At 42.4% G+C, this 131,305-nt stretch overlaps 2 protein-coding genes across 3 annotated transcripts; both read left to right on the top strand.

Moving 5' to 3' along the window:
• Positions 1 to 37,174: 37,174 nt before the first annotated feature.
• LOC147419830 (uncharacterized) lies at positions 37,175 to 92,312 on the top strand. Its single transcript, XM_086505871.1, has 10 exons — positions 37,175 to 37,927; positions 85,540 to 86,277; positions 86,497 to 86,794; positions 90,718 to 90,779; positions 91,487 to 91,589; positions 91,667 to 91,722; positions 91,828 to 91,848; positions 91,922 to 91,932; positions 92,022 to 92,103; positions 92,195 to 92,312. Exons 2-10 carry the CDS (start codon positions 86,164 to 86,166, stop codon positions 92,264 to 92,266), a joined length of 819 nt encoding a protein of 272 aa, XP_086361997.1. The 5' UTR covers positions 37,175 to 37,927; positions 85,540 to 86,163; the 3' UTR covers positions 92,267 to 92,312.
• An 11,176-nt stretch (positions 92,313 to 103,488) lies between these two features.
• On the top strand, positions 103,489 to 105,627 carry LOC147419829 (poly [ADP-ribose] polymerase 2-A-like). Of its 2 annotated transcripts, XM_086505870.1 has the most exons (4): positions 103,489 to 103,694; positions 104,435 to 104,543; positions 104,872 to 104,916; positions 105,132 to 105,627. In XM_086505870.1, the coding sequence occupies exons 1-4, from the start codon at positions 103,594 to 103,596 to the stop codon at positions 105,141 to 105,143; spliced, it is 267 nt and encodes an 88-aa protein (XP_086361996.1). In that variant the 5' UTR covers positions 103,489 to 103,593; the 3' UTR covers positions 105,144 to 105,627. The 2 variants fall into 2 exon arrangements, with proteins under 2 accessions (XP_086361996.1, XP_086361995.1); XM_086505869.1 differs by having other exon boundaries at positions 104,872 to 105,627.
• Positions 105,628 to 131,305: the final 25,678 nt, after the last annotated feature.

Genomic DNA, 131,305 nt, shown 5'->3' with positions numbered 1-131,305 from the left:
CGATTCTCTCCCTATTCTAGCATTTTCTTAGGTTAGGTTTTCAACTTTGAACACTTGTTATGGTGGGGTTGGATACTGTTTCAATAGTTTCATAAGTCAAGGACTTAGTAGGTGTGCTGACAAAGTATGTTGGCATGTAACCTACATTAGGGGTGAACATGTAGTTCTGTGTATTTTAAAATGTTCAGAAGTCTGACATGAGGACACTCCCTATTCTATCGCTTAGTATCTATGAGCTTTTTAAGAAGCTCTCGCGAGTTGGAAATCTGGCTCACAACTTCATGGAAAGTTGTGCCAAGGTTTTCTTGCATTATTCCAGTACCTTCAGAAGATCTGAAAACTGGTTATGCCTTTGGACAACTCTTAGTTGTGGTTACTCCTTTATAGTACTCAAGTGAGTTATAAATGGAGTTACCATTTAATTCCAAGTGCTTGCAAAAGGACAACAATGTTGAAAATCAAGATGCTGCTCTTGGTTTCATTGAACCTCCTCACTGCATCAAGTATCAGTTGGCCCGTGTATGGGATGCCAACAAGGAAACATCAGTGTTCTTACAAAGATACTACCTCTCGTGGTTAAGGACAAAAATGCTTCTCCAAGCGGGAAGTAATGTCAGGCTAGGGGAGTCAAGGACTTAGGCCAAGGGCCAGACTAAAGGTGTGGACAAGGGATCCGTTTAGGGAAAAGGGCCATGGGCTCTCCTATAATAGGTTGGCTGGGAGGAGGATCTAGGGTTCAGTCTCCCCTCAGCCTTTCAAAGGGCCACCCTAGAGGTCAAGGACCTGGCACAAAAGGAAAGCGTATTTCTCTTATCCATAGTCCGTCGTCAAAGGCAGTGGTGGGGGACCATACCAATCAATAGATCGGTTTGGAACCGCTAGTTTCTAACGTCCGTGTCACATTGGGGCATGCAGACAACATTTATTCTCTTTCCAACCAATCAGTGGCTTTTCCAACCGAGTCACTTGTCACACTTTGGTGTTGTCCATGTTTCCCTAGCTTAGTTGGCCATCCAGCTCAACGACACACTTTTTCCAAAAGTGTAGCGGCCTCCCATGCCCGCCCAACTTTAACCCCAACACCAATCATGTAGTTTGATTGGATGCGTAGCAACTTTTCCAATTTCTTGCATGCGCTTAGTGTGACAACATTTGTGCTAGCTGCTGTAATCCGAACTCTTCTCACGCAAGGGCATGCTGGTCATGGTCATCCAACTCATGATGGGCACATGGCCCAATGTGACAGGGGCCTAATTATGTGTGCGTATATGGACAATACAATTCTATATTAAAACAATACAATTGCACAACTGATTAAGACCTACTTCCAATAAAACTTCCCCCTATTCCCTTACCTTTAGCAAGCCATTATGACTCATCACCTTGTTCTTAATAGCATTATGTAGGCCATAGTGAATTTTTACCTTGTCTTTATATGGACACCAAAACTCTTTTGACTTTCCACTTTCATGGGTCTTTTCATTTTATAAACTGAGCCTTCACTTATGCACTTAAGATGTTTTGAAAGGCTTTTTATTTGGGGAGACCTAATTGTGAGTGGATGTATTACATTCTCTAGAAACAAATGTACAAAGTAACTTCAAGCTCATGACGAGCATTGAGGTATCACTTGATATATTATCCTGAATCTACATAGTGCCAGACAAAAGGCAAGCCATTACCCATGATCTACACACTGTTAGCGGCCAAGATGATGAAAATTTCTCGATTCCACTCATCCGAGTTCTTCCTTTTTCCAAGATGGAGCACTATTTATTTACAGACATAGCTCCAAGAACATAGTTTTTATCAAATAACTTGAGGTAACCAAATGAACAAGCCAAATTGAGAAATGAATTTGTTGGTAGTCACTTTGAAAACGTCTTTCCATTAAGAGGCCAATGGGATTGTAATCTAGTTGTTAGCTTGGCTGCATAGAGAAAAATATTTGATACTTGGTGGCATCTTTCAAAATTTCATTCTGTTTTAAAAACGTTGGCAATTACCTTGGAGGATAGATTCATTGAGGGAAATTTGTCAACATTGGGGGTTGCTCTTCATTCTAACCCTAGGTATGGTGAAGTGAAGTGAGGAGACTACTCACCTCCATGCCGCAACACCCTTGACAAGGGTGCACCCTCCTCGCCATTATGCTCTCCTCTACTCCCCAAGCCCACACGACACTGCCTCATCCTCATTGGTTCCACATGTCCCATCTTTGGTACACCTGCATAACCCCTCCCTCCTCTCTCCCCTTAATATGAACATCCCTAGCTCTCCCCATCCCTCCCCTAGACACTCAGGCAGTATAGCTCCTCCCCCCCTCAATTGCTAAGAATATTTTACAGAACAAGGCTTTCAAGGGTGCAATAATCCATATTGATGTAGACTACCAGCTATAAAAGAAAGTTGTAGAAGGCAAGGGCCATCGTATTAGTAGCCCCATGGATGGAGGTACCTATTCCCTTCCCGAAACTTTGCATGCTAGCTAGGGCACTGGAGGCCATGGAGCATATGAAACAACTCGTCATGTGAGTAAGCTCTGTGTCATTTTACCATCTATTCAAACTGAGATGCAAAAGAAATTCCTTGAGACTAATGCTCTCATTGGCCTCCTCATTGGTCCTCGTCCCCCTATAAACACCATTAGATCATAGATAAGGGCAAACGGGGGCCCTCTAGGAATAGAAATCACAAGGATACAATGTCTATTTTTTATTTGTCTTCAAATGGTCAAAGATCACATCCTACGCACTAAGCATTGGTTCATGGCTAGTAGGTAACTCCACTCTATGTCTGTTTGAATGGCATAAAAATTTTCCCTCGAGAAATTCGCACTATTAAGTTACCCTGTGAGGTCAGGCTGAGTTCCCAAACCTCCTATCGGAATATAGAGAACACCTCAAGGTCATTAATTCCAATCTTGGTAAGGTTCTAGGTGGTAGGCCACCAACGGAATACAATCCCTCTTGGCACCCCCAAGCCCTCATTGAGATGGATATATCTCACTGCCTGCCCACAACCATCAAACTTTGTAGAGATAATGGAGAACACTTTAAACAAGAGTTGCTCTATAAATAACTCCCTTAGGGCTATTTTCACTGCAGATAGAAAGGTCAATTTATCACATTCTATCCTATTAAGTACCCCCAAGAAAACTCTCAAGCCTCCAAACGGACCCCTTAGACTAATGAGTTTGTCAATCCCTAAACATCTCATTTGTTTGGTCCCAAATTGCCCCCGCCCCCCCCCCCCCCCCCCCCCCCCCCCCCCAAAAAAAAAAAAAAACACACTCCAAACTTGCTTGGATCCCCAAATTCCTTTAAGGGAATCAAAGCAAATTGAAGTAGCCAATTTACATGTGAAGTATTCACATGTTATGTTGTGATTGCAGGAAGGAGGAGGCACAAAACATTGTGTGTGCATGAAAATAAAACCTTGGAGTATTCACATGTTTTTTTTTGTGGTCAAACTCACAATTTTGAGTGGATGTATTGTATTCCCATAATAAATGTACCACATAACTTTAAGCTCATGTTGAGCCTTCAGGGATTTTGTATTACATCGATAAGCTACCAAGCCTCACCAAGAGGTGAAATCCTATGCATATTCAGGCTAGTCAATCAAAGAGGTGTTAATGGACCTATACCACTTCGAGTCCTTTCTTTTACCAATGGATACAATCAATTCCTTGCTTTCTTACACGATCTCCATGAAACTCGCAGAAGAAAGACTATTCTCAAAAACTCGACACTTTTTGGCTTTCCATATTTACTAAAAGTACAAGAATCTAACAATTTGCATGCACACTAGTAACACTTGGTTTTTTCATCACCATCCCTCCAAGGAATAGAAAGCTCTTGAAGAATCCTGTTTTCCAGGTATTTAGTATCCATTTGCACATCTTCCCTGTCATGCCCCTTATAGTCGGGCACTCCTTAAACATGTGAGGGAGGTCCTCACAAGCTATTTTGCAACCCGAGCACTTATCAGATCCAATTCCTTTGGCAAGAACCTTTACTCCTATTGGCATAACCCCCATAACACCTTCCAAAGAAATATCTTCATTGTCAATTCCAAATGTTATTTGCTATCGTTGTCCACCTTGCCTTTGGCCATTGCTTTTCCCAAAGCTTATTGGGGGGGGGGGGGGGACCAATCAGTTGAGATTATTAGCGTATGGTAGATGTCCTTGGTTTTCACTTTACAAAAGTGTCTGCCACCACCAGACTTTCCACTCAAACATGGACTCCCACACCGCATACAATCACTATCAAGCCCCTCCAAAACTCTATGGACTAGCGGTCTTTCAATCCCATTGAGGTGAAACTGGGTAGCCATTTGGGTTGCCCCTTTCCGGCTCCTGTTGTTGTTGTCTCAAAAAAGGCCTAGTTGTCTGACTCATTTATTGTTGACCTTTTTAGCTATTTCTCTCTAGAAGAGTTTAACTGGATGCCTCTCACTTTAGAGAGCCAAGGGTACTAGTGAGTAACGGAGTTTTGAAAATACCTTACTACCTCTCCCCATTGCAATGCCTCCGAAGCTCTGGTGCACTTTTGTACTCTCGCATGTTGTGCCTCCCAGTCTTAGGTTGGAGCGAGAAACTTGTCATGTACCTCTAAGCCTTTCCACTTGCAACCTTTAGAAAAGAGTTTTGCCTTATCAATCATGTCCTTTGTCATGATATCACATGCCTTGCCTTGCATAGTGATTGACGTCAGAAATTTGGTGCACTAGGCCTCAACACGGATAACAGGGTTGAGAATCCAGATGCCTCCTTGCGCCATTAGCATCACAACACTCTCCCATGTGGCCCACTTCCATGGCGAGGATTCTTTGGTGTTTTTTTTCATGAACATTTTTATATTGATTCCAAGAAATCCTTCCAGTTGTAGTTGGCTAGTTTGAGAAGCGGACTAGTGAAGGCTATGTACGAGAGCATAAAGAAATCAATCACTTTTACCTTGCTCAAGAACTTGCTCAAGAAAGGAAGTAACACATACTCCCACCTTCTCATCTTGCTTTTGCTCATGTCCATGACCCATTGGAATTTTTGCTTGTATGTTACGTCAACCCCCAATGGAGCACCAAGGTGTCGGAAAATCTTTCCTTTCAAGACAATCTTTCTGGTCAAACTCCACATAGATGGATCGAATGAAACATTTTTTGACAATAGATTTTTCAATATTGAACTTTTCCACAAGCTATGGCAAATGTTTGCACAATCTCTATAGCCTTTTGAACTGCCTTCCAGCATGCTAACTGGGTGTGAGCCGATGATAAGTGAAAAGGGGCAAGCAAGACTCCCTACTTGATTGATTTTTTGACTTCAAATGCACCCACAATTCTATCATTTAAACAGCAGCTCAGAATGGCTTCCATCATTGAGGGTGAAAACTAGCCGACACAGTCATGGCCCAAAGCCCAAATATTTCATGACATCATCAATTAACGACCATGTGATTCTAGCATTGGCTTTGTCAAGATCAAGCTGCAACAAGATACACTCTTTCTTGGTGAATGTTGCATTTCAATGTTGAACATTGTTGCCAAGATGTTATCATATATTGACCTTCCTTTGATGAAACTGTGTTGATGAGGAGTAACTCTATCAAGCATGACCCAAAGCCTAAGGGCTACAACTTTGACAATAATCAAGTATGTTAGTGACATCATGGTTATAGGTCGTTAGTGTTTCAAATGAGAGCAACACATTTGCTTTGGAATAATTTTTATGTGGCCCCTTTTAATGCTTGAGTCAAGGACTCCATTGCCCAATGCTTGGTTATCCATACACGTAATTGGGGACTTGATATCCTCCCAAAACTCTTTGAAGAACTCCGTAATAAACCCATCCCACCTAGGGGATTTCTCTTTGCCTAAAGCCTGTAGTGTGTAGGAGAATTCCTCCTTAGTACAGTCCTTCTCCAGGAGGTTGGCTTCTGACTGCGATACCGTCTTCTTGACGCTCCTCAATAAATTTCCCTGGCTTCATCCACTTCAAATGAGTGGGCCTCAGGTTGTCCTATGATTTGGCATAGGTGATCTAGCATCAGCTTAGCCATTTCATCATGGTCCTTCCACTTCATTCCCCTCCCCATCTGCTAGCGATGTGGATCAGGTCTCGACCTCTCTTGACTTTTAAGGCTTTGAAAAATGTGTTTGATTAGCTGCATCGGGCTATAGGTAGGTTTCCTTAGATAGTAATATGACCTTTTCGACTTCGTCCAATTGTTGATCGACGACCATGTCAATTTTTTCTTCTCACCACCTTTTGTTCTCAGCTTCTAAGGAAGTCCCTTTGCATTATTCTGATTGTGAGCCACTCTACTTCATCTTCTAGTTGCTTTAAGTAAATGCTTGAGATAACTCTCCCAAGGAAGCTACCACCCTTGACCTTCTTCTGAAGGAGTTGAACCCATGGACTTACAAAAAGAGAACAAGTGTAGCCACCCTCCCTTTCCAAGGAGACAAGTGTCTGAAAAAGGCAACAACCACTCAAAAATATTGAAATGAGATCACATTCTAGAATATCAAACTATTAACTAGCCCTTCCAAACCCGCTCTCATCAACATTTGGCTTAAGGACCACCGTGCGGATATAATTGCGCTTCAAGAAGTCAAAGTTAATGGAGATGACCTCTTTAAGGCCTTGAACAATATTTCTAATAGGCACACTTGGATCTCCTCTAGACACAATAGAGGAGCCAGTGGCTTGGCCTGTGGAATCTGTTTCAGCTATGAACCCCACGTAAAGTCCCCCCCCCCCCCCCCCGGTTGGAGGGACATTGGTGTGCCTCCTTTCACCACTCAAAAATATTGAAATGAGATCACATTCTAGAATATCAAACTATTAACTAGCCCTTCCAAACCCGCTCTCATCAACATTTGGCTTAAGGACCACCGTGTGGATATAATTGCGCTTCAAGAAGTCAAAGTTAATGGAGATGACCTCTTTAAGGCCTTGAACAATATTTCTAATAGGCACACTTGGATCTCCTCTAGACACAATAGAGGAGCCAGTGGCTTGGCCTGTGGTATCTGTTTCAGCTATGAACCCCACGTAAAGTCCCCCCCCCCCCGTTGGAGGGACATTGGTGTGCCTCCTTTCTCCCTCCTCCCTCCTCCCTTCAGCTACTATCTTGTTTATGTTTAAGATGCGGGCTTTGTTAATAGTAGGGCCCAAAGCTGGCAAGAACTCCTCTAAATTAACCTCCCTCTTATGTTGGTTTGTGACTTTAAATGGTGGAACATCTATATCTAGGCAAAGGGCTCACTATTTCTAGCCAAGAAAAGAAGCAGTGGGATTTTCTTAAGAAGCCAACCACCTTTGGGATGCTAGAACTATTGGGGAGTTCACTTGGTAGAATTACTCCCATGGGGATCCAGCAAGAAAATCTAGGATGGATAGGCTACAAGGGCCCCAATTTGTTCTTGATGCTTTCAATAGGTTTAAGGACTCTCCCTTGATTTCCTCCTACATCTCAAACCACTATCCTTTGGTATGCACCATCGATGATAACTGTGCTAAAAATGAGGAATCACTGGTTTTACACAGATGCTTCTCTGTTTACCCTCCCTATTAGGCATGATAGAATCAAGGCTATTTGGCAATTGAATTTTAGGGGCAATACACCCCAGTCAATGCTTGGTCTCTAGCAATAAAAAATGTCTCACCTCCTTTAGAAAGAAGGTTTCAGATATCAAGAGAAAAGGCGAACGAACAAGTACTCAAAGTTAGCTACTCTTTAGGCCACCCCCCCCCCCCCCCCCCCCCAAACCAACTTGGACACACAAAACCTGATCTCCCACCTCGGAGCTAGTCCCAATGAAGAAAAAATTGTTGGTTAAATCACATCAGAGCCTTCTTCATAGAGTGGTGGCCTAGTAAAATCAATAAGCCATCTAAAGAAATATTTAATCTTCACAAGAAAAAATCCATGAGAGACCATATCCCCCTGATGCAAATTGGTAATTGATAAGCCAACTCGGTTGAGAAAAACCTAGGTATGGCCAAAACGCACTTTGTAGCTCTTAAAAAGATGACTTCCCTCACCACACCAAAGAATCTTGCCTTGCCAAGATTTGTGAGGCCTAGTCTATAGTCATTCTTGAGGTAGAAGACTGGCTAAATCACCCCTCTCTGCCCCCACGATCTTTGAGCCTTTATAGATTCAGTGAAAAGAAATAAATCTTCAAAATTTGATGTCCTCCCTAACATATTTATCCAAACCGTCAAGGCACAATAGTCCCTTTCCTTCTTGTTGTATGGGAGGAGTCCATCAAGCATGGGGCACTCCCTTCATCCATCAACACTTGGATTCGTCAACTCCTCCACAAAAATGGACCCAAAGAAATCATCACCAACTAGTGCCCACTTATGATGCTTACCTCAGTCTATAAAGTATTTTCCAAAGCAATCGCCCTATGAATCACCCACATTCTTGCTAAATGGCGTAGAACTAAGCAAAGAGACTTCATCAACGAGAGGATAATCCTAGAGGTAGTGATTTACCTTTAGGAAACCATTGACTATGCCTACAAGTCTAACCAACACTTCATATTTTTTAAAGTTGAGTTTGACAAGGCATATGGTAGGTTAGAGTGGGAGTTTATCCTCCTCTCTCTTCCAAAGTTAGGTTTTGCACCTAGCATCATACAGTTTTTCAAAGCGATTTTTTGAAATGTGAAGGCTAGAATATTCATCAATATAGAGCTCTCTTATCCTGTTGAGCTTAAAAAATTTGTCAGGCAAGGGTGCCCACTAGCCCCCCTCTTACTTTCTATAGTTGCTGATGTTTTGAAATGCTTAGTTAAATATAAATGGAACAAGGGCTTATCAAAGGGATCAAACTCCCTTCAAGTCAATATCAATGCTTATCCTAGTTTGTAGAGATGACACTAATGCCCTAGCCGCTAATGATCCTATCTCCATTGTTGAGTTCTAGTCAGCCATGGACACCCTTTTTTGTGCTTCAAGTTCAAAAATCAACCACACCAAAATAGGCATCAAACAGCTTTACATCCTGCCTCCTATGGGTGCATGAATGCGGTGTGTATGCAGAGAGCAAGGAGAGAGAGAGAGAGAGAGAGAGAGAGAGAGAGAGAGAGAGAGAGAGAGAGAGAGAGAGAGAGAGAGAAAACACAAGATTGTGGTGAACTGCTCCATCCACATCCTGTGTTCTCTCTCTCTCTCTCTCTCTCTCTCTCTCTCTCTCTCTCTCTCTCTCTCTCTCTCTCTCTCCCTCTTTGCACATCCACAACATTTGTGCATTCACAATTGGTATGAAAGCGCATGGTTATCACAGAGAGCACGGGGTGTTGAGAGCTTCGAGGTGATAGGTTGCTCGCTCTTGATAGTGGAGAGATCAAGAAAGCTTGGAAGCTTTGTGAAAACGTAATGGGAGCTTGTGAGCTTAGTTGAGAGTAATGTATGCTTTTGTGGAAGCTCTAAAAACAATGTGGAAGATAGTGTATGGGTGACGGTGCTGCCCTAAAAACTATGTGCACAACAACACTGTTTTCAAATTTATTTTTTCTTGTAGAGAGCGGATCTTAAAATTTTGCCGTGGGGCCCCTCCGTTTCGTCGTGGTCTACAACTTTGCAGAAGAAACTTTTTGCAAATTCCTCACCATTTAGCTAATATTCAGCTCCGATTGACTATGTACAAAAAATTTTGGTTTTTTGTTTTTGTGCGAGTTTGATGTGCTTTTGGAAGCACAATAGGTGCTCAAAGTTGGGTGCATAAATTTTGAGTTGTAGATGCAATTTTAGCTTGTGTAGAGCTTGAGGTTTGAGGTTTGTTGGTATTTTTAGGTACAGAGTCATGGAGGCGTACACCATCAAAGCGATCTCTTAAGAGAGGAAATTTTTGGAGCATATGGGTGGAGCTTCTTTTCAGACCCTTTGACAATGATTATGTGCTTCGACTTATGATCTTGCGAATGTATTTGCATATGGTTATGGTGCATGGTTGATGCACATTGGACATGCATTTTGGTGAGCATTTTTGAGTGCCGATAAACTCTCTTGAGAGCATTGTTTTTTTGTTGATCAATTTTTTGGATTGCACCTCTTTGGTCCCTTGTTTATGCACGGTCACTCTGTTGAGTGTGAATTGCCATTGTATACACATTGTGGAGCCATTTTGACATTTTTACTCATTCGCATTGAGTAGTGGTTTTGGTTTATCGCTTTGTCCTCTTTCGGAGACGGTAGTGGTCGAGGTTTACTCCAACTTTCCCATACTTTTGGTTGACAGATTTTGGCCAGTTTATAGTGGTCGAGCGCTTCTCGCACTTTGGCATCTTGGATGTGGTTTATGGCTGAGATTTCATTGAGATTTTGCTCCAGTCACCACAGAGGTGACTTTGCAAAAATTTTGCCTGGTTTTATGCGCTTTGTGACAGGTGCTAAAGAGATGTGTTAGCCAAGTTTAGCTTGTACCTTTGTGGATGGTCATGCTGGTGTGTCTTCTTTCTAGGTCTTCTAATGAGATCATTTGTGTCTCCTTTCTATGTCTTCTAATGAGCTAATGATCTCTTAAAAGGTTATGGAGGGTATAGTAATGTGGCATATATATAATATATATATATATATATATATATATAGAGAGAGAGAGAGAGAGAGAGAGAGAGAGAGAGAGAGAGAGAGAGACAAAGAGAGAGAGAGAGAGAGAGAGAGAGAGAGAGAGAGAGAGAGAGAGAGAGAGAGAGAGAGAGAGAGAGAGATAAATTAAGGGTTAAGCCAATGAACAAGAGATTATAATGTAGACGCACACACACACACACTTAATTATTCAACTTGAGAAAATATTACATAGCTTATTATATAGCACCTAGTGCTTACACCTATCCAAGGGTCACTTGATTCTAAAGGGCAATATGCCTCTTGACCCTTCTATTTGTCTCTACAGATGACTCTGGGGACATCACATGCCAACACATGGTCTATCATATGGTGCTACACACATGGCAGTCTACATGGATAGGGTGAGTTCTTGCGATGCAACAAACCCCACACCTCAACAAGACTCCCCTCGTGGCTTTTGTTGCACTAATCACACACACTCTCCTCTCCTCAAAACACACTAAGGGGTAGGTACATAATTTTTCCTTTCCCTTGATACATACGGTGTAGGCACACAAACCTCCTCTAGAACAATGTAGGGTGTGGAACACAAAATCCCCCAAACACAAGGTGGGATACACAAATCCTCTCCCACAACACAAATGAGGGGACTACAAATGATAGTGCTTCACAATACATCCTCGTAGACTATGCCAACATAAATGTCGGTACCTTCATCACTAAAATCTTCAATAGCAATGTTGATTTTGGCTTTGCCTTTGTCTTTGTACCGCTCCTTGTAGTTGCTTCTGGTGTTGTTGTTGAAAATCTTCACTTGTCTGTCATTGAGTCTATAATATTTGGTAGCATGATTCTTTTGCCCACAAGTTTTACAAGGGTTTATTTCATAACAATCTTTGGAAAGGTGGTTAGTGAAGAATTGAAAGCTCAAGAAAGTGTTGCTTTTCAAAGTACCAAGAAAAATTCCTTCAAAATGGGCGTGGGAATGCTTCTTTTGTTGGTCGATCTGCAAGACCGTGGTAAAGGCCCTTTGTTAGGTTGAGGGATTTTGGACTCAAAGGGCAAGGCTCGTGGAAAGCAGGTGGATTTAGGGCTAGCACCAGAACTAAGGGGGTAATAAGGGTCGTGGGAACTCGGGTGAGCGGACCCAAAAAATAGCTAGAGAATTTGGGACTTAGCTTTTAAAATCCGCTCATGAATTCAGCTTGTGTGAGAATGCCTCCTATCAGACCCGCCATGGAGCTCTGAAATTTTGGTTAAATGTCACTTGAAGTGTGCCCATGGAGCCTAAATATAGTGCATGAGCTTTGACCTCGGAACACACCCAAGATTGGGTATGTTCCACCTAACCGGCCTACCACATGAGCTTGCTTGTTGAGGTAGCACATCTTGCAAAGATTAAGCTCGTAGCAGAGAACTTAGAGGTTATATGCTCAATTGAGCTCTAATTTGAGCATGCTATGGCTCAATTGTAAGGTTTTCAGTTGTTAAATATATGAGGGAATGTACAAAGCATAATTAAACAGATTTGATTTCTAAAAATCAGAGAAAACTTGTCCAATTCAAGCAAAAGATGGTATTTTTCGAATCTTAAGCATGACAAACCTATAGCTAGGAACTCTCAGAATAAAAATTGGGTAAAATTTGACACCGAAATCCCCTCGAGAAGTTTTGACTACCATTTTAATTTCCAAAAAATAATTAAATGGTCTTAGTAGTCATTTAAGCTTAAGACTTTTATTGTAACCTCCTAGATATTTACCAAATAAGCAAAAAATAGGCTTAAAAATTAGCAAGCTTGAAAATCAAAGTGAGCAGGTGTTGTGTAGGGCCATCACTGACTTGCCTAAGGCTGATTTAGCAGCAGGTAATGCCTTCTTGAGCTTTGGGGGACTACTTGAGCTGGAAGCAATTGCCAGTTTCATCTTGTGAGTGCGAGAAAAAGCTATAAATAGGACCCTATGCTTCGCAACTCTCGCAGACTCGGAGACCTCGCCAAATCTCTCTAGCATAGAGAGACTCTACTCAAAAAATCACTAGAGAGCAAATCTCTCTAGCATAGAGAGACTCTACTCAAAAATCACTAGAGAGCAAAAATCTAGTTGATTAGCAATGGATAGAAGTCATGGCTCCAAAGAGGACCCGGGTAAACCCTCAGTCTTATGAGGGGGATAATGTTCCAAAGAGGGCTAGAGCATCTCACGACCACGAGGCCGGGCCTAGTAGTAGGCCTACAGATAAAAGCATTCAGGCCTCAGTACTGCAGCAGATACCCGACCAGTCCCAGGTGGGTCTTCATTATAATTTAAATTTGAATAATTCAAGGTCTTCTTTAAGTAATAACGTTGCATATGTAAAAGAGCAGGTAAGCAATTAGGAAAGAAAAAATTGGCTGAAAACGGAAGGCATCTTCCAAGAAACGAACGTACACTTGTTTGTAAATTAGGAAAGAGATTTTTGGGTTAAGGCTGATTGACTTAGGAAAGAATGACTGGTCATCCTTAAGACAGCTTGTCTGAAGACACCTCTGATTCCTTGGAATATTTTCACTTCAAGTGATGAGCAATGATGGCTTGTCAACCACGGATGAATCGATCACCCCCATAAGCGAGGATTCTTTACCCCCTACATGTGTATGTTTGTGGATACTACTTAGATACCATTTTTATCCTAGGGGAACCGCCTGGTTGTATGGGCAATTGGTTTGGCGTATGGGTGTCCCAAATTTCAAGACTTGTTTTAATCAACTATTGTACAAAAAAACTAAAAAGGAAACCATTATTTTACATGTCAAAAGAATGTGGTAGTAATTAGGAAACAAAGAATCATGTGTGAGTGCCGGGTGGTAAGTGGGGATTGAGTAAGGTTGTCAATCAAGGATGGGTGAACCGGATTAGTCAGGTAACTATCCATCCCTACGTACTAAAAATGATTAGAAGACTTCTTCAATTGGAAGAGGAGTCCACCAGCAACTGTGCACTCACATCTGTTAGGGGGAAAAAAGTGTTGGTTGAGGATACCTTAGCCCAATTTGCGGAAGTAGTAGGGCTGAAAAAGTTTTGGATTTTTTAAGGATTATGTCCCATTTTTGTTGTGGGGATAGGACTACGTCTTCTTCTAGGGCTATCGTCCCAAGCCATTGCAGCCAATGGAAAATGTCTATTCCCTGGACCCTTCTTGTTAGAAACTCCAATTTTCAATAGTCCTAGAGACTTGTCAAGGACCCCATCTTGACTTTGGTGTCGGCGGGTTGGGGACCTCTCACTTGGTATCATAGCGTGCGTAAATTAAGGTCTTGGACTTAGGGAAAAGATTAAGGTATTATGATTTTAAACAAATTGGGTTTTGATTAAAGAGATTAAAAACGTGTGTAATTGAAATGAGAGAGAGAAAGAAAAAGAGAAAAGTGTCCCCATATTTGCAAGAAGAATTCCATCACGCCTTTCGCAAGTTTATGATCTTCAATGTCATGTTTATGAGAGCATGCACATCTCGGAAATACACAGTTCAGAAGAGTGTGATGAAGCTTTTGGACTACATGTTTTTCCCACCCACTTGGGGGATTATTTGGGGAGGGTCTGGTGGGGTCTTCCTCATAGATGCAAGAGAATTGAAAGGTTTTGCATTAAATCTCAAGAGACTCAAGTGGGCCGAGGAGCTTCGAGTAATTGAAGTATACTTTTCCATAGGAAGAGAGGATCCAAATGAAACCTTGGTAGTAGATGGTATTCTAGTGTTGCAAAATCAATGGGTATTTGATCAAGTAACTACTATAGACCACCCAGTAAAGATTAGGCCCATGGGTGTAGGCCCTAGTTTTACAGATCCAAGAGAAGTTGTACTTTGTGATCTTGTATCCGACCCACCCATGGTGCATAGCCTTTTGATATAGGATTACTGATATCCTTGTACATATTAGTTTTTTTTGTATCAATCCTTGTATATACCATGGATTTTTTGGAATACTGTATGTCATGCTTATTTGAATAAAGACTAGTGGGATTAGTGTTTGATCATTGCAATGTGAATGAAGTGCAAAATGTTTTTGAAAGTAGAAATAAAGTAGAAAAATCTTAGCCAAACTAAACTCCATGAGTTAATCCCAGGGTAACCCGCGCAAATAGCCTCTACATTTTTACACAAGAGAATAAATTACTATTAAAGTAAGTCTAACTCCCTACCTTTAAGGGATAAGGACCCAATATATTGCGGGATGTAGAAGCATGGTTAGATGCTATGGATGATTATTTCATAGCCGCAGGATCTGCTCAGGAAAACCAAACAATGTTGGGTATGTTCCACCTCAATGGAGATGCCAAACTGTGGTGGAAACAACACTGCAGAGATAATCCCACTAGTAACCCAACTTGGGAGAAGATGAAGCACGCCATCTCCCCTTGACCATCAAGATATTAAGATGAATGAATTCTTTAGTCTACGCTAGTTAGGACTTTCATTGGAGGAGTACTACACCAAGTTTGTGTCTTTACGATGCTATGCTCCTCAAATGACCATGGAGCAACAAATTGCCCGATTCTGTCAAGGCCTCAACAAGCCTTTGGGTACACGTCTCAAAGCCATGAGACCTATATCAATTTAGGATGCCCTTCTTAGGGCCAATCCTCTTGCAGCTGAAGGAACCAACCCTACCAGGAACTATAATAATTAGAATAGTTATAGAGGAAGAGCTAGAGGAAATTTAAACCAAGGAAGTCAATGACATATAGTAACCGTTGCAGCAACCCTGAACCAACCATTCCCTTATGTAAGATGTTATGGATGTGGTCATATGGGACACTATAAGCGTTACTAACCATAAGAGTTAAATATCCTAGAGCTATGGCTAGGCATAATGGCCAACCTCAAGTCAACCAAGGTAACTTACAAAGAGGAGGTAGAAATGGAGGACATGGCAGGGGAAGAGGAAGAGGAGTCCAAGCATATGCAGCAGTAGGAGAGCCTACCCTAATGAATGAGGAAGATGAAAGAGCAACCATGTTTGTCGCAATTGACAATCTTGGAGCGCGTCAATATTATGCAATTATTCAAGCTGCAGCAAACTGACAAGGTGAAAAGTTTGAGCTACTCATAGATTGTGGTAGCTGCCATTCTTTTCTTTCTCCAAAATGTTTAAGGATATTCAAGTTGAATCAGTATCCAGTCAAAAAATGGTAGTCAAATTAGCAAATGGAAAAGAAGTCCTTTCTCAATATTCAACCCGGAAAGTAGAATTTGAACTAGAAGGAATTTCTACCTCATCATATTTTTGCACCCTACCTGTAGGAATCTACGATGGTATCTTGGGAATGGATTGGCTAATCAAAAATCCCATTGTGCAGAGGGTAGTTTATCTTTTAAGAATGAGTTATGAGAGGAAATTTTTAGGGACGTAATGGGAAACCGAGAGCTCATTTAATTAAAGCTAGTAGACCTATCAAAGGTTTACATAAGGGACAAAAAATCTACATGGTCAAACTAAACAAGTCCAAAGATTCAAAGACCAACCAACTTCCAGGATGGCTTAAAAAAAAAAAGGATATATTTCTAGAGGATCTCTCAAATTTACCTCCCCCAAGGGACATAGATCATGAGATAAAAATCTTTCCAGGTAGTGTTTCCAAAAGACCTTAGAAGATGTTCCTACTCAAAGTCATAGAACTCAAAGAACAACTTCAAAAATTGATCAAGCAGGGGTTCATCCGACCAAGTATTTCTCCATGGGGACCACCTGTTTTGTTTCAAAAAACGAAGGATGGATCCTTACACCTCTACATAGATTACCGAGGCCTTAATAAAGAACAAGTATCCTATCCCTGGCGTAGACAACCTTCTAGATAGATTGCACGGGCGAAAATATTCACAAAAATCGATCTCAGATCAGGATATCATCAAATCCGGATCAAAGAAGCGGACATATACAAGACCGCATTCAACACTCAATATGGGCACTATGAGCTCATAGTCATGCCCTTTGGCCTTATGAATGCCTCATCAACTTTTAATCAACTCATACAAGATATATTTCGAGAATACTTGGATGATTTTGTTCTGGTATTCTTTGATGATATATTGGTCTATTCTAAAGATCCAAAGGAGCATGGGAAACATGTATGCAAAGTCTTAAGTATCCTTCGACAACACCAATTATATGCCAAGATGAGCAAATGTGTTTTTGGTACTCCTAAAGTTAGCTATCTTGGGTTTATCATATCTTCTAAAGGGATCTCAAAGGTTAAGGACAAAATAGAATGGCCACAACCCAAAACTATTAGTGAAATTTGAGGTTTTTTGGGTATTACCTGATGGTATAGATTATTCGTCAAAGATTATGCACTCATTGCTGCACCCTTGACTCAGCTACTCAAGAAGTCCTCCAACCCTACATGGGAGAGAGAACAAGAAGATTGTTTCCAAAAACTGAAACAATATCTCACCTCTGCTCCCGTACTTAAGCTACCCAATTTCACTCAAGATTTTGAGGTGGTAACAGATGCAAGTGGACTTCAACTTCCATGGCTAAAATAGAGAATATTGCACCTAGAACTTAGCACGATAGGAGAAGTCTTAACTCAGGAAGGCCGACCAGTCGCCTACACTTCTAGAAAATTAAGGTTTCATGAGTTGAATTATCCTACTCATGATCTGGAGTTGTTGGTTGTTTTTCACACTCTAAAGCTATGTAGACATTATCTTTTGGGATGCCACTTTCAGCTAATCACTGATCACCAAAGTTTGAAATGGATCTTCAGACAACTCTCAATAAGAGGCAAAGATGTTGGATAGAGCTTCTACAAACATACGACCGTCAAATAAAGTACAAACCAGGAAATGTGGTTGTTGATGCCCTCAGCAAATAATCCTTCCTTGGGTCCATCCCCATGCACAACAATCCAATACTGGATAAGGTGAGGGAATGTGCACAGGAAGATAAAGCCTATCTTCAAATTTCACAAATCCTTAGTCAAGAGGATGCAATGGCAAAAGAGAAAGCCCTAGTTAAGGACCATTCTATAGAGGATTGCCTTCTTTACTACAGGCATCAACTTTACATTCCTAAGGATACCTCCCTAAAGCAGTTAATTCTACATGAAGGTCATGACACCCCAATAGCAGGACACCTTGGATATGCAAAAACTCTTAATGTCTTCAAGAAAAGTTACTTCTGGATCGGAATGAAGGGTCATGTACTTTGATACATCAGATAATGCATGTGCAAGTCTGTCACATGTGTCGGAGCTAGAAATTACCAAGCATTGGGTTGTGTGAGCCACGAATGGCTGCAAGCACACAACCAAGCTAACCTAGCAAGCTCAAAGAGAGCAAGGGTGTGTCAATCACCGCTTTACACTCGCCGTCGTGAAGGATTCCTTGCTGCGAAGAAGAGGGAGCCACCACCACCACGCTCAACTGCCTCAGTGCCGTTGATCCCGCCACAATGCTCAATCGCTCTCTCTCTCTCTCTCTCTCAAGCGCGTGCACGTGCACACACACACACACACACACACACACACACACACACACACACACACACACACACACACACACACACACACACACACACACACACACATGAGCACACAATGAAGAAGGAGATGGAGATAGGGCAAGACCACTCTTCTTTCATGCACCCTTCAGAATGAGGGATTTAGGTCACAATGGCTCTTTTATATGGGTTTGGCCCATTCACACATGGGTGCCCACATTGGCCGGTTAAAGTAAAAATACTGTCAAATGAGATATGTGGTGCACCTCCCATCGACGATCACCCAAGCACCTATAGGGCCGACAAGCGGGGCCCATGACTCAAAACAATGTGATAAGGTGTTCGTCATCGGTTAACATGTCCCCCTTCCTAATGTAGATTTCGTCCTCGGAAGCTAGTGAGGTGAAGCCCATTCATCGAGGTGGTAGAGCATCTGGGATAGAATGTTTGTGAAGCAAAGTCATCGTGAGAGAAAGCTGAACATATGGCATTTTGTTCAAAAATTAAGAGTGCAAGCACAAGCAAACAATGGCAAGATAGAGATAACATGAAATTATGAAAGTTACATTTGCCAAGTAGGTAGCATAAAATAAGCATCATTTAGTGAACTTGCATAAATTAATGGGCTAGAGTGTTGTCATTATTAGCTTGTCTCGCAGTCAATAGCTTCACAAAAGGTTAAAGTTTGATCTCGACCTACCTATCAAGTTTACAGAATCACGTATTAAGAGTGGTACCTGATTGGTTTTTATTGGTATTTGAGGATTAGTAATTTGTGCATTTTACGGATGTGAGTGGTGAGCATAATGCAATTCTCAAGCATTCAGATGATTTTGGCAATTAAGTACAAGATTTTTGTTTACATTTAAAGTTTAGGCCATGGGGTTTTGCTTTCTTGATTTTGGCATTGTTAAATTGATTTCATTAATTAGAGAGGGCCAATTCCAGAATTTGGCACACGATAGTTATCTACCTACCTGGAATGTGTTATTCGTGCACATGAGATAAAGTGATGAGCCCTTGAATTTGGTATTTACTTGAATTCTTTAGCATTAAGCTAGGCCCATTTTGCCTTTTAGAAGACTAGCCAACCTCTATCGCTAAACACCCCTAAGATTTCTACCATTAATAACATATTTCATGCACAAGACTAGTCGGTCAAAGATCAAAAGTTAACCTAAAGTCATGCCCTTTTCTTAAAGGCAAAACTAATAATGTTAGACTGTAATCAAATTATTTTGTGCAGTTACTAAAAGATTCCCATTTTATATAATCTATGCTGCAAAGTAGCAACATAATTTCACAGTCTATGATCATGCCTTACTAGCAGCAAATACACATAAAACAAATGGCAGTGTAAATAAGAAAGAAATCATGGAAGAATTACACATGTTCCTATATGGAGAAGCTCATGTCATTGAAGAAGATGTCCTCAGCCATGTGGATGGAGATCCATATAAGTTCTCTAAATGCTCCTACACAACAATATCAAGCAACAATGCAATATACCTCAAGGAGGCATGTCAGTGTGAAAAGACCAAAAATTCAAGGAAAACAAGCTGGTGAAAAAATATAGACCCCTAACCTACCTATCGGTCACCACTTATGGAATCAAGGAAAGAGGATATTATATAGATCGGGTAGCATCCGTAAGGCTAGGCTTCTATCCTCATCATCTAGATAAACAAAATCGTTTTCAGTGAGGCCATAGTCTTCCTCAATATTTTTTATTGATTCTTTGTCATCTTCTTGTGCACATATGTTAATCAAGAACCTCACTATGCGTGGATACTCATCTTGTGCAAAAGAATAGGCATGTGTGACTAGAAAAACATTCGCTATTGGACAGAGATCACTAGTAATCCATAGACGTATCAGCCATTCTAACTCCTCAAAATTTTTGTTACACGCAAGTCTTGCTACCAAATCCCATTCACAAGAAAATACAAGGTAGCATATGTGAAACACTTGAGAAAAATAAAAAGGGTACCTTTCATAAAAAATAGAAGTGCACATCTCTCTTGAACTAGCCATCTCTAGGAACACATATAGATTTGGTTAGGTCTCTAAAACGTAAGGGTTTTTTTCTTGTGCTGTTTGATGTGACATGGTGAATTTGGGCTATGTGTTGGATCCGATAGGGTGCACTCTCCTTGCTAGTCGCTTGTGCTCTTTTACTATTTATGTTTTTTCTTTTTTTCTTTTTTTTTGTTAGTATAAGTATAAGGCTATGTATACACAGTCCCTCATGTCAGGGAAGGAAAATGAAGAGGATAGGAATCCAAAATACTGATGTGAGTGAGAACTCCCCCCTTCCTCGAGTAGAATGTTTTCTTTGAAAAGTTGTCGTCACCTTTTGAAACCAATTGTTCCAATTTGTGATGGGAGGTGACTTAGGTCAATAGGTTCTCGCTACCCCAAGTGCCACATCGAGGCTCTCCCATGAACGTGCCTGAAATGTTTCAGTCGTCGGTGGTTCTATAGGTGTTGTCATGGAGTTTTCCATGTTTTTCCTACGATTCACAATGGTATGGGGAGGATGTGTAGGAGCTTCTTCAGAAAGGTATGAATTAGATGAGGAACTAGAAGCTTCTTGGGACTCTTCCCTTCCTAAGCTAAATTGAATAGATTGAAATTGCTTTGGTTCCTAAACTAACTCTAGAACAAGGGTAGGGTATTCTAGAATCTTTCCTTTGCCACAATCCTCTATTGAGATTGGGGTTGCAGAATCGAACTTGCATGGTGGTGTGGTGGGTGAGATAGAGGAAGATAAGTTACATTTAGGGACCCAAATTTTATCACTCCCATCATAGTATTCTTGGGCGTCTAATAGGGTTTTAGGAATCCAATGTGATGTGGTCTTGACTTTCTTAGAGCGCGCTGTTGATTTCTACAATAATGTTTTCTTGAATTAGGTGGAAGAGTTGAAGGAGTTAAAAGTGAGGCCGTTAGGACCAATTAATATGTACTCTTAGGCAACTCAGGTTGAGTACTGCTTTCTGCAACTATGGGAATTCATATGTTAGGTTCGTGGACGACTGAGGATGACTTAACGACTTTGGTTTGTGAATGTTGGTTATCTTGCAATTTCATGGGAATCGATAACGTAGGTGACCTTGCTTGAATGGTAGGGAGAAGAGATGGTTTTTGTGTTGTGACAGGTTCAGTCCCCCAATCAATAGTGCATTTAGTTGCCAACATCCACTTGCATCCTAGGTTTATGCCGCCTTCCATAGTTCCAGCAGGCATGACCAAAAAGCCTTGGCCTACATTCCCTTTTTCATAGGCAACAAGTTCTTGAAGGACTCCAAAAATAGTGGTTTTCTTCTTATTAATGCCCTTGACTTGCATGGTACTCGGAGATAGGGGTGGTTTTCTTAATTGGCACCATACTCCATATGACAACAAATTATGTAGAGCTCTCGTATCTAACAAGGCATTATACAACACTTTCCCATAGAGACTTTTTAGCTCAATCGGGTATCGTAAAGGTGGCTCAGATTCTAATGAATCATTGTCATGTACTAACCAATTTTTTCCTATCATATCCATATCTTATATTTGTGAATAATCCTAATCCATGCATATTTTCAAACCCTCAAGAATCTATCAGGTCATGCTCTCATGCAAGTAGGGGCTCACTCTTGGAGGATTATGCAAAAATTCAACAAAAGGGGGACCACTGAAGACTTTTGTAGGAGGAAAAACAGGCATTTTGGTGAGATTTTTGGCCCCACTCCGAATTTGAGGAGGTTCTCAAAATAAAATATTTAGCTCACAAGTTGAATAATAACCTCAAAATGTTTCTTAATTTTTGGAGATTCCACAAGTGAGATATGATTTTTTGGGTGGACCCTAGTCTATCCACTTTTTCTCACAGCTCACCCTAGGCTTTTATCACCTCCGTTCACTTCCACACACACACACACACACACACACACACACACACACACACACACACACACACACACTCATTCCTCTCCATCCCTCACTCAAACCTGCACTTTTCATGGTTTCTCTCACCCTCTTCACCATTAACCTCCCCTCTCACTTACACATCTCTCATATGAGCTCTACATGTCCATACACTATCTCTATGCCTCTCTCTAACACCTCTAAATCACAATTCCTTTTACCTCTTCTCTATATACATAAAATTAAGCACATAAGAACTTAATTAATCTCTACAAACTAAGGATTCTTATCAACTAACGTCGTCACTTTCATCATGGTGTTCAACCTGGGCGGCGACGACATAAGAAGAGAAGAAGAAGAAGAGGATCGGCAATCATTTTTGAGAACCTACACAAGTAGGTTTAAAACTTCTTCAAAGCTTCACCATCACAAGGTTTCCCTCAATTCATTCACCCATCTTCCTTCAACCATCCACCTCATTCTACCCATTGTAAATATATCATTAACATTTTAGTAATTACTAACACTAACCACTAACATACTAACACAAAATATCCATTGAAGTAACCATAAAAGACACCTCACCTCAAGACATGTAACTGAAAAAATATCTCTCTCTCTCTCTCTCTCTCTCTCCCCCCTTCCTTAACTCTCTAGTTTTACCCTATCTACCATCAACAATGCCTTTCTCTTGAGTCATCATTCATGAATCAAGTAGACAAAGAAGGCCCGCAATGTTTTGATATTCAAAATAAATTATAATCTTGATTTGATTAGCATGTAAATAAGGTTAACATTAACCTTAATGTGGGGTCTCCAACTTGTAAATAGACCCCTCTCCTTCTTGTAGATCATTTCCAAGATCTCACAAAGAACCTCAACACTCTATACGTGAGAAGAGATTTAGGTGTAGTCATCACCTTGTGAGAATATACGCCTCTCCTTCTTGTAAATCATCTCCAACATCTCACAAATACCCCCAACACTCTATACGCGAGAGGAGATTTAGGTGTAGTCATCACCTTGTGAGCTTACCACTTGATGCGAGAGAAGCTTTGATGCTACACATCGTAAAGTGAGAGAGTGTGAGTGTCCTATCTCAAATCACTATTGTACATGCTCTTCCACTATCAACAATTGAGGAATTGGTGCCTTAAAGGCGTGCTTAGCATCAAAGTTTTCGTCCTTCCACTTGTGTAAAGTTCTTTGGCAAATGCAAGGCAACTTGTGTCTTCTTTTAAGTTCTGTCATTTGAGCTTGTTTGAGAAAGTGATTAGTGTGTTTTCATTGACAAGTTCATGCTCATTGTAAGAGGGTATGGTGGTGATAAGTGTCACACAATCCTAAGACAGTGTGTGTGATGGAGGCGATATTTAGCATTAACTAAGCATTGGGTTAGTTTTGTGCAAGCTAAACCGATGGCATCACAAAGAACCATCTCCATTTTCAAGTCACAAACGAGGTATTACGCAAGTTTCTTTCCTCTACCTCTTCCCTTTTCTCTAGCTCTCTCTTGCTCCATTTGGTGTGTGCCTTGGTGTGAAATTTTTTGTGTGTGTTTTGTTGCGCCTCCACTTGGTCATCATGACAAAATCTCTCTTGCATCCTAGTTCACATTCCATAACTATGTGGTGTCCCTTCACTTGTTGACTGTGGTTTTTTTGTTGATTTCTCTTGCTTGTGGTTACCTCAGACCCAATGAGCAGTACAAGAGCCTTGAGGGGTGTTTAGAGGTTGCCTCTCTTGTTGCCCGCCCCGGACCACCTTACTAGTAATAAAAGAAATCATTAAATCTAGTAACTAGGGGTGATCCCACAGCCATGTAGCCAACAATATTGGGCTGGGCTCTTCTTGAGTAACTAAGTTGACTTCTTTGACCTGGTCTTGATAGTTCTCTGTGTTCCACTCTTCAGCTATATTCTAGCCAGTTTTGGTCAATGTGTCTACATATCAAGCAAGACTCTTATAAATGGGAAAGTCGTGTCCCTACTCTTGTAAGCATCCTGGAGGAAGTTCCTCCAACATACAGAGGAAAGTCATCTCCGCTTTTCTTTGAGCTAGTCTTTTGACTCTTGGGTGGGGTGAGGTCAGTTAAAGCCTTGCCTATGGGCAGGGAATAATCATTAGTGTTGGTGAGTGATGGACTCTCCAAGACCAAGAGACTCCACTTATTCAACACTTGTGTTTTCCTCCATTCAAGTGAGTAGTGAGCTTGGGGTGTTGCTTCTAACCATTCTAGGAGATCATTGTCTTCACTAGGGACATTGGGTAAGACCTCTTCCTCTCGTGGGTTCTTCTCGGACGCTTTAGCTTCTGCCTTTTGGTCATCATGTTGTGAAATGCTGAAGGAATACTTTCTATTGGATGGGTTAGCTCCACTTTCTAGTTGGATCTATCTATGCCCCGTACTTGTTGTAGTGATCCACATTGTATCATTGCCATAGTCATTGAAGTGCAAAAGTATGTCGTAGCCAAGTCCTACCAATCAACAGAGGGAAACCCCCATCCACTTTTGATCCCACTACTTGGAAACTGTACAAATATACACAGATGATTATTTATATTGGTGATAATCTATCATTTTTATGACATGGCATCTGTCATGAGTGATGTGATGAAGATAGGTTTCTCTTTACCTCATCTTTAAGCAAAGTAATTTCCAATAGCGTATGCATCTTAACTTGCCAACATGTGAGCTATGTGTAGAAAAACAAATAAGCTTTATCTCTAAGAAGCTAAGAAAGGGTGATCGGTCTCTAAATGATGAGATGCCAATTCATTCCCAAGTGATCTTTACAACAAACTAGATCTTTAATACAAGCAAAGGTAGGCACAATAACACCCTTATCTAGAATGAAGAGATTTTGAAAATCTTCACATCACACATAATGTTGAACCATCGATATATTTTTGCACAGAAAGATGCATACCTTAGGGAAACCAACTAGCAAATATGCAATTCTTTCTTCATCAAGATTGTGATTGGTGTATATATTTGCCATTGACTCGTCTAATAACTAGTTTGGAGCCAATTTGTAATGTTGCTCAAATAATTATAGACTACACTCTCTAAGTTGGGAGTGCCTCTCTCTCCAATAAGCTAACAATGCCTCTCTCTCTCTCTCTCTCTCTCTCTCTCTCTCTCTCTCTCTCTCTCTCTCTCTCTCTCTCTCTCTCTCTCTCTCTCTCATATTCACATACACGCACACTCGCTTTCCCCCTCTCCCTCGTTTTCTCTCTTTCTCTCTCCCCTCATTACGAGAGATTTGGACTCACTTTTGGGCCTTTTTTTCCTGGACAGAGAAAAGGCTTGGACCAATAGAAAGAGGGCTATCATAAATGAAACTTTTGATTTTTTTAAAAATATTATTTTCATAACTGTAAAATAGAAATGATCTAAAAATACATATTCTTCAGCATATTTTACTATAAAATTTAGAAGAGCATTTTAGATCAAATGGCGTTGACTAAAAGAGACAATCACTATGGTACATTTACTTTCGATGAATGGTCATTATGGTATGTTTACTTTCAATGAACGAATGTCTTTCCCTCCACAACCCTATTCGCCATCACTCTTACACTTTGCTCTTGCATCTTCCTCCACTCTTGCTCCTGCATCTTCTAATTTCTTCCATGGCAGCTACACATCCAGGTGTAAAGGACTTCAAGCATGCTAAAACGTGCCTATATGCAGTCATAACTACGTTTGAATTACCAACCCATCATCTTCCCTGCACATAGACCTAATTGTAAGTCAAAATTTCCAAAACCCTTGCTTATGTTACTTATTATGTTTAAACACTAAAAGTGATTCTATTTTTATCTCTATAGATATATATCCTTGCAACTTGATGGATTGGCAGCTTATTTCAAGTGTGGTTGGAACCTTTGATGCCTTTCATGGTTTCATCGGTGAGAAAATATACAAAGGTAGAACATGCAAGTCATTGCTTGAGAAAGGAGTTTTCTTCTATGACTCCTTTTATAAGGTGTTGGAGCATTGCAACCATATAATATGCCATCCTTGAGAACTCTAAAGTGGACAATACAGAAAAGGGAATGATTTGCACAAAAGACCTATAAGGACGTGCAAAGATGTCTAAGAGTCAACGTAGCAAATCGTATTGTTAAAATTACTTTGTTTTATGCCACTGGATGTATTTTTTTAGACCTATTTTATGGAGAGGAGATTAGACAAACATTCTCAATGTTTATTTGTAAATATAAAGCATGCCGAGAACTAAAGAAAATTTGGGATGTCAAGTAATTGTGAAACATAAATTGCAAGTTTTACTAGAGGTATGGTGTCAACAAGAGGTCATGATTGTACTTAATATTAAATCAAACATCTCCCTCTGTTAGGTAAGAATGGACTTGGCAAATAAGGACAACAAAGAAGCTAATAACTATGTGTTCAAGTGCAAAAATCATAAGGTAAGTTAAGCAATGTTGTTTTTCTTTAACGCTATAAGACAATTCATTTTTTGGCATCTACTTACATTTCTTTTACTTTGCAATATGAACGTCGGTGTTAATATGTTTTGGTAGTGATGTGTGTGAACACACTTAGGACTGTCATGGCACTTTTTCCCTCACTATGAGGTTTTTTCCCCATGCATTGTATATATGCCCATCCTCATTCTAGGGCTATCTTATCTTGTACTTGCTCATTAAGTATTGCTACTTCTTATGGTGCGCTCTTGAGCTTCTCTTTCTCTAAACTATGTTTGCATTCTTGCAACCCTAACTCCAACAATTTGTGTCAGAGCAGGCTTCTTCATCTTGAGCAAGGCTTCCTACACGACCCTGGAGATGATCTATCTTCGTCAGCTTGAGGAGTCCTCTTAGGTGAAGCTAGATTCTAGGTATTATGTAGTCTTTATGTAGTAAAAGCATTTTTATGACTTTTGGGCCATTTTGGGTGCATTTTGGGGCATGTTCACATGTTGCGAGGTTTTTGTGGAGCTTTCTAGAGCTCTTAGTTTTGTCACTTCTTGGACGTTTTGGGTGCATTTATGTAGTAATAGCATTCTCATGACTTCTGGGCTGTTTCGGGCCTAGAAGCATTTATGTGTGCGATTTATGTAGTAATAGTATTTTTATGACTTCCAGGTTGTTTTGGGAAAATTTCAGGGGTCGTTCACATGTTGCAAGATTTTTGAAGAGCCCACCAAAGCTCTTAGTTTTGTTTGATCTGCTATATTGACACTGTGTATGCCCCTACAAGTTACATAAATGCTTTTCATCTCTTTGGCAAGTCATAGCTTTGGTGATTACATGATTTCATTGACAATGTTTAATAAAATGATACATTTCGCATGCTATTTGCTCATGACAAGCTTGATGGCAGTAATTATCCATTGCTTTCTTTTATTGATTTTCAAAGATTTTGGGAACATTGTGCAGGGTATTAATGTATTCGTGACAAGCTTGATGGCACTAATTATCCATTGTGGGCATACATGATGCATCCTCTATTGATTTTCAAAGATTTTTGGAACATTGTGCAAGGTATTGATGTACATCCAAGATCTGTGGTAGATTTTGGTATAGTTGAGGATATCATAGGTCCTAACACATCTAGTGTTGCAGTAGTCTTGCCCACTGCTCAACAGATTTTTTGGGATGGTAGAGATGCACAGGAACATGCCTTGATTGCATTATTTGTTAAATATACCATTGTCCCACACATTCGTTCAGCAAAGATAGAAAACATTCTTGCACATTTCTATGCAAGACACAATGAATCGCATGTTGCCTATCTTCGAAAATAGTTAGAGTCTAAACATATGGAGGAAGGAGACTCTATGGACATTTTTCTTACAGAGATTAAAGAGCTCAAGGAGTAGTTATTTGCTACAGATGCGATCATTCCTGATAGTAGTTCACTTGTGCAGATAGTTCTTGATGGCTTGTCTTATTTTTATCAGAGTTTTGCTTCTACTTTCAATCGAAATCTGGATGCTATCAAGTTTGATGAGCTAGTTGCTATACTCTTATAAGAAGACCAATTTAGGCAAAATAGGTCTAAACAGTGCTTTGCACATTAGGCTTCTGTGGCTGCTCAAAGAAGCAATGCAAATACCTCTTTGAGCAATAAGCCAAAAGCTGCACCTTCTAAGAGTAATGCTAAGGCTGAGAAGGCTACTGAAAAGTCCAAGAAGACGCTATGATGTATATATTGTAAGGAAAATGATCATCTCATTAAGGACTATCCTAAGTTGAAGCAGAAGGAGGCAAAGAAAAAAGAGGCTAGTATGGCTATTGCAGATGGCTCTCCTTCTAATTCTAAATCCTCAAATATAGTACAAGTTATAGAATGGGCTTTCAGAGTACACTACATTTATAACCCATCTTTGCATGATTGATGTATGTTTGTTGCACATTCTCATGTACATTACTTTGATAGTGGTGCCTTAAAGCAAATTACTTTGTAGTGTGATATGTTCATTTCTCTTGAAATTTCAACTACAGGGGATACCATCATATGTCCCAACAACTCCTCTTACCTAGTAGAAGAAATTGGTAAAATTGAGTTGGTTGTTGCAAATGGCAGTAGTTTCATACTAAGAGATGCCTTGTATGTTCTCGGGATAAAAAAAGAACTTGTTGTCAGTTTTTGCGCTTACTAGGTTTGGTCTGGTTGTAAAATGTGTGGATAACAAATGTACAATTCATGATCACAATTGTGACATCTAGTACATTATGTCGTGGGCTATGTAAGCTCGATTTTTATGACAAATATATGGAGGATATGACATGTGTAGTTTCAAATGCAAAACTTTGGCATGCACATTCTGGTCATATGAAATTTTACTAGTGTGCTATGATTACAAAAACTTGATATGGTTTCTTCATTGCCTCAACTTCAGGCACCCCAAACATGTATGTGAAGGTTGTATTATTGGTCCAATGTAGCGTGTTTCTTTTCCCAAAAAGATGGTTCAGTGAGCTATGTAAGCTCGATTCTTATGACAAATGTATGGAAGATATGGCATGCGCAGTTTCAAATGCAAAACTTTGGCATGAACATTCCGGTCATCGAAATTTTTGCTAGTTTGCTCTAATTATAGAAATCTAATATGGTTTCTTCATCGCCTCAACTTCAGGCACCCCAAATATATATGTGAAGGTTGTATTCTTGGTCAAATGCAGTGTGCTTCTTTCCCAAAGATGGTTCGATGAGAGTTGCTCACAAATTGAAACTTGTGCTCAATGATGTATGTGGTCCTATGCAAACACCATCTTTTGGAAATTACCTTTACTTCATGACTTTTATTGATAATTACTCTAGTAATGCATGGGTATATCTATTAAAGGCTAATTCTGAAGTGTTTTTTGTGCTTTAATGCAATTTGTTGTGTTGGTTGAGAATGTATTTGGATGTAAAGGGGGCACCTCTGATTTGATTGACGAGGGAGTATATGTCTAAATACTTTAATGCATTTTTGGTTGAAGCATGGGATAGAACACCAATATACAATGCCTTACACCTTGAGCAAAATGGTGTTGCTGAGCGTGGGATAAATGTACAATGCCTTACAACCTTTGGCAAAATGGTGTTGCTGAGAGAAAATATGATTCTCTTATGGAGGTGGCATGATGTATGGTTAAAAGTCAAGCCTCACCACATACATTTTAGTTCCAGGCTGTCATGTGTGTTATTTATGTGTTGAATAGATGCTGCACCAAAGCATTCCAATCTATAACTCTATATGAGGCTTGGCATAGTAGAAAGCCATATGTTTCTCATTTGCGTGTTTTTGGTTGCATGGCTTATGTTCTTGTGCCGGAGCAACTTTGCAGGAAATGGATGACAAGGCTGTAAAATGTATTTTTGTCGGCAATAGTTCTAAAAGGAAGGGTTACATATTATATCATCCACAAACTAAATGTATCCTAGTCATTGAGATGTAGTATTTATAGACAATGTTGTGCAACCTTTACTCTCATGTACCAAGGAGACAGATGTATGCTCATAGGACATGCACGATACTTTGTTGTCTTTGTTTCTTGGTGGACCTTCATATGTAGAACCCAATGAGGCACGCGTGCAGTATATGCAGGTTTCTAATGATTCCACAAAGCAGCCCATTACTAATGCTAATATACATGTTGTACTTCATGATGAGAGAACAAAAATTGAGGAGTCTAGGACAATGCCTACATGGCTACTGCAAACTTTGCATAGTAAATTGGATGCACTTTTGTCTAGTCAAAGATGGCAGTAGAAATGAAATGATCATACACAGTAGCAACAACGAGAGAGAGAGAGAGAGAGAGAGAGAGAGAGAGAGAGAGAGAGAGAGAGAGAGAGAGAGAGAGAGAGAGAGAGAGAGAGAGAGAGAGAGAGAGAGAGAGAGAGAGAGAGAGAGGGGAGAACGCCAAGATTGCTTGATCAAGATTGACACTACAAGAGAGATGCCTTGCGTGTGAAACCTGTGAGTAAGTCTCAAGTCCACAACTCACTCAGTGAATAATGAGGACTGAGGCAAACTATTTATAGGCTACTAACTACCTGGTCGGGAAAAATGTAGGATAGCCAATAAAAAATAACCACCTTAAAAAATAGGTGACAACCTCTAAAAATAGCTATAAGTCTCAAAAAAAATACCAGAAGGGTGGCTACCCCACAAACAAGGACCAATACTCATAATGGACCTACTCTGACATCCTCTTAGGCTATCTGACCTCTAACACTCTTCAATACGATCTTGGTGCTCCACATATACAACTCTCACATAGTAAGAGGAACAAGGTTATACAACAGGATCTATTGCAATGCTATATGAGACTAGTACTACACAAGCCCCTGCCCACGAACTAGTTATATTACAAAGATTGTTTTATAAGCATCTCTGTGACCTAGATATATGGATATTTACATGCCTCACAATGCCCGAGTGGTGATTGGCCAACTTAGAGTGTCATTACACTAGCAACACGGACTCCCAAAGTTGAGAGGATCTGTAGACTATGCCAGAGACGAGGTTGATAGTGAGGAGCAACATGTATGTAGATACAGAGCGTACAGTGACATGAGAGAGATATATACCACCATCTTCAACAAACATCCCTCACTCTGCCGTATTGTAGAATCCATATACCCGCGCAAATTTAGTCAATTCCTGCTAGAGATACAACACCAAAGAGAGGCATTGATAGGAGTTGATACCACAAAGTGTCACATACACACATTAATGTGGTGCCACATAGACACCTCTTCACTTTTGGAGGAAGAATATGATTAGTTTTGAGCCATTTCAGCAACCTTACAAGTGCCAGAAGGTGCCTAAGATATGGATCAATGGTTGGAACAAGTTTTGCACACATTTTGAACACATTTTATGGCAATTAATTTTATGGCCGACCTAAAAAACGACCATAAGTTCTATAAAAAGGCATCCTTTGAATCATTTCACTCATAAAAAATGATAAGAAGCAAGATCCACAAGCAAGGATTGCTTAGCCACAACCCGTAGTTAGGGTGAAGCTCTCCAACAATTTGGCTCGATAGCATCGTATCCAAGTGCGGTTAGCTCAACTATACTCACATCCAAAGATCATGTTCCAGAGGATTTTTGCCTCACCATCGCCTATGTATTACATATTATGCCCTCATTATGGGACTGGATGGAGCTAGCTAGGTCTGTATGGCATCTTACACCCCCATTATGGGAGAGGATGGAGCTAGCTAGATTTGTATCTCATTCTTGTATACCCTATGCACATGGATTGCATATTGAGCCCTTGATAGTAGTGCTCCATCCATCGCACCTCCCCTCACTAGCTTAGTGCTTCCATGGTTCATTTTCATTATTTTCATGTTATATTTTTGTTTTTTTTTTGGATATCCAGAGGACATTAACATTTGTACATTGATTTGTCTCATAGGCCAAGTTTGGCCTCCGATACTCTCTCTCTCTCTCTCTCTCTCTCTCTCTCTCTCTCTCTCTCTCTCTCTCTCTCTCTCTCTCTCTCTCTCTCTCTCTCTCTCTCTCTCTCAATTACAAAGTATCACAAGATTGCATAACGGGGGAGAAAACCCCTCAAGATTCAACAAAAGGCTTAGTAGGACGGGGAAAGTGCCCCACCCCATCAAAAAATAAGAGTGATGACCAAAACCCTAGAGGACCCTATGTGTGAAGCAGCACAGGTGGCGCAAATCTGCTAAACACCATTCCCACAGGGTACCCAATGATGTCACAATGAGCACTTGAAATTATTCCCACAGCCCACCCTTTTGGGCTTTGCTAGAGAACACATTGGCCTAGCCAATCACACCACCAATCACATCGCACTTGGAAGAGCAAGTTGATGAAGAAGCAACAACAGAGACCACCAATCTTCTAAGGGAGCGGTTCCAACTTGCAAAAGCAACAACAACCACTAGAAGAAGAAAAGAGCAGGGAGAGAGGAACAAAAAGCACCATTAGGCCACCCCAAGGAACACATCCGGGTTGTTGAGGAAGGAACCGCCAAATCTAACATGGAAGCCCACCAACCCAAAGGAAACCGGGACCTTAATGCTATGCCCAAACCCTAAGACAATGGAAAAATGTCAAAAACATGCAACAAACACATAAGCATTTTCACACACACACACACACACACACACACACACACACACACACACACACACACACACCTTTGCCCATGCAACAAAAACAGGCGCCAAAACGACAAAAACAAAGAAAAACAATGAAAACTATGAGAGCAGGCAACAAAAACAAAAAACAGACAAAAAACAACCAAAACAAAATCAAACAAAAAAGAGGGCTAGACAAGCGCAATAGTGGCTGTAGGTTTCACGTGCACCCATGCATACCTACCTCTCTCTCTCTCTCTCTCTCTCTCTATATATATATATATATATATATATATATATATATATATATATATATATATATATTATAGAACGTACTAAAATCCCATAGAGTGCAAAATGCCTAACAATATGGGAAATACCAATCATAAGAAAGCTATATACAGGATGTTGAAATCAAGGTGGATGATGGGATGCCTGTAGAATAAACCATTGTGGGATAGCATAATGCCATATTAGAGTCCCACTAGAGAAGTGAAAGAACACAAATGACCCTCCCCATGTACGAAGTGACTATAATCGCCGCTGCTTTGCAACTCTGGACTCGCCTTACGATGCATCCCAATGACTCCATAGAGAGTGTAGAAGCTCTCACCAAGAAACACGTAGAGTATTTGTAGCTGTGGAACTTAATGCACTGAGAAAGTCTCTCTCTCTCTCTCTCTCTCTCTCTCTCTCTCTCTCTCTCTCTCTCTCTCTCTCTCTCTCTCTAATCCCAAATGCAACTAGGCTTGGAACCTTCATATTACCAAAGCCAAAAGGCTATTACAAGATAATGCATCAAATGTCCGAAAAAGGCTGCATAATAGGGGAAAAACCCCCTCATGATACAACATGAATCATAGGAGGGGAAAAGTGCCCCGTCCCATCATAGATGCCAAAAAATGGTTGTAGCGAGACGACCAAAACCCCAAAGGGCCCTTCAGTGTGATGCCAACTGCAAACTACACAAGCTATAGACCACCATAATAGGGGCACCCAACGGTGCAATCCAATACTTCTCCACGGCCCACCGTACGGGCTTTGCTAGAACACGTCGATTTGCTGATCACACTTGGAGTAACCGATCCACAGGAGCAATTTGGGGGAAGGGGCGGGGAGAGAGGAACATCTGCAAGAAGAGGCACCGCCACCAACTACAAAGGTCACAGCAACTTCAATCCACCCTAGGGAAAGGCACTGGGTTGTAGAAGAAGAAGCCACCACATCAAACATGAAGCCCTAAAGCAGCTCCCTAACCAAGCCCAAAGGCCCAAATCTAACAACCAGCACACCTGCAACACACACCACCAGGCAAAACATGCAAAAACAAACAAACACAAGCAACACACGAAAAAACCTAACCTGCACTCACACGTAGACACACACACACACACACACACACACACACACACACACACACACACACACACACACACACACACACCTACACCCCACACACATACACGAACAAGCAAACAGACCCACACACACCTGCACACACATCGACACGCACACAAATAAGTGCACACATACAACACGCGCGTGCATCACATAGAAGAGCATGGTAGAGGGGGCACGATGAAATAGACTGGAGGGGGTAGACATGCGGTGCCAGGGAGGGGGGGCGCAAAGAGACCGCACACGAACGCGCAAGGGTAGAGCCCCAAACGTGTCGCGCGTACACACACACACACACACTCTCTCTCTCTCTCTCTCTCTCTCTCTCTCTCTCTTTCTCTCTCTCCACTTCACAATTAACAACATAGGTAAGGTATGAAAGCAATAATACTCAAAACACATTATACATTCAACCTTGCCTATTATGAGTAATAAATACTCAATTTTTTTCATTGAACTTAATATATCGTTGAACTAACATCTTTCTTGGCTTCCATACTCTGCAATGAACTTGAAAAACTTACATCGAAGCTGAAGCAATAAATACTAATTTCTTGTTTCTTAAGCTCCCAAGTGCATGTACCTATGTCATGGCTATAAAGCTTCGTTGCAAACAGAAGGCTGCTAAAAAGTTGTACCCTCTCTCATAAGGTGGGAGGTGATACCATAGATCAATAACAAGGTCATAGATTAGGGGAGGGTAGTATTTGCCCCTATATTCACTATCAGTGAATTGCATATGTATTTTTGTTGGCAATAGTTCTTAAAGGAAGGGTTACATATTATATCATTCACAAACTAAATGTATCCTGGTCAGTTGAGATGTAGTATTTATAGAAGATGTTGTGCAGCCTTTACTCTCATGTACCAAGGAGACGGGTGTATGCTCATAGGACATGTACGATACTTTGTTGTCTTTGTTTCTTGGTGGACCTTCATATGTAGAACCCAATAAGGCACGAGTGCAACATATGCAGGTTTCTAACGATTCCACAAAGCAGCCCATTACTAATGCTAATATCCATGTTGTACTTCATGATGAGAGAACAAAAACTAAGGAGTCTAGTACAATGCCTACATGGCTACTGCAAACTTTGCATAGTAAATTGGATGCACTTTTGTCTAGTCATACTCGTTATGGTTCTGATCATGCATCATATGTATCAGATTGTTATGCATTGGTTGTTTTTGAGTATGTGTGATGAAGAGGCTTGTTTTATTTGATGGGGCACAAAATTGAGAAAACTAGATGGCTGTTATGCAAGTTGAATATGATGCTATTATCAATAATGGCACATGGTACCTATATGATTTAGCTCTTGGAAAAAAGGTGATTGGTACAAAATGGGTTTATAAACTAAAACATAATCCCAATGGTAGCATCGATCGCCACAAGACTCAATTAGTTGTAAAAGATTATGTTATTCTTCCACTTTCCATATGATGACAATTCACCGCATTTGTGCATTGGCAACACATCATGGTTGGAATGTATATCATTTGGACATTAGCACAACATTTCCGAATGGTGACATGTGCTTCTAATAATTGTCTTATATGTGGACGACATGCTTCTCACTAGACCAAATGAGATGCATATTGCGGATTTTAAGGTTGAATTAAATTCAACTTTTGAGATGTCAACTTTGGGCCTCTTGCATCATTATTTGGGCATTTAGTTTAAGTAATGTGATGGAGGTATTACTTTATGTCAGACAAAGTACCTTGTGATATTGCTACATAGATTTGGTCTTAAGGATTGTAAACCTATTTCTACACCCATGGAGACAGGTTTACATCTTCGTGTTCATGATGTTGAAGACTACTTTGATGTTCCCCTCTATTAGTGGGTTGTGGGATGTCTCATTTATGTATGTATTACGAGATTGGGTATTCAGTTTGCAGTCTCATAGATGATGAATAGATTTATGCATAGCCCAAGCACTAAGCATTGGCAAGCAGTTAAGAACTACTTGTATGGCACTAAGCACAATGGTTTATTTTATCCCAAGGGGGGGATCATTGTTTCTAGATTTGCATGCTTTTTCATATTTTGACTAGGCTAGTTGTTATGACACACGCATATCCACAAAGTGGTTTTTGCTTTATTCTTGGCAAGTCTATCATGGTTAAGCAAGAAATAGCCTATTTTGGCCACTTCTAGTTATGAGGCTAAGTAGAGGTTAGATATCACAACTACAATTGAGTGTGTTTGGCTGAGATGCCTTGCGGCTGATTTGGGTGCTGGCCAACATCCACCACTATAGAACATTGGCAATTGTGAGAAATCCAATATTTCATGCTTGCACAAAGTACATTTGAGGTGCATTATCATTATGTCAGGGAGAGACTCTCTACATGAGAGTTTAGCTTGGCTTATGTGCCAAACAAGACAACCTTCCTAACCTATTCACGCAGGCTTTGCCTTGTGAGAAGTTCAAAGCTTTTTCACAAAGATTTGGGCTTGCTTCCCTTTATGAATTGATCATATCTCATAGGTCCTAGCACTTACCTATACAACTGAGTGCTAGCTCTTGTTCACCGCATCACTCCAACAATAGGTGCCCCACATACAAGAAAAGACAATACTCTGCAAAGACATCTATACAATTTGAAGATCATCAATATTTAAAGATTGGAAAATCAACAGTAGCCAACAAATACTAACACCAAACTTGTATTTGCAACATCTTTGTAGGCACTACGAGCAATTTCAAATCTCAGTTTTGTACTATAAAAGTTTTTGCAATATATATGTGATTTTTGGCTTTATACGTCACTCTACTATGATTCACAAATATACAGTACAATGCCTCCTCAAAGAAAAACATGCCCTCCTTGCATTACATTGCATAATAACAAAAAATGCTCTAATTGGATAATTTTGTCAAGCTAACGTGTTACGAGAACTTGGTTGGTTTGTTCAATTTGTAGAAGATTAGTGAATATTCAATACAATGCGATTAGGGAACCTTTTACTGTAAAACATGCTAATTGCATTGTAGTGAATATTTCATGTTTCCTCATTCGTTTGATCCTATGGCTGTCCTTTGCGGTGCCTCTTATATGGGCCTTCACAGAGTGAAGATCGTTGGGGCTGATCAAGCAATACTCAATGGGGTTCGAACCCAAGCTTGTGGATGAGAGGATTCCTTAAACTTCCAACTAAATTTTTGAAACCCGGCCGTTCGAAAAAAGCACATTGCTCTTCCTTCTACGGCTCATCTGCGCTTCCTTCTATTTTAGAGTTTTGTTCATCTGCGTCGAATTGTCGAACTCTCTGTTGTGCATCGCTCTGATGCCCATGGATTCCAAGAAGCTCAAGAAGAAGGGACACGGAGAGGAGGAGGATGTTGCACCTCTGATCCAAGCGTATGAGGCATCTCAAGAACCTAACCCTAGAGGTTTAACAGAGCATGAAGACCTGTATCAAATGAAGATGAATTTCCACGCCTCACAAATAATCAGAAAACATTTATAAACCATGCATCTCTCATTGAGTTTCAAAAATTTGTGGCATCTTACCCTTCATCCTCACCACCCAAACACATCACAAGCACTGAGCATGACATCTATATTGGGGTAGTCTATTTAGTGATCCCTGAGCATGTTCGGGACGCTTCAATTGTGAAGCATATGGAGCTTGGAGTGTCTCGTGAAGTTGCCAAGCGCTTCATGGACAAATGACTGTACTTTTCCAACCGTCATGCAACATTTAGGTCGTGTGAACACGATGGCAAAAGTAGAAATGCTAACATCTTCCATTAGAAGCTCAACGGGGTCTTCTCTCTTCTACGACAGAATGGGCACTTGCTTTGGGGAGAGGTGGGAGGATCTCATCTTAGGCTTCTTCGATACTATCATGCGGGAGAGATGCCTTTATACGAGAGGAGCTTGCACATCGGTCGCTATCTGTATTTCCGAAGTATACATGATGGGAGTAGTTGAGGTAAAAAAAATGTATATTGTAGTTGTATTTTCGTATTGCATGTCTACTTATGTGTGTGTGAAGAGGGAAGCATTCTTGTTGAGATTATATTATTATTTTTGGAAGTTGAATGTGGACTAAAGGACTATAATGAAACAAATTTCATGATGATACTTACCCTTGATATCCCCACTCTAGCCGCATATTGAGTGGTGATTAAGTTTAAGAAAGATGATTAGGGTTTATAAGAGATGCTTTGTCACGTGTCCACCTCTCTATGCGTGGTTAATAGGGCCAATTGATCTCGAACACATTCACACATTGTAGTTTATATTAGATGCATGCCATACTTCAATCATTTTTTAAAGTCTCTGTACTCTCTCATTAAGAGTCTTGAGTGATTTGTCACATGCACTTTCTCTTAGTGCGCTTGTGTGCTCCTTTTGCAAAAACAGCAAATCGAGACAAGAAGGTTTCTATTGCTGACAATCACGAACTTCAGAAATATAGCTTGCTCATTCAAACTTGGAATTGAGAGCCCGAGCTTGTTGCTATATACACATGGAATATAGCTAATGACTAAAATATTGCATGTACCTAATGTAAACTCCAATGTGCATATGTATGACTCAAATATGACATGCACCTAATGTAAACTTCAATGTGCACCTGGCTAGCATGTCACTGGGCTTACCTGCACACACTCAACTAGAGGACCCACATCAGGCCAAAGCAGCTACATGTGCTCATACATCACTCTGTGCCGCTTGTGTTTCAGGCCATGATTGGGAAGAGTTGAATGGGTTAGCGTTTTTGTATTACACATGTTAGGTGTAAACTTGACATGATGATTGTCCCCATTCTTTTTAGGCAATAATTTTTTTCCTTTACTTGTTCGACTAATTAATTAGCTCATTCAATTGTGCTATTGCGTAGAGAACGTGCCTTGGAGGTCCTATACTGTACTCTCGTAAAGCTAATGCAAGAATCTTTCTAAGAAGAAAAATAGAAGGAGGAAAGTGAAGGAAGAGAGAGAGAGAGAGAGAGAGAGAGAGAGAGAGAGAGAGAGTTTGTTTTCGGCTATTGCACGTGTGCTTTTAAAGTTTCGTGGCCCTTTCTGGGTTTTGACTTGTAGAGCTATTTTTTAGGGTTGCTTGAGTTCCTTTTGTTCCGTTTCAAGATTTTTTGGTCTATTTTAGGGTTATGAATTCAGGTGTAGAGTTGTTTCAGGGTCTTGAATTCATGTACAGAGCTGTTTTTTTGGGTCTTGTAAGCTGCTGTAGTGCTGTTTTGTGACCTATTTAGGGTTTTTTTGCTCTGTTTTTGGGTTTTGTAAGGTGTTGCAGAGTTGTTTTAGAGCTCCCTAAGCATTTGCTGTAGGGATTTTCTTCTTGTTACAATCTGCAAATTAGTTGAGAGAAAGAAAGAAAGAAAGAAAGAAAGAAAGAAAGATATATTAACGTCTCGAAAGAGCCAAAATGGCCCATGAGACAAGAACTGTACATCTGGTAATACATCTCTCATCGAGTGAAAAAGGAAATAAGATCTACTCAACACCATAGTAGTGTTTGAGTCTACAAAGCTAAAACTAAGTAAAGCTGAAAATATGTACAATACATGACTGATCCCATCAAATCTCTATCTCCCTATCCCAAGATATCCCAGATGGGTAGATCCAGTATAGAGAGGCCGTTGAAAGGTGGCACTCGTCTCCGATGTCGAGCGATGAAGAACGAAAGAAAGAAAGATTTTTCACGTCTATGTTAGGTCGATATCGGCCTATGAGACAAATCAAATGTACATGGTGTGTATGTCATCCGTGTATCGGAAAGACAACTGATACAAAACTGAAATTGAACTGAAAATAAGTAGTGATGTATTGGAGATGGTTGTGATGGTATAACCATGGGATATCTGAGGAGGGATGGAGCTCTATCTCTGGGGGTATATGTATGTCAATATGCTCAGGGTGGACAATCATGAGAATGCATCAAGCTATCTAGCTCCATCCTGTACCAATGGGGGGGTGTAATATGTGGTACATGGGTGGGTCTGGTGCTAGGGCTGCCCGGATGAAAGCTGCAGGGTTGGCCTCATCTGAGCCATTCGCTCCTCAGTGGCACGACGCTCTTGGGTCCAAATCTCCTCGATCTGTCGGTGGTGGAGGCTCACATCCTTGTAGCCTGTGACTCGTGATCGTTGTCTAGCTCGGCTCGTCTCCGCCTACGGGAGTGTCACTCCTCTCTGAGTGTCAGATGAGGGGGGGGGGCTGCAGTTCTCTGAAAGAAGCCAGTGAGTTGCGACTGTCTCTTCTTTGTCTGTGTAGCTGCGTGTGGCTGTAGTAGTGTGTCCTAGTGGCTCTGTATCTCTAATAAGAAACTCCCTAGCTGTCTCTGATCTCGAGAGTCCATGATCTCTCGGAGAGTGGGCTGTCCTCTGGGCCTCATACCTACCTTTGATCTCAGTATATGCTCTGCATTGACATACAAAATGCTCCTCACTCTCCACCTCCTCTATGCATGATCTACAGACTCGCTCCTCTCTAGGAACGCCAGTATGTCTCCCAGTCTCAATCTCTAACTGTGTGACGCCACCCTCAGCTGACCAATCGCCACCCGTGAGCTATGTGGCATGTATGTGTCCATGTAGTGTGGTCTCTGTATGAACCCGTCCGGCAGTATAGTGAGGAATTGATCTCTGCAATCTAACATCCTTGTCCCCAAGCCATGTGACTCCGAGACTCTCTTGATGTATAGCTGCCAAAGGTCCTATCTCAACACCAAGTTCCTCTCGCTGCGAGAGAGGTGAACATAGAGTGAATTGGGGTCATACTAGAAGGATGGTAGGCTCTCCATATCAAGACCGTGTGCCTCAAACCATGCTCTGACCTATGAGTACCATGCTCTCTCATGTCCACTCTCTGATAACTGTATAGCTGCCTCAAATGACCTGCGAGTAAGTCTGTTGGGAGGTAGCTCTCTCATCCTCTGGATGAAACAGACTGTCTGGAATAGTGCCTCTACAACCATAGGTGGTGTGGCGATCTCTACTCTGATAATGTCATGTGGCACTATCTTCTTGTTGTAGATCAAGTGTGAGATCATACATATCTGTGGCCTCTCAATCTGTGCCCACTGGTCAACCGTCAATCTAGGTGCCCATAATGTCGCTGAATACATCAAGGTTGGGATGACCAAGGTGTCGAAAAGCCACCCCTTCGTGCTGGGGCTCCTGAAAGTGTGCCTGGCGGCATCTCCGCTCTAGCATGGCCAGGGCTGCATATCCTTGGGTGAGCCTGAGAGAGAGAGAGAGAGAGAGAGAGAGAGAGAGAGAGAGAGAGAGATTTATTTACGTCTACTAGAGGCCAAACGGCCTATGAGACAAATCAAAGTACAACACTCTATGTCCTTTGGATATCAAGAAAAAATAACAAAATGAAATAGCAATGATAGTAACAACTAGAATCCTAAAAGTAAGGGGGAAAACTAGTCCTAAGGGCTTTGTATGCAATCTATATGCGTAGGGTATACAAAAGATGCGATGCAGATCTAGCTAGCTCCGTCCATTGCCATAATGAAAGACAAAGAAGATGGCGGGTGCTATGGATCTTACTTTCAATAATCAGCAAGTGCAAGCGATAGGACCTTATTCTGATCTAGATGGAGTGGAATCAAATGCACATCATAGTGAAATTGTCAAAAGAGCTAAATGTGATGAGAGTCGGTGCACCCATGCTAAAGTAATAGATCCCATCGCCACTCCAGAATCACAGACGCCTCAAAAGTCTTATGCTCAGGCAATATAGCAGGAAATGAGTAATGACAGTGATAACTTTGAGCATTTGCTAAATTTTACAAACAGTCTGCTGAGTGATTATGTACACAATAAGGGATTGGAGGAGGTAGATATTGACGATGACGATGTACTAGATGCTCCTCCTGTGGATACTAAAAGATTGTTGCATGTGGTTTCTGTGTTTCATGAACAGGGTGTTATTCTCTTCTCTACGGGAAGAATACCGCTGATGTATTTGATACGTGAATAGATAAATGTGTTGCTACATGAAGATGCTATCGAGGACATTTTTGGTGGCTCACAACGTTTCTTTGAGGTTGTTCTGAAGCACTCCAACATGCAGGATGTGTTGTTACAGAAGGTCCCCGTGTTCTATGATAGTCAGTTGGTACATGCAATTCGGGGAAATACTGAAACAAGAATTCCCTATTTGGATTATTCTAACAACTGAAATTGCTTGTGACACAACGAGAAAAATACCTCGGTGGTTACATATTTTGCCTCTTGGCATGAGGCTATCAATTTCCAACTTTAATGGGGTGCATTCGCAGGCCAATATGGTTAGTTGGGACATTTCTCCTAATCTATTTAATTTAAGATCTAGAGTGGCACGTAGTAAAGATCCACCTGCAGGCTCGTCATTTGACAGGAATGACAGAGTTATTGCCCTTGGGATCGTTGATACCAAGGGATTCTCAGCCTTCTTTGGATATGCCCTCAACTTCCACTGCAATAGGAGCTTGGAAGAACTTGTTTGCCGTGTTAGGAGACTTTTGGGGGATGTCTGTGCCGCATTGGAAAACAAGGAAAGGCAACGTAGGTAGCTACCTATCTTTGCATTTGGTTTTATGAAGATAGGTCAATGGAATGTGTGTGGGATTTCTTCTTGCCAAAAAGAGAATGCTTTGTGGCAGGTTGTGTTCATGCAAGCATGGGATGTGCTTTGTGTGGTTGAGCATAAACAACAAGCATTAGTAGATACATCTTTTGCACATGGCGGATATCTTGCGTTTTATAGCGGAATGCAAGCTACGCAATTTGGTGTGTTCATGCTTGTGCATTACAAATTATGTTCCTCACTTATTCGTTAATGATGTGCATGGAAGATTTTGGTTGTGGAAATGTAATGCACTGCTTGTGCTACTTCTTCTTCACCGGCGATGTTCCTGCTAGGACGTGATGTAGGGAGAGGACCAACAAATCCAACGGTGTCTTGAAAGGGACCATCTGGAATGAGTAATGGCTGAAGAAGTCCTGCTGCCTTTTGATGAGAACTTTTAACCTTTTGACAAATCTGGCATCGCTGCACATTGTCATACACATCCCTCCTCATGCGAAAGATCTATCTTCGTGAAATACTTCGCTCCATCTAGATATACTTGTAGCAGGCTACAGCGTCACTTTCACAGGACAATTAGTACAGTTTGGACTTTACAGTTGGTCTTTGGTCTTTGGTCTGGTCGGTTCACACTGGACGGACTCGCTGGGCAGTGACACGTGGCAAGGATATGGTGGTTTAGTGGACATCGTGGCCAAGTCACCACCACCACCCAGTGGAGATAGACTTAGATGCTGTCATTTATGAGCCGTTGGTGGCTCTTTATGGTTTTATATATGAGTAGTAGCGGTTTGGTCAGGATCATCTTTTACGTAGTCGTCTAGAGTGAGTCTATACACAGAGCACGTCTTCACCATCCCTGCACATCTGAGCCTCGACACCCCCATTGTACCTGTGAGTCCTGGGCTAGAGCTGAGTGTGCTGCCACGCTAGAGTATGTATCAGTTCTTTGAGATAGTCGAGTCATATGTTCCGGTCTGCTGTTGTGTCTTTGTGAGCTCCGTTGATGTCTATTGTTTCCTTTCTTTTCAGTCTGTTTGAGTGAGATTGTCACGCACATTGCACTGAGGACCACCCACTGTAGAGAGCACGACACATTATCCGCGCTATAGGTGCTCTCATTTTGGCGATCACGGTGGGACGTCAAATGAAGTCTCACTCACTCTCTGTGGAGATACAAATCCTGAAGCTAGTCGGTTGTTACCTAGCTTCGCGCACTTTGCTTGCATTGTGCAGCTAGTCTGCTGGTCTGGTCCTCTCTCGCCCTGGTCCAACCAGTCCTCGTCCTTGTCCTCGCCCTCGCCCTCGCCCTCGCCCTCGCCCTGGTCCTGGTCTAGTCCCTCCTAGTCCTGGTCCAGTCCTCCTCGCCCTGGTCCAGATAGGTAGTCTAGTCACTTGCCCTAGGTGGTCTAATCACTTGCCCTGGTCCTTGACCAGGTGGTGTAGTCATAGTCACCGTCCTCACTTGTCCTGGTCTAGACCTGTGTTCGTTTAGCCCACAGTTAAGGGTCTTCTTGCCCAAAGCTTGGTTGGATTGGTGGTCACTGCATGACACATACAAGGCGGTCAGTCGAGCGTCAAAGCGCACTACTGAGCCCTCTTAAGTACTATAACAGAAGACGACCTTTGGTACCTAGTAGAAGTCCATCAACCTCATCACCCATACCTCCACATACGACATCACCCATTCCTTCATCCGGTTCCACATCTTCGAGATCACCTTCTCCAGTAAAACTCTCCTATTCTGCTACAGTAGGCTATTGAGCAACAGGCTCAACAAGGGGCCATGGACACGTTGGCTAGTGTTTTGGCCAAGGTAAACATAAAGTTCTCTACCTTCAAAGGACTCTCTTCAGAAGATGCTGACGACCATGCAAGGAGGTTTGTATCTCTCTGTAGGGGTCGTGGTCTTAACAGAGAAGATGCTTATTTGGTACTCTTTCCATCCACCTTGGATGGCTTAGCAGACAAATGGTACAGCCAATTTGCAGAGAACCATTTTGCAACTTGGGCAGCCTTAAGACAACAGTTCTGTGCAACTTTCAAGCCAGGTGACTACCAGGAGAAGGTGTTGGATGAGTTGGCGAACATGGTGCTCCAGCCAGAGGAGACTTTTGCAGAGCTTATGACTAAAACCAAGTCTCTGGTTGCCAAGCTTCCCCAACAACCCGGTGAATTCATGGTTAAGAAGTGGGTAGAGAAGGCGCTCCCCAAAACTTCTCAGCAACAACTCTGAGAGAGTCTCCGACCCGACGCCACTTTGGAGGAGTTCATTGCAGTTGCTACTAGGATAGAGGGGGCTAGGAAGCTGTTCAACAACTCCCCTTACATAGAGACTCCCTCTGTGTTTTTGGAAAGTAGTCCTGCTGATCCATTGAATTCCTTGCGCAGAGAACTTGAAGCCCTAAAACTACAACGAGCTCTCCAAGAAGAGAAATCAATCTCTCTTAGACAAGAGAAACCACCACATCTTGAGGCTTTGGATCAAATCAAGAGAGAGCTAGAAGAGCTTCGGTCTCAGCAGGAGACTAAAGCTATGGTATGGTGCAGCTCTTATCGCTCTCCAGGACATCCTCCACAGGACTGTCCCCTTCGGACTTATTGCCACTTCTGCGAAAAATCTGGGCACGAAGACAAGGATTGCTACTACATCAAGGGATTGCGGCAAATACAACAAAGTCTAGGTCCTTCTCTCCAACAAGGGCTAGCACCTGCATCTAACATGGTCTCACTCTATGGCCATCAAAACCCGTTGCCACCTCTGCTGACAACACCTCCTATGCAACAAGGTATGCACAACAACTTTGCATCCCCCGGCTTTTATCATGCTAGTACTCCTTCAGTTCCCCAAAGCTTCTTCACCTCAGCCTCCGACACCATGCAACAACAAGAGCAGCGACCACCTCGTCCCCCATTTCGTCCGTCTAATCGGCCCATCTTATGCTACAAATGTGGTAAATATGGGCATTACCAAAGTAAGTGTCCTTTACCTGAAGGGTCTCCTCCTTGCAGACATTGTCTAGAGTCTAAGGACCACTACAGTAAGGATTGTCCTAAGCAAAGGGCATCTTCATCTTCAGGCACTACTCAAAACCAACAAGAGTTCACATTCCCAAAGATCAAACTAATCACAGTGAACACCACCCCTCAGCCAGCACCTGCTACTCATACAGTTCGGCCACAACAAGCGGCAGAGCCCGCTGGCGTGCTCACTCAGGCACAAAGAGCAGCCCTGGGATTAAGCTTGCCAACAGGACTATCTCGTCCATCACTTCCGCAACCTGATCAAACTGTCGAACCCTTAAGTGGTGACAAGAATAGGCCAATCTCTATGCTTTCGGACATTGATGGAGCCTTCCTGGCAGCAGTGGCTGACTTACAACAGGTCAAAGTTTCCGAGGAGGTCCAGATTGTAGGAGCTAAGCCCACAGTGGAAGCAATCTTGAAGAACACCTTTCAACAAGTGTCCCTTTATGAGATGCTCCGGCTAGATGCAACCCTCAGAAGTGACATCCTCTCAGTAATTCAATCTCTGTACCCTGGTGCAGGGCCTAGTGGCGGGCACCTACCTCTGCAACCCTTGGAGTCCTACATGATTTCATATCCAGCTGCTCCCCTCACCGACTACAAAAGTCCTCGTCTCACTATGTCTATTCTCGGGCATCAATTCTTAGGCGTCATTGTGGATGGTGGATCTGGGATCAATCTGATGCCAGAATTTACTATGTTGGTCTTAGGTCTGCAACCTACCCGTTCTGCTCCATTCACTGTTACATTGGCAGACCAGAGGACAGTCTACCTGGTGGGCATAGTAGAGAAGGTGCCTCTGAGAGTACAAGACTTCACATTTAGCTTGAATTTTGTGGTGGTCAGTCTTCCTCAGGTGACAACCCTCAACACGTCCTCTTAGCAGCTTGGTTATCGGAGCAACCCGCATTACTTGATCAGGTAGTTTCTTTTATACACTCTTTTAAGGATGTTTTTGCTTGGTCCTACAAGGATTTGGAAGGGATCCCACCAGAATTGGGTCTCCACACTATCCCGTGGTTGAAGGGGCTAAGCCGGTCAGAGGCCGAGCTTACAAGCTCAACCCAAAATATACAGAGGCCGTCAAGTCAGAGCTCGAAAAAATGCAAGAGGCAGGGATTATTGTACCTGTGGAGCACTCTGAGTGGTTATCACCCATGGTGATAGCGCCTAAGAAGCAGTCCAATAAAATCCGTGTGTGCGTAGATTACCGTGCTCTGAATAAGATAACTATCCCAGATGGTTTCCCCACACCTTTCATTGAGCGTGTGCTAGAAGATGTAGCAGGACATGTATTGTACAGTTTCATGGATGGGTTTAGTGGATACAATCAGTTGGGTATCCATCTAGGTGATCAGCTGAAAACGGCCTTTGTGACTCCCTGGGGTATTTTTATCTACACTAGAATGTCTTTTGGATTGAAAAACGCTCCACCTTCTTTCAATCGGGCGGTATATCTCATCTTTTGTCCTCTGCTTACGGATCATCTTCACATCTTCATGGACGATTTTTTGACTTTCTTAGGTGCTCAATGTTCAACCCCAGTGGAAAATCTAGAGGAACACCTCGCTCAACTCTCTGCTGTCTTCCTCAGGTGCAGAGAGGCACGCCTAAAGCTAAATCCTTACAAATGTCATTTTTTGGTCACTGAGGGCACACTTCTAAGCCATGTGGTGTCTGCTAAAGGTTTAGCACCTTACCCAGAGAAGATCGTGGCAATCTTAAAGTTACCACCTCCCATCAACCCAAAAGGGGTGCAGAGCTTTGTAGGCCACACAGGCTATCATCGCAGGTTTATACGTATGTATGCACAGGTGGCTCAATCCATAACCCGCCTAACCAATGCTACTGTTCCCTTTCAATGGCCAAATGCAGAGGCTGAAGCTTTTGCATACCTCAAAAAACGCCTCACTGAAGCGCCTATCCTAGTAGCTCCCGATTGGTCTCTTCCTTTTCATGTGCATACTGATGCCAGTCAACTGGCTGTGGATGCTGTGCTGACTCAGCCTAGTAAGGAGTACAACCTGGATCGCCCTGTTCACTATGCAAGTCGTCTACTCACCAAGGCAGAGCGCAACTATAGCACCACAGAAAAGGAAGGTTTAGCAATTGTGTATGCTCTCCAAAAATTTCGACATTATTTATTAGGGGTCCACTTCATAGTTATTACTGATCACCATGCCCTGCACTATCTGCTCAACAAGCCGCAAGTTGCAGGTCGAGTATGGCGATGGCTACTCTTATTTCAAGAATTTGACTTTGAAGTGGTACTCAGACCCACATCATGTCCTTGCCAACCACCTCTCTCGCATTCACACGGGTGAAGAAGCAACGGGGGTTGCAGACAACTTTCCAGATAGCAGTCTCTCTAAGGTGGATACCACTCCGGAATGGTACGGCAATGTTTTGCATCTGCTTTCTACTGGCGTGTACCCAGAGAACACTTCTCCACTGCAGAAGAGACGATTGTTGTTGAAGTCTAGGCCTTTCACTCTGATTGGAGGCCAGCTATACAAGTCAGGACAGGATGGTGTTCTGAGGAGGTGTGTCTCCCCTCATGAAGTGGAGTATATTGTGGAGGATGCCCACAGTGGTCCCACTGGTGGCCATTACCCTGGTCATATTACTACCCAAAAGATTCTCCAGTGTGGCTTATGGTGGCCCTATGTTTTTCCGAATGCAATTGCCTATGTAAAAGTATGTGATGTGTGTCAGCGCTGTCGTCCTAAACCAAGCAAGCAGTCAAACCGTCCTTTGCAGGTCTCGATGGGGGCATTGATTTTGTGGGTCCAATTACTCCCTCCGTCCAACCAGGCAATCGAAAGTATCTCCTAGTGGCTACAAATTATGCAACAAAGTAGGCAGAGGTACTGGCAACAACGGATTGCACTGGCACTACGGTAGCCAAGTTTCTCTACGAAAATATTTTGTGCACTTTTGGATGTCCCTTGGAAATCACAAGTGATAGGGGTAGTCACTTTGTGAATGAAACGATTTCAACCTTGCTTATCAACTACAAGATTTTTCACCGAAAATCTTGTTCTTATTACCCTAGAGCAAACGGACAGGCCGAGAGCACTAATAAGGTTCTGATAGCACTTCTGCGGAAAGCATGTCATCTCCATCCTGCGACTTGGGCTCAAGCTATCCACGGCACCCTGTGGGCATACCGAACTTCTTTCAAAGCCACAACCAATCACACCCCATTTCAATTAGCTTTCGGTTTGGAAGCGATAGCACCCTTCGAATTCAACTTAGGATCTCCGCGAGTCGGCAGTCTGCGTGCCAATGGAGATTTGGGGTCGGCATCTGTCTCTCGTCTTTTTCTTCTGGATGAAAGCCGAAGTTTGGCTTCTCTGGCTCTGCAAGCAGAGCAGCTTCGTCGCAAATCCTGGCATGATCGCCATCTCAGAAAATCGAAAATAACGCAAGGAGCACTGGTGCTACTTTATCAAGCTAAGTATTTGAAAAAAGCAAAGAAGTTGGTCCCAGCATGGTAAGGACCATAGAAGGTGATGGAGATTCTACCCCAAGGGGTTGTACAATTAGCCACCCTTGAAGGACTTCCGCTGCCTTTAGTCAATGGATCTAGAATCAAATGCTATCATGCTTAAGCTGACGATCAACGGTCTAAAATCAAGTGTTGATCCTCATCGACTCCTGAACCCTTAAATATCTTTTGGTATCACTATCTTCGACATCCCCTCTTTCTGCTGTTTCTTTTTCATCACTATCTCGTACACCCTCTCCTATACAGCTCTCCTTCTGCTGACTCTGTTGCGTTCAATGGGCTTGATTCTAGAATTGGGAAAACTCTCTCCTTCACTCTCAGTCTGTATCCTATTTAACCTCTCTCCTGCTCTGGTGAGTATGATTCTAGTCTTGGGCTTAACCTACCCACTACCTCAACCCGACTCATGCCTTTTTACAAAGTGTCACAAAAATACGGAAGCGTAAACTGACGTTTAATTGCACTTCAAATACTCAAGAGAATTAGAGGGAGAGAGAAAACTTGACACTCCATTGGGGACCAGAAGATGGGCTGGTCCCCCCCCCCATAAAGAGAATATCTTTATTACTAAGGGAGAATCTTTACAAGCACAGAAACGGGGCATACGCCCGTCCTCTATTCTTTCTTCTGTTCTGTTCTGACTACTGACTGAGAAAGTGTTTCCACTTTCTTTCTGCTTAGGGGATTTCCCCTCTTCTGCGAGACTGGTTGGAAGCTCTCGAAAAGAGAGTCTATCTTCCAAAACAGCTCATCGGAAGCTCTCACAGAGGAGAGTCCATCTTCCGTTATGTGTTGCCTTCATGCTCATTCATTCATGCATCGAGCACAAAAGAGAAACAAGCAAAATGCACACGCACATGCTTGCTGTAATTTTCTGCACATAACCTGAAATTCTTACATGTGCACACCCCTACGTCGAAACAGAGGTCTTCTTCGCGATGGAATCGCGCCAAACTTGATGTAGACTTAGGATAAGGAGAGAGAAGAGAATTTCTATGGCTGATCTGTTGAAAACAGCCCTAATCGAGGTGATTAGGGACTGAAAACAGAGAATTACAGCAGCCGCACTCTGCTAAGAGAGCGTCTACGGTAGCTTCTCGCAATGAAACTTCACCAGAAGGTGTCTATGACTGTGAGATCCCTTGTTCTTGACAATGGGAGCACAAGGCTACCACATATGTCGCAAGGGGCTGCTCTCAAGCTTCAATGGAGGGCTCCACCGCGTAGAGCACGCTCACATTAGGGGGGGTAGGTGCACTGCCAACCCTGAAAATGGGGGAGGGGGGCTCCTAAATAGCCATCAGGGAGAGGGGGCGCTAGGAAGAGAGAGGGGTGAGAGTGAGAGTGAGAGAGAGTTAGTTTGCATTGGTAAGTGTGCCACTTGGCACACTTACTTTAAAAACTTAAAAACCATTCAACTTTTGACTTTAAAAACTTCTAGCTCATTAATTAAAAAAATTGTGCAACTAACTAACAATTGCTACCAATGATTCTTTTATGAGAACACCAAAGGTCTGCCGGCGCAATGCCGCACGGGCACTGCACCGCCTTTACCTGTTCACACTTGTCCGGCTGCCTGCCCGGGCACGGACCGTTAAATTTAATTTAACAAAACTTACCATAAGGCTTTATTAGCTTTATTAGCCTTAGGGTCACTGTTCTAAGGACCCCATCTCATTCATGTGCTTGTACTGACGCGCGTATTTTTCTAAGCCTAAAATCTGAGGCTACTGCTTACCCCTTTCTGAAGACCCGATTTCCCAATCACTAGGGCTTTAGGGTAATTTCTGCTAAGGTCCCTCTGAGGTGTTGTGGCCCGCATTTAGGCTCACCTGAGGCCTTAGAACTGCTAGGTCTATTCTGGTGTGCACACAACTAATTAGATAATTCTTTTCTCGTAAATAAATTAATTATTTACAAAGTCTGACTTAGTTACATCCCTCTTGGTTCTAAACAGTTGACCTCAACTGTAGAGCATCAACATAACTGTGCAAGATGTCAGGGTAGTCCTTGAGATCGGACTCAGTCATCCACTTTGCATCTAAAGGAGTGTAATTCTTGAACTTGACTAAATACTTTCGATGTAGACTCCCCGACTTGAGTTGTCTCTCCGAGTGGTGTATTATCTGTTCAGGTTGAAGGATTTCCTCAGTCTCTTCGACTTCTGAAGGATCTTCTTGTACTGGCGCCACTGGAGGAGGTCCAACATATGGTCGGAGGAGACTGACATGAAAAGCATTATGGATGCGCCAGTGAGAAGGAAAATCCAATCTGAAAGTCACATCATTGACTTTATCTGTAATTTTGAAAGGGCCGTAGAATCTATGGGAAAGTTTGACAACTTTCCCTTTGCCGACCCGCTTTTTCAATCTAGCTTTCTCAAACCGAAGCAGGACATATTGTCCTTTTTCAAGATTGAGATTCCTTCTGTGCTTGTCTGCTTTTCTCTTCTGTTGCTCTTGAGTACGAAGAATCGCTTGCTTTACTTGTTGATGGGCAATATCAATATTGCGCACAAATTCATCTGCGGCGAAGATGTTTTCTTTGGTCACCATAATAGGAAGTAAGAGTGGCTTCCCGTAAATAATTTCGAAGGGGGCTTTACCAGTTGAGGAATGTATGGTATTATTATACGCAAACTCAACTATTGGTAAGTACTGTTCCCATTCGGATTGTCGTTCCGAAACATAGCACTTGAGGAGATCTAAAACAGTGGCATTAGCGATTTCGCTTTGACCATCTGTTTGAGGATGATAAGCTGATGAAAAATCAAGCTTAGTTCCCAAGTTTTCAAACAATGCGTGCCAAAATAGACTAGTCATGCGGGGATCTCTATCGCTGACAATAGTCTTTGGCAATCCATGGTGTTTAAAATCTGAGCTAGAAATATTCTAGCCATGTGATCAGCTTTGATCGTCTTCTTTACTGGAAGAAAATGGGCTTGCTTACTGAATCTGTCTACTATAGTCCAGATTGCATCATTTCCATTCTTGGATCGAGGAAGATCCGTAATAAAATCCATGGCAATACTTTCCCATGGCGTGTTAGGCACAGGGAGCGGCTGAAGCTTGCCATAAACTTTATGTCTGTCATATTTTACCTTTTGGCAGACTAAACACTCGCGTACATATTTTTCAATGTCCGCACGGAGTGGTGGCCAAAAGAAATACCTTTCAAGGGCACTAGTGGTGGAAGCAATTCCCCGATGCCCGGCATAAGGAGAATTATGTGCTTCATCCATCACCTTTTGTCGTAAGGGCTGAGCTATGCATATTGCTTGTTGACGATAGAGTGTATTATCCCTGATAGAATAAGGTGGCTTTGAGTGACCAGCTTGAAGATCTGCCCAAATTGTGGCGAAGTCTGGATCTTGAGGATACATCTCGCTGAGAGAGTCTAGTTCCTCATGATAAATTGTTGTTAGTGCATTGATCTTTGGACGCCCGGAGAGAGCATCTGCAACTGCATTCTTTGTTCCAGAAGTGTGTAAAATCTGAAAATGAAACATTGAAAGAAAGTTGGCCCATCTCATCTGCTTTTCTGATAACTTTCTCTGTGTGAGAAAGTAGCGAAGACTTTGATGATCTGTCTTGATAATAAAATCAGCTCCTAATAGATAGTGTTTCCAAATGGAAAGAGCATGAATTACTGCCATTAGCTCTTTTTCGTATATGGAGGCATGCAACTCTGCATCTTTAAGGCGCCGACTTTCATAGGCTATCGCGTGACCCTCTTGGTTCAAAACTGCTCCTACACAATCTCCAGATTTATCGCAGTATACCTCGAAAGGTTTGCGAAGATCAGGGACGGTGAGAACAGGTCCGTGACTGAGTAGATACTTAAGCTTTTCGAAAGCTTGTTTTTGTCCAGACCCCCAATGGAATGGAATCCGCTTCTTTGTCAGGTCATGGAGGGGACTTGCTATCGCGGCAAAAGCTCGAATGAAACGCCGATAATAAGAACAGAGGCCAAGGAAACTTCGTACATCATGTACTGTAGTTGGCGTAGGCCATTCTACAACTGCTTGAATTTTATCAGGGTCCATTCTCACCTGGTTGTGAGATACTATATGGCCCAAATAGTGGATTTCTTTTAGAAAGAACTCACTCTTCTTAGCATTCACAAATAATTTGTGTTTGCGTAATTCTTCAAACACTAAGGCGAGATGCTTATAGTGTTCGTCTTCCGTCTCTGAGAAGATTAAGACGTCATCAAAGAAAACGCCTGTAAAGCTTCTGTATGAGTGGAAGATTCTATCCATCATTCTGTTGAATGTAGCTGGTGCATTAGTGAGCCCAAAAGGCATCACTAGAAATTCATACAACCCGAAGGTTGTTCTAAATGAAGTCTTATGCACATCCTGAGGAGCTATGCGGATTTGATGATAACCGCTCTTCAAGTCTATACGACTAAAGACACTGGCTCCTTGTAACTTATCAAGAATGTCGTCAATCCGAGGAATTGGAAATCGATTCTTGATTGTGATCTTGTTTAGAGATCTATAGTCTATGCACATGCGGAATGTGCCATCCTTTTTCTGTACTAGCAAGACAGGTGAACAATATGGAGAAGTACTAGGCCTTATTAAGCCCTTCTCCAAAAGTTCGTTAACCTGCTTGAGAATTTCCTCTTGCTGCATTAGACTAACTCGATAAGGGGGCTGATTTGGAGAACTTTCTGGGATCAAATCAATTGTATGATCCTTAGGTCGCGAAGGTGGGAGTTCATTTGGAAGTTCATCTGCAAAACAATCTTTATATCTTTCTATTAACTTAAGTCTTTTTTGCTCTAAAGAGAAAGAAAGTTGTGAAACAGACACATCTCTCTCTTGCAAAAATCAAGTACGTTGAAACACACTTTTTCATTTCTTTCTTGATGGCAATGTGATTGGCGATAGGAATACGCCAATCACCTGCATCTGCAAGTACAAGATACTCCTTTCCTTTATGAGCAAAAGATACGGTTTTCTGAACATAGTCATGAATGGGATGCATCTTGTAGTGCCAAGGCATTCCCAAGATAACATCGCATCCTTCAAGTGAAGCTAGTAAGAAAGACTCTTGATCCTTGTAGTCGTCGACCTTTAGAGTCAACTTTCCTATGATTGGAGTAGAGTTTGAGTTCTGCCCTTTGAAAGCAGATTGCGCTTGAATAGAGACTCCAAAACGATTGGGCTGTAAGTTCAGGTCGTCAGCTAGCTTGGTAGAGATGAAGTTGTCTGTACTACGAGGGTCAAACAAAATAAGAGCCCGCTGGTTGTTGATACTACCCCATGCTTTGAGAAGAGCTCTTTTTTTTCCATCCTTGCTTGTATTTCCCTGTACATCTGGGACTGCATTGGAAGAGGGTGGTTGTGGAGGTTTGGTAGGACAGTCACCCTTCATATGACCAACTTGTCCGCACTTGAAGCATCTTCCTTCACTAATGTATGTTCGCAACTCAGCAGGAGAGAGATATCTCCCTTTCTTGGGCTGATTTGGCTTTGCTTCTGCTTCGGAGGCGGTTCTTTTCTTCTTTTGAGAAGAAGTAGAAGAGGTAGGCTGCTCATGGAGAGCCTTCTGCTTAGCATGGTAACTGCTTGCTCTATCTTCCTGGGAGTACCCTTGTCATGTATTCCATCAGCTATGCGGGCTGATTCCATAAGTATCTGCAAGTTACCTCGAGGGTAAAGCTTCATAGCCTTTTGCAAGGCTTCATGCAAACCTGCTTCAAACTTGCGCATCTTCTCCGAATCGTCAATCTTCTTGAATGGAGTGACTTTCAAGAGAACGTCCCAAAACCTATCCACATAGCGTGGAACAGTTTCGTTCTCTGACTGTGAAAGTCGATCCCATTCTTTCTTTACCTCTTTCTCATAGTCTGGAGGAAGGAACTATGCGTAGAACTCCTTCTTGAAAGCGGTCCAATCTTGGGGTTTGCGATCTTCCAGGATAAGGGTTAACCACCAATTGCTGGCGGTGCCTTTCAGGTACAAACTGACATGGCGAAGCTTGGATCTTTCCTTGAAATTCCCTTCTGCAAATGCAACTTCAAATTGGCGGATGAAAGCCAAAGCTTTGTCATTATCACGCCGTCCATTGTAGGTGTCGAATTTCACATCTTTATCTCCCGACTTGAATGTTTTCTGCCTGTGGTGCTTCTTCTTATGGTGCTCCTTCTTTCTATGCTTAGACTCCTTGGGGACAGGAGTCCTTTCCCTTGAATGTACTTCTTGCTGCGACGGATCGTCGAGAAACATGTCTTCCGGAGCAACTATGTCATCCAGATCCTTCATGAAAGAGAACTGAGGGGAATCAGGGGGATCCTGCTCTTGAACTTTTGGATTAAACCGCACATGACGTTCTGGAGGTTTCTTCTGCCTCTCGTGCATGCGGGAAGTTCCAATCAAAGGATCTTTTCTTGGTTGTGGCGCCTTTGGGTTCTGCGGGATTTCTCCCGACCCCATCGGCATTTTTCTCCTTCCCTTTTTCAAGAGTATGGAGAATCTTTTGGACTTCTGGATGGGAGAGAGCTTTCTCCAACTCTTCCAACTGCTGTTGAAGGAGAGAGAACTCTATCTCGCGTCCTCCCATTTCTGTAGTCTGCCAAGAGTCGTCAATCCCTTCAGGAAGAGAGAGAGGAACTTGCTCTGATACCACTGTCACAAAAATACGGAAGCGTAAACTGACGTTTAATTGCACTTCAAATACTCAAGAGAATTAGAGGGAGAGAGAAAACTTGACACTCCATTGGGGACCAGAAGATGGGCTGGTCCCCCCCCCCATAAAGAGAATATCTTTATTACTAAGGGAGAATCTTTACAAGCACAGGAACGGGGCATACGCCGGTCCTCTATTCTTTCTTCTGTTCTGTTCTGACTACTGACTGAGAAAGTGTTTCCACTTTCTTTCTGCTTAGGGGATTTCCCCTCTTCTGCGAGACTGGTTGGAAGCTCTCGAAAAGGGAGTCTATCTTCCAAAACAGCTCATCGGAAGCTCTCACAGAGGAGAGTCCATCTTCCGTTATGTGTTGCCTTCATGCTCATTCATTCATGCATCGAGCACAAAAGAGAAACAAGCAAAATGCACACGCACATGCTTGCTGTAATTTTCTGCACATAACCTGAAATTCTTACATGTGCACACCCCTACGCCGAAACAGAGGTCTTCTTCGCGATGGAATCGCGCCAAACTTGATGTAGACTTAGGATAAGGAGAGAGAAGAGAATTTCTATGGCTGATCTGTTGAAAACAGCCCTAATCGAGGTGATTAGGGACTGAAAACAGAGAATTACAGCAGCCGCACTCTGCTAAGAGAGCGTCTACGGCAGCTTCTCGCGATGAAACTTCACCAGAAGGTGTCTATGACTGTGAGATCCCTTGTTCTTGACAATGGGAGCACAAGGCTACCACATATGTCGCAAGGGGCTGCTCTCAAGCTTCAATGGAGGGCTCCACCGCGTAGAGCACGCTCACATTAGGGGAGGTAGGTGCACTGCCAGCCCTGAAAATGGGGGAGGGGGGCTCCTAAATAGCTATCAGGGAGAGAGGGCGCTAGGAAGAGAGAGAGGGTGAGAGTGAGAGTGAGAGAGAGTTAGTTTGCATTGGTAAGTGTGCCACTTGGCACACTTACTTTAAAAACTTAAAAACCATTCAACTTTTGACTTTAAAAACTTTTAGCTCATTAATTAAAAAAATTGTGCAACTAACTAACAATTGCTACCAATGATTCTTTTATGAGAACACCAAAGGTCTGCCGGCGCAATGCCGCACGGGCACTGCACCGCCTTTACCTGTTCACACTTGTCCGGCTGCCTGCCCGGGCACGGACCGTTAAATTTAATTTAACAAAACTTACCCTAAGGCTTTATTAGCTTTATTAGCCTTAGGGTCACTGTTCTAAGGACCCCATCTCATTCATGTGCTTGTACTGACGCGCGTATTTTTCTAAGCCTAAAATCTGAGGCTACTGCTTACCCCTTTCTGAAGACCCGATTTCCCAATCACTAGGGCTTCAGGGTAATTTCTGCTAAGGTCCCTCTGAGGTGTTGTGGCCCGCATTTAGGCTCACTTGAGGCCTTAGAACTGCTAGGTCTATTCTGGTGTGCACACAACTAATTAGATAATTCTTTTCTCGTAAATAAATTAATTATTTACAAAGTCTGACTTAGTTACACAAAGAACAAAATTTTGTTGATTTATAGCGTCTCAAGTGACACTAAGTTCTTTTTGCTATGCATATAAGTCTTAGTGTTCTTGAATTGGGTATTTATGAAGGTACCATTAGCAATTTTACTTCGTGTTTTATCTACCACGGATTCTTTCAGAGAGGTTAGATGATTTCCGCATTCTGTGAATCTTCCCTGCTCTTGCTTTGCTAGTCCCTTTGCCTGTTTGGTGCTTCTGATGTCCTCTCACTCACTCACTTTGCTTCTGGTTCACCCAAAAAGCTACCAGATTGCCTCGACTTCGCCATGTGACCTCGCCCTGAAACATCCCTTCGCCTTGCTGCCCTGACCCTCGCCACCAAGCCCTCGCCCTCGCCTTCGCCCTCTCCCTCTTGCCGTCGCCCCTCGCCCCTCTTGCCCTCTCCCCTCGCCCCTCGCCCTTGACCTCTCCTCTCGCCCTCGCCCCTCGCCCCTCTTGCCCTCTCCCCTCGCCCCTCACCCTTGACCTCTCCTCTCGCCCTCTCCCCTCGCCCTTGCCTCTTCCCCTCGCCCTCTCCCCTCGCCCTCTCCCCTCGCCCTCGCCCTCGGCTCTCGTCCTCCCCCTCTCCCCTCTCTCCTCGCCCTCTCCCCTCGCCCTCGCCCTCGCCCTCGCCCTTTGGGCCAGGCCACTCGCCCTCGCCTTTCCCCGCTGCCCTCGCCCTTGGCTTCCACCATCTCCACGTAATCAAATAAAATATTAAAGCATACTTACCATGCTTTAGATTCCAACGCAGCGAAAAGCAGCGCCCAGTGAAAATCACATTATGGTGATAAAAAACAAAAACAGCGCAGCAGATTTCCAGCCAAGATTGCGTTAGCCAGGATTGCGTTTTCAAACGAAGAACTTCCCTTCAGTCAAGTCATCTTCCATCGCCTTTGTCCATCGCCAGGCGTTCCTCTCTCCATCTCCAGCGTTCCTATCTCCGTGCTCCTTGGCCAACCATAAGCGGGATACCATTTGATGATGGCAGCTTGATCTTGACCTTGCTACATGTATTTGGTTGGGGTCGCAAATTGCAATTGTATCTCAGTGTGGTTTACAGTGGTATATGTATCAGGTGTGGACTTAAAAACAGAGGTTTTACAGGTTTTTAAGATTCATTAGTTGCAGATTCTCGGGTATATTTTATCAAGATGGTTCGTACTCGGAATCGAGAGCAGCACCTCCAGTCCGAGGAAGAGTCCTCTGCCTCCTCTGAGGATAGCTCTGACAATAAATTAGACTATGCTCCTAGTTCAGAGCAACTTTCAGGAGAATCTTCTGAGGAAGATTCACCCCAATCAGTCACTGCTGGCAAGGTCACCACTCTCTAGGTGCCTCGACCTTCTGATGCCATCTCAAAGGTACCCTTACTAATGATCTATCCTTTACAGGCGCCAAACCGGCACTCAAAGATGTGTTCTCTCAGCAGCAAATGATACACTCGGGTCTCCAAAATTTGGCTGAGGCCGATTTGTCCTGCACAATCTCCAGTGCCAAGCTAAGTGCCCTCTTGCTTACTTTTCCAAAGCTAAATGGAATTACACTTACAGTGAAGGATATTGGACAGGCTATGGGGATATTGAATGTGCTGGCACCTTTGTCCGCCACCAAAACCTTCTCGAATCTCTCCCCAGAAGACACTGCAAACGCGTGCCAAGAACTGTTGCTGCACTCACATGCAGACTATCACAGAAATCAATAGCTATATTCAATTTTATCGTATTATTTTTGACTGCGCGCACCAGAAAGAGCAGTAGTTCCATCTTCTCCTGGTTCTCCAGGAATATGCGATGCTTTTTTTTGTCTCTGCCACTGCCTACCGTATCCGTTTCACCATCTGCTGTTTAGGGCGCTACAGGATAGGACAAAGCGATTTCGGACTCAACGTAAAGGAAAAGCGGAGAGGTTCAATTGCTATGTAGCCCCTATTATGTATTGGGTACTGAAAATTATGCAGCAAAAGGCAGATACAACCGCTGTTCTCACTGTGCAAGATGAAGCCAAAGAGCAAGGCCGTTCCAAAATGGCCAAAGGGAAAGGCACCTTACGCAAGAGGGCAAAAGTACAAAAAGATTCGACAGAGCAGCTAGCAACACTACCCTTCTCTGAATCACAGGTTAAAATCTCTGACGTCAATACTGCAACACCAAGAGTGGGCATGACTACATCTGTGGCCACCTCTACTTTTACACCACCTTGTGAGTAGTGTTGCAGGCACCAAAACACACGCTCCATTGGTGTCGACAGTACTACCTATTGCTACTCGTGCAGGCGCACATAGGGATACTGCAGGGGCATCTAGCTCTGGGACACCTACATCTGGGCAACCTGACATGTTTGCCAATTTTTCGCCTCAAGCCAACAGACTTTTAGATGTGGATAGAAGAGCCATTTCGACGATTATGGATGCAGCCATCTCATTGCAAGGTACCAACGGTCTGCATCATGCAGTCCATGATAGTATGCAAAGGGAAGTGCGCAGCCATCTTCAACGATCGATGGATAGGGATATGTTAATTGCTCAGGCTCAAGATCGCATAAAGATTCTCACTCAATAGGTAGTGGACCTCAAACATATTGTCCGCACTCAACAAATACAGTTAAAAGAGGCAAATGATATGTCCGCAGTTCAGGACCTTTCTCTTGTGGTACATACAGTGTGTGCCTCATGTGCCAAATACCAATCTGTAGCCATTTCACAAACAGATACAGCTACAACTACAACTCCGGTTTCTACGCAAGTTCCTGCTATGGCAGGAAAGATACAGCAGGATGTTTCCAAAGCCCATTCAGGGATTCTCAAGGAGCTGAGAAAACAAATCCCACCACTATGGAGTCTAAGCCAGCAGGATCGGCCTCATCGCAGTTTCATGGACCCTCTATGGACTCCCCCTCCCAGTCCACCTCTTTCCCTCAGCACTTCTACAGCTTCCCTGGATTCCAACCACCTGTTCCACCATCTCAGCCTACTCAGTCTTTTTCTGGGTTTCCACCTGTCCCACCTTCTCAGACTACTCAGTCTTTTCCTGGGTTTCCACCTGCTCCACCTACTCACCCTACTCAGTCTGTTGCTGCCATAGGGTGGCCACTCCATATCCAATGTACCCTCCTCATGGCCACTACCCTCCACCATACACATGGCCTCCATCTCCTTACCCACCTTTCTACCAGCCTCCTCCTCCTCCATCATCCGACCACCAAGAGTAGATATCACCTTTTGGAGTTTTACAAGTAGTAGACCTGGTTGCCGATCTTTTTGTTCTTGAGTTCCGCTCTCCGGGACGGGAAGCGGTCTTGTGGCGGGCAACTTGTAGCAGGCTAAAGTGTCACTTTCACAGGACAGTTAGTACAGTTTGGACTTTACAGTTGGTCTTTGGTCTGGTCGGTTCACACTGGACGGACTCCTTGGGCAGTGACACGTGGCAGGGATACGATGGTTTAGTGGACATCGTGGCCAGGTCACCACCGCCACCCAGTGGAGATAGACTTAGATGCTGTCATTTATGAGCCGTTGGTGGCTCTTTATGGTTTTATATATGAGTAGTAGCGGTTTGGTCAGGATCATCTTTTACGTAGTCGTCTAGAGTGAGTCTATACACAGAGCACATCTTCACCATCCTTGCACATCTGAGCCTCGACACCCCCATTGTACTTGTGAGTCCTGGGCTAGAGCTGAGTGTGCTGCCACGCCAAAGTCTGTATTAGTCCTTTGAGATAGTCGAGTCATATGTTCCGGTCTGCTATTGTGTCTTTGTGAGCTCAGTTGATGTCTATTGTTTCCTTTCTTTTCAGTCTGTTTGAGTGAGATTGTCACGCACATTGCACTGAGGACCACCCACTGTAGAGAGCACGACACATTATCCGCGCTACAATACTCGATGCGAGGCATGGGGAATTTGTTCTTGATGGTTATCTTGTTCAAGGCTCTGCAGTCTATACAAAGACGTGTAGACTTGTTCTTCTTCATGACGAAGAGGACGGGTGCTGCAAATGGAGTTGAGGAAGGATGGATAAATCTGGCCCGTAGGAGATCTGCTATCTGTGTTTCAAGTTCCCCTTCCAATGCTTTGGATAAGCGGTAAGGGAACTAACTGGGTGGTGCTGCACTAGGAATCAAGTCGATACGATGATCCTCTGGTCTTGAAGGAGGAAGCTTTGGAGGGAAGCCATCTCGCAACATGAGATGTTGGTACTTGTCCACTAAGGCCTTCATCCTAGAATCCATCTCTGGCTATGCTGGGGCTTCAATTGCTGAAATGCTGTGAATCGACGGGGCCAACTGCAGTTGGACACGAATGTACAAGAGAGCACATTCTACCCCTTTTCTGATTGCTCGACGAGCCTGAAGTTGTGAGATCAGTGGGGGGACTCCTTCAGTCAGGAAGAATGTCCCTATCCTAACGTCAATGATGGGTAGATGAAAAATCCATCCATGGGTTACCCAATAGCAAGTTACATCTGACTAAGCGAGATACAAGGAAATTTTGCTCGAAAGAGATATGCAAACCGCGAATGAACGCGTGAAGCTTCTCTTTTTCTGGAGTATCAATCTGCTGAGTTAGAGTGAGAAACTTACTTGAATAGGCCACCACTGGCATATCTTTTTGCATCAATGTTGCGAACTCCTCCAAATCGATGAGAAAGTGGGGAGGCAAGAAGCGCTGCTTGAAGTTCGAGACAAATGTGTCCCAGTCATATTGTGGCAGATTTGTTGAGGGGTTTGTATGATGCTTTGCCCAATGTTTCCACCACGTGACCGCCTCGCCTGTTAGATGAGGGGCTGCCAAGTGTACCCTGTCCTATGGGTCAGTGAGCTTGGCCAACGGAAAATGGGTTACAAATTGATGGATGAACTGCTCAGCTACTATATGGTTGCATTTGCCATCATATTTCGTAAAATTCGGCACATTGTGAACCAAAGGTTGACTTGCTGTACTGCTACTAGAAGCACTTGACGCTCTAATGGCTGCCACGAGCTCCTAGATTTCTTGCTTTCGAAGTCGACGCTCTTGTCGCCGTGCCTTCTCGAATTGCTCCAACATTTCCTGTATGGGGTTCACTTCTACAGTGGTACGGTAGGAACTCCTGTCATTATCCTCTACATCAGACTTGGCCTCATCCTGAACCTCCTCCTCAATACTCTCTACTATAGGAGATAACAACTGCTTGTTCTGGGATGGGGTCTGCTGTTCTTGATTCTCCAAACTCTGTGTTGGAATGCATCTTGTAGGGCTATCAGTTGCATCTCGAGAATATCCATATGCTCTGAACCTATGTCTGAATGGTACCGATTTGTGTTTGTAATGCCTTGAACCCCTTCGTTTGGTCATTGGAAACTTACTTATTGGGATGTTGTTTTTGGGAAGTTTGAAGGACACATTCCTGGATGTCCCTTTACTGCTTCTCTAATTGTTGATTGGAAGGTTGTCACTTCGCATTTGGCTTGGGATGGTCGACAATCCTCTGGGGGTAACTCTCTTCGCTTCGAGAGTCTGCATTGGAGCATGGTTTTTGCTTCGACTTTGGTTCAACGGTCTCCTCGCCAAGCGTATTTTCTTTCCCAAAAAGGAATCTGTCAGGTGCATCAGGTGGTTGATGACTCGGGTTATGTTCTTTCTTTCGCTGATGCCGTCTTCCGCTTTCGGTTGGGTCTTCACTATTCTCCTCTCTAGCGGGAGATTCAAAACATGCTTGCTGCTCATTCGCCCATTCCTCCTCTGGATGAAGACTCTCGCTTCTCTGATTGGAATCTGGCTACTACTAGATTGGATTGCATCTCAGCTGCCAGTGTCTATGCCATTCTTCAGTCTGATGTATGGATTGTGCATCGGGGTAATCAGCTGTGGTCGCTTTCCGAGTCATCCTTGTGGTGGCAACACGCATTGTCTCGTATTTGGCAGAGTCATCTGCCTTTGAAGGAATGTGTTTTCTTGTGGCGGTGCTTGGTGGGAGCTCTACCTGTTGGCAGTGTGTTGCATGCTCGGCATATTGCGCCTTCCCGCTGCCCCAGATGCCTTGAAGCTGAGGAGACCGTGCCACACTTGCTGTGGTGTTGTCGTCACTCTAGAGCCTTCGTTTGGCAAGTGTCGACTGCTCTTCGACTACGTTTTCCTTCCGGCTCTTTTCACATACGATTTTGGCTTTTTGGGTGCTTCGGTCACCACAATCTCAGTTTGCGGTCTTCTTCACCTGGGTCAGATTTTGGACTATGTGGGCCATCTGGCATCATAGGAACTCTTTAATGTTCCAGGGCACTTTTGTTGACCCCTTTCCCTATTTCAAATTATCTCTTGGTCAAGCGCTGCATTTTGCCTATGAAGCTGGAGACATCACTCTTGATGCCTACAGGATTTACTTTGACTGTTTCTAGCCTTCGGAGCCTCATAGTGCTCCGTCTTTTGTGTCCCTTTCTTTTCGTGGGTTTTCCTCGCTTTGAGGTTTCCCACTTGTAAATTAATCAAAGCAGATTTACAATTTTTTTTTTTGTAATGCCTTGAACTGGGTTGTCATGCGTGCTTCTGATGCTTGATTTGCCGCTTGTATGGTGGCCATGATATCTTCAAGGGTGGCCATCCCGAGAAAGAATCTACTGCTGAATGTGGAAGATGAATTTTTTTAATGCAGGCGAAGATGTTTCGATGTCGGCTTCAACCAAGCTTAGCTTTTGGCTAGGTCCAAATACTCGGCTTTGCCATTGTCGAGTTGAAGCGATGAAGATGGGAGCGCACCTGATGCGCGATGGTGTAAGGGTGGAGTGGCTTTTAATTGTAGGAAACAGTTTCTAGTCTGAGGTAGGAGACGCCAGGTAACAATAACCTGCTATGCTCTGATACCGCTGTAACTCACTGCCTGTGCTACTACTACTTCACCGGTGGATGCCCACTTGATTGCTGTGAACACAATGTGAAAACGCAGAGTGTTCTGTAGTGCGGAAGAAGATTGTGAGAATGCAGGAGAATGAGATAGAGATGTACAAGGTAACCCGAGGGCTACCTAACCTGTGAATGCTTGATTATGTATGCTGTACACTGCTGAAAACGCTGCTGTGTTTTTGGGCTGAAATCTGCAAAAACGCTGATGCACTTTAGGGCTGAAAACTGCGTGTGCGTGGAGCGCAAGACTGCTGCCTGCGGGTGTGCGAAGCATAGGCTGCTGAGAGTGTTGGTGCGGGCAAAGCGTAGGCTGCTGAGAGTGTATGCATGTGCTGCTTGATGAATCATGAGAAAATACATAGGCTAAGGTTTCTTTTTATATGCATAAATCAATTTGGCTGACTCACTTTTGTTTGTCTTCCAACAAATTGATTTAATGTTTTTAACCTATGATTCTAATGCAATTTTAATGGTATTCGAAAATGCTCTAACTTGCTCGTTCGGACTCAGAATCGAATTCCGAAACTTGCTACTAAATGCATATGCTACGTAGCTAACTCGGAGACTCTCCGGAGTGGTGTACGACAACTGCGGGAAAACCCTAAAAATGCTCATGCGGAAAAACTATGGAAACCTTAGGCGCCTATGTGAGCGTGTCACCGTGCTCTGAGAGGTGGTGCACGTGACAAGAAATTACTTTTGAGAGGGAAACCTATGGCTGCTTGGTTTATCTGTGCCAAATGATATGTAGTCGAGATCCAATCTATGGGAAAAATTTGAAGACTTCTTGATGCTTGGGAGACCAGGTTTTCTTTTAGGGGATTTTGACATGTGTTTTGATCACATCCAAAGTACTTCTCTGCATTCTATCATGAATGGTTGTGAAAAATCGATTTGGAGTTCTTTTGCTTCTCTTATGCTTAAATGAGACATGTGGTGTTGGCTTAATCCAGAGGACTCGGACTTTACTTTTTATTCCCCACAACATGTACAAACATGGTCACGTTTGGATAGATTGTATGTTATGCCCAATGATGAATTTCTACATGAGATACTATCTATAAGAGTATATTGAGGGCATGTTTTATCAGATCTTTTTCCAGTGATACTAAAGATGCATCATCAGCCCGTGCATATGTATAAACAATTTGCAGCGGAAGCAACGTTGTGATGGCTCGGGATTAGTGACCAGATCAGTTACTCAAGTTCCTTTTACTTAGAGAGTTTTGTGCATACACAACATGAAAGACCAATAGAGTGTATGAAAATGAGTGAGGGCACGAGAGAGAGAAGAAGACCGACACCACACGGGGTCCCAATTCCTCCACGGGCCCCCCTCTCTATTGCTAGAGAGGTACTTTTTTTAGATTGCACAATGTAGGTACAAGTCCTGATGTCCTAGATGCTGGCTGAGAATGATGATGATGCTGAGGGCTGATGATGCTGATGGTTGATGATGCTGATGGTTGATGATGCTGATAGCTACTGCTGAATGCTGTGCTTCCAAGCGATGGCTGGCTGCCCGGAAACGCAGGGCTGCTGCTGGGAAAAATGCCAGGCTGAGGCTGGAAAAACGCTGGCTGAAGGTCCTGCTGAGAGAGTCGGGGTACTGCAGACAAGACCCTTTATTGGGTGCTTGTCCCTGCTTCTCTGCTTCTCTTGATATCCCTGCATCTGCTCAAATAGCCCCTTAGGCTGCTGGTCGGCTGGGAATTACTGCAGCCCACGACTTGTTAAAAAGTCACTTAAATGCTGCAGATTTATTGCTTAGTTGGAGGTGGTTCACATGCTAAAAATGCTCTAAGTGCTCTAACTGCAAATGCTTGCTATTCTGTGCAGCCGGAGGGTATGCAGGCTAATCTATGGTGCCTTGGACATGCATGTCCTGAGTACAGGCTCACAAGGGTGCCATGAACACCGCCTAGGCTGTCCTAAACCCTAGAAGTACAGTCAGACTATCCACATGCACATTGGGTTAGATGTGCACGTGACACAATTCCTTCATAAAGTGCCTTTGAGGTTTAACATCTCTCTTTTGAAACACCGTTTGTTTAGTGATTACATGGTACAATAGTTGGCCAACTTTGTAGAGAGATTGCCTCCTAATGGCATGCTGGCATGGGACAAGTTTCTTTGGAATGTCCAAAGGGCGGCTTGCCAACAACGCTTAGATGAATTGCGATATCAACTTGCTTTGTGTAGAGATTACTTGCATGATCAATCACAAGATGATGCTTTTGTCACGTGCACCACCTCTTGGTGCATGGTGACACGCTCACACAGGCACCCAAGCACAACAACAATTATCCGTAGTTTCTCGCATGAGTGTTGGGTTAAAGGCCTAATGCCGCCCTCTTTGTACATTTAACAATGTGTAAAGTCATATTTTCAGCTTTGGCCATGTTCACATTTGAACATGGCCTAAGGTCATTTTTAAGACCTTTTAAAAGGTCCAAAGTTAATAAAGGGAACAAGTGAGGCCTCAAGAACCTCACTAGCGAATTCCCTCAAATCGTACGAGCCTCTCTCTCTCTCTCTCTCTCTCTCTCTCTCTCTCTCTCTCTCTCTCTGTATTTTCAATTTTCATCGCCACCTCTCTCTCCCTCTTTCGCCTATGCTCAGTGTGCACAGACTTGCACTCTTTCACCTTCTCTTCCACCTGGTGAAGTACACCTGCTTCAACAACTGGTATCAGAGCCAGATTAGGGTTTCAGAAGCTTTGCACAGGTGGCTGATCAGCAGGCAAAAGGCTTCTCTCGCGTCAAATTTCCGCTTTCATCGCGAAGCTCCTTGCTTCCGGTGTCACCTAGGGTGATTAGGGTTCCCAGAACAGCCTAAAACAAGCTGAAATTAGGTCAAAACAGGTAAAAACTAGAAAATTACAGGTCAAAACAGCAAAACGCAGGTGTTCTAAATCGATTCCCGTGAATGCCCCTTGCTTTTCCCACTCAAAACAGGTCCATTTGATGCAAATTGATGCACCAAAACAGTAAATTTGCAGAAAATTCAGAATTGGACTGTTTTTATGTACACAAATTGAGGTTTATGTACGCCTTTTGTGGGTTTATGCAAGTACGCATTGGGGATACTTGTTAATTGCTGAAATTTTCAGCACATTGTATGCAACGTGCGGTACATTGTGATCACTGGAAATTTTCAAATTTTGTGTAGACACTTTTTGCTGCATTTTTTTCCGTGCAAATGGCCTCTACTCCCTCGTCGTCTGAAGCCAAGAGCTTGATGGAAATCAAGCGATTTGACGGTACAGGTTTCGACCTATGGCAAGACAGGATGCAGGGGATTTTGTTCCTCAAGGATTGTGAGGACGTCCTTTTGGCTGTAAAGCCTGTGGATATGCCAGATGAGGATTGGGCCAAGCTCAACAAGAGGGCAAAGGCCTACATCAAAATGGCTGTGACCGATGACATTCTGGTGGACATAAAGGGCTTGGACAGTGCACATGCAATTTGACATAAATTGAAGGCCACTTATGAGAATGCCACCCCTGTGAATCAGGTGCATTTGATGCGCAAATTGGTGAACATGATGCTTGACGAAGCCAAGTCGGTTTCTGAGCTCTTAAGTGCTTTCATCAGTGTTATGAGTTAGCTACAGGATACTGGGCTTCAACCTTTTGATGACAAGTTGAAAGCCATATTTTTGTTGATGACTTTGCCAGACTCTTGGGAAATGCTTGTGGTTTCTTTGAGTAATAGCCCCAACCTCACATATGATGGAGTGCGAGGCTCCATCTTAAATGAGGAAATTAGACGCAAGTCTAGTGACGGGGAAGGTGGCAATTTTGCTTACAATACGAGAGGCAGAAGTCAGAAGCAAAATACAGGTACCAAGACTCAAAACAGGAGCAAAAGCAAGTCTAGGGATAAGGATGTGACTTGTTATTAGTGTGGCAGAAAAGGCCATAAGAAGTCAGATTGCAGGCATTTCAAGAAAGAGCAGGAAAGAAAGAAGGAATCACAAGAGAAGAAGAAGACAGAGGATAAGAAAGGGGAAAAATCAGCAGGTACCTCCTCCAAGGATTCGGAGACTGTCAATGTGTCCTCTAGTGTGGTTATCACAGAGTTATCCGACAGTGAAGAGATCTTGGTTGCAGCTTCAATCCCCTCAGATTTTGTTGTAGCAAATGCAAAAGAATGCTTATCTCACGTAGAGATGCATTGCTAAGTGCAAATGATGGCCTTACACAGTCTTGGATAGTAGACTCGGGTGCCTCATTTTATGTGACTCCATCTGTGGAGTGTTTTGCTTCTTATCATGCAGGCAAGTATGGCAAGGTTTACCTTGGGGATAACCATGCTTGTGACATTGAAGGAATGGGCATTGTGCGCTTGACATTAAAAAAAAGCCAAGACTTTATGCTTAAAGATGTCAGGTATGTACGAGGCATCAAGAAGAGTCTATTGTTTGTTGGCCAGATGGATGCACAGGGTTATACAACCATTTTTGTTGGGGGTTCATGGAAGTTTCTTAAGGGATCAATGCTCCCTCCCTGCCGTCATTGCCCTGATATGAAGGATCACTACAGTAAGGATTGCCCTAAAATTCGTGCATCCACGGCTTCGAACCCAAGTCAAAGCCAGACTGAGTTTGCCTTTCCCAAGCTCAATTTGATAGCAATTAGCACTGTTTCTCAGCCGCCCCCTTCTACCCACGTGGTTACCCCTCAAAATAAGCTGCCGCAGTTGGCAGAGGAGCCATCGGGCGTCCTCACCCGAGCCCAGAGAGCTGCTCTCGGTCTTAGCATTCCATCAAGTTCAACTCCCCCACACATTCTCACACCAGTGGATACCCTGCCTGCAGTTGTTAACAAGCCATCCCCCAGTGCCATGAAAGAATCCAAATCTTTGCTCTCCGATATTGATGAAGCTTTCTTGGAAGCAGTTTCCGATCTGCAGAAGATCAAAACAACAGGTAGAAAAAGAGAAGCTTACAGCAGAGACAGTCTTGAAGAACACTTTCCAACAAGTGTCCCTTTATGACATGTTGCGGCTAGATGCAATTTTTAGAAGTGACACCCTTGCTGTTATTCAATCACTTTATCCTGGAGCAGGTCCTAGTGGCGGGCACCTCCCAGTGCGACCATCAGAGTCCTATATGATATCCAATCCCGCTGCTCCACTCACTAATTATAGAAGCCCTCGCTTGACAGTGTCTGTTTTGGGTCGGAAATTCTCAAGAGTGATAGTGGATGGTGGATCTGGCATCAACCTGATGCCCGAGTTCACTATGTTGGCTCTAGGTCTACAGCCTACTCGCCCTGCTCCCTTCACAGTTACGTTGGCCGACCAGCGGACAGTCTACCCAGTGGGCATAGTGGACAATGTGCCTTTGCAGGTACAAGACTTTACTTTTAACTTGGATTTTGCTGTGGTTCGTCTTCCCCAGATTGAGGGCGGATTTCCTTTGCTCATTGGAAGACCATGGTTGCGACACACTAAAGCACTTCATGATTGGGGAAACGACGCAATGTGGATACAAACTTCCGGCTCCCCGATGCAACCCATCCTCTTAGAAGGAGGTATGGATCCAGTGGTGCAGCAAGTGTCTTTGTCAATGGAAACCAACCCTGAACAAGAAAAGCCTACTACACCTGATGCGTCTGACGAAGATCTGTTGGAGTGGTTGGAGGCTACCAAATCTATGCCTTGTTATGGAGTCTCTATTCACTCTTTGCATAGAGGTACACCTTCTTCCAATGTTTCCACAGTAACTAAACCCAATGAGCCACCTGAGCCAGCTCAAAGGTTGACTTTCATAGAAGTTACCCCGGATGCGCCCTTGGCCTTGGTGGAAGTCTTTGAATTTGGTGAGCCTATGGAGGATCATAGAAGCGGGCAGAAATCTCCTCCGAGAACAAAGCTCCCTTCACAGAGCTCGTCCTGCCTAATGAATTCCATTCTCATGATAGTTGTCTTGCTCATGGTGGCTGCGCTTTGTAGCATCTCCTCTTTCAACCAGTGGTACATGGACTTCATCTACAGCCCTAGTCCCCCTCACACATCCTTACCCTTGCCCTCCCCCTACTCGCCCTCTCCCTACCTCCTTCGCCCTCGCCCCCTCCCTAGGCCTCGCCCTCTCCCTACCTCCCTTGCCCTCACCCTCCCCATACCTACCCCCTCGCCCTCGCCCTCACCCTCACCTACCCCTAGCCCTCTCCCTACCTTCCTCGCCGCCCTCGCCCTCCCACCCACCTACCTACTCCCTCGCCCTCCCCCTCCCACCTACCTACCCCCTCGTTCTAGCCCCCCTACCAACCCTTCGCCCTAGCCCCCCTACCTACCCCCTCACCCTCACCCTCGCTCTCCCCCTCCCACCTACCAACCCCCTCGCCCTAGCCCTCCCCCTCCCACCTACCTACCCCCTTGCCCTAGCCCCCCTACCTACCCCTCCCCCTCCCCCTCCCACCTACCTACCCCCTCGCCCTAGCCCCCCTACCTACCCCCTCGCCCTCGCCCTCCCCCTCCCACCTACCTACCCCCTCGCCCTAGCCCTCCTACCTACCCCCTCGCCCTTGCCCTCCCCTCCCACCTACCTACCCCCTCGCCCTAGCCCTAGCCCCCCTACCTACCCCCTCGCCCTCGCTCTCCCCTCCCCAACCTACCTACCCCCTCACCCTAGCCCTCCTACCTACCCCCTCGCCCTCGCCCTCGCCCTCCCCCTCCCACCTACCTACCCCCTCGCCCTCGCCCTCGCCCTCCTACCTACCCCTCACCCTCTCCCTATCTCCCTCGCCCTCGCCCTCCCCCTACCTACCCCTCGTCCTCCCCCCTACCTACCTACCTACCTCGGATTTCAAGCATTCACCTGGGTACTACCTACCCACCCCTCGGCTTTTCACCTGCGTTCCTTGTGGCTTTCAAGCATCCCGTTGTTGTTAATGCTTTTTGTTCTGCCATTAAGATAGAGCTTAACCTCACCTGCGTTATTACCCGAGCTTCTGATCATCAGTCTTTTCAACAATTTCATCTGCAAGTGAGGACCATGTCATTTTCTTCTCACTATGGTTATGGAGGATAAAGATGCGCTGGAGCCAAAACCGAGCATATCTCTTTGCTGAGGAGCCAAGCTGTCTGTTTTGCCGATTGGGGTTCTTGGACTATGCAATCATATTGGGTTCTTGCCTATTAAAAGGCTTAAGGTGTTGCAAGCAGGGCAGTGTTTTACTCCACTTTTGAGGCATGTAAGGTCATGGTTGGGCCTAGCACCTGCTTCAAGGAATGTACGGACGCGGTACCTAGTGGTTTTCTTTCACAGTTTTTTTCAGTATTCCTCTCACCGAGACGGTGAGCGGTCTTGTGGCGGGCAACCTGTAGCAAGGCTACAGTGTCCTTCACGGTACAATGTCTTTCACAGGACAGGTCTAGGCTGGTTCACATTGGACGGACACTGGATGGACCCTCTGGGCTGGGAGTGACACGTGGTAGGGTACCGACGGTGGTCTAGTGGACCTCGTGGCCAGGTCACCACATGGCTGACATTTATGAGCCGTTGGTGGCTCTTTATGGTGGTACATATGAGTAGCAGTGATTGGTTATTCGATTATCTTCTTCACCTCTGATCTTGTACGTAGCCGTCTAGAGCGAGTCTACACACAGAGCACGTCTTCACCATCTCGGCACATTTGAGCCTCGACAGCCCCATTGTACCTGTGAGTCTTGGGCTGGAGCTGAGTGTGCTGCCACGCCAGAGTCTGTATCAGTCTTTGAGATAGTCGAGTCATATGTTCTGGTCTGCTGTTGTGTCTTTGTGAGCTCTGTCGACGTCTATTGTTTCCTTTCTGTTTAGTCTGTTTGAGGAGATTCAGTCTGTTTGAGTGAGATTGTCATACACATTGCACTGAGGACCACCCACTGTAGAGAGCACGACACATTATCCGTGCTACAAGTACTTGACAGGTTTAACATGGCTGAAGCTAAGTCACTTGGAGTACCTTTACCTCCACACACAAAACTTAGCAAAGCCGATTGCCCAAAGGATGACATGGCAGTGAATGCTATGAAGGGAATCCCTTATGCATTAGCTTTTGGTTCTCTTATGTATGCTATGGTTGCCACTCGTCTTGACATTGCCCATGCGGTGGGAGTTGTTAGTAGATACATGTCCAATCCCGGCAAAGCACATTGGGAAGCTGTGAAATGCATTCTAAGATACTTGTCAGGTACACAATCTAGGTGTATATGCTATGGCAAAAGTGACCTGAAGTTGCAGGGCTATTGTGATGCAGATATGGCAGGTGACTTGGATACCAGGAAGTCCACTAGTGGCTATGTGTTTGCTATTGCTGGTGATGCTATCTCTTGGTGTTCACGAGTGTAGAAAATTGTGGCATTGAGTACTACTGAGGCTGAATATATTTCAGCCACTGAGGCTTCTAAAGAGGCCATATGGTTGGCAGACTTGTCAAAGAGCTTGTATGCCTGCTAGTACTCCTGTCTTGGGATGTGATAGCCAGAGTGCTGTCTATTTGGCCAAGAATTCCATGTTTCATGCACGGACAAAGCACATTGATGTGCGATACCACTTCATACGACAGGTATTGGAGGATGGTCTAGTCACCTTCACTCAGATTCACACACATAATAACCCTGCAGATGTTCTCACCAAGAGCCTTGCTAAAGCTCAACATGAGCATTGCATACAGATGGTGGGAGTTGGATAACTTAAAGGCGCCACTTATGCCTTTACGTGGGAGGTTGTTGGGTTAAAGGCCTAATGCCGCCCTCTTTGTACATTTAACAATGTATTAAGTCATATTTTCAGCTTTGGCCATGTTCACATTTGAACATGGCCTAAGGTCATTTTTAAGACCTTTTAAAAGGTCCAAAGTTAATAAAGGGAACAAGTGAGTCCTCAAGAACCTCACTAGCGAATTCCCCCAAATGGTATAAGCCTCTCTCTCTCTCTCTCTGTGTATTTTCGATTTCCATCGCCACCTCTCTCTCCCTCTTTCGCCTATGCTCAGTGTACACAAACCTGCACTCTTTCACCTTCTCTTCCACTTGGTGAAGCCCACCTGCTTCAACAATGAGCATTTTTAGGTTTCCTAAAGTTGTCGTACACCGCTCCAGAGAGTCTCCAAGTGAGCTACGTACCATATGCATTTTAGCAGCATGCTTCAGAACTTGATTCTGAGTCCGAACGAGTTAGAGCATTTCTAGAAACCATTAAAAGTGCATTAAAATCATAGGCTAAAAACATTCAATCAATTTACTGGAAGACAAACAATTGTGAGTCGGCCAAATTGATTTAGTGCATATAAAAAGAAACCTTAGCCTATGTATTTTCCTCTTGATTTATCAAGAAGAACAACGTTTTCTCTCTATCACCCTCATGTAAAGGAGCAACGCATGCATACACACTCTCAGCAGCTTGCGCTTTGCGAACTTGCAGTCAACACTCACGCGCTCCACGCACCTGCAGAATTCAGCCAGACAACAGCAGCGTTTTCAGCATTCCGGCAGCAATGTAGATTGTACATAATCAAGCAGTTGTAGGTTAGGTAACCGCTGGGTTATCGTGTGCCATAAATTTTAATATCTAATTTTCCCTAAATGATTTTCTCATTTCAAATTGATCATTTGAGATGGGAAGGTAAAAGGGAACGAGAGTTAGATTATTAATATGTGTTGCCCGACTTATCTTAACAGGGGACCAAGGAGAGATGGTTTGCTAAAGAGCAATATGCATTTAATGGAGCTTAAAAGACCTTAGGGTTAGCTTCATTAAAGACCTACAAAGGTTAGTGTTAAAAGTCCTTAGACCTAGGACCATTAGAAAAGACTATGGCCGACATTAGGTACCTTAGACCTTAGGCAAGCTAGGGCTGAGCTTGAGGTGCTTAATGACTAAGGTGCTTGCTGACTAAGGTGCTTGAGGTGCTTGAGTCAACATGACTCCTATAAAGGAGAGGGCGATCCCTTTTGCTAGGTAGACGAGAGAGAAAACACACACACACCAAGACTTACTAAAGCCACAAAAAGGCAAGAAGAACACATGTCAAGTCTCTAGCTACGCTACCCACATAGTGTGCTAGAATCCTATTGGATAGCCTAAAAGGAGGTCCCAATGAGAATTTAGATTAATTAATTAATTAATTCAGCCCTCTCTCAAAAGGGGAAAGAAGGACACTTGTCCAAATGCTACACTACTTGCTTGTTATGCATAAGGCCTCTCATTGGCTAGGGTTAGAGGTGGACCAATCACACGTTAGCTAGAGTAAATAGTCCAAATCGATTTCCTTGTCTCACACTTATAGCTCATGAGTTCTCATTCTCACACATTCACTTGTGTAATTGCAAGAAAGTCATCTTCTTCTCCAAACTTGAGAAGTTGAGAGCCTACAACAACTCTTGGCTATGGAATGCAAATCCAACCAATAGCCATGCTCAAAGCAATGCTCATCTTCTTCTTCATCTCTATTATTATTCTATGCTATGAAGAATGAGAGATCTAAGTGAGAGGAATACTTCTTTCTTGTAAGAATACTCCTACTTCTCTTCATCTTCCTCACTAACCGCTAGCTCTCTCCACCTTTGAAGGTGTTTGAGGTCTTGAGATTGAGGGTTCCACCAATCTCTTGTTAATTGCAAGTAGATTAGTTGTTGTTTTCAAGCATAAGTTGGTGCATGAAGCTTTCTATCTTCATGGCACCAAAGAGGTCTTAAGGAACACAAAGATTGCATTGTATCAAGTCTCTCTTTATGGGAGAACCTATAATACAAATGCCTTTTGGAGGGGGGACCGGCTCCAAGTAAGTCCGGTCCTCAATTGTTGTCAATTTCTCTACCTCTCTCTCTTTTACAAGTTATTGCTCATGCCATCTTAACTAGGAATGTGTAAGTTATTGCTATCTCCAACCAAGCACTCTCTCTATCTTCAAAAGTTAATTTCTCTTATTGAAATACTCATTACGCTCAATTCTCTTCCGCTACAATCAAGATAATAGCTAAATTCCGTTTCACCGTGTACATATCTATCTCATTCTCTCGCATTCTTTTGTCTTATTCTGAACAACATAACACTCTGTATGTTTCATTGTGTTCTCAGTAGTTAAGTGGGTACCCGCCGGTGAAGAAGTAGCATAGGTGGTGTATTACATTGGTATCAGAGCATATTCTTCATCTGCCGTCTCCTACCCCGGACTAGAAATTGTTTCCTACAGTTAAAAGCCACTCCCACCTGTCTTCATTGCTTCAACTTGACCTCGGCAAAGCTGACAAATTGGTTTGAGCAAGAAGTTGAGCTTGGTTGAAGCCGACATCGAGACATCTTCGCTTGCATATTTTTTTCACCTTCTTCAGCAACATAAAATAACAAATTCTTGAGTCTTCTACAACCCTGTTTCTCGGGATGGCCACCTTTGAAGATGTCATGATTGCCATTTAAGTGGCCTATCAAGATTTTGTGACTCTGACAAGGCTTGTGATGTGGATACATGGAAATCCACAAGTGGCTATGTATTTACTCTTGCGGGAGGTGCTGTTTCATGGTGTTCTAGATTGCAAAAGATTGTTGCATTGTTCACTATAGAGGCTGAATATATTTCAGCCACTGAGGCTTCCAAAGAAGCTATTTGGTTAGCACGCCTATGCAGTGAGTTTGGCTTTCCTGCCAAGGCACCTATGCTTGGTTGTGATAGCCAGAGTGCTATATGTCTGGCAAAGAACGCCATGTTTCATGCACGCACAAAGCATATTGATGTGCGGTATCACTTCATACGAGAAGTGCTTGAGGATGGCCTTATTACATTGGTTAAGGTCCATACATCACAAAATCTAGCCGATGCTCTCACTAAGTGCTTACCCAAAGCACAACATCATCTATGCATAGAGATGGTGGGAGTCATGTAGCTTAAAGGCGCCATTTATGCCTTTAAGTGGGAGGTTGTTGGGTTAAAGGCCTAAATAACCCCTTTTTGTACATTTTTATACTTTGTCCAGGTTCTGGACACATTTTTTAAAGGTCACTTATAATAAAAGTGGGAAAACCAAAAACTCACTTATTGAGTTTTCCCCAAAATTGTGAGCCCTCTCTCTTCTGCTAGCGCTTCCTCTCCTGCTGGCCTTCGCCTCCTCTCTCTGCACACACACTGCACTTCCTCGCGTGCTCTTTCACTTGCACACACCGCCGCACGCTCATCAAGGTGAAGAGAAGATCCTTCTCAAACACAGATTGCAAGCGAAAGAAAACACTCAAGAACCTCAAGAACCTCAAGACCCTCAGCACCCTCAAGAATTCAAGAACCCCAAGAACCCAAGTTCCTCGTGAACTTAAGAACCCAAGACCACAAGAACCCACGACTTCAGAATGTTCATCACTCGAAGTGGAATGGATACTTTGCTCGGAGGTGATGAGCATGAGAGAGGTGAAGAAGAATTTTCCCCACCAGGAGGTTTTTCCGACCCTCCTCCTTCCCCATCTACGTCAAGGATTGCACTAACTCCTATGGAGGCTTTGGACAAGATGTTTATGGAAAGGAAGTTAGGAACGCGAAGCAAGACAAGCAGAAAGAATGATAGAATTTGATCGTGAATGCAAAGAAAGAAAAGCAGAAATGGATCGCAGACACACACAAAGAAAAGCAGAAAGAGAAGCAGAAAGAAAGGCAGCCATAGAGCGTGAATATGAGCAAGCGCGACACATGCAAGAGTTGTTGTGACTCTTTTCTCAAGTGCAGGCACAAATGCAAGAGATTCGGGAAAAGGAGACTCTCTCAGTCTCTTCTTCTCCCAAGCATGACACACATGATTTTCATGATGATACGCATGATGATTTGAATGATAATGATGAGCATGATGATTTGGATGACACTGACAAGCATGATGATTTGCATGAGCAAGATATGATTTCTCACAAGCATGATGATTTGCATGAAGATGATGTGATTGTTCACAAGGATGATGTGCTAGTGGATACTTTCCCTAGTGAAGCTAACCTCATTGCAGAGACGACCAATCAGGAAGAACCGATCTTGGCTCTTGAGCCTAGGTCCGAAGCATCCCTTCAGGAAGAACCGATTTTGGCTCTCGGACCTAGGTCCAAAGAACCCTCACAAGAAGTATTATGTGTTCGCATGATTCATATGCACGCATTGTATGAGTGTTTCATTCGTAATCGTTTCGTGTATTTTCGTCAGTGTCTTTATGTGATCCCTTTTCCTAGGCATGACATATTGTATGTTGAGCACGTTTCACTCATGAATGAGCACGAATGTATGCGGATTGTTCATGAAAAGCTGAAAAGTATGCATTCAAGGAAGTCATATTTCATGTCCCTTCCTTGGCATGACACATTTATAGAAAGAGCACATGAAAGTATGAGCACCAAGCATGGGCATTTCCGTTGTGAATTGCCAGAGTTGATTGATTTAGATCGGAAGAGAAAGATTCGATCTCATTGTTTGCGTGTGTGTGGTGACCAGTTTGGCACTCCGTCTCTTTGTTCATCTACATTGCATGCACAGCCTATTAGGACGACATGATTTTTTCCACTCACTTTACATAGAATAGGTATGTTCATGGTTTTGTGTTGGAAATGGTTTCAGGAATTTTCAGCCATGGAGATTCTTGAAGAAGAAAGAAGCACGACTCTCGACGAAGTTGAAGCATCAAAGGAGCCATTTGTGTCGCTTTCGGCGCGGCCCAAAGAAGCAAGCGTTGTAGACTTTTATGAAGTTCAAGTACCGCACGACCCACACATCAGAGTGGGCCGACGAAGAGTCCCTTCCAGGATTCCGGATGCTATTGGCGATCTCCCTCGACGCCATACAGTTCGGTACCGGTACCTCACTTTGAAAAGGAGGGGATGTCATGTGACACATCCAACCCTATGTGTCCGTGGACAAGCTACAACACGACAAGGGTTCAGTCAGTCAAGTCAGTCCAGAATAGGAAGTGATCTGACACTTTTGTGAGTCTATTCGTAGACCGTGCATGCCCAGACACTTAGTGTAGATGCATATCCTTTGGTTGCACACAGCATGATCATAAGCATTCCCATCAGAATCCATCAGAATCCTTCAAGGGAATTTTCCAATGCATTTAGCCTATTTTCTCTATTTTTGACATTTTTCATTTATTATTTTTAAGTGACTTTTGTTGGAAAGTAGGCAGGGCAAATTGAATAAGTTTGTATATAAGCAAACCTAGACTAGTACTAATAGGCAGTAGAGGCAGCAGGAGCACCAGTGCTCAACAGGCAACTTCTCAAGCAAGAACCTCTTGGTGGCGAATCCCTCCAAGCAAGACTTCCCCTAGCCTAGCGTTTTCCATCAACCCCAGCTTCTAGCGTTTTTGATCCAACCCAACATCGCCAGAAGATCCCAGAACTAGCGTTTTTGAAGCAAGCACTCATCGCCAAGAAGTCCTCAGCCCTGGTGTTTTTTAGGAGCCTAGCATTTCCAGATTTGCAGCCTTTGTGCATGGTGATTTTCAGCAGATGAAGGCTTGCAGTTTTCAGCCCTAAGCCATCAGTTTTCAGCCCTCATAGCAACAGATTTTTAGCGACAAAGATCAGCAGATACCAGCGTTTTTCCTAGCGTTTTCAGGAGTAGCAGATTTCAGCCAGCAGCGTTTTTTGACAGCAGTTCATAAGCATCAGATTTCAGCCCTTAGATCGGTCTCGCCATCCCTGTCGTCGTCATCGATCTAGCCTAGACTTGCATCAGTCACATGCATTCAGTTTGTACGAGTTTGTGCAATCAATAGTAGACCACTCTCGCCGACGAGAGTGGGGCCTTCGGAGGAGGGTTTTACAACATCTCTCGTGTCGTATTTCTCTTCTCTCTCTATCTCTCAGTCTTATACACTAGCACGCAAAGTGTCCATTCGCTTTGTTTGTGATCATTGCACTTTCTCATTAAGAACGGAAGGCTCTCCCTTTCATAAGAACAAAAGGAACCTTGAGCACAGTTCGGAGCACTCATCTTGAGCAAAGTTCAAACATTCATTCCGCTGCACCTAACAGTGTGTGTTGTAATTTCAATGTTGTAGGTAATTCTTTAAAAAAAGTATTTAGAGATTTAACGCAAACAAGTTAATCATACTATCTAATGGCTAGATATGTATGCTATCTATTGGGTCTATTCTAAAATTGTTCATTAATTAAACTCAAAGATTCCCTTCCTAGTTTCCTACCATGTTCCCACATATACACGATCCCCCATACGCCCTCGGTTTTCTGCAGGTGCAAGTCTTCCTTGTGTCGGTGATGAAGGAATGCTCTCCTTGGTTCAGTGCTCGGATGCTCACCACCATCACATCCACTGGCGTTGCACACAAATGACGCTCACCATATCGAAGCGATTCAATCCTTGCACACAAACCAGAGAGAGATCATGCACGTGCAACAAAACCAAACAGAGAGGAAGATAGTTGTAATCCCTATAGACAAAGGAGAGAGAGAGAGAGAGAGAGAGAGAGAGAGAGCATGCATGTGGGGCCTCTCCACCCACTTGAGAATGAGAGGCACCACTCCCCTGCACTGCCTGTTGCTCTCGCTATGTCTGTGCACCGCCCACCATCCACCCTCCTTCGGTGCCCCACCTGACTCGTTAGAAAAAAAAAGGTATTGCCCTTGTTCTCCAACCCCCTCACACCGTCCTACCACGTGATCGTCTCGAACAAGGTGCTGTTCACGCCACTTGTTGTTAGCCTCTCTCGAAGCTATCTGGCCAGATCCCTTATGTAAATTATGAGCGGAAAACATGTCATTAAGGCCCCCTTATTGCGGTGATTAAATTGTGGAAGAGTGTATCATCATTGTTCGAAATGTGTAAGCATTAGTTACTCACTGTATTTGGCATTGGCATAAGGTTATATATATGTGCTTCTGTTTGTTTTCCTTCAAGTTGTGACTTTTGGCTTTTGCTGTATTGGTGTGTGCAAACATAGAGCCCCAAAAAATTTCATTGGTACTTGTAGTGAAATGTCTAGAATTAGCTTCTCTACGTGTTTAGTATTTTCGTAGATAGCTTTGAAGGGGGATATGGAAATGTCCTAGTCAACGTAAGAGTTGTAAGGTGACATACTTGCTCCCCCTAAATGTGAGGAGGACGAGTGCATCTTGCAAATTGTGCTTAAATGAAACTCACTCGTTTATGCCTACAAGCTAGTCTATGCCTACAAGCTAGTCAATTAGCTAGTGTGCTATTGTGTGTAGACGTAAAAATCACCTCTATATTGACATGGAACTTGCTTGTCCGGGTTCCTTTACATCTGGTTGTATCTGTGATGTGGTACATCAACCCTTTTGCACATTGGTTTGTTGATGATGTTACATTCTACTTGAGATACACTTGCAGACCTTAAGTAGATTGTATGGTGTTCATTGAATTGGGTCCCCGAATCTAGGAAAAGACACCTCAAATGTTGATTAAGTGAAGGGTGAGTTAAAGAAATGAAAAGGTCCATGGAAATGGAAAGTCAAAAGACTTCACGCCTAAAACAAAGAGGTGGTCAATTGCATTTATTCTTCCTTCACCTTCCTTTAGTAGCGTGTCCTCCTCTTAGAAGTTTTCTTGGACTATGTAGGTAGAGTTTCCTTGCTTGATGTAAGATGGTAAATTTATTCATTTTGAAGCCATTAAGAGATAAGATCATAAATAAGTAACAATATAAACACATTCCTCATACATATCTTGTAGCACGTTTGTAATAATAGGCAACGAACTATAATCAAGAGGTTGAGCCATCGCTAGATAATTGTTTCAGACATGGCTATCAATTTGGACGATGATCAAACTCCTATGAATACTCTTTTTTATCCAAAAAGTGAACATAAACTTTAAAAAATAGCATTTAAAAACTATCATGTCTTTCTATTCACAAGACTTTCAAGGCTCCTTAGGGACACTTGGCGAGCAATGAAAATTGAACGACCTTCACCCATAGTGCACTAGGGCCTTTAACATGCCAAAAATACTATGATATAGCCCCAAATTTAAAGGACTGTATACATTGTCTTTCCTATGAACCATAATCTTTAGAGATATCCATCCACAACATTGAAGGAAGATCCAACTAGTGTTTGGGATATTCTTTTAGATGTTTTGAATACCGAGAATAGTCCCCTATTTGTATTCTTGAAAAGACATTGTGTTATATCAAACTATAATTGCAAAATTATTTGTAAAACTTGAGAGAGAGAGAGAGAGAGAGAGAGAGAGAGAGGTGAACATCAAGTAGCATAGCATTGTCGTCCATTGCGCACTCTTATCAAAATGAGCAAAATTTACAAGGCTTAGGTCACAAATCATCGTTAGCGTCAAACACACCAACCATATTATCTACTTCATCCGTATCTGAGAATTTTAAGGCTATCTCCCATTCCATATTATTGTCGTCATCAACTTCTACAACAATAATTACGTGGCTTTGGAAGACACCATAGTGCTTTTGTGATGCTCTTGTTGCAATGTTCTGAGGCTTATGGATAAGTCTCATATTGCAAAAAACATACACCAAATCAGCAACCCATCTAGGATTAAGCCGGTTTTGGTTTTTGGTATGCATAAAGTCGAATGCCAACTAGTTTCTCTTGCAGCTTCTACTTGTAGATTTTCATCAGTAGCTTTCCAAATTTATCTTTATTTGTTTGTACGATAATACCAATGTGACTCACTTTGAACTTATGTTCTACAGTTCATCTATATTCCATCAATTCACTAGCCAGAACTTTGGTTGTAGTTCTATTAACACCTCATAGAAGAACCATATTTGCCATTAATGAAGTGGAGACCATCTTCAAAAATCTCCCACATACTACTTTGAATGAGGAGAAGACCGAGGAGAGAGAGATAAATGAATCAAGTCCCACCGCCAATCTTAGCGAGGAGGATGATTTTCATGATGATGATGATTAGATGAAACAAACATGGCTTTAGAAAGCTAGCATCAGACAATGAAAAGATAGAGACGGACATAGAGCTCAACAGTAAAATAATGCCCAAGAGCAGAGACACCCTGTCTAAGTTCCAAACAACAGTGGATGCAGAAGACAAGGATGAAGAGGATGATGTTGCCATACCTCTAGTGCGGATCAAGCGAAGAACAACCAATGAGAGAGATCAAATCCCAATCTCTTAGACGCAAAAACTCTTACCTTGCTTAATCAATTGAGAGAGAGAGAGAGAGATAGCTCGAGAATGAGAGGGAAAGCCGTGTCTTCCCCCTCTCCCCTCTTCTTACATTGATCTCATGAAATAGCCCTTCACGTTTTCTTCGATTCATGCCCTCGAGCCTCCTTGCTCATCGAGAGAGAGAGAGAGAGAGAGAGAGAGAGAGAGAGAGAGAGAGAGAGAGAGAGAGAGAGAGAGAGAGAGAGAGAGAGAGAGAGAGAGAGCTCAGTCCTTTCTCTCTCTCCCCCCCCCCCCCCCCCCCCCTTTGCTTCTTCTTCACTTCCCTTTCTTCTCTCTCCAATTCCTCCTCTCTATATTTGATAGAGAGAGATCGAGAGCTTCGGACTCCGAGCCTTGGTTGAGAGAGAGAGAGAGAGATAGCTCGAGAATGAGAGAGTAAGCCCTATCTTCCTCCTTCTCCCCTCTTTGATTAGCAGTGGCGCAGCCATCACTTTGTGGGAACAAGTGAGATGATGTGGCAGGTCGCACTACGAGATGCATTAAACACGACGAGAGTATTGCCAAATGGGGTCACCTTGCCGAGCTGAGCACATTTTCCTTCATTGCCCAAGTCGTCTGAGGCTTGAGCTAGCCTGCGCGAGCAATTTTCTCTCCCCCTGTGCCATCGTTCACTACCTACATGCTTCCTTCCCTCTCTTTTTTTATGCCCCTTCACACATGGTATGCCCTTATTTTACTTAGGCGGCCATCCCATGGGCAGCCCTTGCGCGTTTTCAAAGCCCTTATGGGCGGCATGGCCAACCTCACCTTCAAGTTGCAAGCATAGGCAAACTTAAGCACTGTCAAATACGACATCCTTTTTTGACATTCCTCGCCATAAATGTACTGCAAGAGACAACATTCCAAAAAAGATGCTCCTCGAGCACTCATTGACTTATTAAGTACACTACATTCCAGAACCTAGTCAAGCACAAAAACTCTCAGATGGAACATTGATCAAGGCGACCAACCTGGCACAAAACTAGCCCCCTGGGAAACTTTAACGGGCAGTATCTTGGCAGCCAGAGCTCTGATTGCCAATCTAAAAAGATCGACGCTCTTCACAAAGTGAGCACTTCAGGCCATGCATTCACTTTATCCGTGATCCCTCATCTGTAGTTGCCCAATCTGGTACAAAGCAAAAAGGTCAGAAGTTGACTGTTTAGTTTTCTCTTGCATATGGCTATCATCTTTTGACTATTTCAGCTTCTGTACAGGGTCCTCTGTTTTACTCTTCCGCTTATTACCATTTTCCACATCATGAACAGAATTAGCACTGCATTTTGGTTTGAGCGTGGCATCCTTTGCACATGATTCTTCTCTTTTGTTAACCAAGAGACTAGATTGCATGGGGTGCCCATTCAAGGCAACACTATAACTTTGCTTGCAAGATGCTTGATTAGATGAACCTCTCTCTCTCTCTCTCTCTCTCTCTCTCTCTCTCTCTCTCTTCCTTCACTTCCCTTTTTCTATTTTTCTTCTTAGAAAAATCCTTGCGTTAGCTTTACTAGAGTACAAGATAGGACCTCCAAGGCACGTTCTCTACGCAATGACACAATTGAATGAGCTAATTAATTAGTCGAACAAGTAAAGGAAAAAAATTATTGCCTAAAAAGAAGGGGGACAATCATCATGTCAAGTTTACACCTAACATGTGTAATACACAAACGCTAACCCATTCAGCTCTTCCCAATCATGGCCTGAAACACAAGCGGCACCGAGTGATGTATGAGCACATGTAGCTGCTTTGGCTTGATGTGGGTCCTCTTGTTGAGTGTGTGCAGGTAAGCCCAGTAACATGCTAGCCAGATGCATACATGTGCACATTGGAGTTTACATTAGGTACATGCAATATTTTAGTCATTAGCTATATTCCATGTGTATATAGCAGCAAGCTCGGGCTCTCAATTCCAAGTTTGAATGAGCAAGCTACATTTTTGAAGTTCATGATTGTCAGCAATAGAAACCCTCTTGTCCCAATTTGCTGTTTTTGCAAAAGGAGCTACACAAGCGCACTGAGAGAAAGTGCATGTGGCAAATCACTCAAGACTCTTAATGAGAGAGTACAGAGACTTTAAAAAATGATTGAAGTATGGCATGCATCTAATATAAACTACAACGTGTGAATGTGTTCGAGATCAATTGGCCCTATTAACCACGCGTAGAGAGGTGGACACGTGACAAAGCATCTCTAATAAACCCTAATCATCTCTCTTAAACTTAATCACCACTCAATATGCGGCTAGAGTGGGGATATCAAGGGTAAGTATCATCATGAAATTTGTTTCGTTACGGCCCCTTAGTCCACATTCAACTTCCAAGAACAATAATATAATCTCAACAAGAATGCTTCCCTCTTCACACACACACACACAAGTAGACATGCAATACAAAAATACAACTACTATATACATTTTTCTTACCTCAACTACTTCATCATGTGTACTTCGGAAATATAGATGGCGACCGATGTGCAAGCTCCTCTCGTATAAAAGCATCTCTCCCGGATGATAGTATCGAAGAAGCCTAAGATGAGATCCTCCCACCTCTCCCCAAAGCAAGTGCCCATTCTCTCATAGAAGAGAGAAGACCCCGTTGAACTTCTGATGGAAGATGTTAGCATCTCTACTTTTGCCAACGTGTTCACACGACCTAAATGTTGCATGACGGCTGGAAAAGTAGAGCCATTTGTCCATGAAGCGCTTGGCAACTTCACGAGACACTCCAAGCTCCATATGCTTCACAATTGAAGCATCTATCCACACTTAGTGGAGAAGAGTCACATTTGGAAATTCTAACTTTGTTTGTGGCCAAAAGGTACACCACAAATGATGAGCACATGCCATCCACACTTTGCTCTCGACGATCTCCTGTGAAATCCGTACTACGCTTTGCTAGATTGAAACTAGCTTTTAGCGTAATATACAATGCATCCACTGTTGGAACCTCCAGAAACTTAATTAAAATCGTCTCTTGGTCATCTTTATCAAAGTTCATATCCTAAATAAAAGTTCAATTGTAAAAAGTCACTACTTAATTGAAAAAGCTTAATCCATGCCAAAAGATGCGTACAACTAAAGTCAATTACATGTTCATGGCCATTTGAGAGTTCATTGAAGGCTTTTGTTTTAGAACACTAACACTCTCATTAAGAACATTCTTCAGTACACTATGTACTCTGCATGCATAGAAAATTGAAAGCATAAAAGTTCAGTTAGAGCTCTACACTATGAACATTTGGGCAATAGATAACAACTACCTTTTTCTTGGCTCATTGTGTTCTCAGTAGTTAAGTGGGCACCCGTCGGTGAAGAAGAAGTAGCATAGGTGGTGTATTACATTGGTATCAGAGCATATTCTTCATCCGCCGTCTCCTACCCCGGACTAGAAACTGTTTCCTACAGTTAAAAGCCACTCCCACCCGTCTTCATTGCTTCAACTTGACCTCGGCAAAGCTGACAAATTGGATCCAGCAAGAAGTTGAGCTTGGTTGAAGCCGACATCGATTCAGCAACATAAAATAACAAATTCTTCAGTCGTCTACAACCCTGTTTCTCGGGATGGCCACCTTTGAAGATGTCATGATTGCCATTTAAGTGGCCAATCAAGCATTAGAAGCATGCATGGCAGTCCAGTTTGAGGCATTATAAACACAGATCGGTACCATCCAGACACAAGTACAGCAACATATCAACATTCTTGATATGTAGGTGATAGCCTTGCAAGATCGTATTCTAGCATAGAGTTTGGAGAAATAAGAACAACAGACCCCATCCCCGAACAGGAAGTTGTTATCTCCTATAGTAGAGGGAATTGAGGAGGAGGTCCCGGATGAGGCTAACTTCAATGCAGAAGAGGATGATGACAGGAGTTTCTACTGTACCACGATAGAAGCGACCCCATACAACAAATGCTCGAGCAGTTCGAGAAGGCATGGCATCAAGAGGGTCGACTTCAAAAGCAGGAAATTTTGGAGCTTTTGCAGCCATTAAGGCTCCAAGTGCTTCTAGTAGCAGTACAACAGGTCAACCCTTGGTTTGCAACTTGCCAAATTTTACGGCAAATGTGACCATGGAATAGTCGAGAAGTTCATCCATCAGTTTGTGGCTCATGTTCCATTTGCCAACATCATGGACCCACAGGATGAAGTACACATGGCAGCCCCTCATCATGTTATCTCATAGGCGAGGCGGTTCCATGGTGGAAAAATTGGTCCAAACTTCTTACCAATCCCTGAAGAAAGCTGCTGCAATATGACTGGAACACATTTGTCTCGGACTTCAAGCAACGCTTCTTGCCTTCCCGGTTTCTCATCGATTTGGAGGACGAGTTCGTTGCATTGATGCAGAAAGATATACCAATGGTGACCTACTCAATAGGTAAGCTTCTCACTCTAACTCAGCAGATTGGTACTCCTGAAAAAAAGAAGCTTCAGGCCTTCATTAGCGGTTTGGATAGCTCCATTAAGTACTCCATCCAGAATCTAAACCCCAAAATCTATGAAGAAGCACTCGCATTAGCACAAAACAAGATCAACAAAGGTAAGCCAAAGCAGGCGGTAGGTGGCTCTTCTAATGCCTAGATAGGAGGAAGAGCCCAAGCAGGTAAACGTAAGAATGGGAAAGCCAATGGCAAACCCAAGGAGGCTCCAGATGAGAAGACAAAGGCAGGAGTTCTTGGTGGATTCCTCTCCGTGGAAGAGCGGAAGACATATATGTCAGAGCGGCAATGTTTCCTTTGCCACACCAAAAGATTGTACAAATTGGAAGGCCAAGAACCCGACAGATTAGCAAGCAGAAAATGTCCAATTTCAGATTCAACACGTCTCATTCGAGCGAAGTTTCCTTGTATCTCGCTTAGTCGGATGTGACTTGCTTTTGCTGGATGGATTTCCACCTACCCATCATCAACATCTGAACAGGGACATTCATCTTGACAGGAGTCCCCACTCCCACCTCTATCACTTGTACACACATATATACATACACACACACACACATATACATACATACACACTTTTTTAGTAAATGCCTTTTGATTAATTACAAGTGGGAAACCTCAAAGCGAGGAAAACCCACAATATAAAGGTGATACATAGAGATGAACACCAATGTGTTCTAATGTGAAAAGGCCTCCAAAATAAACATACAAAAGTTGATGAAAGTCCGGAGATAAATCCCCAGCATCAATAGCAAAGCGCAAGGATTGCTCCGAAAACCAAAGTACTTTGAGAGCAAAGTGAAGCGCTTGTCCAAGTGAAATGATGAAGTAACGATAAGGGTCTATGTCAATGCCATGAAACATCTGTGAGTTGCGTTGACGCCATATGGCCCACATCACCCAGAATTTGACCCAACTGAAGAAGACCTCAAACAAGAGCTGCGGCTGTTGTAGAATTCCAAAAATCCAGAACCGTCTAGGAAAGGTGCCTGAGGGGAAGCGAAGGCGCAGTGCAGAGGACACCTGCATAATGAAAGTTATGGAACAATTGCAATTCCAAAGCATATGCAACATCGTCTTATCTGCAGCATGACATCTGACACAACGAGAGGAGGCTATACTGTGTACAGATAATATCGTGTCAACAGGTAGCGCCTCGACCATACATCTCCATAAGAAGATTTGCTCTTTTAGAGGTAAATGATTCTTCCAAATGCGAGCCAACGTTCGGTGCTACCATGTCCTAGACTTTCCATGAGACCACAAGAGGTTTCCATGTGACACAATCCATGGCTCTGGTTGTAGCAAATTGTAAACCGAACCAAAGGATATCTTGTCCATGCTATTACTGGCCAGATTCCAATCCAATAGTCTAGAATCCGCAAACAATGGATGCACCGGGGATAGACCATTGAGCAAATGTGTGATTTGTTGCCAGAAACCGCGATAATGAGGTCCCAGTTCATATCTAATGGAAGCAGCCGGGAAAGATAGAACATGTCATGCACCTGACACACCCCTTTTTTTGAGAGAGAATATGCCTAACGAGGGGAGCATTGTATCAAAGTGGGCGGGAGTGCTTTGCTCCAAAAAATACTCTCCAGTCTGAGGGAGTTACCCTGGGAGGACTGGCTCCAATATGTCTGACATAAGAACACTAAGACATCTCCGAGGCCAAGATAATAGCGACAAGTAGGATTGTATATATGCCATCATGATGCATTGAACAATCCTCAGACGCACATGCAATGGCCATGTTGACGGTTTCCAGTAACTCAGCTTTAATTTCACTCTTTGAAGCACCCAGTCTAATTTTTGTGCCGCAGGAACATTCCATCCAATAGGATATCCCAAATGGCGAACTATATGATGAGGAGGGACGATCTCCCTTGGCCAAAGAATCATGTGCCAATCAAGTTCCTTTAAAAGCAATAACTTAGATTTACGAAAGTTGACGTGTAATCCAGCTGCCAAACCTCTACATCCTCTCGATCGTTTCTAGGCATAAATAAAGAATCATCAGCATAGGCTTGTCCTACAAATTGATGCCTAGAAGGTAGTGCCAAACCTTGCAAATGGCCCGAAGAGCTGAGGGCATCAAGATGCATCAGTAGAGGGTGCGAGACAATTGCATATAATAAAGCGCTAAGTGGGTATCCTTGTCTGACTGAACGTCCCAATACACACACACACACACACACACACACACACACACACACACACACACACACACATGTATACATACACACACATACATGTATACATACATATATATGTATATATATATATATTAATATATACATACACACACATATATCTATACACACACACATACGTATGTACATACATGTATGTATACATACATACGTAAATAAATAAATAAATATATATGTATGTATGTATGTATGCATGTACATACATACATACATATATATATTTATCCCAGCAGATTTATGCTATGGAAGAAACTAAATGTAGGAATGGCATGGGTCTCATAGGAGTATGTTTGTACGCGAAAATGAATGGAAGGGGCTGAAATTCTTGATATTCATCTTCATATGTATTATGACTGCCAGACAGTGGACACTCATCAACGATATGTGTGATATTGAATAGCCTTAATCACAAATTTCCATTTTATTTAATTGAACAGGCTGGATTGGTGCATGGGAAGCATGTTTTAAAATCCTCAACTAAGCTCAAACTCTCTGTTTTAGTTTTGTTGCACAATCTAGTAGCCTCATGACAAAAGTACTTTAACATGTGTCATGGCAACCACCTCATGATAGACGAATGGCTAATTTGATGCAAACAGAGATTCTAGCAACATCAAAATATCAATTGCTCTGTAAAATGGAATCATATGGCTCGTTTGGGTTTGTTAGATACCGTGCTTTGTGACAGTAACCATCTCACGTCGTTTTGCTTTGCTAGGCAATTCTTCCGTATTCCAGGTGGCCATCGAGGTGTTTGGACTTGGTTACATGACACTCACTTTCCTCTTTTCATGTAATTCCAGATCGAAATGAGGAGTAACCATGAGTGGAATGGAAATTGAAGGGCCGTTTGCATTCGTTGAATGCTTTAGCAAATGATGTCTATCATATGCTGGGCAATTGGGTGATAGAGAAAGCAAACAAAGTATGACATCTCAAAAAATATTTTGCTTGGTGGAAGAAAACTTTATTTCAAGGTTGGCACACCTCTTTGTCTTTTAAGGCTAAGGTATTTATTTGAATTTTGGAGAGTTATGGTGGGTGGCTTGCCAGTTATGGCAGCTCTTCATCGAAAAGGGATTTCAAATGGCAATTGCTTTTTTTGTACCACAGCTCGGGAGACATGCACACATAGATTCATTAGATGCCCAGTTGCCCATCGTATATGGTCATTTCTCTCAGCTGTCTGGGCAGCGGTGGCTAAAACTCACATTCGTCCACGTGCATGGGTTTTTGAATAGTTTCTCATCTGCAACTTTTTCAAGTGTTCTCTGACATTCAGAATCCAAATTTTGGGGTTTATGGCGATTGGTCCACTAGGAATGCTTTCCTTTTTGATGCACAATCAGGAATCAATGGTCATATCCTTCGTCTTCATAGATAAGTCATATGGCAGATATCCATCCTCTTGTGTCTCTGGAGGTTTCATATCCAAGGAACATGCTGATCCCTGGACCTTAGTCATAAGGGAAACTTCTTTTTCTTCATAGTTTGTTTTAGACTCTTCATATGATGTATTTGCTGCAGTAGGTGAGAATACGTTGTCTTGGCTTGGTGCTGATATGGTATCCTCTATGTGCTTAACTTTGGTTTTGGAGATCTGTTGATGTAGTGCTTGTACTTGCTGTTGTCTTTGCTTTAATGTTTCTTGTTGCTTTATGTTGTCTGCTTGCAGGTTATGGATTATGTTAAGGAGATATGTCTCCCATGGTGATGGTTTTGCTTATGGGTTCAGATGGTGATGACTGTAAAACTTCTAAGAAGATCTTTGTCTCTCATTTCTAAATGATGTGTATGTTTGAAAACAGGGGCTGCCCTTAGTGCAAGTGCACATCCATTTTGTGACCCTAGCTGGTTCCTCCCAGTCAGGGTAGACTAGTCTCCCCCCCCCCCCCCCCCCTCTCTCTCTCTCTCCCTCTCTTGTGTCACCCAGAGGAGCAGCCACCATTGTAGAGCTCGGCCCCTTCTTACACAGAGACACACTACTTGATTGAGCATTAGAGCTTGGAAGAGCTAGACGGCCATGTAGGAGAGGGCACATGCTACATCGACAGAGATTACAACGGAGGATCCGAGAGATACTTGCTCGACATCGAGAGTGCAGATGAGGATGGATATTCTACTTTCTACGAGAGGCTACCATTGTATCACCCATTGTATTACACATTGTATCAGCTATCACACACAACCCACACAGTTCGAGTTGGTAGCACTTTCTAGGTTCATCCCCCCTTTTTTAGTATTCTGTTTTTTGTATCCAGACATGGTATCAGATTCACCAGTTTGTAACAGTTTGGTCTCATAGGTCATTTTGGCCTTTTATAGACGTTAATATATCATTACATTTCATCTCTCTCTCTCTCTCTCATGTTAAATAGTCAAATGTTCAAGTTTTGTACTGTGTGGTGCTACCTGTTTCTGCTGGTGACCTGTACGGATGCTTTGCCTGTTGTGACCTGTCTGGACGTGCTGCCTTGTGCACGAGCTGCTTGCTGCCTTATGTGGAGAGAGAGAGAGAGAGAGAGAGAGAGAGAGAGAGAGAGAGAGAGAGAGAGATTTTGCTTCACATCTGTGCAGGTCAAGAAGATGCCAAAGGAAAGCAATTTGGATTATCGAGTGGCTCAGTTTATTAGATGCATTTGCGATGCCACTATTATGAAGCAACAAGTGTTGTCATTAGGTGATTGCGTTGTTTGATCGAAAATGAGCAAATTGGGAGCAAAATAGTGTGGTAACTATCTGAATGTTATTGTGCAGGCTATGATGCGAATAAATTGCCTTTGAGTGACTTGACTAAAGCTACTATATTGAAGGTATGTGTACCTTATTCGATTTGTTTCAGTTTCTCGTTGTTGGAGGGGTCATTGGCTCCCTTTCAACCTTGTCTTTATCTTAAAGCAACTTTGATTTCGAAGCAGGTTATGAGTCATCAACCTTTTGTTTTGCCTTGGTTATGATTCTTTAAAGAAGATTTTAGCTGTATTGTATGGGACACAAAGTGGGAGCCTACAGGAGTTGAGCAGGTAATTACATAGTTACTCTTTCAGTCCATCAATATATCAATTTTTTGACACATTGATGCCTTGATCATTCTGTTTTAAATATTATGTAGAGAGTTTTATACAATATTACCTCACAACTGCAAAGCAGAAGATATCAATAATGTTTCGAAGCTGAAACAAAAGTTGAAAATGGTATGTCACTCTTGTTCTATCCGTGGAGATTTTAATGCTGGGGATTTTAAATATGTCACATGCATGTACGCTAAATGTTATGTGTTTGTAGTTGGACGCACTCGATGAGGTTCAAATGGCCATGGCTTTTCTTGAACATTGTGACGAACAGGTTTATATATAGTTGACTTTGAGTATTAGAGAGAAGAACATGTGGTAACAGAGGTATGATAATTAACTGTTTTGTTTACTGCAAGATTATCCAACAATTGATGTTGCTTATCAACGTTTGAACTACCAGCTCGAGCCACTAGTTTACAAGTGTGACGAATATGATCGGGTATCTTCTTTTCTTTTATACAAAAGTTACATAATAAGGTCAAGTAAAGCTATTTAGTGAACATAAGCTCTCAATCTTAGGGTCAAGAGTAAGTGAAGTTTTGCTCTAAACTCATGAGCGAAGTCTAGGGAAATACAAACAAAACTTGGTAATTTCTCAAGTCCAACCTAAGAAACTCTTGTATACTCGATAACGGTTTTGTAAATACGTTAACTTACTTATAGTATTTTGTCCTCTATAACTATTATTTTGTCAAAATAAAAGAGAAGGGCAAAGAAAACGTCCCTTATGTGTTTATATGGTCCGTGTGAAGCCCACCTTGCATCGTTGTAAGATCACTTTAAATTCTTGAATCTGCTTCCACGTGAGCTGGAATCTAATGCGAATATACAAATATGTGATGCCTGAGCAACTAACAGCTCACACACGGTAATGAGAAGGCGTAGACGGCAACAATGATGTAGCTAAGCATGATGATGATGCTGGCCATTGACAAAAATAGCAAGCCACACACTGACAACATGGAAAAAATTATAGACAAGTGTCGGATAGCACCGCCAGTACAGGTTGTTGCATACATTCTTCATCCTGGATAGTGGAAACCCAATGCGGGCTGCCATTGCAGACCATTTACTATGGGCAAATATTGTGTGTCCTACTGCCTGCGCTATCATTTGAAGAATAAAAGAGAGTGCTTCACATTATCTTCTTTATATCTCCAATGTGCCGCCACTCCAAACTTTGCTTGATGATGCTGAAGGAGTACGAGCGGAAGTGCGACGAGAGAGAGAGTGCGAGAAGAAGATCATGACGATATGGTGAACTCGCTCTACTGTAATGTGTAGAGCATAGTGAGTTCTTATTAGGTTTTAACAAAAGAATATGTGTACATACCTGGCGGCCCGCCCACTTACCTGGGCGACCACATTGGGCTTTATACCCCAACAACCTCCCACTTAAAGTCCAATGTGGTACTTTAAGTGTGAGAGAAGCTACTATACAAGCTAATATACAAGAGATGTAGAGAAGTGATGTACTACCCTACACCTAACTGCTTGCAAAAATGCGCAAAGCTCTCTGAGGGAAGTCCTTTTGTAAGTAGATCAGCAGGATTTTCTGTGGTGTGAACTTTGACAAGCTGAAGTTGCTTATCCTCGAGCATTTCCCTGATGAAATGATACTTCACATCCACATGCTTTGTCTTTGAGTGATAAACTGGATTGCGAGCCAATTGTATAGCACTTTGACTATCACAATATAACACAGGCATCTCTTCTTTGATTCCCAAATCTGTTCCTAGTCGATTAAGCCAAATTGATTCTTTGCATGCCTCTGATGCTGCAACATATTCAGCCTCTGTAGTAGACTGAGTAACACAATCTTGTAATCTAGAACGCCATGATACTGCTCCACCAGCCAATGTAAAGACATATCCTGACGTAGACCTTCGGTTGTCTAAGTCACCTGCATAATCTGAGTCTGTAAAACCCTTTACACTTAGCTCCTGACTCCCATAGCATATACGCATACTCTTTGTAGCTTTCAGGTATCTCAATATTCCTTTCACTGCCTCCCAATGTTTCTTGCCTGGGTTTGACATGTATCGACTTACTACTCCCACTGCAAATGAAATGTCTGGGTGAGTAGCAATCATTGCATACATCAAACTACCCACTGCAGACGCATATGGAATCTTATCCATTTCAGCCTGTTCTTCCTCAAACACAGGACAATCTTGTTTGCTAAGTTTCACATATGGTGGCAGTGGAACACTCAGTGCCTTTCCCTTCTCCATATTGAAACGTTGCAAAACCTTGTCAATATACTCTATTTGAGATAACCAAATCAACTTCTTTGATCTGTCTCTCTCAATGCGCATACCAAGTATATGACTTGCCTCACCCATGTCTTTCATGTCAAACGATTTTGCCATCTTTGACTTCAAAGTTGAAATTTCTTCCAAGCGCTTGCCAGCAATCAACATGTCATCCACATACAAAATAAGGATCAGCCAACTGCCATCCTTAGCCTTCTTTGTATATAGACAGTGATCGAACTCACTACGTTTGTAGCCTTGAGAAAGCATAAACTTGTGGAATTTATGGTACCATGCCCTCGGTGATTGTTTTAAGCCATAAAGACTCTTTAACAACTGGCATACCCAATCTTCCTTGCCTTTCTCAACAAACCCTTCTGGCTGTTGCATGTAAATTTCCACATCTAAATCACCATGCAAGAACGCTGTCTTGACATCCATTTCGGCAACACCAAATCTAATATGGCAACCAATGCAAGAAAGCATCTCAATGTAGTCATCTTGACCACCGGAGAGAAGACTTCATCAAAGTCAATGCCTTGTTCTTGCTTAAAGCCCTTGGCAACAAGCCTTGCTTTGTACTTTGGCTGACTATCATGAGCGGTGATCTTATACCTGTAAACCCATTTACAAGGTAGAGCCTTTTTGCCCTGTGGTAATTTAGCTAGCTTCCATGTCTTGTTTTTATGCAGAGCTGTCATCTCTGACTGCATGGCCAATTGCCAATTCACGGAGTCCTTCATTTGCACTGCTTCCTTGTAACATTAAGGCTCATTGCAATCAGTCAACATGACATAATTCATAGATGGAACAAACCTATCAGGAGGTCGCGTGACACGTCCAGATCTACACACAATAGGTGGCTCAGGCTCAACCACAACCTGTGGTTCCACTCTATTCTGTCCTTGCTCCTCTTGAGCCCTGACATTTTGTCTTGCACGTGCAGGTCCATCTTCTTGGAAGACAACTCTTCTAATCTCCTCAACCCTCTCTGGTTTAGAATGATATTTGGATTCATTAAAGTGAACATCATTGCTGCGGACAACCTTTCTGGATTCGGGATCCCAAAGTCTGTACCCCATCTCGCCAGAATTACCATAGCCTAGAAAGATGCACTTTCTACTCTTTGGCTCAAGTTTGTTCCTAAATTCCTTTGGAACGTGAGTATATGCCTCACAGCCAAAGACTCTGAGATGCTTGTATGAGGGCATTTTGCCTGACCATACCATCTCTGGCAATGAATCCTTCTGCAAAACCTTGCTAGGAGATCTATTTACAAGATGAACAACTGTTGATACAGCTTCAGCCCAAAACCCATTTGGCAGCTGTGCATTAGACAACATACTTCTGACCTTCTCTTGTATGGTCCTATTCATCCTCTCAGCAACACCATTTTGAGGAGGATTGTAAGGAGCAGTAAGTTCACGTTTTATACCTTTTGACTCACAAAAGTCCTGAAAGGCCTTTGAAACATACTCTCCACCATTGTCAGTGCGTAAGCATTTAAGCTTCTTGCCACTCTAATTCTCCACAAGTGTCACAAACGTTTTGAAAACACTAAACGCTTCATCCTTGTGCTTGAGAAAGTAAACCCATACTTTCCTCGAGTAATCATCTATAAATGTCATAAAGTAAGAAGCTCCCCCTAGAGATAGGTTAGGCATAGGTCCACACAAATCACTATGAACAAGTGCCAAATGTGTATCTCTTCTATTGCTTCTATGCTTATGTGGCTACTGTGTTTGCTTACCATACAGACAATGTTCACAGAATTCAAAATCATTAAATGAAAAGCCAGGCAAATAACCAGAACGAGACAAGATTTCCATTCCCTTCTTGGACATATGTCCTAATCGGCTATGCCACAAAGAAACGTTCGGCTGCTCGGTTACATTGATTACATTTTTAGAGACATTTGATACAGAAGTCATGTAAAGTCCTCCAGATTTTACTCCATGTGCTATTGTCATAGAACCCTTGGATATCTTCCACATGTTCTGTCCAAAAGTGGTGACGTAGCCAGCATCATCAAGTAAACCTGTGCTGATCAAGCTCTTTGTAATTGCGGGAACATGTCTCACATTCTTCAGCGTGAAAGAAGAGCCATTCTGAAACTTCAATTGTACATCTCCAACACCTAAGATCTCACATGTCTGCCCATTTCCTAGCCGAACATGATCTTTAGTGGTCACATAAGAGGTAAACCACTCCTTGTTTGGAGACACATGAAGTGATGCCCCTGAGTCTATAATCCAGTCACTCAGTGCATTTCCATCAGATGCTGTAAGAAGAGCTGAGTCCATTGTATTCTTCAAGAAGTAGATGTCTCCTGACACTAGACTGTCATCCTCTGCAACAGTGTTTGTCACATTTATATCTTGAATCTTCACTGAGGACTTGTTCTTCTCACCATGGTCTTCAGCTTTCTCTTTGCCTTTTTCTGCAGTCTCTTTTCATGTGACCCTTCTTGCCACAATGGTAGCAGTCACTCTTGCCTTTAGCACTGCGGGACTTTCTACGAGACTGATTCCTCTTTCCACCTTTGTACTTTTCTTTGGTCCTTCCCCTGACAACTAAGGCTGTTCCTTTGCCTTTGTCCATTGTCTTTCTATTGGTTTCTTCAGTAAGCAGACTTCCTTCTACACATGCTATGTTCAAAACATCTGGAGGTGCAGAATTACTCAAAGCTGTGCAAAAAGTGTCCCAACTTTCCGGCAATGTGATCAACAGGAACATAGCTCTAACAGGTTCATCAAACTTGACACCTTGAGCTAACAACTGACTATAGATTGTGTTGAATTCATTCAGATGATTGGACATAGGTGTCCCTTCTTTCATCTTGAAGTCAACAAGCTTCTTAAGCCAGTATACCTGTGAAGCTGCACTCTGCTTCTCATAAAGATCACTCAGCTTTAACCATGCTTGATAAGCCGACATCTCGTCTGCTACATTGAAGTAAACGCTTTCTGCCAAAGTCAGCATAATGGTAGAAAGTGCCAATTCATCCATTTCGCTCCATTCATCTTCGCCCATATCTTCTGGTTTTATCCCCTTGAGCTTTATAGGTTTTATCTGCTTCTTTTGTACCAACACGTGCCAAATCTGCTTCTTCCACAATGGGAAATTGGTTCCATCTAGCTTCTTGATATTGTAAAGAGCAGTGTCCTGTGATCCAGCCATAGCTACGCTTCACAGTAGTTTACTTTTCTGGGAAAAATTCGGCAGAGTTTTCCCTGTAAACTGACCTCTGAACCAATATCAACCTGTCAAATGAACCAAGAAAGCTTCAGATTCTGCATAAATTTTGGCAGAGTCTCCTTTGTAAAATGGCTCTGGTGTACTAAAAACAGACCAAAAAACAGCTCAAAAAACACTGTCTCTCTGACACTGTAAGCTGCGGGTAAACCTGTCCTGCACCTGTACTATCTCTCACTGTCCTGTCACTATCCTATAAGCATAGACTGCGACAATGCCTCAACGGTAGTAAAGCAAAGATGCAATCCCAACTGTCTAACTCACAGTCAATACATCCCAGCTGCCTATCTAAGGGTGCTCGAGGGATCGCTCCAAGACCTGTATCACCGAAAGGATCTCAACATTCGAGAATCCCCCAGCTCAATAAAACCTCACTCGACCCTCAACAAAGGCTGCAGTAAATCTGACAGTACATAGACTTCCCACAAAGTCATACATCCACAAATTTCCCACTGTATGCTGTAACTGCTGCGGCGGTTGTTTGCTGCGTGACTCACAGCCAGCAAACCCTCAACAGACATACATCATCTCTGACAATACATCCCATGTGGAAGTACCTGCAATGTCAGGATGAAATCTGGAATATCAAGCAGCAAACACAAGCTACCTGATGAACTAGTGGATGTCGCCTACAGTCTGTGTGTAGATGCGCCCGTGTCGTATGTGACACGCCTCCAAGAACTGTGAGCCGTCCTTCGATGTGTAGACAACCACAAATCAACACTCTGGGAGTGTCGATATCCTCAGCACCTGCAGTCGTAGGCCGAAAACCCTAAATTTGCAGAGTCGGATCTGCACCCGCTGAGACCACGTAGTCGAAAATGGCCTGCGCAGACCTTTGTCGAAGCCGAACGGTGGCCGAGATGACCTCAGAATGAAATTTTGAGAACACCAAGTCCTTCGGGCAGTCCCGCAGGATTTGGGGCCGTGTCTTCGCCTGTCAAATTTCACTCCAATCTGAGCTGGTGACTCTAGCCTCCTGCAGTGCTGCCCCGAGCCTCGATATGAGCTCTGATACCAGTTGAAGGAGTACGAGCGGAAGTGCGACGCGAGAGAGAGTGCGAGAAGAAGAGCACGACGATATGGTGAACTCGCTCTACTGTAATGTGTAGAGCATAGTGAGTTCTTATTAGGTTTTAACAAAAGAATATGTGTACATACCTGGCGGCCCGCCCGCTTACCTGGGCAACCACATTGGGCTTTATACCCCAACAAATGCATACTGTTGGCAGAACATATACACGTTAGCCTTTAGCTACTTGATGTGGCCATAGCCATTCCTTCCTGTGTAACCCTCATGTCTTCTCCATCCTGACCTGCGACAATTTTGATCATGCCTCGCTCGCAGACGGCACCAGCTGAATTTGAAGTCAACTGCTGGTGCCGTTTGCCCACAGTAAATGGTCTGCAATGGCAGCCCGCATTGGGTTTCCACTATATTTGTCCACAGTAAATGGTCTACAATGGCAGCCCGCATTGGGTTTCCACAATATTTGCCCAGAGTAAATGGTCTGCAATGGCAGTCCGCATTGGGTTTCCACTATCCAGGATGAAGAATGTATGCAAGCAAAATTTTTTCCATGTTGTGCAGTGTGTGGATTGCTATTATTGTCAATGGCTAGCATCATCATCATGCTCAACTACATCATTGTTGCTGTCTACGCCTTCTCATTACCGTGTGTGAGCTGTCAGTTGCTCAAGCATCACATATGTGTATATTTGCATGAGATTCCAGCTCACATGGAAGCAGATTCAAAAATAATAGTTGTAGAGGACAAAATACTATAAGTAAGTTAATGTATTTACAAAACCGTTATCGAGTATACAAGAGTTTCCTAGGTTGGACTAGAGAAATTACCAAGTTTTGTTTGTATTTCCCTAGACTTCGTTCATGAGTTTAGAGCAAAACTTCACTTACTCTTGACCCTAAGATTGAAAGCTTATGGGCACTAGATAGCTTTAGTTGACCTTATTATGTAACTTTTGTATCAAAGAAAAGAAGATACCCAATCATATTCGTCACACTTGTAAACTAGTGGCTCGAGCTGGCAGTTCAGACACTGATAAGCAACATCCATTGTTGGATAATTCTACAACAGTAAACAAAACAGTTAATTATCATACCTCTGTTACCACATGTTCCTCTCTCTAATACTGAAAGTCGGCTATATATAAACATGTTCGTGACAATGTTTAAGCAAAGCCATGGCCATTTGAACCTCACTGAGTGCGTCCAACTGCAAACACATAACATTTAGCATGCATGCATCTGAATATTTAAAATCCCCAGCATTAAAATCTCCACGGGTTGACACACCTTTTTCAACTTTTGTTTCAACTTCGAAACATTATTGATACCTTTTGCTTTACAGTTGTGAGGTATTATTGTATAAAACTCTCTACATAATATTTAAAACAGAATGATCAAGGCATCAATGTGTCAAAAAATTGATATATTGATGGACTGAAAGAGTAACTACGTAATTACCTGCTCAACTCCTGTAGGCTCCCACTTTGTGTCCCATACAATACAACTAAAATCTTCTTTAAAGAATCATAACCCTATTTCAAGGCAAAACAAAAGGTTGATGACTCATAGCCTGCTTCGAAATCAAAGTTGCTTCAAGATAAAGACGAGGTTGAAAGGGAGCTAGTGACCCATCCAACAATGAGAAACTGAAACAAATCGAACAAGGTACACATACCTTCAATATGGTGGCTTTAGTCAAGTTACTCAATGGCAATTTATTCGCATCATAGCCGGCAACAATAACATTCAAATAGTTACCACATTATTTTGCTCCCAATTTGCTCATTTTCGATTAAACAACGCAATCACCTAATGACATCACTTGTTGCTTCATAATAGTCGCATCGCAGATGCATCTAATAAACTGAGCCACTCGATAATCCAAATTGCTTTCCTTTGGCATCTTCTTGACGTACACACATGTTGTGAAGCAAAATCTCTCTCTCTCTCTCTCTCTCTCTCTCTCTCTCTCTCTCTCTCTCTCTCTCTCTCTCTCTCTCTCTCTCTCTCTCTCCCCACATAGGGCAGCAAGCAGCTCGTGCATAGGGCAGGGCGTCCGGACATGTCACAACAGGCAAAGCATCCGTACAGGTCACCAGCAGAAACAGGTAGCACCATACAGTACAAAACTTGAACCTTGGACTATTTAACATGAGAGAGAGAGAGAGAGAGAGAGAGAGAGAGAGAGAGAGAGAGAGAGAGAGATGAAATGTAATGATATATTAACGTCTATAAAAGGCCAAAATGACCTATGAGACCAAACTGTTACAAACTGGTGAATCTGATACCATGTCTGGATACAAAAAACAGAATACTAAAATAGGGGGGATGAACCTAGAAAGTGCTACCAACTGGAACTGTGTGGGGTGTGTGTGATAGCTGATACAATGTGTAATACAATGGGTGATACAATGGTAGCCTCTCGTAGAAAGTAGAATATCCATCCTCATATGCACTCTCGATGTTGAGCAAGTATCTCTCGGATCCTCCGCTGTTATCTCTGTCGATGTAGCATGTGCCCTCTCCTGCATGGCCGTCTAGCTCTTCCAAGCTCTAATGCTCAATCAAGTAGTGTGTCTCTCGTGTAAGAAGGGGCCGAGCTCTACAATGGTGGCTGCTCCTCTGGGTGACACAAGAGAGGGAGAGAAAGGGGGGGGGGGGGGAGACTAGTCTACTCTGACTGGGAGGAACCAGCTAGGGTCACAAAATGGATGTGCACTTGCACTAAGGGCAGCCCCTGTTTTCAAACATACACATCATTTGGAAATGAGAGACAAAGAGCTTCTCAGAAGTTTTACAGTCATCACCATTTGAACCCATAAGTAAAACCATCACCATGAGAGACGTATCTCCTTAACATAAACCATAACCTGCAAGTAGACAACATAAAGCTACAAGAAACATTAAAGCAAAGACAACAGCAAGTACAGACACTACAGCAACGGATCTCCAAAAACAAAGTTAAGCACATAGAGGATACCATATCAGTACCAAGCCAAGCCAACGTATTCTCACCTGCTGCAACAAATACATCATATGAAGAGTCTAAAACAAACTATGAAGAAAAAGAAGTTTCCCTTACGACTAGGGTGCAGGATCAGCATGTTCCTTGGATATGAAACCTCCAGAGACACAAGAGGATGGATATCTGCCATATGACTTATCTATGAAGACGAAGGATATGACCATTGATTCCTGATTGTGCATAAAAAAGGAAAGCATTCCTAGTGGATCTATCGCCATAAACCCCAAAATTTGGATTCCGAATGTCAGAGAACAATTGAAAAAGTTGCAGATGAGAAACTATCCAAAAACCCATGCACGTGGACGAATGTGAGTTTTAGCCACTGCTGCCCAAACAGCTGAGAGAAATGACCATATACGATGGGCAACTGAGCATCTAATGAATCTATGTGTGCATGTCTCCCGAGCTGTGGTACAAAAAAAGCAATTGCCATTTGAAATCCCTTTTCGATGAAGAGCTGCCATAACTGGCAAGCCACCCACCATAACTCTCCAAAATTCAAATAAATACCTTAGCCTTAAAAGACAAAGAGGTGTGCCAACCTTGAAATAAAGTTTTCTTCCACCAAGCAAAATATTTTTTGAGATGTCATACTTTGTTTGCTTTCTCTATCACCCAATTGCCCAGCATATGATAGACATCATTTGCTGAAGCATTCAACGAATGCAAATGGCCCTTCAATTTCCACATTTCGATCTAGAATTACATGAAAAGAGGAAAGTGAGTCATGTAACTAAGTCCAAACACCTCGATGGCCACCTGGAATACGGAAGAATTGCCTAGCAAAGCAAAACGATGTGAGACGGTTACTGTCACAAAGCACGGTATCTAACAAACCCAAACGAGCCATATGATTCCATTTTACAGAGCAATTGATATTTTGATGTTGCTAGAATCTCTATTTGCATCAAATTAGCCATTCGTCTATCATGAGGTGGTTGCCATGACACATGTTAAAGTACTTTTGTCATGAGGCTACTAGATTGTGCAACAAAACTAAAACAGAGAGTTTGAGCTTAGTTGAGGATTTTAAAACATGCTTCCCATGCACCAATCCAGCGTGTTCAATCAAATAAGTTGACGTTTGTGCCCAAGGCTACTTAATATCACACATATCGTTGATAAGTATCCAGTGTCTGGCAATCATATGTTTATCAAGTACAAAGCTTGGGCCAAGAATTGTGCCGGGTCGCACCACAAGAAATAGTGAGGCCAAGAAGCGTGCCTGCTTGGGTGGCTTTGGGCAGAGAGAGCAGTGACTTTGGGCAGAGAGAGCATGAAGCAGCCTCTAGGTAGCTGCCTGCGTGGTCTACATGACAACCATTTTATCCCTTAATGCTTTCATAATTAACATACATGTGGAATGCTTTTTATGATGCCTTTATCCACTATAAGCCCATGCTCACACGCGGTAGAGCCTCTTGGGCCCATGCTCTACTTCTTGTGATCACAAGGTCCTGGTAACCACACACATGCCCTTCTGCAGCTAGCACTAGCCACGGCCCATCTGGCCGGTCACATATGTTGGTCTTGACTCGACCTTAGTCAAGTCTTGTTTCTTACCTCTCTTGACCACTAATTCGCAGGTAAAAGGCACCCTTTTCTTATATGGCGTGTAACGTTAGTGTGGTTAATTATGGCATTTAATGTTTAGTTTGATCCACATCAAGTGATTAAACCATTCATTAATCAGCTCTTGATCCAATACACAAGAAGATTTAGAAATTTTCTCATGTAGGAATATGGAGCCTTTTTCAGTGTTTTTCATACAATGCATAACATCATGAGCTTCTGTGAGGGAGGCACAGCATACCTAGCTAGGTGCGATTGGGGGCAGGGGACCGCCGGCCCGGTGGACAGGGGTCCGGGAGGCACAGCATACCTAGCTAGGTGCGATTGGGGGCAGGGGACCGCCGGCCCGGTGGACAGGGGACCCCTCACAGAAGCTCATGATGTTGAGGTAAGTCATAATGTGGGAATTATTGTGAGAATCTGTCCAAAACTTCATGTGATAGTCTATACTCACATTTTGTAGATAAGGGAGTATGTGGAAAATACCCATACAAAGAGGCACTCCTATTTCCAGCTACAAATTTTGCGTATCTTCAAGGCGAGAAGGGCAGGTGAAGAGGAGCAGTTTAGAGAGGTAGAAAGACCTTCAATGTTACGTTGCGTTCAATGAATTGCCTGATGGCTTTATAAATTTCTTGATTGCAAATGTATTTTTTCTCAGTTTAACAGTGTAAAGAATAGGATGCTTCTATGGCATGGCATAAGATTGATAAATTGTTTTGGGATTCTCTCAGCGGGTAGGTCGAATGATATCTTTGTTACATTCTTTTTTAGACCTGGCTTGAGGGCACAATCTTTTTGTTTACTAGTGTATAATAAAAAACTCACTTGTTCCCACTCAGGTGGCATTAGGAGAGTTGTTGGAGTTGCTAGATCCACAAGAAGATATAGAAATTTTCTCATGAAGGAAAATGGAGTTTTTTTCAATGTTTTTCATACAATGAATAACATCATGAGCTTCTGCTCAAGAGGCATCACATACCTAGCTAGGTACGATTGGGGGTAGTGGACCGCCGGCCCCATCATGAGCTTCTGTGAGGGAGGCACCGCATACCTAGCTAGTTACGATTGGGGCCAGGGGACCGCCGGCCCCCCGTATGCGGTGCCTCCCTCACAGAAGCTCATGATGTTGAGGTAAGTCACAATGTGGGAATTATTGTGAGAATTTGTCCAAAGCTTCTTGTGATGATGATTGTCATGCCTACAAACTCCTTGAAGGAAAGTTAAGGTAGCATTTGTTATTGCTTGCTCTGAATCTTTAGGAGAACGGTGGCTAAATTTTGTGCATGTCATTCTTTCTCTCTTTTGTGGCAGCATAAAAGGTCTTGGACGTACAGAGCCAAATCTTGACCACTCCAAAGTTCTTCATGATGGTGCAATCGTTCCACTTGCAAAACCAATGAAGAAGAACGAAGAACAGAGGGTATGTGTGATTTTTTAATTTCTTCTTATTTTCTTGGTTAGTTTTTGGCCTACCCATTGCATGGACTTAGGTGTTTATGTTTTTGCCTTTTGCTTAAGAGAGCTTGCATCCTATTGGTTGGCAAGATGTGGGGGTGATTTAAGCCTTTATGTCGCGCGCACACATATATATGCTAACTTCAATAAACAATTCTTTTTGAAGTGGGAGATGGATATATATAAATCCATCTCCCACTTTATATATCCATCTCCCACTTCAAAAAGAATTGTTTACTAATTTTTAACTTGTTTTAACTTAACCTCTTCTTGACATAAATTGTCATTTCCAGGGAACTCATTTATGCAACGAATACATCGTCTATAACACTGCTCAGGTTCGAATTCGATATGTGTTGCATGTTAAGCTCAAATACATGACCTAGTGGGACACGAGTAAGGTACATGTTTTGTGAATGAACAACACTATGAAGTCTGCTTTTTGTGAGCAAGGTACATGCATTGTGAATGGACAACATTGTGAAGTTGCTTCTTTGTAGGCGATGTGTTGCCTGTTGTTTTTGTGTTTTAATGACTTGTTAAAATTGTGCAGTCATTTGAATAGCTCAAATTTTTTTGGAGGCTGCTGATGAAGTGCACTTTGAAGGCCGGTTCCAGTCATAAGGGTGCATTTGAATAGCTCAATTTGTGGTGTCTTACCTCTAATAATGATATCACCATGACAGTGGAGTCTTCACCAAAAAGCGCTGCTTGCTTGGAGTCACTCACCGAAAATCATCCCCCAAATTCGATTACAGCACCAACTCGTCTACAGGGAAAGCCACCCATTCGTTGGCTACACGTTTCAGAGCACAAGCCTGATTTATGTGGCTCAATTCTGAATCTATCTTAGAGATTTATTGGTTGAAGTCATTGAATCATTGACGTCATTGAATCACTTTTCCGACCACCACCCTGATTGCCTGGCTGAAGTCATTGAGTCACTTTTCAGAGCACAAGCCTGATTTGTGTGGCGCAATTCTGAATCAATTTTAGAGACTCATTGCAACAAGAAGATTTGGAAATTTTCTCATGTAGGAAAAGGGAGACTTTTTCAGTGTTTTTCATACAATGCTAACATCATGAGCTTCTGCTCGGGAGGCATGGCATACCTAGCTAGGTATGATTGGGGGCTGGGGACCCCCGGCCCCCCCACCGGGCCGGCGGTCCCTTGCCCCCAATTGTACCTAGCTAGGTATGCCGTGCCTCCCTCACAGAAGCTCATGATGTTGCGTTAAGTCATAATGTGGGAATTATTGTGAGAATCTGTCGAAAACTTCTTGTGAATTGGCTGAAGGCATTGAATCATTGAAGTCATTAAATCACTTTTCACAACCCTGATTTGTGTGTCCCAATTTTGAATCAATTTCAGAGACTTAATGGATGTAATCTCTCTCTCTCTCAAACACACATAGCTTACATGTTCGAAGAGTAGCTTGTAGCAATTCTGATTTTGAGTGCAGCATTCCCAAATGTCGCCCCCAAATATGGCGAGATTGGAGAATCATCATGAGAATGCCTTTTTAGGCATGAAATTCAAACTTCTACCCGGCAAAGGAGTTTGAAATGGACACCATAATTTCTTCTTAGCAGTACTAATGTAGGAAACAAGCTTCAATCTCTAATTAAATGGGATAGGACCTTGACCTATATGGGATGTATGTATGTATGTATATATATGTATGTATACATATACATATGTGTGTGTGTGTGTGTGAGTGTATATTTATAAATAAAGAGAACACAATAGGAACAAAAAGGAACCAAGAGAAAAACCTGAAACAAGAGATAAAAATAGACAACTGACAGGATCAGTTTTTGCCGAAAAACACTTTGAGCCACTAGATGCGTTATTATAAGCTTACAAGGCAAGACTGAAACCCTTAGAACCACTAGAGGAAAGATGGAAGAACTATCCATATCCTACTCTAGAGGCTAGGCAATTGGAAATATACAAGCACTTGTCTGAATTAGCTCAGACCTTGGAACAATAAATGAAACAAATAGCTAGCCTTGGAAACCCAAAAAGCAAAGAAACCATGAAAGAGGAATTGCCCTCATCAGCAAGGAAAGAAAACAAAACGGGATGGGTAGAAGAAAGCAACATGGCCGAAACTTCTATCCTAGAAGGCACACTTAACAATGAACCAAAACCCATCCTAATACCAAATCCACCCCTTGCATAATTGATTTTGACCAAAAGATGCAGATGTCCTCTAGGTTAAACCTGAGCTATGGAACTTCCGGAGGTCGGCAAGTATTTGAGGCAAATTGAAATCGACATGCCTGTCACCGACAAGGTCCCTATCTTAAAGAGTGAAAATGCTAAGCAAAATTATGACCCTGAGCATCTCAACAAAGTAGGTGACTAGGTAGTAGAGCAAGGGTTGCCATTGCTGCCAAAAAGATATGGGAATTATAGGGAAAGCCACCCATGAGAAAAACTAGGATGAATCTTCAATTGGTTAATGGATATATTTTAAAAAAACCCCATAGGGATACTTGAAAAAGTACTAGTTACATCATGTGGAGTGGAATATGAGCACACATTCACAGCGGTAGATTTTGGGAGGAGTCCTAATCATGACATAATTCTAGGTTGCTCCTTTATGATGTAGCTTAAGATGATTCAAGATTGGGACTTTTAACTATATTTACCTATGGCAACTAGAGGTCATTACTCACATTAATCTTGCAGACCACTCCTATCGAGGTGTAGCACAAACCCTTGTGGAAGATTTTGAATCTACTATGGCTTTGAAAAATTTTTCTAACCTTGCTAGGCTAATTCTAACTCAAATTTTTGGATGTGTGGAGCATCTCAAGGGGAAGGTTCAGAAGGAGCTAAGGGCCCAAAACATAAAGATGCCTACATCCTTGAACCACCCTTCCCAGTTTGTGCCTAATGTATAGATGGATGTCTTAGCCATGGTGGATGTATGCGTTAGTTTTACCACCCCAATAGTCTTTTGTGACAAAGAGGGATTTGATATAATCCCCATCCACATGGTATCAGTCATTCAACAACCCTCAAGACATGAGGCTTCAAACTCAGAATCCCCAAACAAAACAATTGAGACAGAGTTTAAGACACTATAGGTCAAAGAAGAAATCTCGATCATTGGTGAAACAAGCATAAAGAACAAGGATGGGAGTGAGGACAGTGCAATAGAAGATGATGGCCCTAGAGACCAAGTCTTGTACAATGCCTCTAATGAACTCGACAAATATGAGGACGAACATAACATAATCACATCAAACTACAGGATGGGATGGAGAAAGAAAAGCCTACATTCTCCCTAGAGATGCAAAAAAGAAGAAGAAGACAATGCCAGGGATGAATGAGAGAACATTTCGTGCCAAATCTCCCCAATAAAAAAGCACTATGTTATGATGGTTAATGCTATGTACTACGTTAAAGACAAAGTCACCGGATACTACCTAGCACAAGAAACAAAAATAGAGAAACCAACAAAACAAACAAAACAACAAAAGAAACCGAGAACCACATAGGGGACATCCACAAAAGAGGAGATTTCAATGATAAAAATAGAATGGAAAGCCAAATACAATGAAAACAAGCATATGATCAAGGAAATCTAGAGCATGGAGATGGAAAGTGAGGACGAGAGTCATGATGCCATGAGTGTACCCTTCCACTTTAAATGCTACACCATCGGAGATAGGAAAATTGTACTTCAACAACTTGTCAAAACATCTCAAACGCCAAGCGAGTCGTATGAAGGACGTGAGGATGCAAAGAAGATAGATTTGGCTACAACAAGAGAGGATCCTAGAATATCTTGGATAGCCACATATCTTGACCCAGAAGAGGAAGAGCTTCTAGGAGTTTTTGCTTAGTCCTACAAGGACTTGAAAGGTGTGGATCCGCCCATTTGCCAACATACCTTACCCATGAAGGAAGATGCAAAACCAAGCAGACAACGTCCATACACCTATAATGATACTTTAATTGGGAAGATCAAGGAGGACATTGATAAGCCGAAGGAAGAAAAAATTACCTATGAGATAGACCACATAGGCTGAGTGTCACCAATTGTGCTAGTTCTTATGGAGAATGGTAAATTAAGAGTGTGTATAAATCTCAAAAAGCAAATGGTGCCATTATTCGAGATAATTAACTTCCTCCCATCACAGATCATGTCATTGAAAGTCTACCCATTGATCCTTGAGATCAACATAAGACGGCCTTTGCAGCAGAATGGGACATTTTTTCCTAGAGAGTCATGCCATTTGGCTTGACCAATGCACCTACCACCTTCCAAAGACTAATGAGCCACACGTTTAAGGAGTACCTATGAGACTTCCTAGAGGTCTATATGCATGATTTGTGCATCCAATCCAAGGAAAGGGAACAACACATAGAGCACCTCAAGCTCATTATTGAGAAACGTCACCTCTATTATATTTGCATTAACCCAAAAAAGTGTGACTTCATGGTAAGACAAGGCAAGGTACTAGGGCACATTGTCTCCAAAAATGGCATAAGCATAGACTTTGAGAAGATCAAGGTGATAGTTAAACTTCCTTGACCAAGAATGCCAAGCAAGTACAAGCCTTCATGGGGAATTGTGGATATTACTATCAGTTTATCTACATGTATGCTATAATTGTTAGGACATTATATGGACTTATCATGATCTTCCTTGGATAGAGGAATTTCAAGAATCATTCAACAAGTTGAAAGAATTCCTTACATCAGCTCAATTCTCAAATCATCTGATTGGAACTTAATCTTGCATCCAACCTTGCCATTGGGGCTATACTAGCAGAGCCAAGAGAAAAGATTATGGTTCTCCCAATCTCCTATGCTAGTAGACACCTCAATAACATCGAGCACAACTATACAACAACGGAAAGGAAAGGGTTTGGAATGATTTATGCAATCAATGTTGGGGTGTGAAGCCCAATGTGCCTGCCCACATAAGATTGGGTGGCCAAACACTATTCTTTCTAGGTTAAGTAATAAGGACTCACGAACCTTCATACAAATCAACCTTCATACAAATGTCTAAGGGTATTTGGCTGCAAATCATACTACCATGTTCCCAAGGAGTTTAGGAATAATTTGGCTTCCAAGCCAAAGAAATGCTTATTTCTTGTATATGGTGATCGTGGTTAGATGGGATATCATTTATGGGAGCCAGAGGGCAAATAGATTATGGGTGGCAATGATGTCTAATTCAATGAAGAGTGGTTGCATAAAAAGCATGTGCATATTACAAAGATTAAAAGAGTTATCTTTCAAGAAGATGGACATGTGTGTGAGGTAGGTCATGCACAGAATGGACAACAAGCACCTATGGCTCCAAGACAAGATCAAGCCATAGTTTATGGCGGCAGAGTGGAACAACAGGATGTTGAGGCTTAGGCAGTGTTGAGAGGGTCGACCGAGATACCCCAGATTCTGGATAGATATGTTCCATCTCTAGATTATTTCATGTGAACGTATTGTGGAGAGACCTCCTACTATAAAGAAACTATACTGTCAAATGACAAGTGGAAGTGAGAAAAGGCAATGCAATAAAAAATGGACTTGTTGCATCTAAATTAGACATGGACTTTAGTGCCTTTTCCTAAAGGGAAACATACATTACCATGCAAATGGGTCACACCCAATGGTGGATAGCCAAAGTACAAATCAAGGCTAGTTGCTAAAGGATTTAAGCAACAACAAGGTATCGACTATGAGGAAATCTTCTCCCCTATAGTCAAGATGACTTCCGTGTGGTGTGTACCAGCTTAGGCTGCCAAAGAATACATGGGGCTTGTTTAGATCGATGTTTGAACAACATTTTTCCATGGTTGACCTTCATGAGGATATCTACATGCATCATCCATAAGGGTTTGAGGAGAAAGGCAAAGAACTTATGGTGTGCAAGTTAGAAAAGAGCCTCTATGGTCTTAAGCAAGCACCTAGGGAGTGGTATCACAAGTTTCATGCCTTTATGTTATCTGAAGGGTATCACATGAGTAAAATAGATCATTGTCTTTATATTAAAAGGGCCAAGGATGGCAATTTTCTGATTTTGATCCTTTATGTGCATGACACGTTTATTGCTAGTAAGAACAAGGATGAGGTTGATGCCTTAAAGAAAAAGTTACATGGTAACTTTGACATGAAAGACTTGGGAAATGCTAGTCATATTCTTGGCATGTAGATTGTTTGAGATCAAGATAAGAAGTGATTTACTTGTCTCAGACCAAGTACATCAACAAGGTACTTGAGCATTTCAATATGAAGGAGGGGAAGGCACTTAGTACCCCATTGCCTTCATATGTGAAACTCAACTTTCAAGATTGTCCCGAATCTAATGATGACAAGGAAACATTGGCTAAGATTCCATACTCATATGCAATTGGTTCTTTGATGTATGCAATGATAGCTACTCACCCAAATGTTGCTTTTACAGCGGGAGAAGGTCCACCTTAGGCTATGTCTTTATGTTCACTAGAGGTGCAGTGTCTTGGAGATCAAGACTTTACGATAGCACAATGATATCCACCATAGAAGCTGAGTATGTTGTAGCATTTGTGGCTTGCAAAGAAGCAATTTGGCTTACTCATCTAGTGGGAGATTTGGGTATTTTACCTGAGATGCTAGTCTTGCAGTGTGATGGTCAGAGTGCTATCCAGAATCCAATGTTTCATGCAAATATCAAGCATGTGGATATCAAGTACCATTTTATTCAAGATGTGCTTGAAGGAAAACATCTACAACTTGTCCAGGTTTATATGGATGATAATCCTATAGATCTCCTTACCAAAGGTCTCTCCATCGAGCAATTTGCACATTGTAGGGTGCTTATGGGCGTTAGATAGATAGGGTGTCACTCTATCTTCACTGTATATCCTTGTATATATATGCACCCACACTCAAAGGCACATTGGTCTTCAAGTGGGTAGTTGTTGGGGTGTGAAGCCCAATGTGTCCACCTAGATAAGATTGGGTGGTTGGACACGATTCTTTCTAGGTTAAGTAATAAGGACTCACAAACCCTATCACTATTGTGATAGGAGTCCACCATTGTCTGTGTGTCTCTCCCTCCTGCTTGCTCACACTTTTCCATCTCCCTCATGCCTCCATCTTTTCTTGTATGCTCTACAATCAAGAAGTTTTGCCACACAACTTGCTAGCCAACAAGTTTGTTTTCTTTACAAACCACCAAGCACTTTTGTACTTGGTTAATAAACCATGTTGTACGGGACACATAGTAAGATGGTTTATCATCCTACTTGGGTTCAACTTCATAGCCAACCACTTGTCATGCCTTTTGTGTTGTGAGTCACCTAAAGGTGTGGACGATGATCTTCCTGATGCATACCTATTCAACGTAGAAATGGCTCCAAAATGGAGTGAAATATATGTTCCTCTACTGAAAATCAGCCAACTCAATATCTCATGTACCTTACAAAAGAAAGAGGCTTTGATACACAGTACTACACCTTTCAATATGCTTTCATGCATGATGTATCATATGGGAAAAGATGGTGTTATGCGCTTATGCATAGTACCCTTTGAAACATTGCTTTATGTACATCGTCCATATTACAATAAAAAATGCACATATGGTGGGCAATCAAACTATCAAACGAGTCCTTTGGGTATGTGTTTGGTGGTCCACACTAAAGATTGGTGTCCATGACTATGTAAGGAATTGCCCGTTGTGCAAATAGAGGCCACCAACACCCCACACAACACTCTTTCAAGTTTCAATAGCACCTAAATGGAGCAAATACATCACAGATTACCTTACAAAACTATTGTTTCCAAAAAATGTAAGCAAGGCTCATTGAAAAGCTATTGAACTTGAAGCAAAAGTCATGAACTAATTGCCAATCAACTCTATAAGAGAGGGAAGGACAAGTAACAATGGTTGTGTGTTGCAGAGGTAGAGTGCCTCGAAGTACTCGAACAAGATCATGCAAGGCAATTAGGAGGACACTTTTCATAGCAGAGACAACTGTGAAAGCAATCATGATGGTAGGAGTGTGGTGGCCAACATTGTTTCAAGATGCCATAGAGTTTGTCAAAATGTGTGAAGAATGCCACAGGGTGAAGGTACCAATTCGAAAGGATAATATGGCCATTACGATCCATGATGGGAGCAAGCCATTTTGCTAAATGAAAAATTGACTTTATTGGTTCCATTAACCCACCATCACATAGAATTAGGGTACATATATCATTGTCACCACAGATTATTTAACAAAAATGGTAAGAAGCCAAAGCAACACCCAAGAATGACGCTCTCACGATGACATATTTTCTCTACGAGTATGTATTTACTTACTATGGCTTACCAATTGACATTGTAAGCAATAGGAGGACTCATTTTTTTAATGAAGTAATCCACTATCTACTGGATGAGTTTATGGTGATTCCTAAGAAGTCTACCCCTTAACACCCTCAAGCAAATGGACAGGTAGAGAGCACAAATAAGATCTTATGTATAGTTCTCACAAAAAATGTGAGCCATTCATGCATAGATTAGCAAATCAAGCTTAATTCAGTGCTATGGGCATATAGGATAGCTTATAAGATTTCCATTGGAGATATGCCATTCAACCTTGTGTTGGGTTTCATGCAAAACTTCCCATAGAATTTTTAATGCCATTCAAATTTGTGTTTGGGCTTCATGTCATTTCAACCTTGTGTTTAGGCTTGATGATAGAATAATGCAGAAGGGTACTTTGAACTTTTACTATTTATTGGCAATACTAATGTGCATCATAGATTCCATGTGATGAAGCCAAGGAAGTTGATTACACCAATCATTCTCAGCCAACTAAGACAAAGAATCTACAATGGAGTTCCAAATTGGCAAAAGGAGGGCATTAACTTCTCGGGGGGTTGACTATATGTAAAATCTCTATATCACATGAGTTCAAGGCCTATTTAAAAATTCCCTTATCTATAAATTTTTCATGAATAAAACATACCTCTTTTCTATTCAATCTGCGAGTAGCCCCTTTAAATGGCACCCTTCTGTATATAAAAAAATGTTTAAAAAACGTATTTAAAAAATCCCCTATGTTGAACCCACGTGATACATTTACATATTTACGTGACTCCCCCGAGATTAACTTTTGAGATCAACAATACCACGCTCTTTGCCCCTTTCTTAGGAGAAGAATACTATGCATTAGATTCTGAATCAGACAAAGAGGATCTAGCTATGGGAACTCCTATCACCACAAAAATTGACACCTTGCAACAACAAGGCACTTCACAACAACCCGTAAAACCAAATAAGTAGATTTCCTCTCACAAACCACCACCCCAAGTAGTGAGCTTAGTTATATGGATACCCAAGAAGCTTCTCCAAGCACAGGTAGGGCACAAATAGATGTGGGTTCCTAAGGCCATATGTCTTCCAAAAACACATCCATGTACAAACAAGGCCCCCACATCAAACAAAAAGGCAAATAATAGGAATACAAGGCTTGCATAACCTCAAAAACATAAAGTTAAAAAAAGGATGCCTGCACCCCTCAAATTCAGCACAAGTAGGTTCCAAACCAGAGCTTGTAGGCCCAAGGATACTATGAAGGAGCCACAAATTTGGATGCTAAAAAATATACAAGTGATCACACCATCGCCCAAAGTCACTCCAATATCAGCCCCCAAAGTTTCACTAAGCCAAGGTGTTCTAAAAACAACCACTCTTCACCTAAATGTCAGTACTAAGGAGCCGAATAATCATGCAACCATAGCCATAACATCAATCAAATCTAAGATCAAGGCCATGACATTGCAAAAACAAAAGTGGATACCTAAGGAAGATTATATTCCTAAAAATCCACCAATTGAGGCCATCCCAACCACATATCTATATCCCAAGCAAATAAACCTTCAAGTAATCTTATGAACATTCCTTCTACAAGTACCTACATGGACTTAAGATTCATCCATCAGGCATGCCAAATGGCATTCAATGTCTTTGGCATGAACCCTCAAACGGTCAATCATTATCAGAGACACCCGGAGACATACATACATACATGTGTGTATGTGATACACACACACACACACACATATATTATGGTTACTATCCCCCTCTCATCTTGTATGTGTGGGTGTGGGCATATGTTTCTAACACTTGTCCATTCTCTCTTTTTCCCAATCCGTCTCCCTTCTCTTCTCTCTATAAGATGATTATTGTCCTTCTTTTCTTACTCCCTTTCCTAATGCGAGTGATTTGTACTTTATCCATACTAATCTATCCTCTTAATTCTTCTCTCTCTATTTCTCAAAATTTCACACCCTCTACATGTAGCCCTTTTTAAAAGTTCCTTATGCCTCCTTTTATTTACTAAGGTGTAGTCAAGGTGTCTTTCTTCTTTTCCTATCATTTACTAGTACTACCCATCCTTTTTTCCTCTTAATCTATATTTCCCCTCTCACTAAACACTTGTTTTTTATTTATTTATTTTTATTAAAGATGATATAAATTATAGGAACTTCAAAATGCCATGTGCATAGTTGTAGCCCGATAGGTGAAGGTCAAGCATACAAACCATTGGGTTATAAGCTATTGTGTTCCTTGCCCAATTTATGCTAGAAAAATACAAATGTATGGTTACACCCTTTGAAGAAGAAGCAACATGGTCTCTGCAAAAAAGGTTGAGGCTCATTAATTAACTCTCTCTCTCTCTCTCTCTCTCTAACTTACCCCTCCCTTGTGTGCTTTGTGTGGGTCCAAGGGGTAGTACCCATAGTTGGGTGTTAGGTCACAATGTTTGTCCCCCTTCACTAGTTGGATGAAAGAAACAGTGACACTATTAAAGCTCACCATAGCCAACTCACCATGACCAGCTCTATTGAAGCTTACTAGGACCATTATTGCCATTCATCTAGACCTAAACCTTTTCATTGAAACAATCTATTGACACACCAAAGCACACATCATCTAGTTGAATGATGAATCAAAACACCATATTTAAGAGGATAAAGATACAAATTAATTGCCCTACCAAAATTTTCTCATGGTCTCAATAGGCATAAATAGGATAAAGAAGAATGCCTCTTGTTTACGAGTATGCATATATTGCTTTTATGGTTGAGAGTAGTGGGTTGAGAAGAAGTAGGAGAGTTGCCAATCAATGGAACCTCATCCATTATCTTCTTTACTCACCTTGCAGACTCTTATATCATATGAGCTCTCTCATCTATGAGATGACTCCATGCCATAGCCGAGTTATGCAATCCTCATATCAAATTTCATTCAAGGTGTAGCATTCTTCTCTATGCTACAATTCTCCAATCACCACTATTCATCCTCTTTCCCCCACCCTTTGCTACAAGCCACTTCCCTCTACATTCCAACCTCGCCCATGGCAACCACTCTTTCTCACTATCCCTCAGCCTATCTCCCATCAACATCACCTTGCACATATTCTACACATACTCTCTCTCTCTCTCTCTCTCTCTCTCTCTCTCTCTCTCTCTCTCTCTCTCTCTCTCTCTCTCTCTCTCTCTCCATGTTTTGATCTCTCTTTCCTACAACATTTTCTTTAATCTCCTCAATATTTCTTTCTTTGGGGAGTAGCTTGAAATTGAATGTTTTTTTGTAATCATCTAAAATTACAATGTTGATTAGAGTTTTCTCCTAATAGCCTAACTTGCTTCTTGTACCCTTTGAAAATTTTCATGATGATGCTTCACTCCTCTTCTTACAATCTTCATCCCTATGACTATCCCATAGCCATGGAAAATTTATAGCATGCTGTTCTTGTGTCCTCCCAAAAGGATTGATTTCAAGATCTCTACATGTTAATCCCAAAAAGGACTAAGCATACGATACACACAAAAATTTCCATCTTCAACTACAGTCTCTAATAATTCCCTGCAAACAAGTAGGGTTCACACTCCACAAATTGTCTTTTATAACTAGGGTTTATTGGCCATGCCCATTCACAATTAGGGCGCTCATTGCACTAGAGTACTCACTTAAGAATAAATTAAGATCTCACTAGTTGTTGTGATAGTAGCGTGACTTGCATATTGGAACTCTTACGAAGCCTATTTATCACTTCAACAACACAAACTTTCAAATGGAAAATAGTTACATGCTTAGATCAAAAATAATATGGCATGTGTTTGGGCTTGCTATAACTGCTACTTCATAAGTCCATTTTCATTCCATCCTTCTCGGATTAGTTCATATCTACTTAGTCTTTGCTCTTGTTTTATATTTCTTGGAACACTGGACAAATACTCTCACCCTCCTAAATTGTGTATGTCCTTGGACACAACATTGAGGACGAATGGTTGTACCCAGTGGGCATGTTGAAGTGAGGGTATAGATTGTTCTTGCTTATATAAGATGAGAAGCTTACTGGGTTGGTATAAAAGAAGATGAACATAGTGCCAATATGCAACATTAGTCATAGAATATTCAACTCACAATTTGGTCGCTTCAGAAGTTAGATAGCAAATAAAGGATGATCGAAGAAAATGCAAGGAAGTTAGTTACTTTTGCATATGCAAGGTCATCAAGATTAAATGATTTTTGTGTTTTTAGCTACTAGATGTGACTACTAATGTGATATTTGGTCACAAGTTTAATAATCATTGATAAACTAACATAAGTGCTCAATTGTTGTAGTGGTGTGAGTTGTTTTTTATACTCACCAATTTTGTTGCTTTCTAGGTGCCAAAGCCACACTTTTGGATGCACACAATAGTAAGGAAGTCTTACAACCCTTTGGGATGAATTTTGTGGGTGGAATTGATGTGTTTCCTAGAACTTTCTCAACACTTTCCACACAATTTAGATCTCTTAAAAAACACAATTAAATCAGCAACTTAAAAATTACAAAATAAGAAGTAAATAATTAAGTCCAAACATGAAACACAACAACACAAAAGGTTACACAAGACACAAGATTGGGTACCAAACCTCTCCCTCAGTCCATGATTAAGTATTTCACCTTCTAACTCTCTATATTTATGGCTAAATTAGCATGTACAAGAAGAAGTTTCTTATGTATAGATAAGTAAGAAATTGAGAAGTAGATAAGAAAAACTGAGAGAGTAGTATAGAGTAAAAGAAGAGCAAAACTATATCTTGTGAGTTGTTGCTATGATGAAGATTCTCACCACTATGCTGGCTTTTAAAGGGGGAAAATTCTAGCAAGGCTAATCATAATACTCTCAGCCCATTCCTCCTTCTCTTCAAGTCTTTGAAATGTGATTCCTAGCTAAAAAAGTGAGTGTGTGAAAAGACATGGGCAATACCTCAACATTAGAATACCAATAAATTACTGTTAGAGGGTGAACCTCAGGTTATAAAACCATAGACAAATTAGCCAAAGGAAAAAACCTCAAGTAAAAAGAAACAATTTCAATTTTGTGAACTTTGATAAGCTTCCAAAATATTATGATGAGAGTCAAAAAATTTCTCAGGCGTCCACTGCTAAGCCATGGTTCTTATAAATGAATAATTATGATGCAAAACACCACTGCATGTGAAAGTTTCTTGATGGTCAATGGTAACTTTAGGGATTAGGATTTCAAAATCTTATGTTAAGAGACTTGGGTCATCAAGAATGTGAAGTGTAGGTAAAGTTCCTTTAAAGAGACAAATAAAACTAAAGTATAAGGCATTTTAAATGTACTAAGTGTTAGGGATAGCTAAGCCAAAATAATTTGCATTAATCTCCTTAGTGACTTTGAAGGGGCCCTAATACCTAGGGGCAAGCTTAACAACGGGTTGGTCTCTACATTCTTCAAACGTCACTAATCAATATGAAGCATACCAAAATCTCTCTCTTATTGTGGTTGTATTTTCTTTTGTTTAATTTGATTTTGGAAATATGGTGTTGGACATGGTGGTGCACTACTTGGGATTAAGTCTATGGTATTGTTCTTTACTCTAGTAGGTGGTCATCCTAGAGATAGGTCTTCACCAAAAATTTCTGTATATTTTCTCAAAAAAAATTCTTGAGAACAAGACAATTATCCACATATGCTTTAATTTCATTCACAAGAACCAAAAATTGTTTGTTATCTTTACCTGCTAACCTCTTAGCCTCGGTGTGGCTAAGTAATGTTCCAAATTCAAACTTTTGATTTGCTTGTAATATGTGAGTTTTGCCTTCATGGGTGATTGTGAGTGTATGCTTTTCATTGATGTCTCCAAAGCATGCCAAAATCAATTCAATGTTTTCCAATGGTGCAACTAGGAAATCACGTGATTCAATCTAATCCCCTAAATGATATTGCAAACCCTTTACCATATGCACACAATTAAATTTAGTTCCTTGAAACACTAGTTTTATTTTATAATTTTTGGTAGTTGTATTTAATTTTAACTTGTGTGCAACAGGTGTAAAAGCGAAATCATGTGTGCTCCCATCATCATATAATAAAGCAAAAATATCATCACTAATTTTAGCTTACATACACAAAAGGCTGTTGGAGTGAGGAATAGAATTACTAAGTTACCTTGGTTATCCAAGTTACCTTGATGATCTTGATTAGGTTCTATGAACCCATTATCTTTGGTGGTCTCCATGTTGTGTACTTGAATGGTGTTGTCATCTTCATATCCTTATATGAAGTGTGAAGAAGGGACTCACTTATTGTTGTATGCCTATATTTGTGACAATCTTTAAATTGGGTTAGCATTGCTCTTGATTCCATTGTTACCATTATTGTTATTTGATGGTGATTCTTTTTGCGGCTTAGAAAAAGGAACAAATGAAGGCTAGAAAGCATTATTTGAAGCATGATTATTTACCTTCCTCAAATCAATGCCTTGTCAAGTGGAGCATTGTTGTTGCTAAGTGTTGTTGCAATGATTGGGAGTTGAATTCATTTGATGGCCTTGGTTAAGAAGTAGAAGACTCCATGGATCACGATGGAAAAGAAGAGGTTTTCTTCCTTAACAGTGGTGGTTTCTATGTTGAATCTCCTCTTTTGGCAATTTGAATAGCATGAGCTAAAGAGATTTCTCACTCAAATGAATGAGGTCAAAACTTATTGACTTGAACACATAGATTAGGATTTAAACCTATGATGTACTTGAATTTGAAGGTAGAGCAAGAAACCTTCTCCACATTTTAAAATGAAACAAGAATTTTTCAAAACATATATGTAACTTGGGTAATAGTCTACCATTTCCTAAATAAAAGAGTATCCCATGCTTGCGTAGCCTTTTCTTTGTATTAAGAAGAGAGATAGTATTTCTTTACATGTGTTGGAATATTTTCTAAGTTTGTGGTTGCTTACTGTGAGGAACACACCCAGCCCTATGAAGCTGCTTCCAACATCCTTGACTCTGAAATCTCCCAGAAGCTACACTTTTAGTGATAATTCTAGCCCAAGGGAGGTTGATCAAGATCAATTCCTAACACAACATGATCCCAATCTTAACTTATCATATGCTAACATAAATTGATACTAACTACTAAATTACCTCCCAAATTAAAGGTGAGATAGGAAAAAATAGGGGTGTGTACCATTGTACGGCCCTTGGCATGACCACACCATCGAACCAAACACTTTGGAAAACACACTAACAAAAGGTATAGTACTACCTATTAGATCAGTGAAAAGGAAGGAAGGTAGAATACATCAGCAGCTAGTTGTCTACCCTCAAAGGTACGTTTTCCAGGTAGTTTCCCACCACTTAAATTTTTTCAGTTTGTTTTTTCATTATAACATACTAAGTAATATAGTTATCAAATAGTCACACTTACTTTTCCAGGCATGGATTAACCCTCTCTCTAGGTTGGAACCCATCATGTCTCCTTTGCCACGTACTGAGGCAGTCCCTTACACAACCATTTCTTTTAGGTTTGGGGAAGACTGACACCTAGACTGATTTCTTTTAGTTCTTGATAGACTTAGGGGTTATACATTGGTGTGTTGTGGGTGAATGGCTCCTTGATTCCTAGTCTTCCCATATTCACTTCCTTTTTCCAGCAAGAAAAATATAGGTTCCTTAATTAACACTTGTCCCACCCAAATTTTCTCTTCTTTCCATCATCAACATTCGAAGAATCAACTCCGTTGTGCCTGCAATCACAATCTTTTGGACTTCCTCGCCAAAGTGGTATGCTCAGGGCAATTGTTACCGTTGTTCTGATTTGATGGAGATTTGTTTGTGGCTTAGAAAAAGGAACAATGAAGGTTGAGAAGCATCCTTGGAAGCATGATTATTTACCTTCCTCAAATCAAAGCCTTGTCAAGAGTAGCATTGTTGTTGAGAAGAGTTGCAGTGTTGTTGTAATGGCTGGGAGTTGAATTCATTTGATGGCCTTGGTTGAGAAGTAGAAGACTCCATGCATCACAATGGAAAAGAAGAGGTTGGTGGTTTTTGTGTTGAATCTCCTCTTTTGTCAATTTCAACATCATGAGCTAAAGAGATAACTCACTTAAATGAATGAGATCAAAACTTATTGAGTTCAGCACATCAAGTAGGCTCCAAGCCTATGATGTACTTGCATTTGAAGGTAGAGCAAGAAGCCTTCTCTACATTTTAAAATGAAAGAAGAATTTATCAAAACATATATGTAACTTGGGTAACATTCCCCCATTCCCTAAATCAAAGAGTATCCAATGCTTGCCTAGTCTTTTCTTTGTATTAAGAACACAGATAGTATTTCTTGACATGCATTGGAATCTTTTCTAAGTCTATGGTTGCTTATTATGAGGGCCGTGCCCAACCCTACCAGGTTACTTTCGGCATCCCTCCTGCTTGATTCTAAAATCGCCCAAAAGCTACACTTTTAGTGATAATTCCAGACCAAGGGAGGTTGAATTAGATCAATTCGTAACGCGACATGATCCCAATCTTAACTTATCATATGCTAACATAAACCGATACTACTAAATTACCTCCCAAATTTCTCTGTTCATCCAAAAAGGAGGGACAGGGGAAAAAGAGGAGTGCATACCACCATATGGCCCTTGGCACAACCACACTAGTGATCCAACACTTTGGAAAATGCACTAACAAGAGGTATAGTACTACCTAGTCAATCAGTGAAAAGAAAGAAAGAGAGAATATAGCATGCAACTGGTTGTCTACCCCGAAGGTATGTAATTCCCAGGTAGTTTTCCACCACTTAAATATCTTTAGTTGGTTTTTTTGTTATAACATAATAAGTAATCTAGTTATCAAACAGTCATACTTACTTCTCTAGGCATGGATTAGCCCTCTCTCTGAGTTGGAACCCATCTTGTCTCCTCTGCCACGTACTGAGGTGGCACCTTTACACAATCATTTTGTTAGGTTTGGGAAAGACTGACGCCTACTAATTGATTTCTTTTAGTTCCTAACAAAAACGGGGTCACATAGTGGTGTGCCATGGGTGAATGGCTATTGGATTCCTCGTCTTCCCAGATTCGCTTTCTTTTCCCAACAAGAAAAAAATGGGTTCCTTAATTAACACTTCTCCCACCTTGATTTCCTGTTCTTTCCATCATCAACATTCCAAGAATCAACTCCATTGTGCCTGCAATCATAATCTTTCGGACTTACTCACCAAAGCGGTATATTTAGGATAATATCATTAGGTTTGCAAACCTCAATCTTCCAGAATTCCTTGTCAAAGTGATATGTCTAGGGCAATACCGTTGGGTTTGCAAACCTCAATCTTGTAGACTTCCTTGCCGAAGTGGTATGTTTAGGGCAATACCATTGGGTTCGCAAACCTCAACCTTATACTTCCTTGCCAAAGCGATATGTCCATGGAAAATTTCCAATGATCATCCATTAAGAAAACAATTGATTGTTTTTTCCAAGATTATACTATCATTGTGCTGAGGAGCCATTCCATCCCATATCTGGATTTCATTTAGAAACCCATTGAAGTTTTCTATTGTTTGCTTAATTTAATCTCTTAAAGTTTAATTACTTTGCCTTAGGAAAACAATAACTTAAAATTTGTTCAAGCAATTTAATGAAATTAGATTTTTGCTATGAGATCAATGATACTCGACGATTCAACTAGACTTGATTCTTGAAATCTAACACCGTAAGTGAGATCAGATTTCAATTACGGATTCATCTTATGAAGTCTCCCATGAATTGGCTAGACATGGGAGTTCATATCCATATGCAGTAGCCAATATAGAACCTCCCAATGGGTGACCCTTGGTTCATGCATGGTAGAGATGCCTTTTTCATGGGGGGATCCTAGGCACAACCCTCTTTACACGACCCTCTTTGTATTATACTCCCTCTACCTCGAAGTATACTATATAGTGCTAGTAAACAATCCACCTTTTCTATTTTTGTTTGATCAATTGCAGATTGTTCTTTGAATTTAATGTATCCAAATTGGTAAGGTCCCATAGTGTTGTGAGGGAGAAACAGAAGGATTAGAACTAGAAACATACTTGAAAACATGGCGATTGATTGACCATAGTATAGATCCGTCAACATCTCACTGTGGAGGTCATATTTTTAATTTTCATTAAGGAATAACCCTTATAGACTTGACGTGTTAGAGGTCCCTTGTGAGGTGGAAGCAATGTTGCTCTTCGTGGTTTTGTCTTTCGTGGTTTAATACTTTAGAGAGAACTCCTAAGGGAGGTAGCTTGGTAGGCCTTGCATTGACGGAGGTAGGCAGAATATCCACAATAACACTCTTAGGGGGTGTGGGGTCCACGTGAGATGTGAACAGAGATTCTACTTTCCCACCCCCTTCATATGCTTCATTGGCCTCGGGTTCGGAGTGAGGTTTTGTCTTTTGTGGTTGGTACTTTAGAGAGAACTCCTAAGGGAGGTAGCTTGGTAGGGCCTGCATTGAAGGAGGTAGGCAGAATATCCACACTGACACTTTTAGGGGGTGTGGGGTCCACGTGAGATGTAAACAGAGATTCTACTTTCCCACCCCCTTCATATGCTTCATTGGCCTCGGGTCCATAAAATGGCTAAACATGCTAGCACTAGGTTGTGGAACCCGGTGGATTGCGTGTCCTTCTTCCTCAGGGTTTTGTATAGGATAACCTTCCATCGCATCTGAGTGGGAGATAGTTCTTGGTGAGTATTTTTTGGCGAGCGCTTTTTTGGAATCTAGCAAGCAGATTCCAAAAAGATTTTTTTTTTCCTTCTCTCTCTCTCTCTCTCTCTCTCGTTCTCTTAGATTTTTTCCCTTGGTAAACACACCTCGATCCCACATTGTCATCACCATCGCTTTTTCTCCTTTCTCTCTCTCTCTCTCTCTCTCTCTACCCCCTAATTCGTCTGTCCCTATCTCTCTCTCTCTACCCCCTAATTCGTCCGTCCTCTCTCTCTCTCTCTCTCTCTCTCTCTCTCTCTCTCTCTCTCTCTCGGAGAAGTATACACCTAAATCAATTTACATCAAGATTATTGCCAACAAAAAGAGAGATTAAAAGTTGTATAACCCAAGATAGTCCAAAACATCTTTGCCAAAGGTCCAATTGCTACCCAATCTATATTAACTTCGCCAACTACAATACATGGTGGAAAATGTGTCACAAAATTGTACAATGATCGGCTTCACTCCAAGTTTGGATATGTGCATTCACGGTTAAGTGCATTGTAGACATGTACTTTGCTTAGCACAAGTTGATGTATGAACATGTTTTCATTTTGACTCAATCCAAGAACTCTCAAGAAAATGAAGTACAAGTGCTTGCAAGCCAAATAAGATTTTTTCTTGGCCTCCCTATCGGTGAAATCAGGGCATGTGCAATAGGGTTCATCCTTGATGTGCACCTCATACAACCCAACATGTCCATCTACTGCGTGATGCTCAACCTTGAAGACTTCATGTGCTTTGTCTACAATACATTTCTCTTCAATCACCTTTGCCTTTAAATAAAGAGCGAGCCCAATTTTCTTAGCTGCCTCCTCTGAAATGGAAGTCCAAAATTTGACTCTTTTGCCATTTCTTAGTATTGAACCACTGCTACTTGCTTTTGTTGAAGCGGAAGAGGAATCACCTCCATCCCTAGAAGGAGTTCGCATGGTTGTTGCACTTTCTCGATCTCTTCCCACTATCTCCACATCCTCCTTCAAGTAGTACCTCAACTTCTCATCTGTGATATTTATTCCTAGATCAACTAGCCAAGTTGTCTCCAAGAGGAAGATTCTTTGAGATACATCTTTGTTATGTATCCTCTTGAGAGTTGTGAGTACCTTGAGAGTAAGAAACTACCTTTGTGCTTTGTAGTATTGCATTTTCCATATCTGAGGAACATGCATACAATAAGATTTTTGTTTTGAACCCTTCGCCTGCAAGCCAGCTACCATGCTTGCTCTCGGCCAAGTTGGTTCTTGGAGTGTTTGCCCCATCAACACTTCTCTCTATTACTGACATCATGCTCCCCCAATGTGCAATATGCACCTCCCACCAACTCAACCAAGAGTACATTGCAGGGATGTTTTTATCCATGCAATTTTCATTTTGCCACCATTGTCGAAGTAGATGAGGCTCCGTTGCAGCTGCCTCTTTAAAGGGGGCTAGATGCCACTTTTTGCACATGTCTTTGTGGGTTTGTTGAGATGAAGAGACAATGTACTTTGTGGCATGTGCCACCATGCTTTGTTCACAATGAAAAAGGCAAGATCGCTTTTGATGTTGTAGAACATTGTCTTTGCCACCATTGAACACTGTGCGAACTGCATTCCAGTTGGCTTGAGCTTCATCTGCCATGAATCCATGGAAATCTGCTCTCTTACATCCATGACCCTCCATAACTTCATTTATGCACTGCCAGAAAAGAATTTGTGCTTCCATGTCTTCCTCTTTCACCTTGCATGTTTCAATAGTGAGAAGATCATGCATGTTGCAACGGAAGACAAGCACATTAGTAAACACGTTGTTGGTTGTTTCTGGAGATATGCCAAACTTTTGAAATATGTTCTTAAGACAACAAACCCTGGATCGTAAACGTGGCATGCCATGGTCATCCAATCCACCACTCGGTGAGTGTGATCAATTTGCACCCAAGCGTGTCAAAGATCTACAGGTCCACCTCGTCGCATTCAATTAACCAAATCCAATCCAGATGCAGGACCTACTATAGACATCTTGAACACAAAACAACGCTCCCCTTGCCCGGGAAACCTGGTTTTGTGAAAAAAATCATATGTGAAATCTCTTTTTTGCCACAGCAAGGAGTCCACACCAAAGCTCTCCTTTGTTGGCCCATTCCTAGTTGCAGCCATGGACCTTCTAAACATGTACTTTAGAGTTAAATTACTTTGAAATATTATCTCCAAACAAGAGAAAATGAAAGAATCCTCACCAATTTTCCTCCACCAAGGGACCCATTGCCTCAACAACATTTAGAAATTCTTGTTCACCAAGTACATGGCTAGAGCCCCCCTCTTGCATCAAAATTGTCGTCACAATTTCCTTTGCCACACACATTTTCACCTTTCTTGCACCTGCATGTCTATCCACACTGAGAACTCATGCAACCATTTCTTTGGTTTTATCAATAAGCCCTTTTGACGACCCATTCTGCATGTCATGTTGGTGAGTTCCTTGATGTACCATTAATCTGATCATACTCTCATCCCTTGGCATGACATAATATACGAAGCAATTACATGTATGCAAACAAATACCGCAATAGTGGCCATTAAGCTTACCACCTAGTCCATCGCAAAACTCATCTGTGCAAGGTAATTTTAGCATGCTTCCATTGAAATGTGTTGTGTTTGACTTCCCAAAATTAACCAATTTGGGACAACTTTCATTGAGACATTTTAGAGCACTTGCACACTGACTTTTGTGACACACTCCGGGAAATGCAATATTTGAGGTTTGCGGTTTGGTCCAATTGTGGGGATCATACTTATGTTCCATAACATCCATTGGATGAACCTTTCCTAAGGTCAGTGGAAACTCAAACACATGTTACCATTGTACACTTTTGGTATTTCTGACACTTGTTTGATTTCCACTATCTTTGAAAGAAGATTCGTCAAAGTGTTGGGCTTCGTCATTGCATTAAAAAATGGCAAAATACTATTTGTACTCCTTACCTCGATAGAGTTTTGCAATGCTTGTTATCCAAAGAGTTGTTCCTTTCTTGAACTAGTAAGGTCTATGTAGGGAACATCCACCAATGGAGTAGCCATGCCAGTAGAATTTGAGACCGTGTCATCTTCGACTAGCACCATGAACTTTGTAGAAAGAGATTCGTCCACAACATAAAACTCCTCTCCCAAGTGATTGCTTGTTCTTGCCATTGACACTGTCAACTCTTCACTCCCAACCATGACAACTACGTGCCAAGCAGAAAAAGTTTGTGGCAAAACATGTTCTTGTAGATATTTAACCCCAAAGATAATCTTCCCATTGGTAAAGGGAAAAGCCCTTTCGAAAGAAGGGAAGCCTATAGTGCATGACATGATAGTCGAGTAGAAATATCTTGCAGGAGATTGAAAAGATGAGAGTGAAAGTGTTTAGTTGCGTTCAGAGGATTTAAGAGCATTGTATATTGATCTTAGTAGTTATTAATAATATTTAATAATTTTTGAAATGCCCTTGTTCCTCTCTCTCTCTCTCTCTCTCTCTCTCTCTCTCTCTTTCCTCTTTTTTTCCCCGTGTGAGTGAAGCCTCGCCCCCCCCCCCCCCCCCCCCCCCCCCCCCCCCCCCCCCCCCCCCCCCCCCCCCCCTCTCTCTCTCTCTCTCTCTTTGGGCGGCCAGGAGACGTAGGGGAAAAATGCACGGGGGTGGGGAGTAGGGGGAGGGGGCCTCTCTCTCTCTCTCTCTCTCTCTCTCTCTCATGGAATGCGGGGGTTGGCATTGATGAACTAACAAGCAAAGCCGATGTTGTACTTCTTGTTGAAACTTGGGAGCATGATACACAAAGGATTAACGGCTTGGAGGATTACAATGTACATTCATTGATGTGGTCAAAGAATCTCAAGCAACGAAGAGGACAAGGAGGGTTAGCATGTATGGTTAAGAAAGGATTGGAAGATTTTGTATCAATTGTGAAAGATGACAAGTACAAACGTTATGTATGGCTGAAAATTATGACACCAAAAAGAGCACCCATTTTTGTAGCCGGTTGCTACATTCCTCATCATGATTCTCCCTTTTATGCTTGCATGGATAGAGATCAACCATTTTCTGATTTGGAAGAGGACATTGCTTATTTCAAAGGTGAAGGTGATGTTATTGTATTTGGGGATATGAATGCTCGCACAAAAACATTGCAACATGATACTCAACAATTTGATATGCCATACATTTCAAGGGAGTTGGAGGAAGTTCACTTGTATGATCGTACTTCAATGGATGAGAAAGAGCCGGATCACTATGGAAAGTTACTTTTACACATGTGTAATAGCACGGGTATGCTCATTGCCAATGGTGTATCTTTGTGGAGTGGAACCAATGGATTTACATGTAGAAGACATAATGGGGATAGTGTGATTGACTATATGCTACTCTCTGAAGCCATCATGTATCGCATAAAGAGTTTTATGTTTGGTCAATGGACCCCGGAATCCGACCATCTCACCTTATGTATTGACCTTTCATGTGGAGAAGCAACTAAGCATGATAATCTCAGCCAAAGGAAAGAGAAGTTATCACTATGTATGGATTTCAAACGGGCACCAATGTACATTGAAATGGTTGAGCAAAAATTATGGATGACAAAGCTTCAATGTGATGCACCATTGGAAACTAAATGGGAAGCTTTCAAGAAAGCTATTTGTTCTTGTGCGGAAGAATGCTTTGCCAAAAAGCATCTCCATGGTATCAACAAAGATAGATCACGCAAAAGGTGGTTTGATAAAGAATGTCAAGATGCTCGAAAGTCCTTGATAAAGCTTGACGCAACTATGGACAAAGACAACTATCAAAGTCATTTGCATACATACAAGGCATTGATTCAAAAGAAGAGAAGAAGATGGGAAGTAAAGCAACAAGAATTTCAAATCCAAGAAAAGGCACATGCATGTGGAAGATTTTGGAGAAACTTGAGAGGCAAGCGGGTTGAGAATTTTGGTAACTTGAGTCTAGTGGATATGTACACACATTGTAGGCAATTATATGAGCAAGAAAATACTGAAAAAATGCCATTTTATGGTTCACTCCCATGTATGCCGTCTTTTTTTACTATTGAGGATGTATGTGGTGGGCTTGAAAAGTTGGCCACTCGCAAAGCGGGAGATCTTCAAGGTATCAAGCCGGAGATGATCAAATGGACGGGAGATTTTACCCATGAGTGGATGTGTGATATGTTCAACCTTGCACTTCAACATGGTATGCCTTATGATTGGAGTACTAATTGGGTTAAGCCTTTGCATAAAGGAGGGGATGTAAAGAATGTAAGCAACTACCGGACTATAATGATTGGGTCTCTTATGGCAAAGTTATTTGGATGCATAATGGAGATGAAATTGAGTGATTGGGCTGAAGAGAATGACAAGCGTGCAAAGGGACAAGCGGGTTTTCGTCGATGCCATAGCACCATTGACCATCTTGTCACTCTTCGTGTTCTCATGGAGGAAAGTCGGTTGAAAGGCAAGCGATTGTATTGTTGTTTTGTGGACTTTAAAAAAGCCTTTGATATGATTCCACGTAACAATTTGTGGAGAAGGATGGAAGAACTCCAAGTGCCAAGTGAGTTTATGCTTGCGGTTTCTCGAATCTATGAGAAGGTGATTTGTCAATTGCGCATGGGAAGAGAAATTTCAGAAATTTTTGTAAGCACTATTGGGGTTAAACAAGGATGTCCATTGTCACCAACTCTCTTTGGTCTATGCATCGATCAATTGGAACAAATGGTACTTGACTTTATGCAAGAAGAAGGCATTGAAGAGGTCACTATTTGCAATGCGGTAATCATGCTTTTGTTGTATGCGGATGATGTAGTGCTTCTAGCACACACTTTAGAAGATGCACAAAAGCTTATGGTTGTCCTTGAGAACTTTTGCTTGCATAGTGGGCTGATTGTAAATGAATCCAAAACAAAGGTTATGCTTGTGAAAACCAACCATAAGGAGAAGCCATGCATTGTGTACAACAACGAGACACTTGAAGTTGTTGAGAGCTTTAAGTACCTTGGCCTTGAGGTTCCATCCAATCACAAGTGGCATGAATGTGCTATGCGTCGTTTGGAAGCGGGAAAGAGAGCATATTATGCATTTGAGAACATGTGTAATGCGGGAAACATCAAGTGTTGGGTTCTCAAGAAGTATCTTTTTGATGCATTGGTGACACCGTTCTTCTTTATGGAGTTGAAGTGTGGGGTGGGAGCATCTCAAAGTCTACTTGGAAAGAGTTTGAGAATGTCCAAAAGCGTTTTCTTACAAACTTTCTCCAAGTTAAGACACAAACACCATATATGCTCCTACTTCTTGAGTCGGGATCTCTTCCAATTGAGGTTATGGGCATGGAAAGGGTTGTGGAGTACATGATAAAGATGCGTCAAAACCCCTCACATCAACTTCCTACAATTGCATGGGAAGCAAGCAAAAAAGTTCAAAAGACGCATAAAAGCAAGATCTTGAGCACGGGATGGATGCAAGACATAAAGAAGTGGTTTGGGAGATGGGATGCATTACACTTGCTACATGATGCTTCAATTGACTCTCAAGTGAATGAAGCTTTTCTACAACGCCAATGTATTACGGCTTGGGAGAAATCCGGTGGGTCACGCTTCATACATTACACCACCTATATTGCCCCCAACTACAAAACCATGTTCTTCGCTGAGAGAGGAAACCGTACTCACACTTACATGCTTGAGCCTATTCCCTTGTCCGCGATACGCACTATCGCAGCAATTCGGCTTAGCTCCCATTTCCTTCGATGCGAGATAGGGCGTTGGGGCAATGGAGAAGAGTCAAATCGACTGTGCACATTATGCTCATTGCAAGTTCGAGAGTCTGAGTACCACACACTACTAGAGTGCTCAGCTTTTGATCACATCCGAACTTGCTTCTCTCACATTTTCAGCCATAACTTAGACCTACACACTTTCCTCTCCCAGCCAAAGTGTGGGCTCTCCATTGCGACTCTCATCACTACAATTTTGGAGCATCGAGAGTCACTCATCAGCCGTACACATACTACATCACATGTAACTTTGGTCCCATAGGTCATATTTGACCTCCGAGGACGATAATAAAATCTATCTATCTAAAATCTATCTATCTCTCTCTCTCTCTCTCTCTCTCTCTCTCTCTCTCTCTCTCTCTCTCTCTCTCTCTCTCTCTCTCTCTCTCGGCAGCGAGGGGGCAAGGCGAGGGGCGGGGGTGTGGACAGGGAGTGCAAGGGGGGCACGAAGGGGGTGGGTGTAGGGTGGGTCCCTGCTGTCCACGTGGACTCCGGGCGACCCACAATCCACATGGACTGCCATGTGGGCTGCCATGCAATGCATTGTCATCTGCGTGGAGTGCCACATTGATGTGGCGCTCCACGTAGATGACAGAGTACCACGTGGCAGTCCACGTGGACTACGATAGCCCACATGGTAGTCCACGTGGACTGCGGGTCGCTCGCAATAAATGTGGACTACCACGTGGACAGGAGGCATGCCCCCCGCGCCCACCCACATTGCCCGTTGCACCGCCTACACCCTGCCGCCTGTCTCCTGTCCCTCACAGCCCCTGCAACCACCCCCCTCATGCCCCCTACCACGCGTCCTCTGCCCCTTGTGCCGCCCTGCCCCCATCTTGCTCCTCGCGCCCAGCTGCCCGCGTGCCTTACGTCCCCAGCTGCCCCCTGTCCCCCTCACCCCACACT

This window comes from Adiantum capillus-veneris, chromosome 29 (genome assembly GCF_014529385.1).
Source record: "Adiantum capillus-veneris isolate H3 chromosome 29, ASM1452938v2, whole genome shotgun sequence".
Classification (NCBI taxonomy): domain Eukaryota; kingdom Viridiplantae; phylum Streptophyta; class Polypodiopsida; order Polypodiales; family Pteridaceae; genus Adiantum; species Adiantum capillus-veneris.
Note: the sequence above shows the minus strand (reverse complement) of the source record. Positions and strands in the feature narration are given on the sequence as shown.

What these genes read in the sequence shown, in the direction of transcription:
- LOC147419830 (XM_086505871.1), top strand. Translation starts at nt 86,164, where the DNA reads ATGCTCGAGCAGTTCGAGAAGGCATGGCATCAAGAGGGTCGACTTCAA. An exon ending in ACAAAACAAGATCAACAAAG is followed by an intron (nt 86,795 to 90,717) that starts GTAAGCCAAAGC and finishes GTTTGAAAACAG; the next exon opens with GGGCTGCCCTTAGTGCAAGT. An exon ending in TGAAACAAAAGTTGAAAATG is followed by an intron (nt 92,104 to 92,194) that starts GTATGTCACTCT and finishes ATGTGTTTGTAG; the next exon opens with TTGGACGCACTCGATGAGGT.
- LOC147419829 (XM_086505869.1), top strand. Translation starts at nt 103,594, where the DNA reads ATGTGGAAAATACCCATACAAAGAGGCACTCCTATTTCCAGCTACAAA. An exon ending in AAGAGGAGCAGTTTAGAGAG is followed by an intron (nt 103,695 to 104,434) that starts GTAGAAAGACCT and finishes CTTTTGTGGCAG; the next exon opens with CATAAAAGGTCTTGGACGTA. An exon ending in AGAAGAACGAAGAACAGAGG is followed by an intron (nt 104,544 to 104,871) that starts GTATGTGTGATT and finishes TGTCATTTCCAG; the next exon opens with GGAACTCATTTATGCAACGA.